Source organism: Phoxinus phoxinus (assembly GCF_949152265.1).
Source record: "Phoxinus phoxinus genome assembly, chromosome: 18".
NCBI lineage: Eukaryota > Metazoa > Chordata > Actinopteri > Cypriniformes > Leuciscidae > Phoxinus > Phoxinus phoxinus.
In genome coordinates, this window is record NC_136893.1 from 30,694,782 (window position 1) to 30,810,232 (window position 115,451).

At 44.3% G+C, this 115,451-nt stretch overlaps 3 protein-coding genes across 11 annotated transcripts; 2 read left to right on the plus strand and 1 right to left on the minus strand.

Moving 5' to 3' along the window:
• The first annotated feature begins 1,006 nt into the window (after window positions 1-1,006).
• On the plus strand, window positions 1,007-43,409 carry LOC306986197 (uncharacterized protein). 2 transcript variants are annotated; one of them, XM_079589162.1, is made up of 15 exons: window positions 1,007-1,337; window positions 2,095-3,083; window positions 5,803-5,959; window positions 7,177-7,401; window positions 15,463-15,631; window positions 18,854-19,157; window positions 25,919-26,078; window positions 26,177-26,260; window positions 26,334-26,465; window positions 28,300-28,417; window positions 36,656-37,790; window positions 37,890-38,031; window positions 38,604-38,693; window positions 38,808-39,003; window positions 39,089-43,409. In XM_079589162.1, the coding sequence occupies exons 1-15, from the start codon at window positions 1,332-1,334 to the stop codon at window positions 42,790-42,792; spliced, it is 7,611 nt and encodes a 2,536-aa protein (XP_079445288.1). In that variant the 5' UTR covers window positions 1,007-1,331; the 3' UTR covers window positions 42,793-43,409. The 2 variants fall into 2 exon arrangements, with proteins under 2 accessions (XP_079445288.1, XP_079445289.1); XM_079589163.1 differs by having other exon boundaries at window positions 1,014-1,161.
• A 1,482-nt stretch (window positions 43,410-44,891) lies between these two features.
• Window positions 44,892-71,337, plus strand: LOC306986203 (uncharacterized protein). Of its 8 annotated transcripts, none has more exons than XM_079589180.1 (9): window positions 44,892-44,920; window positions 46,295-46,668; window positions 46,768-46,924; window positions 56,976-57,111; window positions 57,219-57,348; window positions 59,233-59,425; window positions 59,563-59,704; window positions 70,693-70,850; window positions 70,947-71,337. In XM_079589180.1, exons 2-8 carry the CDS (start codon window positions 46,296-46,298, stop codon window positions 70,807-70,809), a joined length of 1,248 nt encoding a protein of 415 aa, XP_079445306.1. In that variant the 5' UTR covers window positions 44,892-44,920; window position 46,295; the 3' UTR covers window positions 70,810-70,850; window positions 70,947-71,337. The 8 variants fall into 8 exon arrangements, with proteins under 8 accessions (XP_079445306.1, XP_079445307.1, XP_079445310.1 ...); XM_079589181.1 differs by having other exon boundaries at window positions 70,693-70,825; XM_079589184.1 differs by having other exon boundaries at window positions 56,976-57,063.
• Window positions 71,338-71,391: 54 nt separating this feature from the next.
• col9a3 (collagen, type IX, alpha 3) lies at window positions 71,392-114,705 on the minus strand. Its single transcript, XM_079589169.1, has 32 exons — window positions 114,353-114,705; window positions 113,591-113,659; window positions 112,973-113,008; window positions 112,579-112,650; window positions 112,387-112,440; window positions 105,431-105,466; window positions 103,100-103,123; window positions 102,817-102,870; window positions 102,650-102,703; window positions 102,521-102,562; window positions 102,234-102,290; window positions 102,107-102,160; window positions 101,947-102,000; window positions 100,285-100,338; window positions 100,148-100,201; window positions 99,981-100,034; window positions 99,824-99,877; window positions 99,682-99,735; window positions 99,552-99,605; window positions 99,241-99,285; window positions 90,773-90,826; window positions 90,551-90,604; window positions 90,035-90,088; window positions 78,730-78,801; window positions 77,751-77,786; window positions 77,609-77,653; window positions 77,501-77,533; window positions 76,963-77,109; window positions 76,819-76,873; window positions 76,549-76,731; window positions 75,425-75,502; window positions 71,392-72,220 (listed from the first exon to the last, which is right to left on the minus strand). The coding sequence occupies exons 1-32, from the start codon at window positions 114,413-114,415 to the stop codon at window positions 72,036-72,038; spliced, it is 2,034 nt and encodes a 677-aa protein (XP_079445295.1). The 5' UTR covers window positions 114,416-114,705; the 3' UTR covers window positions 71,392-72,035.
• Window positions 114,706-115,451: the final 746 nt, after the last annotated feature.

Genomic DNA, 115,451 nt, shown 5'->3' on the forward strand with positions numbered 1-115,451 from the left:
AACGCAAATGATGGGAAATCACCGCAGATTTCAAACTGAATGTGGTCCCAAGGTTGAGTTGGCCAAGGCAAGGACCCCAGTGGCGGCGGGATTGGTGGGCCAGTTTGCAACACAAATTTACATTTATTAATTTTTAGCATTTCGCCATTTATTTGTAATAAACACTTTAAGTGGGCTATTCAAAAAGTGTTATGTTGAATTATGTTTTTTAAAAACATACGCGCTGTAGTTTCTCTCTTAACCAAGCTCTGCATTTAAAACACTGCAATCTAATAAAATAACACTATAAAGACTCATCATAATGGTAATGGATGATTTGTTAATTGGATTTAATATATCATACTTTCAATAAAACATTTGCAATTGGTTTGTAAAAGGTGTTTTATTTGAGTTTTCGTTGCATTGACCAGCAGGCGTAACCAGCGCTTTGAGACTGTGAATCATTTTGTGAAGCAATTTTTTTCTTCAGTCTAGCAAATTAGCTAAAACAATATATATATAATTAATCATAACTTGTTAATTTCAAGCATAGAATCAGAATCAAATAGTGCACAAGTTAAATCACAAAACAACTAATCTAAACACACATACACACAATCACACATACAGCTTTCTTGTAACTCAAACAGAGCGTTGGTAAGGTCATGGATTCGATTCAGGAAAAGCAAGAACTGATAAGAATGTAATTTTTTTTCCTTGAAATGCAATGTAAGTCGCTTTGGTAAAAGCATCTGCCAAATGCATAAATGTAAAATGTAAATTGGGTAAAATGGTAAGTGATATAATTAAAACTATGGAAAAGAGTAATTTAGCTATGAAAAGAACCATGACCATCTGCTTTCTTCGTTCAAAGCACCTCATTAAGAGCCGAGGTGTCTACCGCATCTTATTTTTTTTTACAGTCTATGGTTGCATTACAGTCGCGTTCGCCTCTGCTTTTCTTCCTCCGGTCCGCCAGCGTCGCTGTTAGTTTCCGGCGTCGCGTCGCGTGGCGTCTCTCCTCGTCATGCTGTGCGTCACGCCCCTCTCATGGACAAAATGGAAGAACACTGCGTGTTTATTTGTTTGAGTGCAGTTTACATTACTAATCATTCACAAGTTTAGTTCAAGCCGAAGTGTGCATGTAAACGCGGACAGTGCGGAGTGCGCCTGCGGTGAAGCGTGAGTTTGTCATATTTCATTGTGTGCTCAGAGCAACGCTCGCTCGCGCCGGAGACGAAGCTTGAGTAACAGTGCTAGACTTCAGCTCAGTGTTGCTCTCTCTCGGCTGTGTGCAGTCTGACTCCGCTTCACATCAGGCGGACGTTTAATGATGGCTTTTAATTATCTAAATGAAAGTGAGTTTGATCCGTTTATTTCTGAGTTTGACTGCAGTTCGTGATGCTATGTTTTTTATTATTATTAGATGAATGTGAAATGCGTCTATCAGTGGCTTGTGAGACCCAGTGTTAATGTTTCGGCATGAGACCCTGGCTGTGTTTGTGTCTGAACCGGCCTCGGTTTCCCAAAATTAGCTCGTTTAGGCTTATATGATCCTCTCAATTCAATTCAAAATTGCTTTATTGGCATGACTGTACACAATACAATATTGCCAAAGCTTGGAATACATATAACAATTATAAACACATCAAAATAATAAAGTATTATAACATAACTTAAATTTAAATGTACAAATTAAATTAATTGTACAAATGAACAGTGTGACCAATTAAAATATGTCTGAACATTTCATACCACAGTTTTTTAACATACAGACATTACTGAGGGTCACTGTGGTGGACAGTAGGGAAACACACTGAGGTCAGACATACACACACACACACACACACACAATCCTCTCTCTCTCTCTCTCTCTCTCTCTCTCTCTCTCTCTCATGAAGGCTTATAAACATTCGTGTAACTGAAGTGTATGTATGTGTAACGACAGCTACAGATGTGATGCTAGGAGTAATGTAAACAGTTGAACTCTGACCAATGAGAGATCAGTTTTACTCACATGTGACTTGCATGAACACATTGTTTTGGCACACGTAATTGGTCTTGTGTAGCAGTAGTTGAAGTGGATCTGATGTGTGTGTTTCTGCTGTGTGTCAGATGGAGGACGGCTCCAGCGCTGAGGCCAAGACCTGGGGTTTCCGGCGGAGCACCATCGCCCGCCGCGAGTTCCTGGAGGCCGTGGGCTCGTCGGACAGCAGCCCCCCCGCCCCGCGGCCCCGGGGTCGAGCCAGGGGTCGGGGGCGGGGCAGGGGGCGCGGGCGGGGCAAACGCGCGGCTGAGGCTGGCGGGAGTGCTCTAGCCTGTAAACGGGGCCGCGGGGGGCGAGGACGAGCGCTCACACACTCAGGTTATGAAGAGGAGGATGAGGAAGGGCTGAGGGGTGTCCCGCCGGAGCTGAAGCCGGACGAGGAGCGCGTCGGTGCAGGAGTCTCGTCGGATCGAGCCGAAGACAGCGATGATCTCAATCTGCAGGAGATCCGCAAGCGGGCCGTGGCCCGGCGGATGCAGGAGCAAGAGCAGGGAGACGAGGGAGATGTGGGTGTAGGGACGCCAATCCTGATGGTACTGGAGGACGGGAGCAGGTCAGATGTCACAGGTGTCCTCACATCAGGAGGGGGACAGGTGTGCTCTCCAGACGGGGATTCAGGACGGGGACAGGTGTGCTCTCCAGATGAGGATTCAGGAGGGGGACAGGTGTGCTCTCCAGATGGGGATTCGGGAGGGGGACAGGTGTGCTCTCCAGATGGGGATTCGGGAGGGGGACAGGTGTGCTCTCCAGATGGGGATTCGGGAGGGGGACAGGTGTGCTCTCCAGATGGGGATTCAGGACGGGGACAGGTGTGCTCTCCAGATGGGGATTCAGGACGGGGACAGGTGTGCTCTCCAGATGGGGATTCAGGACGGGGACAGGTGTGCTCTCCAGATGGGGATTCAGGACGGGGACAGGTGTGCTCTCCAGGCCCTGCTGAGAGAGCGGAGGCGGACTCTGAGGAACAGGCTGGAGGAGAGGGTCAGATCCCTGAATGCCGCAGCGAGAGCACGGGTCAGGACGCTGTGTGTGATGCTGAGCAGAGACTCAGTGACAGGTGAGCTCTGACTCTACTTTCATTTCATTCTGCACACGACACCAGTTGTGTTTTAAATGTGTGTGAGTAACTGCTTAACATAGCAGCGGTTTTAGTTACCCGGATGCCAGGACTGACCAATCAGAATCCAGTATTCCAGAGAGCTGTGTAATACATTTTTAGATTTAAAAAACTCAACCCCAACGTCTTTCAAAGCTCTGTTAACAAGATGTTAGGTCAGATGTTCACTGATCTTTTCCAAATGTAATATGTTATTTTTAAGATGTGTAATACTTAAAAAAAAAAGTTGAAAAAGTCCATTGGGTTATCATGCAAAAGTAAAAAGTTGATTTGAGAGTATTACTCTAATTTTATTCTCAAGAAAACATTTGAGAACTTCCAGCGTCCAGGATCTGGATTCATAAAAATCACAAGAAAATTGTCGAGAAGGTCAAGGTCATTTTTATTTATACAGCACCAACATCAACAACATGAAAGCTGCCCCAGCGGCTTTACAATAATTATAAATAATCACACAACTATAATGGTTAAAAAGAAGTAGATTAAACATCTCGAGATAAACATTTAAATTGAAAATGTGAAACCTGAATGCAGGAACTGAAGCAACAGCTTTAGGGCTGATACAGAAAAGGTTCTGTCACCTTTAGAAAGATCAAAAGTTCAGTATGGCGTACCACAAGGCTCAGTACTTGGACCGCTGCTGTTCACTCTGTACATGCTACCATTAGGAGATATCATTAGGAAACATGGAATTAGCTTTCACTGTTATGCCGACGATACTCAGCTGTATATTTCGAGCTGCTGCGTTTTGGACCAGCTGTAGTTTGTTTATTAAGCGTGCAGGGCAACCACCCAGTAGAGCATTACAATAATCTAGCCTTGAGGTCATGAACGCATGAACTAATTGTTCCGCATTTCTCAATGAGAGCATATGACGTAATTTAGATATTTTTTTAAGATGGAAAAATGCGGTTTTACAGATACTAGACACATGACTTTCAAATGAAAGATTGGTATCAAAGAGCACACCCAGGTTCCTAACCGACGACGAAGACTTAACAGAGCAGCCATCAAGTGTTAGACAGTACTCTAGGTTATTACGTGTGGAAGTTTTTGTCCAATAATTAGAATCTCTGTTTTTTCTGAATTTAGTAGTAGGAAATTACTAGTCATCCATTTTTTTTATATCAGCTATGCATTCCGTTAATTTTGTGAATTGGTAGGTTTCGTTAGGTTTTGAAGAAATATACAGCTGAGTATCGTCGGCATAACAGTGAAAGCTAATTCCATGTTTCCTAATGATATCTCCTAATGGTAGCATGTACAGAGTGAACAGCAGCGGTCCTAGTACTGAGCCTTGTGGTACGCCATACTGAACTTGTGATTGATAAGACATCTCTTCATTTACTGCTACAAACTGATAACGGTCAGATAAGTATGATTTAAACCATGCTAGTGCAATTCCACTAATGCCAACATAATGTTCGAGTCTATTTAAAAGGATGTTGTGGTCAATGGTGTCAAATGCAGCACTAAGATCAAGTAATACTAATAGAGAGATACAACCACAATCGGATGATAAGAGCAAATCATTTGTGACTCTAACGAGAGCTGTCTCGGTACTATGGTACGGTCTAAATCCGGACTGAAAATCCTCGCAGATATCATTTCTTTCAAGGAAGGAACACAGTTGTGAGGATACTGCTTTTTCTAATATCTTTGACAGAAATGGCAGATTAGAGATCGGCCTGTAATTGACTAGTTTTGAAGGATCAAGTTGCGTTTTTTTCACAAGCGGATTAATCATAGCTAGCTTAAAGGTTTTTGGTACGTATCCTAGAGACAAAGATGAATTAATGATATTAAGAAGAGGATCTATGACATCTGGAAGCATCTCTTTCAGCAGCTTAGTCGGTATAGGGTCTAACATGCACGTTGTGGATTTAGATGATTTGACGAGTTTGCAAAATTCTTCCTCTCCTATAGCAACGAATGAATCAAATTTTCCCTCAGGGAGACTACAATGCACTTCCTGATGCGATACTCTATTAGACGGTTGCATAGTTATAATTTTGTCCCTGATATTATCGATCTTATGAGTGAAGAAGTTCATAAAGTCATTACTGCTGTGTTGCTTGGAAACTTCTGGGCTTGAAGCTTTCTTTTTCGTTAGTTTAGCCACTGTTTCAAATAAATACCTAGGATTATGTTTATTTTCTTCTAATAGGGTTGAAAAATAAGCAGATCTAGCAGCTTTTAAAGCCTCTTTGTTTTACCATTTTATCCCTTAAAACTAAACTATCACCAATAAAATTACATCATGCCTTAAAGTAGGTTGACCTCAACATCCGTGCATCGTTTAGTATGCGCGGTTTTATGAATATGCAAATGAGCCCCCCCTCACTCACTCAGCTCAGAGATCCACTGGTTGACGATCACACGTTGATCTGATTGGTTACAAGGTAGTTTGTGACATCAGAAACACCAGCGATTGCTGAAGCACAGTTCTGTGCTTCAGCAAAGCAGAAATATGAGATCGATCGCATCCCGAGTTCAATTTCAGTTTTTGTTCTTTTCCTCAAACAGCATTTATATTATTTGTACCTGTTGTTTTGAATATTTGATGCGTTAGCTTCATTCATAATAAAGCTACTTTATGCATGTTGAAACTTTTATGCACATTGATATTGCCGTGCCGAACTAATGTGTGTGTGTGCAGGTTGATGCTCTGCTGTGGCTCGTGCCGAGAGTGGCGTCACATGGACTGTGTGAGCAGCTCAGAGGCTCGTCTCCTGCAGGGCAACAGAGAAGAGTTCACCTGTGCCTCCTGCTCGGACCAACAGGACACACACCACATCAGCTCAAGCCACACGCCGGTAATCTCTCCTGAACCGTGTGTGTGTGTGTTTGTGTGCGTGTGCGCGCTTCAGTAGAAATACACATCTAAACCATTCCAAACCTGTACTCTTCAGTCTCCATCAGTGTCCTATAACGAAAGTGTGCTTCTATTCACAGCCAGCTAAAGGGATATTCGCTCAAAAATGAACATGATTAATTTACTCGTTGTCCCAAACCTGTACGGCTTTTGTTTTCAGTTGAACACAAAACAAGGTATGCTTGTGTTCCACGGACGAAAGAAACTCATACAGGTGTGGGACGATACAACTGTGAAAACCGTCATGGTTTAGTACTTTAATCTTATTGAAATTGGCATCACTGAAAACTAGATAATGTTATTATTGATTAACATTTCAGTCGGTCTAGTCTAGTGTTGCACGATATACCGGTACTAGAAAGGTATCGCGATACCCAGCTATTAAAATCGGTACGATATGAAATTTTATTAGTACCGGTACTTTAGGAGTGACAGCACTCTAAATAAGAGCAGTATTTCTTTATTTTGCGTTGATGTGTGACAGCCGGAGTCAGGGTGTGTTGTGTGTATTCACATTCGGCAAAGGCTGTTGGTGAAATTAAACGCTTATTAGGTATTCAAAGACTTGTTTAAATGATATAAATGAGTATTTGACGCTGAAAGGGACTCTAGTATTATAGTTTTGTTCTCATCCGATAGTGTCAGTGCAGGCAGATCAATAATATAGTTGTATATTGAGTGTCCTCAACTACGCAAGCCAGAGCGACAGTGGCAGGAACACAAACTCCATCAGGAGACAGAACAGAGAAAACCCCGGGAGAACCCAGGCTCAGTTCTCCTCTGAACAGTGTGTGATTATGGTTCAGGCAGCGTCACAGGTCAGATTGTGGATTGATCTCACTCCGAGTATATAATCCAGCTCCTGCTTCATCACTCTGGCCTATGGAGGAGGAGGAGGAGGAGTCTGTCCAGCAGAGCTGCTGTTTAGCCAGCAGTGGACGTATGGATCAGTAATGATTCGTTGCTTGGCAGCTGTAATGGTACAAATGCAGAAGATTTCAACAGCCCTACCTGATTTTTAGCACCAGCCGTCTGTTGATCCGACTGGGAATGCAAACATGTGAAAGCTCTTCCTGTAGTTTTAACAAAAGCCCTGTATCTGTCAAAAGTCCCCCGTATCCCGTGAAATGACTTTATCTGATCGGTGTGTTGTCTCAGGTGGGGGTCGAGCGGCCGCTGGAGGAGGACATGAAGCTGGAGGTGGAGGAGTCGTCTGCTTCTCCTAAATGCATGGGCCCAGGCTGCAGTAGCGACGCTCTGCCGGGGTCGGTGTACTGCGGTCATCAGTGTATTGTACGGCATGCAGCGGTGGCCATGAAGTCTCTCTCTGAACCCAAAACTGAGACCAAACCCGCTGCTCCACCAGCTGAACCGCCTCTCAAGGTAATTATTATTTCCTCCATAACAGAGCCGTCTCTCTGGTCTGTGGTGCAAATCATAATGCTTGTGTTTTTCTTGTCCTCAAGCGGCCGTAACTCTAAACTTATGACAGCACAGCATTTATGAACATGTGTATTCTAAATATGACAAAGTCATTTTGTAAAAAGTTTGGATTAATTGTGCCATTATCCTGCTGACCAAAAATGTTTACATGAATTTCCAGACCAGGAATATTGGATCCAGTCTCTGTTGTGTCTGATACTCAAAATCGGTTAATAAACCCGTAATTTGTCTGGTACCCAAAACCATATCAACTGCTGACCAGCTACGCAAAATGAGGACTCCAGGACCAAGCAAAGCACCTGACAAGCCCCGGTTTTAATAGTTAATCATTGAATAATGTGAAATATTTTAGTTATTTAGCGATGCACTGACATTTAAATTCTGGGCCAAAACCAAAAATACAGTATGCACTTTGACTTAAGTTTTCAAAGCTGATTTTGGTTTCATGGTTTTGGACTCCGACTCAAGTCTGGGGTCTTTACCACTGGAGTCCGAGTCAAATCTGGGGTCTTTATCACTGGAGTCCGAGTCAAGTCTGGAGTCTTTACCACTGGAGTCCGAGTTAAGTCTGGAGTCTTTACCACTGGAGTCCGAGTTAAGTCTGGGGTCTTTACCACTGGAGTCAGAGTCAAATCTGGGGTCTTTATCACTGGAGCACTGGAGTCAGAGTCAAATCTGGGGTCTTTATCACTGGAGTCCGAGTCAAATCTGGGGTCTTTATCACTGAAATCCGAGTCAAGTCTGGAGTCTTTACCACTGGAGTCCGAGTTAAGTCTGGGGTCTTTACCACTGGAGTCAGAGTCAAATCTGGGGTCTTTATCACTGGAGTCCGAGTCAAGTCTGGGGTCTTTATCACTGCAGTCCGAGTCAAGTCTGGAGTCTTTACCACTGGAGTCCGAGTTAAGTCTGGAGTCTTTACCACTGCAGTCCGAGTCAAGTCTGGAGTCTTTACCACTGGAGTCCGAGTTAAGTCTGGGGTCTTTACCACTGGAGTCCGAGTCAAATCTGGGGTCTTTACCACTGGAGTCCGAGTCAAGTCTGGAGTCTTTACCACTGCAGTCCGAGTCAAGTCTGGAGTCTTTACCACTGCAGTCCGAGTCAAGTCTGGGGTCTTTACCACTGGAGTCCGAGTTAAGTCTGGAGTCTTTACCACTGCAGTCCGAGTCAAGTCTGGAGTCTTTACCACTGGAGTCCGAGTTAAGTCTGGGGTCTTTACCACTGGAGTCCGAGTCAAATCTGGGGTCTTTACCACTGGAGTCCGAGTCAAGTCTGGAGTCTTTACCACTGCAGTCCGAGTCAAGTCTGGAGTCTTTACCACTGCAGTCCGAGTCAAGTCTGGGGTCTTTACCACTGGAGTCCGAGTTAAGTCTGGGGTCTTTACCACTGGAGTCCGAGTCAAGTCTGGAGTCTTTACCACTGCAGTCCGAGTCAAGTCTGGGGTCTTTACCACTGGAGTCCGAGTCAAGTCTGGAGTCTTTACCACTGCAGTCCGAGTCAAGTCTGGAGTCTTTACCACTGCAGTCCGAGTCAAGTCTGGGGTCTTTACCACTGCAGTCCGAGTCAAGTCTGGGGTCTTTACCACTGGAGTCCGAGTTAAGTCTGGAGTCTTTACCACTGTAGTCCGAGTCAAGTCTGGAGTCTTTACCACTGCAGTCCGAGTCAAGTCTGGAGTCTTTACCACTGCAGTCCGAGTCAAGTCTGGAGTCTTTACCACTGCAGTCCGAGTCAAGTCTGGGGTCTTTACCACTGGAGTCCGAGTTAAGTCTGGGGTCTTTACCACTGGAGTCCGAGTTAAGTCTGGGGTCTTTACCACTGGAGTCCGAGTTAAGTCTGGGGTCTTTACCACTGGAGTCCGAGTTAAGTCTGGGGTCTTTACCACTGGAGTCCGAGTTAAGTCTGGGGTCTTTACCACTGGAGTCCGAGTCAAGTCTGGGGTCTTTACCACTGGAGTCCGAGTCAAATCCGGGGTCTTTATCACTGCAGTCCGAGTCAAGTCTGGAGTCTTTACCACTGCAGTCCTAGTCAAGTCTGGAGTCTTTACCACTGCAGTCCGAGTCAAGTCTGGAGTCTTTACCACTGCAGTCCGAGTCAAGTCTGGGGTCTTTATCACTGCAGTCCGAGTCAAGTCTGGAGTCTTTACCACTGCAGTCCGAGTCAAGTCTGGAGTCTTTACCACTGCAGTCCGAGTCAAGTCTGGGGTCTTTACCACTGGAGTCCGAGTCAAATCTGGGGTCTTTATCACTGGAGTCCGAGTCAAGTCTGGGGTCTTTATCACTAGAGTCCGAGTCAAGTCTGGGGTCTTTACCACTGGAGTCCGAGTCAAATCTGGGGTCTTTATCACTGGAGTCCGAGTCAAGTCTGGGGTCTTTATCACTGCAGTCCGAGTCAAGTCTGGGGTCTTTATCACTGGAGTCTGAGTCAAGTCTGGGGTCTTTATCACTGCAGTCCGAGTCAAATCTGGGGTCTTTATCACTGCAGTCTGAGTCAAGTCTGGAGTCTTTATCAGTGCAGTCTGAGTCAAGTCTGGGGTCTTTATCACTGCAGTCTGAGTCAAGTCTGGGGTCTTTATCAGTGCAGTCTGAGTCAAGTCTGGAGTCTTTATCAGTGCAGTCCGAGTCAAGTCTGGGGTCTTTATCACTGCAGTCCGAGTCAAGTCTGGGGTCTTTATCACTGCAGTCCGAGTCAAGTCTGGGGTCTTTGTCACTGGAGTCCGAGTCAAGTCTGGGGTCTTTATCAGTGCACTCCAAGTCAAGTCTGGGGTCTTTATCACTGCAGTCCGAGTCAAGTCTGGAGTCCGAGTCAAATCTGGGGTCTTTATCACTGCAGTCTGAGTCAAGTCTGGAGTCTTTATCAGTGCAGTCTGAGTCAAGTCTGGGGTCTTTATCAGTGCAGTCTGAGTCAAGTCTGGGGTCTTTATCACTGCAGTCTGAGTCAAGTCTGGGGTCTTTACCACTGCAGTCCGAGTCAAGTCTGGAGTCTTTACCACTGCAGTCCGAGTCAAGTCTGGGGTCTTTATCACTGCAGTCCGAGTCAAGTCTGGGGTCTTTATCACTGCAGTCCGAGTCAAATCTGGGGTCTTTACCACTGCAGTCCGAGTCAAGTCTGGTGTCTTTACCACTGGAGTCCGAGTCAAGTCTGGAGTCTTTATCAGTCGAGTCAAGTCATTTCATGCCTTGCAAAAAAACATTATTATACTCAAAAATCCTATTTTTATTCTAGTTGTATTGATCTTTCTATTATCTGTTTTGTTTATTAAAATGGTCCAACAATAAAGGGAAAATGTACATCACACTTGTTACTTTATAATCCACTATAATGTACAACACAACCATCCTGGCAACAAGACAAGTAATTTTCAATTTCGTTACATGGACGCAAGATGGCGCCAGTCGCGGTTTGTTATGCTGCGGCGTTGCTATTGACGACAGTCATTATCAGAAAATATCAAACCTGGGATGCAAACATATTTCCACTTAAAAATTTAAATTTGGAAAAAAGCAGTAATGAAAGCGAAACCAGCCTCAAGTCAAGAACAAAGTTTCGCAGGGCTACACATTTTAATGTAATTGCTACACACATAGTAAAATGAACTGCTTTCTATTTAACTGAAGATGGCAGGTTTATCTTGAAGAACGAAAGTTACTCCTCTTTCTGGCAGGAGAGACGGTTCCTCTTCTGAGACGCTGTCCTCACGGTCTCTGCTGGTGCTCGGGGCAGGGGTGTAGCTGCAGGGTCTGGGTTCATCCTCCGCCAGTAGTTTGGGGCACTGTAGCTTCTGCCAGTGAGTAGTTCAGCTAGATCAGGGATTTCCAAGCTTTTTTTAAAAAAGGGCCATATTCAATGCTGTGGATGCACATGGGGGCCAGATACTTCTCATTCAAACTGTGTAGGACCAAAACTTTGTTCAAGGTGCCAGTTCACCAATAGTAAAGCACAATTGCTTTTCCTTTTGTTCAATCAAGTGAAGGGAGTTGCCTCGATACCATCGAGTATCAATAAATGTCTTTTCGGTCGGTACCAAATTTCGATCCCTAAGGGGTTAATCTTGTCATCGTCAGTGAGCCAATTAGCATGCAGCATGATTGGCTGTAGCGAGGCATCAATGAAAAACACTTTTACACTGGTTACGGCCAAAAACGTGGCTCACTAGAGGAGACACAACATGGTCAAATTGCAGAGATTTGGCATAAAGCCTTGTTGGTGAATTAAGCAATAGAGTTTAACGGCATGCTTGCTGACTTTGTTGTGTAACAATGATGCTAATCCACTTTCCCCATTGCGGCCACCACGTCGGTAGCTATTCCACGTAATTTATCCCAAGGCAGTCCTTGAGACTTCTGAGGTCCAGCAGTTCTTTGGTGATGTTCATGTCCTCATCAATTCCTCTCAAATAAATGAGCAGCTGGGCAGTGTCTGAAATAGTGGCACTTTTATCACAGGCCAAAGAAAAATTATAAAAATTAGGCCTACGGCTTCGTTCAGTCACTTGTCCTTTGATATCGATAGATTTTTCTTAACTTCTCAGTGCAGCAGTGTTGAGAGCAAGACAAAAATATGCAAATTCTTGCTTCTTATTTGGGCAGATGTTTTCAGCAATCTTCACTACTCATTCTAGAGTAAACCCGCCCTCAGAGAAAGGGTTTTCTTGTTTAGCGGTTTTGCCATCTCACAGCTTGCTTTGGGAATAATTTCAGTGTACTATTTTGCCCTGATGAGGAATTGCTGCTAGGAAACTAGGGAGGCTTCTGGTTTAACTCTATCCTCTCATTCATACTTGCATACTTTGTCCTATAATGCCCCTCCACATTATATTCTTACATAGCGGAGACTGTTTCATTGCAAATGCAATAAAATAATAAAATAAAATCAGATTTCCCATGCTCATTAATGCGACGTCCCTCGTGATCTACTTTCCGTTACTTTGATGTGGCAATGGTGGCTTTCCAATTACAAGATTTGTCCTAATTGTTCATGGTCACTCACGGTTTACCGATACACCTGGCCTAAAATCTAGAGCTGCCACCACGCGTTGACTTTGCTAAATTGCATGATTTGTAAATTGTGTGGGTGGCCATATATTAATATTTATTAACCAGCTGTGGGCTGATTGAAATTCATCCCCGGGTCGCTCTCAGTGAACTCAAGCGTGGTACCGTGATAATTGCACAGGTGCCAACCTATTCCATTCGAGAAATTTCCTCACTATTAAATATTCCACAGTCAACTGTTGGTATTATAACAGTGGAAGCAATTGAGAACAACAGTAACTCAGCCACAAAGTGGTAGGCCATGTAAAGTCCCAGAGCGTGTCAGTGCATGCTGAGGCTCACAGTGCGCAGAAGTCACCAACCTTCTGCAGAGTCAACAGCTACAGACCTCCAAACTTGTGTGGCCTTCAGATGAGCTCAAGAACAGTGTGTAGCGCTTCATGGAGTGGGTTTCCATGGCCGAGCAGCTGCAGCCAAGCCTAACATCACCAAGTGCAATGCAGCGGTGTAACGCAGCCGCCACTGGACTCGAGAGCAGCAGAGACGTGTTCTCTGGACTGACCGATCACGCTTCTCTGACTGGCAATCTGATGGACGATCTGGGTTTGGCGGTGGCCAGGAGAACTGAACTTGCCTGACTGCATTGTGCCAAGTGTTCAGTTTGGTGGAGGGGGGATTATGGTGTGGGGTTGTTTGGTGGAGGGGGGATTATGGTGTGGGGTTGTTTGGTGGAGGGGGGATTATGGTGTGGGGTTGTTTGGTGGAGGGGGGATTATGGTGTGGGGTTGTTTGGTGGAGGGGGGATTATGGTGTGGGGTTGTTTGGTGGAGGGGGGATTATGGTGTGGGGTTGTTTTTCAGGGGTTGGCCCTTTAGTTCCAGTGAAAGGAACTCTTAATGCTTCAGCACACCCAGCATGACTGCGCACCAGTGCACAAAGCAGGTCCATAAACACATGGATGAGGAGTTGGAGGAACTGGACTCAGGACACAGAGTCCTGAGCTCAACCCGATAGAACACCTTTGAAATGAATAAGCCAGGCCTTCTTGTCCAACATCAGTGCCTGACCTCACAAATGCGGTTCTAGAAGAATGGTCAAATTCCCATAAATGCACTCCTAAACCTTTTGGGAAGTCTTCCCAGAAGAGTTGAAGCTCTTATAGCTGCAAAGGGCCAGCTCCATATTAAACCCTACGGATTAAGAATGGGATGTCATTAAAGTTCATGTCAGGGCTGCACGAGTTATCTAAATATACATGTATTCACGCTTAAATCGAGTTGGCTTATCGTGTTTTTGAATAATCGGCTGGGATTATTTTGCATGCGCAGCTTGTCAGTGATGTACGGCTCTGTAAACGCGGCTCCTTCTGAAAGCACTGAGTTTGAGATGATTATAACGTGCATTTGAAAAAGCAACACGATTCAAACAGCTTTCCAAACATGAGAAGCATTTAATGACCTCTTGTCGAACTAAAGACCACATTTAATAACATGCTTTCACTCCAAACTCACTTCATAAGGACAGTTGAGCACCCTTCTGTGAGATGTGGCTTCTTGCACAGAATAAGGCAGTTGTGTCATAGAAGTTTAATCAATCAAAGCTGTTTATTCAGCTACAGTGATGGGGATTTCCTGGAACGATGGGCATTATCTACTTCTGCGGGGTGTGTCTGCGTGAGAGCGCCCTCTGGTGTTCAGACGGAGCAGCGTTTACAACCGATCAGCCGCACTGCACTGACAAGCTACGCATTAAATAACCGCAGCCTTTGCTAAATCGCGTGTGGTTTCAGTGTGATTAACTGTGCAGCCCTAGCTCTAGCAAAGGCAGAGGTCCCAAAACCTTTGGCAATATAGTGTGTCACCTATAAAGTCTGCACGTTGTGTGTGTCTTTGACACTTTCTGTTTCTGTTCTTTTTTTTTTTGCCTTAAATGTTTTGCCTCGCCATGATGAAAGTGTGCACGATATCAAACATCGGTTAATCATTAAAATCTTGACATAATATTGATTTAGTTTGATGACATGAATCCCCTAGGAGGAGAATTTAAAGGTGACTGCATTCACTTTTCATGAACAACAAAATGGATGACTTCTTGTTGGGCGGGGCTTATATCTGTGTATATCTGTGACTCAATGAGAGATGTACGTACAGTGTCACACAGAGCCTCCCACCCCGTCATGCCGTTTATACAGCTTTTGCCAGCACCTAATGGCCGACGACTGACGTGCCACATTTCATGAGCTTTTGACGATGGGGCCCCTAAAGCCCCCAAAACCTTGGGAATAAATAATACTCCATAGGAAAACTGTCAGTATAATATATATTTTTTTACATTATTGACCTTGGCTAAAAGACACTGGATAATGTCCACGGTAGTTTCGGACACCACCACTACAACTGACAGGAATGGTGCACTATGGGGCAGTTCCAGACACCGTATTGGTGGTGCTTTCTTGTCATCGCTGCTACATTCACGCATGCACCGGAGGAACAGTCCTTAAGTCCCCCGTAGTCAATCATTTTATCCCTTAAAACTCTTCTTTGATCACCAAAATTACAAATGTAAATGTTTTTTTCCTTGGAAAAAACAACTTCATGCCTTAAAATAGCTTGAATGTAACTCTACACCCTTGCCAGCTATTTTGAGAATAATGGCTGTGTGTGGAGTTATCTTCAGAGGACAGTAAATATATACAGCTATACAGCACATTGACTACTCTAAAATATATACAAGTTTCATTTCTATAGTATTGTCCCTGGAGAAGATGTACTAAAATATTTGCTGAAATGTGAGGGGTGTACCCTCTTTCGTGAGATACTGTGTGTATATATGTATGCAGTATGTGGTGAAGTAAACTATTAATGAGTGTCACTTTAAAAGAATATAATGCATTTAAATGATTAATAAAAAGAAAAGAAAAATATACTTATGTTGTGGAATCACTTCTTGAATTGAGTGTTTGTTTCTCTATGTAACCAGTGTTAACTATGTCAACTATGCTTGCTGATTTCAGAGCGAGAAACGGTCATTTCTTGCCAAGCTCTTCAAGGTGAAGATCAGTAAGACGCCGGCGCAGGAAGAGCACGTGAGCAAGCCAGAGGAAGTGAAGGAAGAGCCACGGTGTTCAGACCCTGAACTGCCCACCACATCATCATCATCTCCTGCCGTAGATAACAAGCCCAGTACGTATCATGTGCTCTCTTTACACACACACGCACACACACACTCTCATGAGCCGCCAGTGCGCCTCTCTTCCTTTATCTGAGTACAGTAAACGAGCATAAACCGGTCGACACAGCCAGGGTTTTGCCATCTACCCCTGATTTCGTCCAGCATTTAAACACCTTAACCTGTGTTTTTAAATCTTCTTAAAAGTGCATATGTGGAAATCATCTGTACTGCAGATTAAAGCGCCTCAGTTCGGGAGGAGGATGTGTGTTGTACTATTCCTTGACTATGTCTTCACCCAAGAGATTATACAAATGTTTTCTCATCTCGGGACAATTTGGAGAACTATGTGGGTGTTAATGCATTATTTAACATCACTCGCATATTTATCACAATTGGAAAACTCTGGTCTCGTTAATACTGATATTTTCTAAAGCATTATAAACAGGGGTGCACATAATTTTTCCAGTGAGTTACTCGGTGAGCACCAGGAGATGGTGTTTGGTCCTCACCCCATATGTAGCGTGGCCACAGCTGTCAATCATGTCACATTCCCGCTTTTATAGCATAAAATAACTAACTAAAACCAAACTTATTAAAAAAAACGAACACTTAAATTTACATCAGCGTGAAAAAAACGACCTAAAATGATAGAAAACATAAATAAATAATTAATAAATAAATAAATTAAATATAATTAATCCTTATTAAAGATATTAAAGAGAAGTGAATTTTCTCTTTTTATTTTGTTGTTTGATCAATATTAAGTGTACAGAAGGCATTAGGTTTATTACGCACTGTCACTTTAAGACCGAGTGTGCAGATCATATTGCATATTACAAGTTCTGTAAAGACATAACCGACTGTGTTTACGTGAATACTCTCCAGAACGGACATTTAGACATAATGTTGTGTGTATTTGTCCATTCAGACGCGAAAGAGAGCTCAATTCAGTCCTTGCGTGCTGTATAGTTGTAGCTGTCTATGTGCTAGACTGCACGCTTCGGGTCGTCTGTGTGTGTGTGTTCGCACAGAAAAACATACCGGATAAAGCTATCTTTCGCGTCGTCACTCTTATTCAGATCTATCCATATGTCTGCTCTTCTCTTTCTCCCAGACGTTACATGTTTTTAACGATTTGAAACATGGATCAAGCGCATGCCGACTCGTGTGCCGCCGGTAGATCAGCACGCTACAATTCAAATGTGCGCATCTTCCACAAACGCAAATCAGTTCTGACTGGATCTCTTCCCCAATCATAACATTTCCGTCTAGTTTTTATTCGTTGACGAAAATATCAATACATTTAGTGGTCGTCATTTAAAACGGGTTTTTATGTAGTTATCGTCTCGTTTTCGTCTGTGAAAAAATGAAATTAACACTGCCTAGGTTGCATTGATTTTGGCGACAGTTACCCTTAAAGTACGCAAAGGCGCGCAGTAACACAAGTGGCATTACGCATTCCCGATTTTTGTCGCACATGCGTACCTGCGTACCAGTTATGTGCACCCCTGATTATAAACTCTGTTTTCTTGTGTTGCTGGGTTATTAGTTTTGCATATAAATCGGTTATAAGTTTTTTTTTCCCCATTAAACAGTTTTTTTCGCTACTCAGCTAATTTTTTTCATTGGAGAGACATAATTGTTGGGTGATCATATTTCAAGGTCATTATTTACACAGATTCCTCCATTTAAAAGTAATTTAATATCCATCAGTATTATTGATCTGACGGCCCTGACACTATTGTGTGAGAACTGAGCTGATGAAGACACCACTGTTTTCTCCAGCGCTGCTTTATAGATTAAATGAACTAATTTAAGAATTTATGAACTTTACACAGTGAATCATCAGAACTAAATTAACTGATCAATGACACTATTGTTTTTTTAGAGCCGCTTTACAGCAGAAATGAGTTCCGTGTGTATTTCTTCACTAAATAATTATTTTCCTGTTTTCTCTGTAAAGCTGTAGTCTGAATTAATTGTATAATGCGCTATAGAAATAAAGCTTAAATCTTTTCTGGAAGGATGTTGGGGTTTCCCAGATGGGCTTGAGCAGCGCTGCACAGTGTGGCCACTTCACTGACACTTATGTGAATAAATCTTACACAGTTGCTTATGAAACGGGGACAGTAAGTCATTGTCAAAGCACTGTGGACTAACTTAAATGGACTTACTGGTCAAATGCTAGTATCCACCGCTGAGATCAAGTGCTGCACAGTGTGGTAGATTTCACCTCAACTTTTGTTTCAAAATGCTTTTAAAAGATTTGTTTCTTCACCAATAATTTGTCAAAAATCCCAAAATGAATCTTGCATTTATTTCTATTTTAGTGTTTTAATATAACAACAAAAAACCGCCTTGTATGCACTTCTACAGCATTTCATCTCTTTAAAGCACCAGCAATAACACATGCATTTGGATCCTGTTTTGTTCCACCTCACATGAGGCACAAACGAGGACATTTGCACATACACCACACTACAAAACTCAGCGGCGGGGCATTTCAACAGGCTGGTCTGCCCATGTTTTATGTTTCTGTGGTGTGTAGCTTTCTCATGTATTCAGGTACAAGAGTTTTGATTTGTAGAAAAGCCTCATAAACATGCCCTTTTCCATACACAAACGAGAAGCGCAGAAGATCCGGTGTTTGCCAAGCGATGACAAGCTGTAGATCACGTTGTAATGAAAACAGTTGTATTGCAGAAGATGCCGTGCGTGCTCTCGCTGCGTTGACGAAGCTTTCACCAGTGGATTTTGAGTCTGTTTAATTGATTTAAAATGTCTTATTATTTTACTGAAAAGATTTAGTTAAAAGCAGAGGTTTACCTAATATACTACAATAGTTATTTGTGCGACAATACACATTGAATTGGTCAAGTGCAAAACCATTATGTACAGTTGGGTTTTGCCGTGTTGTTTTTTGAACACACAAAAGCTAAATGCAGACTGAAAAGACTCCGCTTTAATTGGCGAATGACACACGCATCTGTCTTGTTTTGGAGACATGGGGGACGGTGTTGAGCAGACTTTAGAGATCGAGCCAAAGTCCTAAATCACATCAGCGAACCATTAATGGCGCAATTATTAATTAATGGCACAATTAGTTCCAAAATGGGCTTGCTTCTTAAAAGCGTCGTTACCCAGACTTTTAAAAATACATCATTAATTGTGTGTTTTCCCCCCCAAATGCTTCTTGTTTTAAACCTCTCTTTATTCTGTTTTCTTCTCTCCAGCCGTTAAAGACCCAGCTGAGGTCGAGTGCAGTACCAGCACAGACCCGCCCCGCGACCGGCCCTCGTCTGAGGAGGCCGCGCCGCTCATCAAGAGGTCCACTCCAGCAAGAGCCAAGAAAACCATGCCAGGCTCTCCACGCCTGGAGCTGCTCAGAGGCGCTCTCAGTAAAAGCCCTTCAGCGTTCTCCCGAAGGCCTGCGGAGCCCCCGAGCTGCAGATCCTCCGCGGACGGGCCTGCGCTGCACAGTCCTCTCCTGATCAGACACAACATGCGCCGCGAGCTCAGTAAAGTCTTGCTCACGAGGTTAGAGAAAGACATGTCTTCATTTAAACTAAATATCCTGTAACAAATGTTAATTAGTGACCCAGCACCACCTTCATCATCTCTTGAGGTCTATTGGATCATGCATAGAATAGTTGTGTTGTACCCCAGTGCATGTCAAACACAAGACCCGCCACCTCATGTAGCCCGCACGATCCTGTTCTGAAGCGTAACCAACATGTCCTTGTGAAAACTAACCCTTAACATGCATCACACCTGCGTGTTCAGTGCGTGACGTGATGAACTGCTGAATTCAAGTCTGCGTTCACGCTTTGGAAACGGGGTTGCATCTGTGTGTGTGTGTTCAGAAGCAGCCTAGCGTGAGTGCTCCTGGAGGGCCACTGTCTGGCAGAGATTAGCATCTGTCCTGAGCCAGGTGATCAAGGTCTGCAGGAGTAACAGAAACTGAGAAATCGACCCCATACACTCATATAGGGGACATTCATTTGTAGTGGTGTCCGAAAGCATAGTGGACGTTGAGTGCAATCATTCTATCCCACAATGCACCGTCATAATAACGAGTGTACAGCCAATGTACGCTCCGTGACCGTCCGAATTCACACTCTCGTTTTCATTTACTCCAAGTGACCAGTTTTAATGGACTAACGGGAACGGTGAATGAGGGTTTAGGGGGGGCGATCTCGGATTCAGCCCTGGTCTTATAGGGAGATGAGAGGGTCTGATCTCTGACCAGTGGAGAAAGCGTTACTTGATCACATGACACACCTCAGCCTATCATACGATGGCAGTGGCCAGCGTTCAGAGTAATATGACTGTCAGTCACAGTTTACGTTACACACAGTTTCTTGTGGTCTTGTGAGTTATGGTTTGGTGTTATGTCGCTAGTAAAGGGACCGTAGGGCTGCAGTGTTTGTGGAATCTGCTTCGCTGAGCATGAGTTGCTCCACAGATTACTGTCACTAATCACTAATGCGCATGAAACCAGATTTAAGATCCGATTTGAAACTGGATTTGAATACAAAGCATGTAGAGGTCTGTCATTTTTATCATAGGGTACACTTCAACTGTGAGTGACGGAATCTAAAACAAAAATCCAGAAAATCACATTGTATGATTTTTAAATAATTAATTTGCATTTTATTGCATGACATCATTATTTGATCACCAACCAACCAGTAAGAATCCGGCTCTCACAGACCTGTTAGTTTTTCTTTAAGAAGCCCTCCTGTTCTCCACTCATTACCTGTATTAACTGCACCTGTTTGAACTCGTTACCTGTGTAAAAGACACATGTCCACACACTCAGTCAAACAGACACCTGTCCACACACTCAGTCAAACAGACACCTGTCCACACACTCAATCAAACAGACACCTGTCCACACACTCGATCAAACAGACACCTGTCCACACACTCAGTCAAACAGACACCTGTCCACACACTCGATCAAACAGACACCTGTCCACACACTCGATCAAACAGACACCTGTCCACACACTCGATCAAACAGACACCTGTCCACACACTCGATCAAACAGACACCTGTCCACACACTCAGTCAAACAGACACCTGTCCACACACTCAGTCAAACAGACACCTGTCCACACACTCAATCAAACAGACACCTGTCCACACACTCGATCAAACAGACACCTGTCCACACACTCAGTCAAACAGACACCTGTCCACACACTCGATCAAACAGACACCTGTCCACACACTCAGTCAAACAGACACCTGTCCACAGACTCAATCAAACAGACACCTGTACACACACTCAATCAAACAGACACCTGTCCACACACTCAATCAAACAGATCAAACAGACACCTGTCCACACACTCAATCAAACAGACACCTGTCCACACACACTCAATCAAACAGACACCTGTCCACACACTCAATCAAACAGACACCTGTCCACACACTCAATCAAACAGACACCTGTCCACACACTCAATCAAACAGACTCCTGTCCACACACTCAATCAAACAGACAGACATTTCCACACACTCAATCAAACAGACTCCTGTCCACACACTCAATCAAACAGACATTTCCACACACTCAATCAAACAGACTCCTGTCCACACACTCAATCAAACAGACACCTGTCCACACACTCGATCAAACAGACATTTCCACACACTCAATCAAACAGACTCCTGTCCACACACTCAATCAAACAGACATTTCCAAACACTCAATCAAACAGACACCTGTCCACACACTCAATCAAACAGACACCTGTCCACACACTCAATCAAACAGACACCTGTCCACACACTCAATCAAACAGACACCTGTCCACACACTCAATCAAACAGACACCTGTCCACACACTCAATCAAACAGACTCCTGTCCACACACTCAATCAAACAGACACCTGTCCACACACTCAATCAAACAGACACCTGTCCACACACTCAATCAAACAGACACCTGTCCACACACTCAATCAAACAGACACCTGTCCACACACTCAATCAAACAGACACCTGTCCACACACTCAATCAAACAGACACCTGTCCACACACTCAATCAAACAGACACCTGTCCACACACTCAATCAAACAGACACCTGTCCACACACTCAATCAAACAGACACCTGTCCACACACTCAATCAAACAGACACCTGTCCACACACTCAATCAAACAGACACCTGTCCACACACTCAATCAAACAGACACCTGTCCACACACTCAAACAAACAGACACCTGTCCACACACTCAAACAAACTGACACCTGTCCACACACTCAATCAAACAGACACCTGTCCACACACAATCAAACAGACACATGTCCACACACTCAATCAAACAGACTCCAACCTCTCCACAATGGCCAAGAGCAGAGAGCTGTGTGAGGACATCAGGGATAAACTGTAGACCTGCACAAGGCTGGATGGGCTACAGGACAATAGGCATCAGCTTGGTGAGAAGGCAACAACTGTTGGCGCAATTATTAGAAAATGGAAGAAGTTCAAGATGCCGGTCAATCTCCCTCGGTCTGGGACACCATGCAAGATCTCACCTCATGGGGCATCAGTGATCATGAGGAATGTGAGGGATCAGCCCAGAACTACACGGTAGGACCTGGTCAATGACCTTAATAGAGCTGGGACGGTTACCACATTACCGCAATACCGCAGTCACGTGACGCCTACTGCGGGTCTGAGCTCGTCACCATCATCACCGCAAAAAAAACACACACAAAAAAAAACATTGGCCTGCACATGTGTGCACGTTGTGTCTAATGACATTGTGTCTTACATGGATTCAAGGTTTTCTAAACAAAACTTGTCAAGCGATGGAGAAAATCCGACCTTTCAAGAGTTGGGGAACGCAATGTTTCATGATGCATAATATAGATTCCATCCATTCTGGAGATGCGCGGATGGGCTATTATTTAATCCGCAAGCGCATCACAAAACTCATCATCCGTTCACCATCCATACGCACAGTGTTTTGACCAATTTTCAAGGCCGCACCCGCCCGCCATCCGCTGATTGTTTAACCCATTAAAACCTGATCACACATCTGTGTGTGTTTACCTTTAAGACCGTATCACGCATATGTGTGTAGTCACCATTACGTTTTTTTTTAAATGCAGTTGAAGAATATGGCCAAGCAAGTCAGTCAAGTTGAAAGCCAAAGAAGTAAGGTCTCAAATGCTTTTTATTCCTGTTATCTACTATAGAGCCTGAGAAATTAAGATTTTAGTAGGCTTTGACAAATATTTCTGGAAACCCTTAGGTTTTGGATGGGGGTTTACATAAAAGTACTTAGGCATAAAAAGGCCTTTTTTAGCAGGCGTTTTAGGCCTAAATTGGTTAAGGTCTATGGGCGATGCAAGTTGCTGCTGCCGCGAGGCTAGAAAGCTCCTGGCTGTTCTAGAAAGGAGACTGAGCCAATGCAGCAAAGATATTTAACGGCTAAAGCCCGTAGTATAGCCTATTGGCTCTGTTGTTTCCCCAGAATTCCCATCGGCGCACAGGGACAAAAATAAATAAATATTTTCACGAGTAAAGTCTTCTCTACGCAATGCAAGAGATCGCACGGGCGCCTCCGCGTCCTGATTATATGTCTGCTATATTTGCTTCTTATTTATTAATTCCAGGCAATTGGTTGATGAAACTGTGATTAAAATTAAGAAACAAATTGATAAACTAAATTAAATTTAAAGGCTTTTTACAAAACAAAATTGAATAAAGTGGTCAAAATAATCTCTGACCCATCTTATGATCCTACTCATGCTGTTTACTTTTCATATACCGGTAATCAGCATAGATTAAATTAAAATAATAAAATAACATTATGTAAACATAAATATGGAATATACGGTAATTTAATTACTGCCTGATGAAAATTTGACTTTCAAAGTGTGCTCGTTTTTTTTCCTGAGGTAACAACATTTAACAAAGTCTGTCTAGCAAAAAATGTAAACCATTTAAAGGGGTTTACTGCTATACCGCGGGAATTTCTTGCTTTTCAACCACGGTAAGAAAAACTCCATACCGTCCAAGAGTCTCAAAGAAAACCATTAGTAGCTTTTTGGTCTAAACTCCACTCGCCGTGTCTGGAGGAAGAAGGATTAGTACAACCCCAAGAACACCATCCCAGGAACCGGACGACTGCACCGTATTGAGGGGAGGATTGATGGGGCCGTGTATCGCCAGATCTTGGCCAACAACCTCCTTCCCTCAGTAAGAGCATTGAAGATGGGTCGTGGATGGGTCTTCCAGCAGGACAACGACCCGAAACACACAGCCAGAAGCATCTCAAGGTCCTGGAGTGGCCTAGCCAGTCTCCAGCCCTGAACCCAATAGAAGATCTTTGGAGGAGCTGAAAGTCCCGAAACCTGAAGGATCTGGAGAAGGTGTGTGTGGAGGAGTGGGCCAGAGTCCCCAGTGTGTGCAAACCTGGTCCAGAACTACAGGACACGTATGATCTCTGTAACTGCAAACAAAGGTTTCTGTACCAAATATTAAGTTCTGCTTTTCTGATGTATCAAATACTTGTCATGCAATAAAATGCAACTTAATTACTTAAAGCAACACCAAGTAGTTTTTCAACCTTCATAATATATTTCCAAGACCCTTGTGATGGTACATCGACTTACAATAGGTTGAATGACACGTCTCCCATAGCCTGACGGGGTCTGTATCGCTTTTACTGGCACTACGGAGCTTTGGGGTTCGGGGAGTAACCCGAGCACAAGAAGAACTACAATATTCGACTGCTTTACGGCATACCTCACTTCCCCCACTTCCTTAATTTTAGACGTGAGAGCCCAAATAGCGTTTGTTTGCCGGCTGGTGTAGCGTCTGTATGTTGTTGTCACGGCCGAAGCAGCAACTAAACCGAAGGAGGCAGAGGTTTTGTCGGAGGAAAAAGGGAGAGTTATAAAATCAAAGGCCGGACGAGGATCTTGGTCCAGCGTTCCCTCGCTGGCGTCAGCTAAAGGAGGAGGAGGAGGGACCGATGCTGATTGGCCGTCATGCTGTCGGACTAGTAATAGCTACATGATTAGACGGACAAAATCATCTTTTAGGATAACTATCCTAATCACTGCAGGCTGATAGTCATGTTTGTTTATTTATTTATTTTTCTGACGAAAGTGTCGTGCCTCAGGCTATAATGCAAATCGATTTTTCAAATTTGCAGATTCATCTATGGTAGCTTGATATTATAATATTGACGACATATGGCCATTACCTACCACACAAACGTTGAATTGAATTAGCATATCCATTATGTTACTATAATGACGCTGGCTTGTAAACGTGAGCTACGCGATCTTTTGGCGTTTGAAAAAAATAAAACCCATGAAATTATATTGATATGACATGCTGATATATATGCCACTGTACCTGTGATGAAGACATTTCACAGCAACGCAACAGTCTGCCCACGACGTGAGAACTCCTTCGGCAGAGTTCGGGGGTATCGGCTTGTCAACAAATGCACATTTATCCCCTGGTGTAACCATGACAGATTTTGCGACGGTAGTAGAAGACAATACTGTTTTCCAACTGTAGGGGGACCCGAGAGCAAAAGCTACTTGGTGTTGCTTTAAAAATCATACAATGTGATTTTCTGGATTTTTGTTTTAGATTCCGTCACTCACATTTGAAGAGTACCTATGATAAACATTACAGACTTCTACATGCTTTGTAAATGGGAAAACCTGCAAAATCGGCAGTGTATCAAATACTTGTTCTCCCCACTGTATCACTTATTACACAACTACTACAAATTTGTGCAAGTGGTCGTGCTTGAATGAGTCCTGCCTGTCGTGACACTCCCTACTCTACTTCTCTGAAAGCCCCCTGTAGTCAATAGTTGTATCCCTTGAAACTCATCTATGATCACCAAAATTATTTCTTGAAAAAGTCTTCATGCCTTAAATATCTTGAATGAAACTCGACACCCTTGCTTCATGTAGTATATGTGGTTCTATGAATATGCAAATGAGCCCCGCCTCCACTCACTCACTCAGAGATCCACTGGTTGACGATCACACGTTGATCTGATTGGTTACAAGGTAGTTTGTGACGTCAGAAACACCAGCGACGTCAGAAACACCAGTTTTAAGCAGAAAATACTCAGCAATGCTGTCGACTTATGAACTTACACATGCTGTGTGTAAAAGCAGATTAATAACACCACATAGACACATAAACAATTAAAAAAGATTTTCACCACAGAGAGACTTTAAAAAATAACATCATCAAGATAAAATCTACATATCATCTCTTATCTTTTTGTTTAGGTTTAATCAGAGTGATGATCTGAACATTTCTGAGAATGAGATTGAGAAGCTGGCTGTGGACATGGAGAAGGAGATGTTCAATGTGTGTTACACCACAGATGAGGAGTACAAGAATAAATACCAGTGCCTCGTCCTCAGCCTGAACGATCCCAAAAACAAGGTCCTTTTTCGTACATTTTCTTTGTACACAAAGTTACTTCACACATTATGAAAACGTAATTTAAACGTTAAGTTGTGTATTCTGTTGATGTTTTTCAGGAACTGTGTCAGCAGGTTTTGAAAGGAAACGTGTCTTCAGTCAGGCTCATTAATTTGAGTCAGCAGGATATGACATGTGTTGAGGTAAAGAATAGTTTGGCACAAAGAGTTGATGTAGTCGCCGTAGAGTGCTTCAGTTGTTGTCTGTTTTCCACAGGAATCCGCAGCGGTCGCGTCAGTGAAGGAGTCTCCGCCCTCCTCCGTTTGCTCTGTGGATGTGGAGAAGCCTGCTCCTGGTCCTCCTCACGAGGGAGAGACCACACAGGCGTTGGACACAAACACTGCCTCAGTGAGTCGATGGTGTCCACTTCTAGAGGAATTTTTTGACAAAGTTAGCAAACAAACACACTAGGGCTGTCACTTTTGAGAAAAATCTAATTCGAACGGTTATCAAAAAATATCAAGAAATGTATTCGAATATCTACGAGCCAAAAAAACAAAACACTGTAACGGAGATTCAATCACATGCCGTATTTTCCGGACTATAAGTCGCACTGGACTATAAGTCGCATTTATTTAGAAATTTATTTCACAAAATCCAAGACCAAGAACAGACATTTAATCTGGAAAGGCGAGTTATTCAGCTGCACAACAGCACACAGACCAACAGCTGAATAGTGTCCGGTGTGTTAGCGTCACACAGGGTTTCCCGCAGCACTTTGGCCGCCTCAGCAACACACGCCTGCCGCCTTAACTACATCGTCAACAACATGTATATGAGCGATATCCGCCGTGTTTCTCTGTCCTGTTTAGAGCTCAGATTCTCGGTCAGAGCCCGATATTTCCCGCCGCTATACTCGGGCCGGCCCGTGATCTAGAGACGTGCGGCGCGGGACTAGATGTGGCCGAGTGCGGGCGGTAATGCACTCTGTGTGTGCGGCTGCGGGAGAATAACACGATTAAATATAAATATCTATGAATAAAACATATAAAAACGAATAAATTGTTATTCATCTGTTGCAGAAAAGCAACAAGAACAACTAAAACAAAATAGAAACGATCTACAGGCCAGAGTTTCTATTTGTAACATGTTTGCAGCGTTGAGCGATGTAGCCAATCACAGACATGTGTGTTGATTTCTGGAACGCAATGGCCAATCAGAAGCATTTAAGACAGAATCCCCTCACCGCTCAAACGCACTTTCTGTTCAGTGCTGAATTCTGCATGCTGGCAAATCCTCGGATTATAAAAGATATTATGAAAGATTCATTATGCAGTCAGCTTCACTGATGATAACAGAGATGTGTGAGATCGCGATGAACTGATGTCAGCTTTTTAGGAATTATTAAGGGAGCGCGCATCATTTCAACATGCTGCTATTTAGCCTACTAATGAATGCCTATTTCACTTTATTTTTTAGCAAATAGACAGAAAGCTCGAATAAAATAACAAGTCCTTTACATTATAGGCAAACTCTACGCTCTGTTATGTGAGGGTGACGACAGCGCCGCCGCTCCCATCACGCGCTGTGTGTGTAGGGCACCAAGAGCTGAGGGGGCACCAAAAAAATAGCCTAATGGAAAATCAATAATTATAATGCTGATATTATTTCAGTATAGAAATACAGACGTCCCGGGAGTCTCCCGCATATTGATAGCGGCTCACTGATGCCCGTGAATTAGTTAAAATCTCTGGAATCTAGAGCGAGCGCGCCCGCGGCAGAGCGGCAGAGAGAGCAAGAGACCGCGCGCGTGTGCCTCGTGAAGCGCATGTAGTAATATTCCCCTATTTTCTTTTTTTGGATATGTAGGTATAGTCAGATAACAATATTTAACAATGTATACATATATTTTTCATTTGATTGGTTCAACCGCCCGCCACCCGCCCGAATTTAATTAAAATATCATTTTTCGTCACGTCATCCGCCAACCGCTGTAACCGCCAACCGCGCATCTCTACTACACATGGCATTTTAAAAACCGTTTACTTGTAGTTTGATTACGGATATTTCACGTCAAGTTCGAATGCATATTAGAATATCGAATAAAAAGTGACCGCCCTAAAACACAGTTTGGTTACACGATCTCAAGAGTGTATTGGAGATGTTCTTTTTCACAGCTAGCGCACAGTGCACGTTCTGCTCCTCTGATCAGTTCAGCAGTGAAGCTTTCGTGTGTCCTCAGGAAGAGGAGCGACTGACGCCGAGGGAAACCAGCGCAGACGCCCCAGGTGTGATGATGAAAGACTCGACAACAGAACATAAACAGCATCTCTTTGACCTGAACTGCAGGATATGTACAGGTATGACCTTCTAAAACACATATTGAGAAAGAAAACATCTTTACATGCACTGCTTTCCTGGAGATTTAAGCCTTTAATCAGGAAGGTATGGGAGGCTGTACGTGGATTTCACAGTGTAATTAAACATCATTTTGTAAAAGCAAATTCATGAAGTGGCATCCATCTGATAAAATCGGGTTCGTTGTTAGCCTCTGTTATTCCCGGTACAGGTGTTACACGTCAGAACTGTTACTATATTTCAAAATGACTTGATATAACGTGTGAGGGATAATGTAGAGCGAGGCGGTTGTTATAGCGAATACACCGCCGACAGGCTGATCAGGACCCCGACGTGTAATCGCTATAACAACCGCCTTGCTCTACATTATCCCACTTATTACATGGCTACCTACCAAATAAATCAAGAATTTGACACAAAATATTGATTTAAAAAGGAGTTTATTGATTTAAAAAGGAGATTATTGATTTAAAAACGATTGTATTGTAACAATCCATGGCAACGCTTTGTTTTTCATGACAACGGTGTGTTATCCCAAAGTCCTTTTAGGCAAGTCGTGCACCTCAGCCGCCATCTTGGCAACGCCTCCGGGCAGCTATTTCTGACTAACAAGACCAGGCTCCTATCTAAATGAATGGGCAGAGAGTCAGAACTGCACTTTCACTGGTCACCGGGACATAAAAACTGCATGTATAGGAACAGCAGTAAAATATGATAAAAATCGCTGAACAAGTTTGATGACTTTGCCACAAAATAAGGTTTTAAACGCCTTTTCCCCCAGAGGTTATACTTTAACTACGCATGCGCAAGCGTTCACGACACCAACTTCATTTACTCTATCCAGAATGCCGGTGTTGTGCCAAGCACTTAAATAAATGCTCAATGTCATTTGTTTTATCAGTGTACAGTACAATATTGCGCGTTATCACCCTCTTCCATGTGAATTCCATCTCATCTTGCACACACCACAACTCGCTGTCGCCAAATCGTCTCCGCTGTCGCAAAACCTCAACTGTGCGCATGGGTCAGTGGAACCAGACGATAGGCTTAAATGTTTCCCGCCTTGACTGTTAAAAGCAGATGATTCGATCAGAACATTTAGAGTATTTATCCATTTCCTTCTGGCTGGCACTTCAGGGATGCGTCATGGATGAGTCCAGGTGCTAGTCCATCACCTGATCTGGATACGGCCGGGATCCCGTTGACTTTAGTAACAGGGAGACAGGGCTCGCAAAATTTCTAAATCCCTGGTAGCCCTTCGGAAAGGCACTCTTCAGATTTTGGTAGCCCGAAATGAATTTTACTAGCCCACATAAAAAGACAATTTTTAATGTAGAAAATTGGTTAGGAGTCAAAACACGAATCAAAACCTTTTTCAAAACACAAATATCTACAATTGGATATAAAATAATCAAATTAGAATCATCAATACAAATATACATCTGGTTCTCTGAAGTGAAATGTGTGTGACCAGTGTGGAACATGAATCTGTCTGTGGCTCAGCCCCCAATGAGGGTATGAAAAAAAAATAGAAAAAAGGGTAACACTTTGGTTTAGGGTCTAACGCTCACAATTAACTAGTTTCATTAACATGCAGATGACAGGGTTTTATATTCACTGAGGTCCCAAATGTGAGGTAGACTAGTTAGGGGTGTTCGGGGGCCAATCTGCAATAATTTTCTCGGCGGCCCGAGAAAATTTTGATTTCTCTGATCTACATATGTGCATTTTAAGATGTTTTGAATGCCAAAAAAATTGGACAACAATAGCTTTAAAACCATGTCACACAGCTGATTATTGTTCTCTCCTCATCAGCATCACACTCTTGTTCTCTTTGTTTTTCTCTTGCCCTGGCTCTTCCCGTCCTAAAGCTGAGCTTTGACTGATAGGCTTTTCATTTTTGTCTGTCAATGACGAAAGTAAACTTGGGGTCAGCTGATAGGTTGATTTATGAATCATTTTCTCAGACACCTTCATTTACTGAAAGCTACTAGGAAAGCTAGGTAGCCTAACTAAGTTTATTAAATTTATTCACAATATGTACACATTCATTATTGATCTTAATACTGGGCCGTAGACAGGGCTTTATAATCAAATAGGTCCTAAATTTAAGGTTGTTAGGGGGTTCAAATTTTTTATTTCTCTGATATGTGCATTTCAAGACGTTTGAAGGCCAAAAAAGGATAAGAAATAGCTTTAAAACCATGTCAGCGGGCAGTATTTGTCAATACCTGCTCTCACTATCCATCACTCTTTCTTTTTCTCTCAGTCTCCTCATCTTGCCCTGTCTCTTCCCCTCCTAAAGCTGAACTTTTTTTAATTTACTGAAGGCTACAAATTGTACTATTAATTCTCAACATGTACACATTCGTTATTAATATTGTGCCTAACAAGATGAAAACGGCTTTGTTAATGTTTCTCGTCCCCTCACAATGACAGTAAACTAATTACATTACATGAGTCACGTTACAAAGGCCTATTTTCAGTTAAAGATGGCGAAATTAGACAAGTCAATTTGTTTGCCTGATAATAGTATCATTTGTCAAATGTGAAATATTTAGTTTAGCTACTTACATCTTATCGCACTTGACCGTAAACTGAAGCGTCGAGTCGCTCTGCTCAAATTCGCGCTCAGCCGCTTCTGTGAATATAAATCCCGCCTACTTTGATTTGATTGGTAATCTCTAATATTCTGACATTGACGAGCAGTGACAGACCAATGAGGCTCAGAGACACACACACACACACACACACACACACACACACACACCCTGTCCTCTGTTTCTGACGTGCGCTCTGTTCGGCGCCACTGCGGATTGAAGATGAAGAACGCGCTGAATCTGATTATAACAAGACTGAAGCGAACACTAGTTCAGATAGCCCGTCGGGCAGGCCGGTTATGCATTTTGGTAGCCCGACTGGAAAACACAATAGCCCCGGGACGTCGGGCGGGCGATTTTGCGAGCCCTGGGAGAGGCTAGTTGGCACTTCAGGACTGCGTTGTCATCATGTCCAGGCACAGGTCCTTCATCCGGCAGGACTGCGGTAAACCTCGGGATAAACAGAGAGACTAATATTAGCGTAGACGCTATCCTACTTATGATGTATAAAGTACATCAGGGAGTGTTCCCAGTTCCGGCTGACCTAATCTATGCAGCCTAACATTGAGTTATAGAAGTCTATAATGTGTTATGTGAATGCTAGGTCAAAGAGATGCGTCTTTAATCTAGCTTTGAACTGACAGAGTGTGTCTGCTTCCCGGACAATGGTAGGAAGACTGTTCCAAAGTTTTGGTGCTAAATAGGAAAAGGATCTACCGCCAGCAGTCGATTTTGATATTCGAGGTATTATTAACTGATTTTGAAATCGCAATTAGTCGAATACTGTCTAACACTTGATGGGTGCTCTGTCAGGTCTTCGTCGTCGGTTAGGAACCTGGGTGTGCTCTTTGATACCAATCTTTCATTTGAAAGTCACGTGTCTAGTATTATTATTATTGTAATGCTCTACTGGGTGGTTACCCTGCACGCTTAATAAACAAACTACAGCTAGTCCAAAACGCAGCAGCTCGAGTTCTTACCAGAACCAGGAAGTATGACCATATTAGCCCCGTTCTGTCAACACTGCATTGGCTGCCTATTAAACATCGTATACATTTTTAAATATTGCTGATTACTTACAAAGCACTAAATGGTTTAGCTCCGCAGTACTTGAGCGAGCTCTTAACGCATTATAGTCCTTCAAGTCTATTGCGATCTCAAAATTCCGGCCAGTTAATAATACCTAGAATATCAAAATCGACTGCTGGCGGTAGATCCTTTTCCTATTTAGCACCAAAACTTTGGAACAGTCTTCCTACCATTGTCCGGGAAGCAGACACACTCTGTCAGTTCAAAGCTAGATTAAAGACGCATCTCTTTGACCTAGCATACACATAACACATTATAGACTTCTATAACTCAATGTTAGGCTGCATAGATTAGGTCAGCCGGAACTGGGAACACTTCCTATAAATCCTGATGTACTTGGTACATCATAAGAAGGATGGCGTCTACGCTAATATTAGTCTCCCTGTTTATCCGAGGTCTACCGCAGTCCGCCGGATCCAGGCCGTATCCAGATCTGATGAAGCACCAGCGCCTGGACCCGCCGACAATGCAGTCCTGAAGTGTCACTAGTCTCTCTCCTGTGAAGGCCTCCTTCCCTTTACCTCTGTACAGATAAAACGTCACGTGGCTATGCGGAAGCGATACAAAATTCTGTATTATACATTTTTCAAGGCTTGTGCCTTGGAACTTATTTCATGGTTTGCGTTCTCGAGACACCAGACACTGTTTTGTGCCGATGAGCGGTCGGATCGCATTAGGGGTTTTCTGTTAGAACGGTGTCGCGTAAGCGGAGCCTAAGTTAATAACTACTCAGTTACTATTGTAACCTCAGTTCCCTGAGATAGGGAACGAGTATTGCATAGCTATACACAGTGGGGAAAAACTCCCTTTCCTCGATTTACTAAAGCTTATATGTAAAACGCATTTGCAGCTGCTCAGCTAGCACATTGAGCATCAGACCTGCTCATCGACTGTGTTGCAGCAACTGCACTTCCAAGGGCATGGCCTTAGCCTATAATAGTCCCGCACAATCGCCATTATAGCAGGTTTTAACGACTGAAGCGACAACTCTCCAGGTTATTATGGTGCGGCCGGCTACGCAATACTCATTCCCTATCTCAGGGAACTGAGGTTAAGATTGTAACCGAGTAGTTCCCTTTCGAACGGTTACTTCATATTGCATAGCTATACGCAGTGGGGACGCCCTGTAAAACGCTGCACCATAAATAACTGGTTGCCACCTAGACTCAGGATCGCTGAGCACACAGAACAAGCCATAAAAAACCCAATGTAATACAACAGACCACACACCGTCGGGTCTAGAATAATATATGTGTCAGTAATACCACTGACATAATATACCCAATAACCTCGACACCGTCGGGATATAGTATGGGAAAATACAACCAGCCAACATGGGTTTTACATGAATGTGTATATATATCCCATGACGAAGCCATGCCTCTGGTCGAATGCCTATGGGGCAGACCTGACCCACTGAAGTATAAGCCATAGAAATGGCATCCACTTTCCATCTAGACAGTCTTTGCTTAGTAACCGGATCCCCCTTGGATCGGCCACCAAAACAGACAAAAAGCTGTTCTGAATGTCTGAAAGACGCAGAACGCTCCAGATAGATTCTCTGATGCTCTGACAGGGCAGAGAAGATTAACCTCCCCATCCTCGGCAGAAGGGGGAAGGGCCAATATTGTGATAACCTGAGCTCTGAACGGCGTTGAGAGCACTTTGGGTATGTAACCATGTCTGGGCTTGAGGGTGACTCTGGAATCTCCTATTCCAAACTCCAAGCAAGAGGGGCTCACAGAGAGCACACCTGCAATTCTTCCCAGTGATTGGCCAGCTACCAGAGCATGATGCGCTGCAATATCTGCCACATACACTTCGAGCGTGGACGGGGAACGGCCCGCGTCCAACAGCTCCTGTAGGAAGGAGAGCACCACAGGTACCTCACATGACTCTGGGTCAAAACGACTTTTCAAGCACCAGCTGGAAAACCCCGACCATTTTAAAGCATACAGGCGCAGAGTAGACGGGGCCCTGGCTTCAGTGATAGTGTTTAAGACCTCCACAGGAAGGTCCCTGGGTATCCGTTTAGGGGCCATACATGGAGGGCCCATAAGTCGGGTCGGGATGCCATATTGTCCCGTTCGCCTGAGAGAGGAGGTTTTTCCGCAGTGGAACAGGCCACGGGACTGTGTCTGACAGCTGCACCAGCTCCGGGAACCACGGTCTGGATTTCCAGAGAGGAGCTACCAGAAGGACTAGGCATCCGCTCTTCCTGACCCATTTGATGACTTGTGGATTAATCGAAACTGGGGGAAAAGCATAAAGAGGACGGCTGGGGCAGGGATAGGCCAGTGCATCTCTGTTCTTTGAGAAGAACACCGTGCAATGAGTGTTGTCTCTCGAGGCAAAAAGGTCGACTTCGGCCTCTCCGCACACACTCCATATCAGACTGACCGACTGTGAGTCCAGGGACCACTCGCCTAGGGGATTGTTGCCCTGTGAGAGCATATCCGCACCCAAATTCCAAATGCCCGGGATATGCGTTGCCCTCAGAGAGCTCAGAGAGCTGGTCTGTGCCCATACGAGGAGGTCTCTCGCCATGGCATGCAGTCTGCCTGACCTGATGTCACCCTGACGGTTTATGTAGGCCACCACCGACATGTTGTCCATGCGGACTAAGACGTGGTGACCCTGTAGGTTTTCCGTGAAAAGTTTTCAGGGCCAAACCAACTGCTTTCATCTCCAGACAGTTGATATGTAAGCTCTGCTCCGTGCTCGACCAGAGGGCGGAGGCAGGCTTGCCCTCGTGCAGCGCTCCCCAACCTAGGTTGGAGGCGTCTGTGAACACCACTTTTCTCCTGGAAACCACTCCCATGGTCACACCCTCGATGTACCAGTTCTGAGCCCGCCAGGGAATCAGTGTTCTTAAACAACCGTGATTCACTGTGATGCGCAGGCTGCCTGACTGCCATGCGTGGGTTGGCCAGTGCTGCAGCTGTGCCCAGAAAGACAACGCTCTGACTGGGGATCAGTTTTCTCTTGGCAACATTGATTGTGAGACGCAGGCATTGTAAATGGCCGAGAATCAAATCCCTGTGCGCTAGAAGCTCGGTTCTCGACTGTGCTAGTACCAGCCAATCGTAGAGATAATTCAGAACGCGCACTCCCTGATGTCTCAGGGGAGAAAGCGCTGCATCCATACATTTCGTGAATGTACGGTGCGGCAATGACAGTCCGAACGGCAGAACGGTGTATTGATAAGCCTGACCCTCAAAGGCGAATCTCAAGAATGGCCTGTGACGAGGGTCTATCTGAATATGAAGTATGCATCCTTCAGATCCATTGTGACAAACCAATCCCCGGGGCGAACTTGCGCAAGGATATGTTTGATAGTTAACATTTTGAATGGCCGTCTCATGAGAGCCTTGTTCAAATGTCTCAAGTCTAGAATGGGTCTGAGACCGCCGTCTTTTTTCGGGATTCGAAAATAGCGGCTCTAAAAACCTGAGTGCTTTAGCGCAGTGGGGGATTATCTCTATCGCACCTTTTGCTAATAAATTCTGCACTTCGGTGTGAAGCACGCGACCTGCGCTGCTTCTCACAGAAGTCTCAAAATTTCGAGGGTCTGCGAGCGAATTGGAGCGAGTTGCCTCGCTTTATAGTGTTTATGACCCAACTCGACACACGATGGCTTGCCAGGGTAGGGTTAGGGTTCGACACACTGATTGGGCTCTGACGTGTAGGGAATGACGACTACGCCATTGGAAGTGCAGTTGCTGCAGCACAGCCGATGAGCAGGTCTGATGCTCAATGTGCCAGCTGTGCAGCTGCAAATGCGTTTTACATATAAGCTTCAGTAAATGGACTGGACTATGGACTGCATTTTTTATATAGCGCTTTCACAGACCCAATGGCCACCAAAGCGCTTTACAATATTGCCTCACATTCACCCATTCACTCACTCATTCATACACCGACGGCGGTGTCAGCCATGCAAGGCGATCCAGCTCGTCGGGAGCAGCTGGGGTTAGGTGTCTTGCTCAAGGACACCTCGACACTTGGTCAGGTGGAACCGGGGATTGAACCACCAACCTTCCGGTTTGTAGACAACCTACATGAACCACTGAGCCACTGCCGCCCCAAGTAAATCGAGGAAAGGGAGTTTCCCCACTGCGTATAGCTACACAATACGAATTGACCGTTCGAAAGGGAACTAATGATCGTTGTGACGGAAGTGAATCAATCAATCAAATCTAACTTTAGCTGGACAATAACTTTATTCTAGAGCTGCTGCAAAGCCTAAACAATCTCTGTTACTTTCATTTCCTATTATCACGGTAAAGCTGATTTGAAACAATCTATATTGTTAAAGGCGCTATATAAATGGTGACTTTACTATGGTGGTTGTCCACACACTGCAAAGACACATTTATATGCAAACACCATGTAAAAGTGAATTTTGCATCCGATGACTCAACAAATAGTATCTGTAACTTTCTTCCATAACTTGCATGTCATGCAAAAGGCCAGAGAAAGTTAAAAAATAAAAACAGTTTTAAAAGTTGCCACAGTATAATATGTTAATTAAAGATGTTTTGCCTGCAGGTCAAGTATCATCTGATAATGATCCTGAAACCAAGAAACCCAAGAAGAAGACGATGAAGGATGACACAGAAAAGGAGCAGTCTTCATGTGTTGTGGACGTGAACGCTGAAGCGCTGGAGTCTGCAGTCATCGAGTCTGCGGTCATCGAGTCCGCGGTCATCGAGTCTGCGGTCATCGAGTCTGCGGTCATCGAGTCTGCGGTCATCGAGTCTGCGGTCATCGAGTCTGCGGTCATCGAGTCTGCGGTCATCGAGTCTGCGGTCATCGAGTCTGCGGTCATCGAGTCTGCGGTCATCGAGTCTGCGGTCATCGAGTCTGCAGTCATCGAGTCCGCGGCCATCGAGTCTGCAGTCATCGAGTCCGCGGCCATCGAGTCTGCGGCCATCGAGTCTGCGGCCATCGAGTCTGCGGCCATCGAGTCTGCGGTCATCGAGTCTGCGGTCATCGAGTCTGCGGTCATCGAGTCTGCGGCCATCGAGTCTGCGGTCATCGAGTCTCCTGCTTCTCCCAGTGCAGAGGACCTCGACTCCCAGCTGCCAGCTGCAGACTTCTCTCCTGTCCTGATTCCTGCAGTTCCCACCGTGCCCCTCTCACGGAGAGATCCTCGTACAGCACAGTACCGGCAGACCCTGCCCTCGTCTGCGGGCCCAGAGTGTGTGTCCACCCCACACCAGCACCTGCAGCCAGCCCGGCCGGTTAAAGAGACACACACACCACATATGTCCGGACACCCACACCTGCACCCGCAGCCAGCCCGGCCGGTTAAAGAGACACACACACCACATATGTCCGGACACCTGCACCCGCAGCCAGCCCGGCCGGTTAAAGAGAGACACACACCACATGTGTCCGGACACCCACACCTGCACCCACAGCCAGCCCGGCCGGTTAAAGAGACACACACACCACATGTGTCCGGACACCTGCACCCGCACCCAGCCCGGCCGGTTAAAGAGAGACACACACCACATGTGTCCGGACACCTGCACCCGCAGCCAGCCCGGCCTATGCTGGAGCCAGTTAAAGAGACACACACACCACATGTGACCGTACACGTGCCCGCCGCGATGCCCAAGTCTATCCTCACGAAGCCTTCGCCAGCTTCACTGGGCGCTTCATACGGCTCAAACACAAGGTGCATGCACACATCCCTTGGACGTAACAATAAATAATACAATAATAGCTCGAACAAATGGCACAAATGCATTCTAATCATGTGGTTTTCTCTTTCAAGGCGGGCAGATTGTGATAAAGGAACAAGACAGTTTTTATCTAAACAGAACATTTTATGGAAAGGCTTTCTTAACATGCCAACTGTGGCCAAATTCGTCACAAAGGGATACTTAATTTCTGGCTCTCCTGACTTTCTGAAAGAGGTGGGTCTTTTTAAACATAACTAAATTATTATTGTTATTTAAATATACTGGCGTTCAAAAGTTTTTTATCTGTAAGATTTTTTATGTTTTTAAAAGAAGTCTCTTCTGCCCACCAAGACTGCATTTATTTGATATAAAATACACAAAAGCTTTCTAATTCAGATAAATGCTGTTCTTTTGAACTTTCTATTCATCAAAGAATCCTGAAATAAAAATGTAAATAACTGTTTTCAACATTGGTAATAATGAGAGACGTTTTTGGAGCATCAAATCATCATGTTAGACTGATTTCTAAAGGATCATGTGACACTGAAGACTTAAAAGAAATTCAGCTTTGATCTCAGGAATAAATTACACTTTACTATATATTCACATAGACAACAGCTGTTTTACATTATAATAATCTTTTTTTATTTTTATTAATCATATAAATGCAGCCTTGGTGAGCAGAACAGACTTCTTTCAAAAACATTAACAATCTTTTCTTAATATCAATTATTTTCCCGAAGTATGCTGTATATGACAGGTGGTGTAAATGTGGCCAGTTACATGTATGCATGTTCTCTGTGTAGGACTTACCAGACACTATACAAGTCGGAGGCAGGATATTACCTCAAACTGTCTGGGAATATGTTGATTTGATAAAGACATCAGAGGCAAAGGTAAGCCCATGACCTCACATTTATTATTAATAATATTGATATATTAAATGCACGTTATGTACTGTAGGTAAATGCCCTTGATCAAATCTATTTGCACTATTTCTTTGAATACAGGAGCTGTCATTAATCCGGTTTCACCCAGCCTCTGAAGAAGAGGAGGTTGCATATGTGTCCCTGTTCTCATATTTCAATAGTCGTAGGAGATTTGGGGTTGTTTCTAATATTTCTAAACACATTAAAGATCTTTACCTCATCCCGCTCTCTACAAAACAGTCCATGCCTGCGGCACTTCTTCCAATAGAGGGACCAGGTATATCATGCACATATTACATACTGATCTGTTTTGACATCAGGTGATAATGATTTTGACCGTTTTATGTTATGGCTTCTCTTAGGGCTTGAACAGGATCACCCTAATATCCTAATGGGGTTAGCAGTCTGTCAGAAAATGAAGCGTCTTGAGGGATTGCCACAAGATGTTGGTGAAAAGAAGTCTAGGCCCTTGATTTGTGTGGATAAAAAGGAAACCAGCAAACTAAATGATCTTGCACCACATAACATTAAGGGTTGTGATGCTGACATCTTCCTCAACTCAAATCCTTGTGGATCTTTACCTTCAGTTGGGTTGCCTGACTCATCATGCTCTCTGGGTGCCGTATCTTCTCTGCCGAGAGTGTTTTCGGTGTCGAAACCCACCCCGTCTGTCAATGCGGGCCCATCCAAAGACTCCACCAATACCACCCCACTTCAGACCATCCTTAACACATTATTTGGTCAAAAGAAACAACCCTCTGATGCCACAGAGTGTAATATAAGCTCGTCAACAGATACGGTTCAGCCTTGTCAACAGATCTGCGAACATGAGGATCCAATGGAGTTGGGTGATGATAGGCCTTACGATCCCGAGGAGTATGATCCGGCTATGTCTAATGGGGCCCTGGTTACTTTTAGTCCAACCCAAGTTGTGGAGCCTAAGGTTTCATCTGCAGCCCTTGGTGAGGATGATGATGATAGACCGTATGACCCAGAGGAAGAGTACAGTGCAGTTGCTAATGTTAATACTGTCAGAAATAATATACCCAAACCATCAGAGGCTAAAGATACAGAGGAATCCTCTATGGTTACCAGTGATGTAGCCTATGATCCAGAAGATGAGACAGTGTTCGAGGAGATGCAAAATTACCTCACAAGTAACTCTTTACCTCACAAACCCACCATCTCTGAACATACAGTTCCCCATTACAATGATAAAATCTCAAGTACAACATTCTCTGAGCAGCAAAAAATTCTTGAAGAGTTGAATAGGCAGATAGAGGAACAGAAAAGACAGTTAGAAGAACAGACGGAAAGTCTTCGCCTTCAGAAGGAGGCCATTGGTGTTTCCATGGCCCATTTCTCAGTTTCTGATGCTCTGATGTCGCCACCAACAGCGTTTGGTAGGGAGGAAGAGGAAGATGTAGAAAAAACACCCTATTGTCCAATGATTAATCAGAATAGGGATCCACGTATGTGTCGGAAAGCAAACCAGGATGTGCAATTTAATGTTGCTGAATGCGAAGCTATGGAAAAAGAAAGTGCACAAAAATTATTATACCTTGAAGAGACTAAGAATATAATGTTGAACAAATCATTAATCGCAAAGAAAGAGAAAGTAGCTTCTGATACGGCAATGCCAGAAGTGACACCAGAAACTGCACAACTACAGGACACAAAATGCTCACGTTCAGAGAATACCGACAAAAAAGGACGCAGCAGCAGGTCCACATCGAGCACGTGTGGTTCGTCAAGAAGGAGTTCGTGGGCCGAACACAAGCCAGACCACAAAGACAGAGCGTCTTCAAGAGCATCGCACACAGCTAGAGCCTCGAAGGACGTCCCGGAGAAACCCCACAGAAGCAGGCCGTCTGCAGAGCGCTCCTCTCGGGGGAGTTACAGCGACCAAAGGAGGGAGGCGTCTTCAAGGACACGCCATCGGCACCACCACAGGGACTCGTCTTCACCCTCGCGGTACCGGAGGAGTCGTCGCCACTCCACGCCCTCACGCTCCAGCCGGAGGGACAGGTCTGCACTGGACGACCGTGGCCCGTCCCGAAAGACCGAGCAGCGGGAGCCCGGCCCGTCTTCAGAGCTCAGCGCTCAGTCCTCACTCCAGGAATCTGACCCGGTGCCAGGCAGGGAGGGCATGCAGCACACATCAGGACACTGTGAGAGTGCTGGTAAAGACAAACATTTGGCAGGGGTTCAGCAAGGTGGCTCTGTAAATAGAAAGCATGAGGCTGATCAAAGACTTCAGACATTCCAGAATCCAGATTGTTCTCCGCTGCTATTAAAAAAGTCATTTGACAAAAACCAGCCGTTTTCTAGCCGATCTGAAATGAAGAGAGATCATTTGCCCCCAAGCAGAGTTGAGTCGTCTTCTAAAGAAGGACCACTACTGCCCGAGACTGACCTGCCTTTACACAGAGTTACACCAGCATCACAGACACATACATTTCAGACCGACGCTTTTCCCCATGAGTCCATCGGTCCATCTAACCCGTCGCCACACACCCGAACGGCTCACTTTCCTGAGCCTGGACAGATTGAGCAAAAAATAGGCATGCCGTCAGTTCAAAGATCAAATAATTTACAGCATGAGACCGACAAATTACATTCAGGAGATTACACTCAAAGGGCTTTCCATTCGCAACACAGACGTTTATCTCAACCTGACTCTGATCAGTTCTTCTGTGGAGATCTGCCTCGAAATAAAAGAGGCGGCTTTTTTATGCGCGACAGTCAACCTTGTGTATCTCAAAAAGAGGAGGAATTCTCCTCATGGGAGCATGACAAGTTTGAGCACCAAAAACATCCAAACCACATGCACAGGAGATTTTCACACGAAGAGACCGACCAGGTCCATCAAACTCAGAAACCCAGGCCTGCCCAGTTACATGAAGGCAATTTTCCTGAAGAGCCTGAAACTGGTAGATTATCTCACAAAAGGTTTAGACCTTACATGCAGGGGCAAAACTTTCATAAGGATGAATCTGTCCAGTTTCAGCAAAGAGAGTCAATATTAGGGCCTGTCCCTGTGCACAAGGGCGATTTCAGGCCTCCCGATCCCAGAGAGCGCTTTCACCCGTCCCCGTTTGATGGGTGGGAGCCGTCAGGAGAGCACCCGCCTGTGTCCATGAGGAAACTGAGACGGCCTCGCTTGGGCCAGTCCTCGGGCTTTGAAGCGAGTGGACATGCTTCCCCCCGAGATATGTGTGAACCACAAAGCCCTGATTGTCCTCAGACGTTTGCAGAGGAGGCAGAAGATCCAAGAACTCAAACGTGTTTTCCAAGACCGGCTCCGACACGCACTCAAGACCCTCACAGCCCGTTTGAAGGACAGCGATACCCTGAAATCAAAGGTCCACCAAGAGGGTTTAGAGGACACAGAAGGGGCGTTCGTGGGACGTTTTTTGCAAGGGATCATCAAATGAATGAACCGATGAGGGGACCTCCTCGCTTTGATTCCCCGCAGCAGTTTCTGGGCCAAAGAGAACCATCTCCTGATTTACACGGACCGAGAAGACCTTCACCTCAAGATTGTGAGCGTTTCGACGAGCATAATGAAGCCCATTCATCTGGTTTTCCCAACCATTCCACTACCACTCATTTAAAAAAAACACTACATCAAAATCCTTGCGAGATTAAAAACTTAGGGCAACCACCTGCACCTTTTGAGCGCCAACAGAGACCGACAAATATACGCCCGTTAAGGCGATCCGGTCCTCTACTCCCCACTCCCCCTGGAGGTCCGATTAATCCGAGCGCTTCCCAGGTGCACAGACACAACTCCCACAGCGAGTGTGACCGCGCACAGGGACCGCCTGCCTCGAGACCAGGCCACGGTGCACAGGACCGCTTTCGGGAAGAGAAGCCCTGTGGCGGCAACAGTTTCCCACATCCGCTGCGTGACAACTCAGACGGTTTACTTCAGGAAGAAGGGTTCGAGAGTAGACCGGCAGAACCGAGTGTTCGGGGCAGGAGTTATGGACAAGCATGCAGGAGGTCACGAGGACAGAGCGGCAGATTTAGAGGGGAAGAAAGGGCAAATATGTGGAGATAGTCGACACAGCCGAAGGGAAATAGTGGAGATATTAAGATTTTCATAGAGGGAAGGGAAGAGCTGACGGCTGCAGACTGTGTTCGAGTGATGGGAGCAGATCAGCAGCGTTTGGGGGAGCAGTCGAGATGTAGACTGTGCTGCAGATGTTTGGGGAATAAAGGAACAAGACAGGAGGTTTAAATATGTGCAAGTTCAAGCATAGGCTGATCTTGTTATAAGCCTGTACATTGATTGATCTCAATCATAAAACATTGTTCTGGAAAGTGCAGCAGTTTTTTGATAAATATGTTTGGTGTTTCTTGAAAGATTGAAGGTTTGTTCACCATGCTATATCAACTTACTTTTAGTTGATTGCTGAAAAATAAACTTTGTTTTGTTTTGTGGAAGCAGGACATGTTCATGTAAACTACTGATAAAAGTCTGTGAACGTTTTATTTTTATTTTTTTATCTCTTGCCATTATAAAAATGTTCTCATGAGCTATAAATAGCAGTGTACATTTATGTTCATAGATTTTTAAGTACTTTTCTAAATGTACATTTGTAAGTATTTCAGTATTTCAAAAATTTGAACCTTGTCTATTTCCACTGATTTCATTTAGTAAAGAACTGAACCACAGCGTCTGACCAGTGCACTTAATTGTGTGTGTGTGTGTTTTTCTTTTTTTTCTTAGGGATGCGCCACCCAATAATACAAATTCTGTCATAATTTGCTTCCAAAAACACTTCTGCAGAACACAAAAGAAGATATTTTGAAGAAAATTTTGCGCACATAAACTTGCACTGTGTGGACAAAAATTAAAACGGAGACATTTCTCAAAATATCTTTTTATGTTCCACAGATAAAAGAACGATCATAGATGAATAAATGATGCCAGAATTTACATTTTTGGTAGAAGTGCATATTTAAATATGATATATTAAAATGCAATCTTAGTTTTGTAATGCATGTATAGTATATGTTTATTGAACAAGTTTGGTTTTGGTAGGACATATTTTAGACAGTTTTTGACAATCATTGATGTACTCTGAGCACAATAAGGACTAGGGGTGTAACGATACCCTCATGTCCTGATTCAATACTGCTCACGATACGATATTATTGCGATACTCCAAGACTTATGATAAAACTTTCTTTTTTTTCTTTTTTTTTACTGTTGATTAAAATGATAAATTTGGTTTTACATTGTGTGTGTAAATGAATAGGCTGGACTTGGTGCTGGAAACCCAAAGCACAGGACAATAGAGACACCAGAATAACTATTCATGATTCTGAAGCTGAAAATACTGAATTATTGTCGACGAATATTCTTTACTCTTTCACTGACTAGATTTATTTTAAATAATGTAGGCCACTTTTTACTGGTAACAACATCAGACATTTGGCTTTCTTAGGACCCACAAATATTCCCTCATTGCATTATTATACATTATATTCAAATTATGTAGTACTGACACTAAAACTCTGAACACGTATTTTTTTCTCACAGTAATTTTTATTTTATTGTTACACCCCAATAAAAGGTAAAGTGCAAATAGGTGTAGGCCTTTAAAAGTAGAAAAAAAAGTTAATGAAGTGTTGAAAGAAGGAATGAATCAAGTGAGCAAAGTTTACTTTTGCTTACAATTAACAAAACACACTTAAATACAGCAATGGATGGCAGCATTAAAATAAAAAGAAAATGGAAGACGATAAAAAAACGAGGGACATATAAATACAGTAAAACACGATTCAATGTTCAGTATAGATTACGCTACATTCAACACTTTCACAGTTATGACACTTTTTTTATTGGTAGTAGTTTTTAGTGTCATAATTAAGTAGTTAGTCACAAATAAAAATCATTTAATTTGGGTGTTGTTAAAGAAAATGTACATTTATGAATACAATTTGTATGATTGATTTGCGTATATAATGTATAAGAGATGATGAACATATTGCCGTTCATGGGTCTTTCCAGGTTGAATAAATAAGTTATCACAAGCAAATCGCGGGATTGAGCCTAAATAAATAAAATTAAATAAATAAACAAAAGCCGCCCGACCGCGGGTGCGAGTGAGTGACGTCACCGGCGGGACAAACCGCTCGCCGTGAGTGACGCCGTCTTCTGGTCAGCCGCGCAGTGTCAGGTAAGTCCTCCTCAATCACTTATAACCTGGATTCACGGAGTTGTTGTCACTCTACATTTGACTCACGATTCGGAGGCATTATGTGCTTAATTAATTCTGTTATTAATGGCCGTGATAGATTCAGTCAGCTGTTAAATCCGGGATGTGAGGGCGGGAAAACACGGGAAGTTGAGGCCTTCGGCAAGACTGTTTTGGTTAAAAATACTATTGTAATTTCCCTGATAACTGTTTAAATTGCAAGAGAATGGGTCTGTTGTCTCAATAAATTACTCCAAAACCATCATAGTTGGCAAGTTATTGTTCCTAGCGTTACTGTAAAAGCAGGATAAGTTGACATGGCACCCACAACCCATTTTACCGATTTAAACTTAAGTTATGTTATGTTACTTTGAGCTAAACCGAATATTCAATGAGACTAAACAAAAAATAAAAATGCAGAGACTTTAATCCATTGAGAACTGTTTAGATAGTGAAAATTGTCATACCTAATGGAGGCAGACTTCAATGTGAGTGTCTACAACACATGTATTAAAGCTACACTGTGTGATTTTTACCCCCATCTAGCGGTGAAAAGGTACATGACCATCCAGTGAATATTATTTTCTGTTCCTCTCAACTCCGATTTCGTTTTAACTCCTACGGTGGCCAATGTAGTCCGAGATTAACATGGCTTCCAGTTCGACCTCGTCCATGAGTATTCCTTCAAGTGATGAGGCTACTTTAGAAAACTATTATAATTTGCAGTAATTTAATTTGTCAGTTAACATATAGGTTATGATATCTATGTAAAATGAATAATAGTTTTATGTTTTCGTTATTATTTTACCATTTCATTGCTAACATCAGCTATCAGTCCCAGACGAATGCAAGCTAATCTGAGTAAAGTAACTTTTATCAGTGCTATCGTTATTCTGTATATTGTACGACATCACTAGCGTAAGGCAACGTTTACATTGTAGGCTATATCATTTTCTCCGTGAGCAGAGATCAGCTGATGTGACGGAGGGAGAGGGAGAGGGAGAGGGAAAGGGAAAGGAAAAAATAAAAACAGGGCTGGTGCCAGTGAATTGCGGAGACGCGAAAGGCGAAGCTTGAATTAACGGGTATGTCCCTCTTTGGCTAATGTACTTTCAAGATGGAGGGGCAACATGGCGACCGACATTCGAACCCCTCACCCGTATGTATTTTCAATGGCATATTATACACTCACGAGAATACTTTATTACTTGAACGAAGTAAATGAGCACATATATTTTTGAAAGAACTAAGTGTTTTTAGCTAAGAATAAACTAAAAAAGTTACACAGTGTAGCTTTAAAGTATAGGAGTCCGTGATCTATTGGCATGAGTTCATGAGCCTGTGAATGTGTTTCAGGATGAGCACATCAGTGGCCTGTGCCTCGTCAGAGGACCATCACGGGTGTGAGGCTGGGTCCGTGGCAGGGGGTCCGAGCTGCCAGTTCAGCCTGATGGAGATGAGTGAGGTGGAGTACTTCCAGCACATGATCCAGAGCCACATGGAGGCCCAGACGGGCCGCTCGGGCTTCTCTCAGCTGGAGGAGAGCCTGTCCGGTGAGCCGGCGGAGGAGCCCTGCACCGCGGCCCTGCAGGAGATCCGGATGCTGCTGGTGGACCAGCCCGGCGGAGGAGGTATGCGCTGCGAGGCGACTCCTGACGGAGGAGGTATGCGCTGCGAGACGACCCCCGGCGGAGGAGGTATGCGCTCCGAGGCGACTCCTGACGGAGGAGGTCTGCGCTGCGAGGCGACCCCCGGCGGAGGAGGTCTGAGCTGCGAGGCGACCCCTGGCGGAGGAGGTCTGGGCTGCGAGGCGACCCCCGGCGGAGGAGGTCTGGGCTGCGAGGCGACCCCTGGCGGGGGTGTGGAGGTGCCCAGCTCTGTGCTGGACAGAGCTCAGTGTGCCGGAGGAGACCGGCCCCACCGGAGAGAGCCACGGCCGCTGGAGGGCCGACCCAGTCCACCTGCACGAGTCTGCCTGGAGAAAAGGTTACCATGCAGCCTGTGTGACACAGCTCTTATTACACTACATAACTGATTTTTAAAAGGGTCATGAAATGTGCTTTCATTCTATTCACTCGTAATTTGATTTTTTCCCCCCACAAATAACAATATTTAGAAAAATGTAAAAAAAAAAAAAAAACGGGAGGCTGCTAACTGCCGAGCAAATGGGGGGAGCTTACATCTTGCGAATGCAATTTGGCCCTAATGGGTGGAGCTAGAATACCCCCCCCCCCATAGAGACAGAGCACATTATGCCACGCCCAGCGGGGGGACAATCCAACCCTCTCCTTTGACTTTGTATTGTGTGGAGCGTCCTCCTTGTCATTTCTAGCTTATAACAAAAGAACTAACTTTTTATAAGCTGTGGACCCCAAAAACAAGCGTTTAATGACACAGAACTAGATACAGGCAATAAGACGTGAAGCATCATCAGGAAGAATGGGTAAATTCTAACAAATAGTTAATTAAGTAGTAAATTTATCAAAGTGGACGAATACCAATTGGCCCAAGCTACAGCTTGCTAACACACATAGGCCTAGCTAATATTAGTTTCATAATAGCTAACTTGTCCCATCATTTTAATAACCAACTGCACCCCTGCATCCTTTCAACTTTCATAAAGCTGAGGCTATGTGCTTTGATTATTACTACATAAGTTAAGGGTTGAAGATATCTAAGCTATGTGTTTTGATATTTGTAGGGCCGGCCCTAACCAATTTGCTGTCCTAGCCAAGATTTACCCGGTGCTCCATGCATCACAGCCCATTCCATTTCCACTCGCTGCTCGACACTCATGCGCTGCTCTTGCTCGCTGCTCCTGCTCGCCGCTCACGCGCTGCCCCTGCTCGCCGCTCACGCGCTGCCCCTGCTCGCCGCTCACTCGCTGCTCCTGCTCGACGCTCCTGCTCGCCGCTCACGCGCTGCTCCTGCTCGACGCTCCTGCTCGACGCTCACTCGACGCTCACTCGCTGCTCCTGCTCGACGCTCCTGCTCGCCGCTCACTCGCTGCTCCTGCTCGCCGCTCATTCGCTGCTCCTGCTCGCCGCTCATTCGCTGCTCCTGCTCGACGCTCCTGCTCGCCGCTCACTCGCTGCTCCTGCTCGACGCTCACTCGCTGCTCCTGCTCGACGCTCCTGCTCGCCGCTCACTCGCAGCTCATGCTCGACGCTCACTCGCTGCTCCTGCTCGACGCTCCTGCTCGCCGCTCACTCGCTGCTCCTGCTCGACGCTCACTCGCTGCTCCTGCTCGACGCTCCTGCTCGCCGCTCACTCGCTGCTCCTGCTCGACGCTCACTCGCTGCTCCTGCTCGACGCTCCTGCTCGCCGCTCACTCGCTGCTCCTGCTCGACGCTCACTCGCTGCTCCTGCTCGACGCTCCTGCTCGCCGCTCACTCGCTGCTCCTGCTCGCCGCTCACTCGCTGCTCCTGCTCGACGCTCACTCGCTGCTCCTGCTCGACGCTCCTGCTCGACGCTCACTCGCTGCTCACTCGCTGCTCCTGCTCGACGCTCACTCGCTGCTCCTGCTCGACGCTCACTCGCTGCTCCTGCTCGACGCTCCTGCTCGCCGCTCACTCGCTGCTCCTGCTCGACGCTCACTCGCTGCTCCTGCTCGACGCTCACTCACTGCTCCTGCTCGACGCTCACTCGCTGCTCCTGCTCGACGCTCACTCGCTGCTCCTGCTCGACGCTCCTGCTCGCCGCTCACTCGCTGCTCCTGCTCGACGCTCCTGCTCGCCGCTCACTCGCTGCTCCTGCTCGACGCTCACTCGCTGCTCACTCGCTGCTCCTGCTCGACGCTCACTCGCTGCTCCTGCTCGACGCTCACTCGCTGCTCCTGCTCGACGCTCACTCGCTGCTCCTGCTCGACGCTCCTGCTCGCCGCTCACTCGCTGCTCCTGCTCGATGCTCACTCGCTGCTCCTGCTCGACGCTCCTGCTCGCCGCTCACTCGCTGCTCCTGCTCGACGCTCCTGCTCGCCGCTCACTCGCTGCTCCTGCTCGAAGCTCCTGCTCGCCGCTCACTCGCTGCTCCTGCTCGACGCTCCTGCTCGACGCTCACTCGCTGCTCCTGCTCGACGCTCCTGCTCGACGCTCACTCGCTGCTCACTCGCTGCTCCTGCTCGACGCTCACTCGCTGCTCCTGCTCGACGCTCACTCGCTGCTCCTGCTCGACGCTCCTGCTCGCCGCTCACTCGCTGCTCCTGCTCGACGCTCACTCGCTGCTCCTGCTCGCCGCTCACTCGCTGCTCCTGCTCGACGCTCACTCGCTGCTCCTGCTCGACGCTCACTCGCTGCTCCTGCTCGCCGCTCACTCGCTGCTCCTGCTCGACGCTCACTCGCCGCTCCTGCTCGACGCTCCTGCTCGCCGCTCACTCGCTGCTCCTGCTCGACGCTCACTCGCTGCTCCTGCTCGACGCTCACTCGCTGCTCCTGCTCGCCGCTCCTGCTCGACGCTCACTCGCTGCTCCTGCTCGACGCTCACTCGCTGCTCCTGCTCGACGCTCACTCGCTGCTCCTGCTCGACGCTCACTCGCTGCTCCTGCTCGCCGCTCACTCGCTGCTCCTGCTCGACGCTCCTGCTCGACGCTCACTCGCTGCTCCTGCTCGACGCTCACGCGCTGCCCCTGCTTGACGCTCACTCGCTGCTCCTGATCCCCAGCGTGTGCGGACTCAATCCACCGTTAGCTGCCGTGATCCCCAGCGTGTGCAGACTCAATCCACCGTTAGCTGCCGTGATCCCCAGCGTGTGCGGACTCAATCCACCGTTAGCTGCCGTGATCCCCATCGTGTGCGGACTCAATCCACCGTTAGCTGCCGTGATCCCCAGCGTGTGCGGACTCAATCCACCGTTAGCTGCCGTGATCCCCATCGTGTGCAGACTCAATCCACCGTTAGCTGCCGTGATCCCCAGCGTGTGCGGACTCAATCCACCGTTAGCTGCCGTGATCCCCATCGTGTGCGGACTCAATCCACCGTTAGCTGCCGTGATCCCCAGCGTGTGCGGACTCAGACCACCGTTAGCTGCCGTGATCCCCAGCGTGTGCGGACTCAATCCACCGTTAGCTGCCGTGATCCCCAGCGTGTGCGGACTCAATCCACCGTTAGCTGCCGTGATCCCCAGCGTGTGCGGACTCAATCCACCGTTAGCTGCCGTGATCCCCAGCGTGTGCGGACTCAATCCACCGTTAGCTGCCGTGATCCCCAGCGTGTGCGGACTCAATCCACCGTTAGCTGCCGTGATCCCCAGCGTGTGCAGACTCAATCCATCGTTAGCTGCCGTGATCCCCAGCGTGTGCAGACTCAATCCACCGTTAGCTGCCGTGATCCCCAGCGTGTGCAGACTCAATCCATCGTTAGCTGCCGTGATCCCCATCGTGTGCAGACTCAATCCACCGTTAGCTGCCGTGATCCCCAGCGTGTGCGGACTCAATCCACCGTTAGCTGCCGTGATCCCCAGCGTGTGCGGACTCAATCCACCGTTAGCTGCCGTGATCCCCAGCGTGTGCAGACTCAATCCACCGTTAGCTGCTGTGATCCCCAGCGTGTGCAGACTCAAACCATCGTTAGCTGCCGTGATCCCCATCGTGTGCGGACTCAATCCACCGTTAGCTGCCGTGATCCCCAGCGTGTGCGGACTCAATCCACCGTTAGCTGCCGTGATCCCCAGCGTGTGCGGACTCAATCCACCGTTAGCTGCCGTGATCCCCAGCGTGTGCAGACTCAATCCACCGTTAGCTGCCGTGATCCCCAGCGTGTGCAGACTCAATCCATCGTTAGCTGCCGTGATCCCCATCGTGTGCAGACTCAATCAACCGTTAGCTGCTGTGATCCCCAGCGTGTGCGGACTAAATCCACCGTTAGCTGCCGTGATCCCCAGTGTGTGCGGACTCAATCCACCGTTAGCTGCCGTGATCCCCATCGTGTGCGGACTCAATCCACCGTTAGCTGCCGTGATCCCCAGCGTGTGCGGACTCAATCCACCGTTAGCTGCCGTGATCCCCAGCGTGTGCGGACTCAATCCACCGTTAGCTGCCGTGATCCCCAGCGTGTGCGGACTCAATCCACCGTTAGCTGCCGTGATCCCCAGCGTGTGCGGACTCAATCCACCGTTAGCTGCCGTGATCCCCAGCGTGTGCGGACTCAAACCATCGTTAGCTGCCGTGATCCCCAGCGTGTGCGGACTCAATCCACCGTTAGCTGCTGTGATCCCCAGCGTGTGCGGACTCAATCCACCGTTAGCTGCCGTGATCCCCAGCGTGTGCGGACTCAGACCACCGTTAGCTGCCGCGATCCCCAGCGTGTGCAGACTCAATCCACCGTTAGCTGCTGTGATCCCCAGCGTGTGCGGACTCAATCCACCGTTAGCTGCCGTGATCCCCAGCGTGTGCGGACTCAGACCAGCGTTAGCTGCCGTGATCCCCAGCGTGTGCGGACTCAATCCACCGTTAGCTGCCATGATCCCCAGCGTGTGCGGACTCAATCCACCGTTAGCTGCCGTGATCCCCAGCGTGTGCGGACTCAATCCACCGTTAGCTGCCGTGATCCCCAGCGTGTGCGGACTCAATCCACCGTTAGCTGCCGTGATCCCCAGCGTGTGCAGACTCAATCCACCGTTAGCTGCCGTGATCCCCAGCGTGTGCAGACTCAATCCACCGTTAGCTGCCGTGATCCCCAGCGTGTGCAGACTCAATCCATCGTTAGCTGCCGTGATCCCCATCGTGTGCAGACTCAATCCACCGTTAGCTGCCGTGATCCCCAGCGTGTGCGGACTCAATCCACCGTTAGCTGCCGTGATCCCCAGCGTGTGCAGACTCAATCCACCGTTAGCTGCCGTGATCCCCAGCGTGTGCAGACTCAATCCACCGTTAGCTGCCGTGATCCCCAGCGTGTGCGGACTCAATCCACCGTTAGCTGCCGTGATCCCCAGCGTGTGCAGACTCAATCCACCGTTAGCTGCCGTGATCCCCAGCGTGTGCAGACTCAATCCATCGTTAGCTGCCGTGATCCCCATCGTGTGCAGACTCAATCCACCGTTAGCTGCCGTGATCCCCAGCGTGTGCGGACTCAATCCACCGTTAGCTGCCGTGATCCCCAGCGTGTGCAGACTCAATCCATCGTTAGCTGCCGTGATCCCCATCGTGTGCAGACTCAATCCACCGTTAGCTGCCGTGATCCCCAGCGTGTGCGGACTCAATCCACCGTTAGCTGCCGTGATCCCCAGCGTGTGCGGACTCAATCCACCGTTAGCTGCCGTGATCCCCAGCGTGTGCGGACTCAATCCACCGTTAGCTGCCGTGATCCCCAGCGTGTGCGGACTCAGACCACCGTTAGCTGCCGTGATCCCCATCGTGTGCGGACTCAATCCACCGTTAGCTGCTGTGATCCCCAGCGAGTGCGGACTCAATCCACCGTTAGCTGCCGTGATCCCCTAGCGTGTGCGGACTCAATCCACCGTTAGCTGCTGTGATCCCCAGCGTGTGCAGACTCAATCCACCGTTAGCTGCCGTGATCCCCAGCGTGTGCGGACTCAGACCACCGTTAGCTGCCGTGATCCCCAGCGTGTGCGGACTCAATCCACCGTTAGCTGCCGTGATCCCCAGCGTGTGCGGACTCAATCCACCGTTAGCTGCCGTGATCCCCAGCGTGTGCGGACTCAGACCACCGTTAGCTGCCGTGATCCCCATCGTGTGCGGACTCAATCCACCGTTAGCTGCCGTGATCCCCATCGTGTGCGGACTCAATCCACCGTTAGCTGCCGTGATCCCCAGCGTGTGCGGACTCAATCCACCGTTAGCTGCCGTGATCCCCAGCGTGTGCGGACTCAATCCACCGTTAGCTGCCGTGATCCCCAGCGTGTGCGGACTCAGACCACCGTTAGCTGCCGTGATCCCCAGCGTGTGCGGACTCAGACCACCGTTAGCTGCCGTGATCCCCAGCGTGTGCGGACTCAATCCACCGTTAGCTGCCGTGATCCCCTAGCGTGTGCGGACTCAATCCACCGTTAGCTGCCGTGATCCCCATCGTGTGCGGACTCAATCCACCGTTAGCTGCCGTGATCCCCAGCGTGTGCGGACTCAATCCACCGTTAGCTGCCGTGATCCCCATCGTGTGCGGACTCAATCCACCGTTAGCTGCCATGATCCCCAGCGTGTGCGGACTCAATCCACCGTTAGCTGCCGTGATCCCCAGCGTGTGCGGACTCAATCCACCGTTAGCTGCCGTGATCCCCAGCGTGTGCGGACTCAATCCACCGTTAGCTGCCGTGATCCCCAGCGTGTGCAGACTCAATCCACCGTTAGCTGCCGTGATCCCCAGCGTGTGCAGACTCAATCCACCGTTAGCTGCCGTGATCCCCAGCGTGTGCAGACTCAATCCATCGTTAGCTGCCGTGATCCCCATCGTGTGCAGACTCAATCCACCGTTAGCTGCCGTGATCCCCAGCGTGTGCGGACTCAATCCACCGTTAGCTGCCGTGATCCCCAGCGTGTGCAGACTCAATCCACCGTTAGCTGCCGTGATCCCCAGCGTGTGCAGACTCAATCCACCGTTAGCTGCCGTGATCCCCAGCGTGTGCGGACTCAATCCACCGTTAGCTGCCGTGATCCCCAGCGTGTGCAGACTCAATCCACCGTTAGCTGCCGTGATCCCCAGCGTGTGCAGACTCAATCCATCGTTAGCTGCCGTGATCCCCATCGTGTGCAGACTCAATCCACCGTTAGCTGCCGTGATCCCCAGCGTGTGCGGACTCAATCCACCGTTAGCTGCCGTGATCCCCAGCGTGTGCAGACTCAATCCATCGTTAGCTGCCGTGATCCCCATCGTGTGCAGACTCAATCCACCGTTAGCTGCCGTGATCCCCAGCGTGTGCGGACTCAATCCACCGTTAGCTGCCGTGATCCCCAGCGTGTGCGGACTCAATCCACCGTTAGCTGCCGTGATCCCCAGCGTGTGCGGACTCAATCCACCGTTAGCTGCCGTGATCCCCAGCGTGTGCGGACTCAGACCACCGTTAGCTGCCGTGATCCCCATCGTGTGCGGACTCAATCCACCGTTAGCTGCTGTGATCCCCAGCGAGTGCGGACTCAATCCACCGTTAGCTGCCGTGATCCCCTAGCGTGTGCGGACTCAATCCACCGTTAGCTGCTGTGATCCCCAGCGTGTGCAGACTCAATCCACCGTTAGCTGCCGTGATCCCCAGCGTGTGCGGACTCAGACCACCGTTAGCTGCCGTGATCCCCAGCGTGTGCGGACTCAATCCACCGTTAGCTGCCGTGATCCCCAGCGTGTGCGGACTCAATCCACCGTTAGCTGCCGTGATCCCCAGCGTGTGCGGACTCAGACCACCGTTAGCTGCCGTGATCCCCATCGTGTGCGGACTCAATCCACCGTTAGCTGCCGTGATCCCCATCGTGTGCGGACTCAATCCACCGTTAGCTGCCGTGATCCCCAGCGTGTGCGGACTCAATCCACCGTTAGCTGCCGTGATCCCCAGCGTGTGCGGACTCAATCCACCGTTAGCTGCCGTGATCCCCAGCGTGTGCGGACTCAGACCACCGTTAGCTGCCGTGATCCCCAGCGTGTGCGGACTCAGACCACCGTTAGCTGCCGTGATCCCCAGCGTGTGCGGACTCAATCCACCGTTAGCTGCCGTGATCCCCTAGCGTGTGCGGACTCAATCCACCGTTAGCTGCCGTGATCCCCATCGTGTGCGGACTCAATCCACCGTTAGCTGCCGTGATCCCCAGCGTGTGCGGACTCAATCCACCGTTAGCTGCCGTGATCCCCATCGTGTGCGGACTCAATCCACCGTTAGCTGCCGTGATCCCCAGCGTGTGCGGACTCAATCCACCGTTAGCTGCCGTGATCCCCAGCGTGTGCGGACTCAATCCACCGTTAGCTGCCGTGATCCCCAGCGTGTGCGGACTCAATCCACCGTTAGCTGCCGTGATCCCCAGCGTGTGCGGACTCAAACCATCGTTAGCTGCCGTGATCCCCATCGTGTGCGGACTCAATCCACCGTTAGCTGCTGTGATCCCCAGCGTGTGCGGACTCAATCCACCGTTAGCTGCCGTGATCCCCAGCGTGTGCAGACTCAATCCACCGTTAGCTGCCGTGATCCCCAGCGTGTGCGGACTCAGACCACCGTTAGCTGCCGTGATCCCCATCGTGTGCGGACTCAATCCACCGTTAGCTGCCGTGATCCCCAGCGTGTGCGGACTCAATCCACCGTTAGCTGCCGTGATCCCCATCGTGTGCGGACTCAATCCACCGTTAGCTGCCGTGATCCCCAGCGTGTGCGGACTCAATCCACCGTTAGCTGCCGTGATCCCCAGCGTGTGCGGACTCAATCCACCGTTAGCTGCCGTGATCCCCAGCGTGTGCAGACTCAATCCACCGTTAGCTGCCGTGATCCCCAGCGTGTGCAGACTCAATCCACCGTTAGCTGCTGTGATCCCCAGCGTGTGCAGACTCAATCCACCGTTAGCTGTCGTGATCCACAGCGTGTGCAGACTCAATCCACCGTTAGCTGCCGTGATCCCCAGCGTGTGCGGACTCAATCCACCGTTAGCTGCCGTGATCCCCAGCGTGTGCAGACTCAATCCACCGTTAGCTGCCGTGATCCCCAGCGTGTGCAGACTCAATCCACCGTTAGCTGCCGTGATCCCCATCGTGTGCAGACTCAATCCACCGTTAGCTGCCGTGATCCCCAGCGTGTGCGGACTCAATCCACCGTTAGCTGCCGTGATCCCCATCGTGTGCAGACTCAATCCACCGTTAGCTGCCGTGATCCCCAGCGTGTGCGGACTCAATCCACCGTTAGCTGCCGTGATCCCCAGCGTGTGCGGACTCAATCCACCGTTAGCTGCCGTGATCCCCAGCGTGTGCGGACTCAGACCACCGTTAGCTGCCGTGATCCCCAGCGTGTGCGGACTCAATCCACCGTTAGCTGCCGTGATCCCCATCGTGTGCAGACTCAATCCACCGTTAGCTGCCGTGATCCCCAGCGTGTGCGGACTCAATCCACCGTTAGCTGCCGTGATCCCCAGCGTGTGCGGACTCAATCCACCGTTAGCTGCTGTGATCCCCAGCGTGTGCAGACTCAATCCATCGTTAGCTGCCGTGATCCCCAGCGTGTGCGGACTCAGACCACCGTTAGCTGCCGTGATCCCCAGCGTGTGCGGACTCAATCCACCGTTAGCTGCCGTGATCCCCAGCGTGTGCGGACTCAATCCACCGTTAGCTGCCGTTATCCCCAGCGTGTGCGGACTCAATCCACCGTTAGCTGCCGTGATCCCCAGCGTGTGCGGACTCAATCCACCGTTAGCTGCCGTGATCCCCAGCGTGTGCAGACATTATTTATTATTATTTATTTTAAATAAGAAGATCATCGCCTGTGTTTAATATAGATTTGTGTGATAAAACTACTACATGTTTAAATGTTGCTTTAACATTTCAAATATGTTTTGTTACACCGGTTAGCATACTAAGCCGTCACTACTGCAAACAATTATTTTACTAAGCAAAATATGCTTCACAAGTTCCAAACTATTTTTTTCCGAATCAAATACAAACTTAGCACTTACCGATGTCCAGATGAAGTCGGTGACCACAGCACTGCTTCCTCAGCACTTCTCCAGTTCCCCGTTTGATGACGCCGTTATGGCACCGCTGAGCCTCCGGGCCGTAAGTGCATCTTGCAGGCTTCGGCTGTATGCTCCCGGTGTGGCCTTGGGGAAATAGCTGGTCTGGAGACTCGCAGTTTTCATTTCCCAGTCTTCAATTAAATGTATTGTCAAACTCATGAGTGTCCCGCTTGACCATATATCAGTTGCCAGCGCAAAATGACTCACTTTTGCGAGCCGGTCGGAAAGCTTTGGTCTGACCTCCGTGTCATTATTATGTACGATGTAATAAAATATGAGCTTTTAGCTAAAAAATAGAAACCCTGTTTTAGGTCAAAGTTTGACTGCTATAAAACGTTTGAGAATCCCTGCTTTAAATCAATTTTGACATGATTTCATAATTTGTCTTCCAGATTTGTATCAGTGCATTGTCACTCTGCGAACACTGCAGGACTATCCACACATGCACAAATAGAGAACTGGAGTAACCCAGACAAGATGGTGAGAATACAAGGCACGTATCCGTACGAAGGACATCTGCTAAAAACTGTAGGTGCTTACCTTCATGTCATTCAAATGCACTCCAGTATATGTTTGTTACCGACTTCTGCTGTTTGTTGTTGTCAATGAGTGATTTCCTATGCTCTGTATTGGAGGGTGTCCAACAGTCTGAGCTGCTCATCCCCACAGAGTTGACTGTGAGTTTCAGAGCAGAGAAAGAGTCGGTGATGCGAGCACCGTTCGTCATTTACACCGACCCCGCAGACCAGCACGTCACACTGAAGAGTAAGACTCCTCACAGCTCTGCACTCAAACATAATGATTTACTATTCAAATTACTAACTTATCAGCTAATGATTGTTATCACCTTTATGTTGTTCTAAAGCTTTATGGCTTTCCTTCGTCATTGGAACACAGAATACTTATTTCCATTCTGCGATCAGCGGCTGCCAAGCTCCAATAATGAAAAACAAAAAGCACCGAATAAGTGTCCATATGAGCTGTGCAAGCTCTAGACATTCACTAAAGAGTAACAGCTCTACAAGAAAAGAGTCAAATAGGGGTCTCATTTTTTATTAAATTTTTTGGTGAAAAAGTGGACTCTGTGACCGGTTTTAATGGTGTTTCTGCACACAGCACAAACGCAGTAATTCACCATCATGAAAATACGCCTGCGTATACCTAACTTAAATAACTAACTAAATAAATAAATGTCCTAATCACTAATTCTCTCGCTCTATCACTCGTACAATATCAACACAGCTCAGCGAGCTGGAGAGACGTCTCCCTCGTATGACGTGAAGCGATTCGTTTGGGGGGAGGAGCAGTTTTAAGTGAGGACTGAAAATAACAAACTTTTTCATCTTATATTCTGCCTTTAGGTATCGAAAAACATACAAAACAACACATCAACTTGTCAAACGTGTATTTCCCCTCACTATTTTGTGTTAATCATAATTACAAATTTAACCTGACACACCGACTTTAACTTTGAAATATGTATGATGAAACGTATACCGACTCCCGTCGGGTTTGTCGGGCCGACCCGACCCGTTGAGAACTCTACGCTACACGATGGCCAAGCACGCGCCCTTAAAATAGCATATGACTAACGCGCCACTGTCTTTAGACTGGGTTTCTCCTGGTCAGTGGCGGAAGTGTTTTCTGGAACCCCGAGCGCAAGTTCATTCCCTAATTTACAGACGTGCGTCTGTGGGAGAAAAGTGCAAACTAGGATTGATACATGCGTCGATGTACTAAGTCAATTGCGCTGGGTGCAAGGTAGGGCCATAGAGTTCATCAGAGTGACTTCAGGTGAAGACAGGTGAGACCTATTTCCCATGAGCTTGATGATTGGTTCATCTGAAAACAGCCACATACACGATTATAGCAGGGTGTGCACACTTATGCAGGTCGTTTAGGGTTTTATTTTTATGTCTTTAAAATGTCACCGCATAGGTTGTCATTTTTACATTAAAGCTGAAAAAGATCTGATATGATTTATCTTTGTGTTATTGTTACATCACAAAAACCAACTGTGTCCGGTGGGTTTCAGTGTTTATCTCTCCTCACTTTCAGTTTTGACACGGTTATGTTATGTAGGCGACAGCCATTTTATTTGTATAGTGCTTTTCACAAACTGGGAATTCATTTTTGCATTCCCTCGCCAAACAACATCATGAATGCCTTGCTCATGTGGACCTGTTTATAACTCTAGTACTGGCCATAGTAACAAGATTGAACCAAAATACTTGGCTTTTCATCTTTAGTTCTGTTTAAAAATTCAGAGGCTTCCTGTTGGATCAGTAAAGGTAAATGTCATCATTTATTGGATCAGTAAACATCATCAGCTTTGCATTAATTTATGAAAATCTTATAACTTACTATTTAAATGACTATTTAGTTACTGTTTAAGAGCAATTGGATGAACCAAATTAAAAACATAATTTCTCAAGACTTTGATTCAATTGGAAATATTTCAACACATTGAGGGAAAGTTCACTTGGACTTGGGCTTTTGTATGTACAATAAATGAGCAATCTACATAATCAACGAAAACTCATTTTATGTTCCATGAAAGCAAGAAAGTCATAACAGTGAGTTAATAATGAGTTTAAGCCTAGAGATGTTTATATGTGTTTGTCCTGGCTGTCTCCCTCTTCACCTAAGATGAGGTGAATAAAGCTGCTCGCCCCATCAAGCGTGTTCGGACCAGGGCTCTCAGGCCATCTAACATCATACAGGGCTCAGAGAACTGGAAGACATGTGCCAGTGTGTCCTGTGCTAACCGAGACCGGACGAGACCTCTCACGGACCGAACTCAGCGCAAAGAAGTTCACAACAGAAAGGAGCGCGACCGCAGGTGCTTTTCAGCATTAAATACGTTTCAAATGCGCTTTAACCCATGCATTCAGTGTTAGGGTGAGAGATGTAGCGTGTGTGTGTGTGTGTGTGTGTGTGTGTGTGTGTGTGTGTGTGTGTGTGTGTGTGTGTCCTCAGGAGGAGGATCCGTCTGTGCTGTGACGAGTTGAACCTGCTGGTGCCGTTCTGTTACGCTGACACTGATAAAGCCACCACACTGCAGTGGACCACGGCCTTCCTCAAATACATACAGGAGATACATGGAGACTGCCTTAAACAGGTGCCCTCACACACGCCACTGCTCTGTGTCTGCGTGAGTGTGTCCGCGGGTCGTCATGCGAATGCATGTGTGGCGCATTGTCTTAATTGACGAAAAGTTGGTAACACTTTACAATACTGTTCCTTCATTAATGAACAACTACACAGGAACAAATGAGTAACGCATTATTAACACTCTAGTAACTACTATTAACCCCTTATATTGGCCATTACATATTTAAAACAGTAATATCCTATACTAAACCTAAACCAATCTTGACAAACTATATATCATTTGAAAGCTTACAATCTCTATTTTTCATTTTTGGTGACTGATTTTTTAAATAAATTACAGAGGAGCCGTAATTTATCAATTTGCAACAAGAATATTTTCATACTTCTAAGGCGGGTTCAGCCAAAAAAAGGTCTGAAAATGTTTTAAATATAAAGAAAATAATAATAGATTCAGCGTCTGTGATGTGGCCGTGAGCTATAATGCACATACGTGATCTTTCTGTGTTTCTTAGAGGTTTCTTGAGAGGGTCTGATTATAATTTAACCAACAGTAATTCTGGATTGCGTCCACCTACAAGTAAATAGGAAATAAGCGAATCAGAACACTGCGCGCCAAACCAGCAGTATGTGCGCAAGCGTGAACCACTAGTGTTTCTGTCTCACTCTGGATGTGCCACTGCATCACATTTCTCTCAGTGTCCGTTTTTATGTCGGCTCTCATGTTAACTGGTTAGAGCACAATGCCTGCGTGACACACACACTTCTCGAGCCGCGCCGAAACCGCGTGCTAGAAATAGAACCGCAACCGACGCCTATTTTTCACGCGACACACAAGAGTGTTGGAAGTTTTCAGACAAAATAGAAGGCGCAAATACATATTAACCCTCTGGGGACCAAGAACACGCCCGCGCGTTTTGCTCGTGTTTTTTTTTAGCAATGCAAAATAAACTCAAAATGCTCTGTTAATTTTGATCTTTCATTTTCGTGTTATACATCAATCGATCCTGTTCAGTTTCTATTTTTTTTCTGTATACTCACAATAAAAATAAAGTGTTTTGCTTTTTGCCAAATAAAGAAAAATGAACATGATGCGAGTTCTGCACTCTCTCTGTCAATGAACTGAATTTGAAACGCGTTTGAAAATGATCTGTAACTCCGCGAAAATTCAGTCAAACAGGCAAACATACCCACGGGCATAAAGCTTGAGATCACATCTTTCAAATGAAGTAATTTATATTAAAAACAAATATTCTCAGCTTCTGTGATCTGTATGAAAAGAGAGCGATTCCAGTCGAGCTCATTACGAGCTCATTGACTTTAATTCGTTCACGCCTACTGACGGAGCGCGCTATTCACAAGATAATGTGTTAAGCCATCTATGCAAAACAGGGAAACGCCCCCAAGCAAATGCTTTAAGTTTCCTCATTCAGTCACCTGCGCGTTGGGAAGATGGCACGATACAATAATATTCTTCAACTTTTTTAAAAGGAATGTAGCTTCATCACTACCTACGCCTGCAACTCGGAGTGCGCTTAGCAACACAGTCAGAAATCAGATAGAGTAAGTACATATTTACATATTTAAGTAATATGCAAAACATGTCGATTTTACTGGTTTTCTAAGGCCAAATTAGAATTGATATTTTTCCCGCAGTGCTGAATGAGAAGAGTCATTAATAAACTATTGTTTTCTAAGTCGGCTAAAAACATCTCCATCTCCGCTGTTAAGCAGATGCGCTTTTAGAGAGAAATGCTCCTTTCATACGCATTACATAATCATAATGTATTAGCTATCAATTTGAATTTGTTCGTTTTAAAGTGGACATTTAAGCTTTATTTAGTTTCTTATTTATTTAATTATATATTTAGTTTCAGTTCTCGCGCTCCAGTTCACAGAGATCATGAAAGCGCGCCTGATTGTTTTATTTTATTTTACAAAAGCACAACGTTTTCTTGTTATTGTGAGTTTACACAAATAAAAGTTGCAAATAATGTATTATTATTTTCTGTATGACCAGAAATGATACAAGTATTTTAAGTTGTTTCACTGTTGATAGGAAAATGCAAGTGTTCGCGTCCGCGGCTCCGTGCCACGCGCTCCACACTCCACACCACAAACCGTTGGATATGCGTCAAAATCTTGTGTTTATTTGTGATAATCTTAGCCCTGTATTATTATTGTCTAACCCGTATTCAGATGAGTAAAAATCGACTGAATACGTTGAAATAAAAAGTCTTTGTATAAGCAACATATTAAACTGCAAATTAACATTTATGCCCTAATATATATTATAAAAGACGATATGTTACAGACGAAATATGAAAGACAACATTTCGTTTTGGATAGATTATAAAGTTTTTACTGCCACATCAAAACCTAATTTACAAGGTGCAAACAAAATCTTAAAATATCAATATAAGCCTTCTCTTTAAATTATTTTTGTGTTTTATTAGTGACAAATTTGGGGAGAGAATAGCCTACATAATCCAAAACTTTCTGAAAATACGAATGAGAATTAACTGCACAATTACTAGAAATGTTTACCTTGGATATTATACAATTTGCAAGCATACACAGTTTGTGGAAAAATACACTTTTTTTCAAGATGTTTCCAACTCTGAACCAATTCTGTAGTAATATATATATATATATGTGTGTGTGTGTGTGTGTGTGTGTGTGTATGTATATATATATATATGTGTGTGTGTGTGTGTGTGTGTGTGTGTGTGTATGTATATATATATATATATATATATATATATATATATATATATGTGTGTGTGTGTGTGTGTGTGTGTGTGTTGTCTTTGCATTCTTTCTTGTGGCTCAGTGACACCTGAATGAAAGGCTCATTAGTATGCAGCATTAGCAGGTCTTTGTCTTCAGGTGTGAATGAGGACATTATTCATGACCTTGTTGGATCATTCACGCCCACCTGCATATTGCCTTTCCAAACAAAAAGTGTCTTACAAAATTTTAATCAATCTATTGTTTAATGTGAACGATTAGCCCGGATGATTTTCAGATCATTTTGAAGTAAATACTCTAGCCGACAACATCCATTAGTCAAAAGTATTGTGGGAATATGTGAAGTTGGCCGTTTGTGGTCTTATATCAGAACATTTAATAAAAGATCAAAACGGATGCGTGTCATTACCAGTATTAGATACATTCGTCTTAAAGGGACAGCACCCAATATACCTGCAGCTGTTTGTGTCACCAAAGTTAATCAAACAACAAAAGAGAAAGAGAAAAATCACGTTTTGTCAAAAGATAAACTGTATTAATACTTAATACAGTTAATTTACCTGAAAAACATAAAGCACTGCTTTATTTCTTGTGTACCCGGTATTTGTGTTTTATTGTGTATTATTATATTTATATTTGTATTTTGTTTATTAGTTTCTATGCAGATGCACTAGGCCTACCCTACACAATTACCCCAATCATCCTAGAATTATTAATTCTTTACAAAAAGAGCTATTCAAACCATCAGGTGAAATTGTTTTCATGAAATAGCAGTAATATATACCGGATATTTGCCGCGGGACGAGGGCTTCGATTACCTCTCTCTTTTTTGACCATACATGTGTTTGCACCCCTGTTTCAAGATATCAACCTAACATTTGAAACACAACTTGTTCAGATTTTTGGCTTTGATTTTTTTGCAGTTTTAGAGTCCACCAGGTTTTGAAAATATATATTTTATATAAAATATGAATAATTAAATATTTAACGTTGTACATTTTCATAAACTCAAACTTCTATGACCTTTTTTCTGTTTAACTTTCTTAATTGATTTCACTTCTACAAAAATCTGCCAAATGTCTTCTTTAAAACAATACCAATCTCACATCTATATTCCAAAGCATTCTTGAATTACAACCATTTAAGTTCGAAATGTGCATTTTCATCTCTATTAAAAAAAGGGGGACGCTTGATAAGGGGTTAAATAAAAAGAAACTGATTAACAAACTAGTTAGTAATAGCACTCAGTTGAATGTGGTAGTTCACTATTAGCTAATCAATAACTACTATTTCTTTTATACCTATATGAGAACTACTACAGTATATACGGGTTCATAATTTACATTAAAAATTAGTTTATGGTTACCCACTAGTAATGACTCAAGTGTTACTACATCCTTCTAAAGGAACTACTAATAATTTGGATCAGTATTCTAAAGTGAAATCTTGATAACTCCCTAATATTGACTGAAGTCAATGTAAGCTTTTGAGATTTATGCAAGATTTTGAATAGTAATTCCTTCTGATGGATTTGGCAAGACTTTACTCATTATTTTCCTTTATTCCATTATTATCATGTTGCCATGGTCCAAATAACTAGCAGTTCCTTTAGAAAGATGTATTAATTATGAACCTGTATATACTGCCCTACAAAGGCAAAATACCTTAAAGGGCACCTATTATGACATTTAAAATGTTCCTAATGTTGTTTAGGGAGTCCCCAACAACAGTTTTACGTGCATGCAATGTCAAAAAACACTTTTGTTTTCGTATAATATGCATTTATTTTTACCTGATTTGCTCACCGACTCCCAAATGAATCGTTCAACGACTCATTTTTCCAAACCCCTCCTTTGCGCGACGCTAATCTGCGTTGATTGGTCAGATGACCCAGCAGTGTTTACAGAGATAATACTTATTGTTTAACACGGAGTACAATGATGCTTTTATCAATTAAATCGTGTTATAATGATGATTATAGTCCACTGCTTTGTAGTTTGTAGTAAAAAACTAAAAATAAGATAAAGAATTTAATGTTATGTTAGCGAGCATAGCCCAGAGTTCATATTGTAAAAGCACAATCAGTCTTTGTTTGCGTTAGCCCGATGCATAAACATAACGTTTTTACAAAAAAAAAAAAATGCAGTTACGTTACTACGAGGTATTACTCTATTCTTTAAGACAACTCCGAAAACAACGACAAACACTTCACATATCTCAATACAATTGCCATTGAAGACCTAGAAGCTAAACGGTGCTTACTCAACAAACTAAATAATAATTAAGCATGCTACATAAAACATAAAAGCAACAATTATTAATAACACATACAGGCTGTGATACGGAGGAGGAAGCTGATGCAAATACACTTGGAACTAAACCTTCCTTCAATATCAGCCGGCTCGCGAATCCAAGTTTGATTGCATTTAAAAAGCAATCGTCTTCAAAATGGCGCGAACAAAGCACAAGGCTCGGACTATACTTCTGTGGTATAGTTGTATATATGAATTGTAGCCACTTAGTCTTCAAATGCTCCTCCTTGGGCAGATGGAAAAAGTTGAGTTTGAGTCGCACTTCAGAACACAGCGTCTCGTCGCCATGATGTTTCCCTGCTGGCCTTGGAGCGCAATAAGTGGGCGTATCGTATTCAAATAACTTGACAAGTTGACGTCATCTAGTCAGAGAAAAAGCTTCGGTCTTCTAACGATTCATAAAAATGACTCCGAGTCGACTCTTACTTTTGAAAGACAATAACTTTATATAGCACTTTCATATTTCAAACTTTGCAGGATGTTTTTGTTCACTTAGATCTATGTTACACACTACATGAAAGGTACATTTCAAAATTCCATAATAGGTGCCCTTTAACTGAGAAAAATGACTTTAAAATGTTTTAGTTGTCCAGCCAAATTAATTATAGGTAGGACACTGGAAATCTGGCAATTAGATGTTTTACTAATGAAAATTATCTACATAAAAAAAAAAACATTAAAACATAAAAAAAAACCTATTTTAAAGTTACTGTACTCTGCCTTTGTATTGTCTGCAAAAAGTGAGAAGTCACACCAAGGCAAAGGGCATTATCTTCATATTGTAGTAAGTCTAAAGACTGTTTATGTTCAATATCTAGATGCATGTATTTTCTTTCATGTGTTCTGTGTTCTGGTTGTGTGGGGCTTTAAGGCGTGGGCTGTTCTTCTGAAGAACGAGCCTGCACAGTTATGCGGGGCCGGGTTGGATAAGAGGGGTTTTCCAGAAGTTTGAGGTTTGCTGGACTGTGTGAGGCAAGAGCATCGACCACACAGGTGCTCACGTTAATAAAAGGGAACTGTTTGAATCCAGTTAATATACGAGATTGCTCTCGTTATCGTCCCTTAAACACGATGCGGAAGCAGGCTAAAGAAAAGATTAAGTCCGAACCAGAAGCAAGCCGGATGTTTCGTGAGGCTCTAGGCGCTTCGGCATGGGCTTCCGATCAATTCGCAACAGAGGAAGACTTTCTGGAATCGCACAAGGCTCGTGTGAGGGAGGCTACCGGGAGGATGGCTGCAGACGCCGGGCTTTCGTTGCCTGAGCCGAGTGCTGCCGAACTTTCATGAGTACAACATACAGACATGACGGCGCCCACGGAACCGCGCTGGTGGCCGATGTAAACGAACATGGCCGCGCCCACGGAACCGCGCTGGTGGCCGATGTAAACAGACATGGCGGCGCCCACAGAACCACGCTGGTGGCCGATGTAAACAGACATGGCGGCGCCCACAGAACCACGCTGGTGGCCGATGTAAACAGACATGGCGGCGCCCACGGAACCGCGCTGGTGGCCGATGTAAACAGACATGGCGGCGCCCACGGAACCGCGCTGCTGGCCGATGTATACAGACATGGCGGCGCCCACAGAACCGCGCTGGTGGCCGATGTAAACAGACATGGCGGCGCCCACAGAACCGCGCTGGTGGCCGATGTAAACAGACATGGCGGCGCCCACGGAACCGCGCTGGTGGCCGATGTAAACAGACATGACGGCGCCCACAGAACCGCGCTGGTGGCCGATGTAAACAGACATGACGGCGGCCACGGAACCGCGCTGGTGGCCGATGTAAACAGACATGGCCGCGCCCACGGAACCGCGCTGGTGGCCGATGTAAACAGACATGGCGCCGCCCACAGAACCGCGCTGGTGGCCGATGTAAACAGACATGACGGCGCCCACGGAACTGCGCTGGTGGCCGATGTAAACAGACATGGCGGCGCCCACGGAACCGCGCTGGTGGCCGATGTAAACAGACATGACGGCACCCACAGAACCGCACTGGTGGCCGATGTAAACAGACATGGCGCCGCCCACAGAACCGCGCTGGTGGCCGATGTAAACAGACATGACGGCGCCCACGGAACTGCGCTGGTGGCCGATGTAAACAGACATGGCGGCGCCCACGGAACTGCGCTGGTGGCCGATGTAAACAGACATGACGGCGCCCACAGAACCGCGCTGGTGGCCGATGTAAACAGACATGACGGCACCCACAGAACCGCGCTGGTGGCCGATGTAAACAGACATGGCGGCGCCCACGGAACCGCGCTGGTGGCCGATGTAAACAGACATGGCGGCGCCCACGGAACCGCGCTGGTGGCCGATGTAAACAGACATGACGGCGCCCACAGAACCGCGCTGGTGGCCGATGTAAACAGACATGACGGCGCCCACAGAACCGCGCTGGTGGCCGATGTAAACAGACATGACTGCGCCCACAGAACCGCGCTGGTGGCCGATGTAAACAGACATCACGGCGCCCACAGAACCGCGCTGGTGGCCGATGTAAACAGACATGGCGGCGCCCACAGAACCGCGCTGGTTGCCGATGTAAACAGACATGACGGCGCCCACGGAACCGCGCTGGTGGCCGATGTAAACAGACATGGCGGCGCCCACAGAACCGCGCTGGTTGCCGATGTAAACGAACATGGCCGCGCCCACGGAACCGCGCTGGTGGCCGATGTAAACAGACATGACGGCGCCCACAGAACCGCGCTGGTGGCCGATGTAAACGGACTGAGGAGTGTCAAACTCTTTTGCTGCCCTGAAACAGGAGGTTTGGGGGCGGTTCTCTCTCAGGCGGGGGTTGGGGGAGAGCGAGTTGTGGCTTACTACAGTAAAGCGTTCAACAAGGCCGAACACAGATACTGTGTCACCAGACGGGAACTTGTTGTTGTGCTGTCTGCAGTCCAACACTTTAAGTATTACCTGTGTGGGCTACCTTTCACTGTGCACACTGATCATTCAGCTCTCCAATGGCTAATGTCATTCAAAGAGCCAGAGGGCCAGCTGGCACGCTGGATTGAGGAACTTCAGGCGTTCAATATGAGAGTAGTACACTGTCCAGGGTCAGGCCATACAAATGCAGATGCTCTTTCTCGTCGGCCATGCTTTGCCGACGGGTGTCGGTACTGTGATAAAAGAGAAACCAGGGAAAGAGAGCTGGAGGACTCGGATGCCAGTGGGGCTTCTGTGGTTTGCAAGCATGGCGATACGCCGGCGTGTTTGACGGTGGGGGCATTGGGAGTAGAGGACTGGAGGCGGCTGCTAGGGGAAGATGCGGACCTGCAGCCAGTAATCCAATGGGTCCAAACACAGCAGTGACCTCTGTGGGAGGAAGTGGCCATTCTATCTTTGTCCACGAAAAACTTAAGGACAAAATTCAAAGACCTGCGTCTGCCAGACGGGGTGTTAGAGAGGGAGTGGAAAGACCCTGCCACTGGGGAGGGGAGGTGGCAGTGCCCAGGTCGCTGCGGGAGGGGGTTATCAGGGCTGCCCACGGGGCGGTGGGATCTGGACACTTTGGGGTTTCAAAAGCACTCAAACGTGTCAGAAAGAGTTTTTACTGGGGACTTGTGAGGAGAGATGTGGAGGATTTTTGTCGGCGGTGTCAGTCCCCTGCAACAGTTCCCCGTAGGAGGCCCAATGGAGAGAGTGGGGGTGGATGTAATGAGTCCTTTTCCATGTTCCGAGAGGGGTAACAGGTTTGTGCTGACGGCTATGGATTATTTCACTAAATGGCCAGAAGCTTACGCACTGCCTGACCAAGAAGCCGAGACAGTGGTGAGCGCGGCGTTGGTGGATGGCATGTTTAGTCGGTTGCTGAATCCAAACACAGCGATCAAAGCCAGAATTTTGAGTCGCGTGTCTTCACACGTGTCTTATCCAGTTTTCCTAATGGCGTGCCAATCCGCTGTGCAAGACTCAAGCTCTTGCACACCCGCCCTTTTGATGTTGGGTGGGAGATCAGAACACCTGGGGAAATGGCTTTTGGGTGGCCACCTGATGTGCCCCCGGGCCCTGAGTATGCTAGGAAGCTTCAGGACTCATTGGAAGCTGCTCATAATTTAGCAAGGAAGCAGTTGTTAAAAGCGGGGACCCGGCAGAAGTGGAATTATGACCTGAAACTAAACTGAAACTTTACTAAACTAAACCTAAACTGCAGTGTTCTGGAGAGAATCTGAGAAGTGGTTTCCCGAGTGCAGTATAGTAGTTCTTAGTTCACTATTAGCTGATCAGTAACTACTATTTTTTCATACCTCACTGAAGACTATCACATTCAACTGAGTGCTACTACTAACTAGTTTGTTAATCAGAGTTTCTTGTTAGTTAATAGTAGTTACTAGAGTGTTAATAATGCGTTACTCATTTGTTCCTGTGTAGTTGTTCATTAATGAAGGAACAGTATTGCAAAGTGTTACCAAAAAGTCTTATCTGGAGTAGGGTTGGACGGTATACCAGCACTACGGTAGTATCGCGATTATCAAGCTTCAAAATACTGGCGATGCTGCTTTATTTTTTTATTTTTTTGCTCGAACCGGCACCTTCCTGCCTTCAAATGCGATTGATTTTGTTCAACAGTTCAATTAAAAAATAGGTCCCACTTTATATTAAGTGGCTTTAAGTACAATGTACTTATTGTGTTCATGTTGTATTGTAAAATACCTTTTCTTCTATTGCGGTGTGATACGGGTCAGGTTAGGGACAGGTGTGCTGGTATGGTTAAGTTTAAGGGTGGGTTAAGGTGTAAGGGAAGGGTCAACAATGTAATTACAAATGTAATTACATACATTAATTACCGTTGTAATTACAAGCAGGTCTTTTTAAAATATAAGTACAATGTTAAAACATATATGTACACAATAAGTCCATTGTATCAAATTATTAATTTCAATGTTAGTACATAGTAGTTAAAGCTACTTAATATAAAGTGGGACCAAAAAATAAGTTATTATTAAATGAGTTTAGACCCAACATTGTCAATATTGATGTTTTTGCTTTATTTTGTCAATAAAAATAGTTTTAAACAAAGCCAGAATTGTTGTGCTTCTCCGAGCAACACACAGCGGTGTTTAGTTTCTGGATTCTGGAAACTGTTTGGGGTTTTTATGATTCGGTGAGCCGTGCAGTTTGATTTAATTCATGAATTAATTCATTTTAAATGAATGATTCAGTGACTTAATCGTTAAGACTTGCTGCCACTTACTGGCAGTTTTAATTTAACTTTTTAAAGTAGGCCTATTTTTTTTTTTTTTTCATCATTTCCTATTTCTATATTCAGAATTTTATATTTAAAACATTAATCTCAAAACATTATTTATGCAATTGTAATTGCATTAACTCTAAAAACATCTAAACGTCCTGCAGCTCCTGTGTGCCGCCTCTGAAGTGCCAATGGCACTATAGCCAGTCGTTCTGGTTTCATTTACATCTATGTATTTATAAAAATGTGGTTCACTGTAGATTTGAATTATAAATGAACGCAACAGTGAGCGGTATCGTGATCCTTCAGCTGGTACAGTAGTGTAAGATATGTGTATGGTATGATGAACCCGAGAAGCTTCTGATACGGACACGCTTGCAGAGTTAGCAGTGTTCAGACACCTCTGTTTACCAGACATACTGATGGCACACGAGCATTATTCAAATTACACAATTTATCACTCGGGTAAAGCATGTATTTTGCAATTACATAATCAATTTGGAGATAGTCATTAAAAAAACTATCGCACTAACCGCACTACTGAAGCAGATCTTGACTATAGACACTGTTGTTTCTGTTTTATTTTTGCACCAATTGCTATAATCGTGATTTACAGTATTGTTTGTTTTTTACACCAATCACCATTCTTAAAACGGTGGTGTTAAACCTGTTCTGTACATATTTCTGTTTTGTTGTATTAAATGCAGAAATGCACTCTGTGTTTCAGGATTTCCAGAGAACTTTCTGTGGTAAGACTGGACTGCGGCTGAAGCCCAGTTGTGTTTCAGTAGCGCACCATCTCCAGCCCTGTGCAAACCTGGAGAACCCGTTCACACACACCTGACCTCCGGTTCACTGCTGTAAGCTCCCAATGTGGAAGCGCAGGTTACTGTCATCGGATTAACGGTTTTCTTGCGACTTTACTGTATGATGCCAGTGTCCAGTTGTGCATGTCAAGACCACGACCGTTTGTTCTGACAGGCCAGGTCGAGTGGCGAGCGAGTGTTCTGATTGGCCAGGTCGAGTGGCGAGCGAGTGTTCTGATTGGCCAGGTCGAGTGGCGAGCGAGTGTTCTGATAGGCCAGGTCGAGTGGCGAGCGAGTGTTCTGATTGGCCAGGTCGAGTGGCGAGCAAGTGTTCTGATAGGCCAGGTCGAGTGGCATTCCTGATTTTAGTCCTGTCACGTTTTTTGGTCTCCAAACAGGACAATCAGTGCCTTTGAAAGAAATGTAAGAAACTGTACTGAGAAGATCTGTGATGTGAATGTTTATTATTGGTTTGTATTTTTATGCCTTGTTTGTTTGAAAGGCATGGCCATTGTTATTTTAATGCATTTTTTAGTCTTTTAATTAAAATATGATTATATATTTAATGCACTTATTGTCTGTGTATTATTGAAAGGTTCAGAGACGTGAGCTATATGAAATGATTTACTGAAAAGTGGCTTTATTCAGTTTTTCTTACAATATCATGCTGTAGAAACTCGCTGTACTGTACACACACATCAGTAACTCAGAAATAATAAATAGTATTTAAAATCATATTTAATAGTTACAGCACCAGTATCTAGTGGATATGGTTGATAAGCCCACAGACGGCCAAGGGCGTATTTTACAGTAAGGTGTCTGAAGCATCTCATTCATCAAATGGAATTGTAAAACGTTTAAGAACTAAATGTAAGAATAAAATGGCAAATAAAATCAGTTTGCAGTAATACATCAATATATCCGTGTTCATTTCTGGATGCCTCAAACAAGCCTCCAGTTTAGGTCAGATCTTCCGGTACTGTAAAACCCCTCGCTTCATTAGAGCTTACACTTTTAATGGGTGCTGGACAAAGACCCTTTTAACCGCGCCGGTACAAGAATTGGATTTTTTTTTTTTTACATCAAGTATTTTGACGGTGTGATGTATTTGTTCTTCTGTTGTATCTACACATGTTGGTTCTTCAAGCCTGTGGATGTTCTTGAGTACACTGAATCTTGAACATTCCTCTCTCAAGCTCAACGTTTGCTCAGCTCTGAAGCGCTGACTCTCCTTCAGTTCTGTTTCTCCTCCCTCTTCCGGGTGTTAATGGTTCTTGGGGTTGGAGGTCTTCCCGTGAATCGCAGCTCCCTGGCACGCTGAAGTGTCGCAGATCCCAGGCGACCCCTGGTGTCCTGGTCTTCCGGCTCTCCCGGCTTCTCCTGGCTCTCCTGGGTCTCCAGGGGCTCCATCTCGGCCATCTTTCACGATGCCACGCACGCCTGGCAGGCCTGATGAACACAGAGAAGCAATGATGACGATAATGCCAGACAATGACCCTAATAATAAGACAATCTACTTAGTTGACATTTAGTTGCAAAGTTACTTATAGTTAATACACTGAACAAAATTATAAACAACACTTTTGTTTTTGTCCCCATTTTTCATGAGTGGCCTTTTATTGTGGCCAGCCTAAGGCACACCTGTGCAATAATCCTGCTGTCTAATCAGCACCTTGATATGCACACCTGTGAGGTGGATGGATGATCTCTGCAAAGGAGAGGTGCTCACTAACACAGATTTAGACAGATTTGTGAACAATATTTGAGAGAAATGGTCTTTTGTGTTCATAGAACAAGTCTTAGATCTTTGAGTTCAGCTCATGAAAAATGGGGGCAAAAACAAAAGTGTTGCGTTTATAATTTTGTTCAGTGTAGAATGACTTAAGTGGTCAAGTGAAATAAAGTCTATTAGCTGAACTTAACCCCCTGAGGTCGGCAAATGCATGCAAACCTGTGAACGCCCACATCAGCTCGATAAAACACATCAAGTTTGAGCAGATGAATGTACTTTACTTTGTTCAGTTTGTAGCAGTAAATGAAGAGATGTCTTATCGATCACAAGTTCAGTATGGCGTACCACAAGGCTCAGTACTAGGACCGCTGGCTGTTCACTCTGTATATGCTACCATTAGGAGATATCATTAGGAAACATGGAATTAGCTTTCACTGTTATGCCGACGATACTCAGCTGTATATTTCTTCAAAACCTAACGAAACCTACCAATTCACAAAATTAACGGAATGCATAGCTGATATAAAAAACTGGATGACTAGTAATTTCCTACTACTAAATTCAGGACAAAAAACTTCCACACGTAATAACCTAGAGTACTGTCTAACACTTGATGGCTTTAACCCTTTGGGATTGGCAAACGCGCGTTTTGCTCGTTTTTTTTTTTACATAGCAGCAAAATAGACCTAAAATACTCCGTCAGTTTTGGTCATACAGACTTAAGAAATATGAAAAAATAAGCTGTTAAATGTCTACTTTTTTATGTGTCCACTTACAATCGAAATAAAACATTGTGCTTTTGTAAAATAAAGAAAGTAAACAGGGTGTGCTTTCTGCCTCTCCATCTCGTGAACTTTTTTTCTAGTGCACGTCTGTAAACTTAAACAAAACTCAGCGAAATGGTGTCTGCAAACCGCAAAAGACTTTAAATTTGAATCGCGTTTCTGTGTTTGAATGAATGAACGGCACATAAGCGTGCTGTTGTTTACTACAGCTCGCGCATGTCTGTGTGTGAATGAAATATCTATATTGCCTACTGAGATGAGTAAAAACCGACTGAATACGTTGAAATAAAATGTCTTTGTATAAGCAACATATTAAACTGCAAATTAACATTTATGCCCTAATATGTATTATAAAATATGATATGTTACAGACTAAATATGAAAGACAACATTTCGTTTTGGAGATTATAAAGTTTTTACTGCCACATCAAAACCTAATTTACAAGGTGCAAACAAAATCTTAAAAGATCAATATAAGAAACCATCTAGTTTCTCTTCTGTAACCGCAGTCTTCTTCACAGAAGATGACATTCTAGTTCACAGCAAAACAAACTACAATTTACCTCAACAAGGCGACATAATGAACAACACTCGTATAATTCGTGGAGCTGGAAAAACAAGTTCTTTGTGACATGCAAGATTTATTGTATTAAAATTTAAATGCAAAAGAAAAGGCATGAGAGTCATGCTGTTTTTGTCAATTTTAAGTTTTTATTTAAAATGTTTGCGATTTTAATATAAATACATATATATACATACATATTTTACCACTTGCTTGAGCAACTTAATATATAAATCTATATAGAATGCATTGAATAATACGTTGTTTAAATTGTGTTTAAACGTGAATGTCTATTAAAGATTTTATATGTGTACAAAGAGAATCGCAAACTTTTTTTAAAATAAAAGTTGCTGATAACTTCTGGATTTGAAATCAAATGTTGTGTTTGTGGTACAGCCGCGGATCAGTTGCGCACTGCAAACGCAGCATATGTGAAGCACTATCGCCTGCTGCTCCTGTCCCGCAGACACACTGCACACGGAGTGTGTGTGAAACAGGGGAAGAATATGGTACACGCACATAGCAGAATTAGCAAACTGGCTTTTTTGAAACGCGAACGTTTTTGCCATGCTATCTTTTGACTGGCTGTAGCGAAGGTAGAGGAGGTTGACTCGCAGCACTTCAACACGCATGTTTTTTTTCCGCTTGGCAAGCCGACCGGACGTGACATGGGGGCGTGGCAGCATCAACGATTCCATTTTATAATTCGAAGGTCGAGATTGTGATTTAATTTCGTTCGGTATAGATTTAAAATCGAAATCGTGATAACCTTAATATATATATATATATATTATTTTGTCCTCGCATTCTTTCTTGTGTTACCCTCTCAGTGACACACCTGAATGAAAGGCTCATTATGCGGGTCATTGTCTCCTCAGGTGTGAACCACATCATTATTCATGATTATTCACGCCCCTGCGCATATTGCCTTTCCAAACAAAAAGTGTTTACAAAATGTAAATCAATGTATTGTTTAATGTGAATGATTAGGCAGGATGATTTTCTGATTATTTTTGAAGGAAAAACTCTAGGCGATAACTTCCATTACTCGAAAGTATTGTGAACACATGTGGTATTGTGTTTTGTGGCGTTATTTCAGACACTTTAATTTTAGTTTTTTTTAATAACCATGCATAAACTTTATTCTCTCAAAAATACAAACATGTACATGCATGTTGCTCACATATTATGGTAGCCCTGTTTGTGATAAATAGAGTGTAATTACACCTTTGCCATTAATATGTTTATAAGCAACTGAAAAAAGCACAAATGTCAGGTCATGTCAGAACATCTCAAGGACCCCAAAAACACCTTAGACCCCAGAGGGTTAAACACATTAATTTTCAACACAACGCTAAGCATAGATCATTATATGAGAAATCAGTCATATAATGAATCACAAGTCACTCATGAATACATCCATGGGAATCGATCCCGGGTTGCACTACCACCTCTAGCTACATTTACATGGACAGGCCTCCACACACTAATGACTTGACTCTAATGTGTGTTTAACCCCTGGTCCACGTTGAGGAGAGCAAAGGTTCGCCCTGAGTCACACTTGATGTACTCACCCTGTTCACCCTGGTCTCCAACGGGCCCTTCGGTGGCTTTCCCTACAGGCCCCTTATCACCTGGCTCTCCGACATCCCCTGCACAAATCACATGCACAGACATTACTTTAGGAATGCATATGAATAGTTATAGTATATTAATTCATGTTCAGATATCACATTGTTCCTGGCTTCAGACACATACAGTATTACATTGTTTTTTAAAGTATACTCTCCTAGAAATTGCTGTATATTCTGCAGGTGCAGATAAAACCAGTCCTGAGGAAATATTGCTAACACTTTACCATAAGATTCAAATTATTAGCATTAGTTAACATTAACTAACAATGAAAAGTAATTCTAAAGCATTTAATAATATTAATGTTAACGGTCCTGCCAGTGCTTTTTAAAAATAATCCCAGTCACCGTCCGCATTTTTGATCATTTTCACAACAGTCACGGCACCCAGAATATCTGAACATGCAATATATGTCATGCAATAAAGTATCTGCTTTTTAACAACAACAACAACAAATATTCTAGCTTCACGCATTTTTTTTTTTATCAATACTTGAATGTGGGTTAGTTAAAAAAAAAAATTCATATGGAAACATTTGGATTTGTGCCAGATGAGAGAGTTAGGCTGTACGCCCAATACTGGTTTCTGTTTCAGTTTAGCCTAAAACTAATTCGTTTGGTCTTGACATTCTTGTTCTGAATACCGTTAAATTCAAAAGATATGTTGTGGATTGCGGGTAACTACAATAGCCTAGCTATGTTTATCTGTGTTTTTTGTAAACATCTAGCTTTATTTAGCCTATTTCTGGATGTAATGATAAAAAGAGACATAAAAACTTGATTTTATATAGCATATTTACCATGTTGCAAACGTTCTCAAAAATCTTGAGAATGACTTTAAAAGTAAGCTGCTTTGTCACTGCGCGTTATGTAGTGGTGTACTGGGAAACACCCATAACCCCCTTATACCAAACTGAAGAGCTCTGGGTCCACAGGCCCAAGATTGAAAACGACTGCTCTAGCATCATTATTTATCAAATGTCAAAATCTAGATTTCGTCGTAGCCCTAGGAACACTTTAGAGCAGCTGAACCTCAGGAAGAGCAGCGATGTTAATCAGTGTCTCACCTCGGGGGCCCGGATCCCCCAGGTCTCCCGGCAGTCCTCTATAGCCCGGCGGGCCGAGGGCTCCAGGGTGGCCGACGGACCCCACCTCCCCCTGCTGTCCTGCAGGCCCAGCGGGTCCCGGCCGGCCCACGGCACCAGGGGCCAGGGGTCTCCTCAGGTTAGCAGCGAGCTGAGCGATCTGGTCTGAGAGGAGCAGATGTAAGACGGGTTGCATCGTGAAGCTTGTCATAAATGCAGTCTGGTAAGTTTAAGGGTAAACAGAGGCTGTACCATCGATCATTGAGCCACACAGTTCCCGGATGTGCTGCTCGCTGGTCAGTTTGCCCTGCAACATAACCACAGCACTGGTCACAACACATATGTCAGCTCGATAGCACAGGACCAACGTATATCCAACGTGAGGCAGTTACGTACAGGAACACCAGTCTTTCCAGAGACCCCTGGAAAACCCTGTTCTCCCTGGAATCCCATTGGTCCAGATTTCCCAGGAGCCCCTCTGCCTCCAATCTCTCCCTGGGGTCCCACAACTCCTTTGGCTCCTAGTTCACCGCGCTTACCAGCCTGTAACACGGGGGACATGGAGGAACGGCTGTAGCATAATACAGTTTGCATGTGGTCCTAGATGCTGTCGAGATTGATCCAGCATTGTGCACTGGAGGGAATGTGTCCAGGACACCGGGTCACACCCCGACTCTTTACCAGAAGTGCCATGGATATTTAATGACCAGGACCTCGCTTTCACGTCTCATCTGAAGGACGGTGCTTGTTACAGTGTAGTGTCCCTGTCACTATACAATCATCTAGCACACTACATGAAATAAATGAAATAAAAAAAAGAAGGGAAATCGCTCTATTCTGGATTTAAAGTAAAAAATAAACAGGCAAATATGTAAATAATTATAAGTTAAAAAGGCAAATTTATGAAAAGAGGAAAAGCAAGGTTTTCGCTCACCTCTCCTTTCTGGCCGACGGGACCGTATGGACCCTGGAATGAGAGGAAAGAGTCTCAGTGGAAATGAACAGAAGACTATTGAGACGTTCATGTGAGTGAGTTACGTACCGGCTCTCCGTTCTCCCCGGGTAAACCATCACTTCCAGCAACTCCCTAAAACACACCAGCACACACCAGTAGAGAAAAACATGCATGCGGCTCATAGCTTTCCATCATATAGTGTTTCCCTTCATACAGTCTGCATTCTCACCATGTCTCCTTTAGGCCCTCCGGCTCCAGCGGGACCCTGCGAGAGAGAGAGACTCCAGTGAGCGTGTGTGTGTGTGTGTGTGTGTGTGTGTGAGTGTCCAGAGCTCAGGACAGCAGGATCACCAGTGTGTGTGATCAAACCGAAACTAGCCCGTGTGTAGAGCAGCGCTTCCCAGAGCCGAGGAAGTGTTGCCGTTCGGTTAACTCTACGCCAGCTGAACAGAACATTACACAGCAAGTGTTTCTAGCACACAACAACACAAATACATGATATCCAATCCAATTTCCTAATCTTTCGCGGTCAAAACTGCCAGCAAATCACACATTAACACATATAAACACACACTGCATAGAGATCGATTTAAGATTCAAACTCTCTTCGATACAAAAACTGTCTTGTGAGATTGAACTTGTTATATTATATATATATTATACGAGCAAGAATGCAATGTTTCCTGAATATCCTCACGACTGCAAATGTGACATTTATTTTATGAAAAGTTCAACAAATGAAACGGTAATATCAAGTGATGATCATTTTAAACAGTATTTTTGCTCTATTGTGCAACGAAAGCCACAGCAGAACTGAAACACAGCAGTGTGTGTGAACGAATCGTGAGTCAGTGAGTCAATGATTCATTCTTAACCACAGCCACTTGCTTCATTACTGAAGGAATGACTGACTCGATGACATAATGACTGACTTACTGCAACCGACTGGCGTTTAAATTCATATTTAAATAGTTAATACCATCATTGCATATTTCTCTATTGAAAAGATTAAAGCATTATTTATTTAATAAAAGTATTTATAAATGCACTGGAGAAATCGATTTATATTGTCCGTACTGGAAAAGCCGTGCGAGCGGAGAGGCACAGGAGCCGCACAACACAACACTGCTTTACACAACTAGAAAAGAAATGTGATGTTTGCTTGACAGAGTTTAAAAGGCTGGATGTTTGCGGTCACACAGACTCACCCGCTCCCCAAACCCTCCTCTGACCCCAGTCGGGCCGGGCAGACCCGCATCGCCCACGGCTCCTTTAACACCCTGCGGGGAGACAACGGCACGCATTCTCAGAACATTTATGAATCGTAATAATAACTGTCATTCCTAAAGTGGGATGAGATGATAGAGATTTGACCCTGTGTGTGTGTGTGTGTGTGTGTGTGTGTGTGTGTGTGTGTGTGTGTGTGTGTGTGTGTGTGTGTGTGTGTGTGTGTGTGTGTGTGTGTGTGTGTCGCTCAGCTGCTTTTCTCGTGTGCAACGCTCGAGATATTGCTGAAGAATATTTCCCCTTTACCATCACCCTATCATAATCCCTCAGAACACTTATAATCTAAGGTTGCATCATTTATAAAAACAGGAAAATATTAAACATGTGCATACTTGAACAAGTGCACGCAGTGTTATAAAAACAATCCTCTCTGTTGTGCAGTTCAAACTGCTTTCGACAACACATGCTGGCCAATGAATGGACTAATGTGGAATAATTCTGATGTACAAATAAACCTCTCAAATGACAACAATCATTGTGATTATAATTTTGTGCACATGTTTGAGTGTATGATTGGGCATGTCAAGAATGCACTTTAATGTGGACACTGACAAACAAGTGAAGTCTTGTTTAGGTAATAAACTATAGTTCAGCAACACTATGGAAACATGTATCTGCCGAATGGTACATGTTGTGCGCGAGTTTAAACAATATTTCATGACTTCACGGAATCCCTTCAATGTCTCTGTTAAACCTCATGTTCACATCCTCTGATGAAGCAGAATATCAGCGAGTGTTGGTGAATAACAGCGAGTGTTGGTGAATATCAGTGAGTGTTGGTGAATAACAGTGAGTGTTGGTGAATAACAGTGAGTGTTGGTGAATATCAGCGAGTGTTGGTGAATAACAGTGAGTGTTGGTGAATAACAGTGAGTGTTGGTGAATATCAGTGAGTGTTGGTGAATATCAGTGAGTGTTGGTGAATATCAGTGAGTGTTGGTGAATATCAGTGAGTGTTGGAGAATATCAGTGAGTGTTGGTGAATATCAGCGAGTGTTGGTGAATAACAGTGAGTGTTGGTGAATATCAGTGAGTGTTGGTGAATAACAGTGAGTGTTGGTGAATAACAGTGAGTGTTGGTGAATATCAGCGAGTGTTGGTGAATATCAGTGAGTGTTGGTGAATAACAGTGAGTGTTGGTGAATATCAGTGAGTGTTGGTGAATATCAGTGAGTGTTGGTGAATATCAGTGAGTGTTGGTGAATATCAGCGAGTGTTGGTGAATAACAGTGAGTGTTGGTGAATAACAGTGAGTGTTGGTGAATATCAGTGAGTGTTGGTGAATATCAGTGAGTGTTGGTGAATATCAGTGAGTGTTGGTGAATAACAGTGAGTGTTGGTGAATAACAGTGAGTGTTGGTGAATATCAGCGAGTGTTGGTGAATATCAGCGAGTGTTGGTGAATATCAGCGAGTGTTGGTGAATATCAGTGAGTGTTGGTGAATAACAGTGAGTGTTGGTGAATATCAGTGAGTGTTGGTGAATATCAGTGAGTGTTGGTGAATAACAGAGTGTTGGTGAATAACAGTGAGTGTTGGTGAATAACAGTGAGTGTTGGTGAATATCAGCGAGTGTTGGTGAATATCAGCGAGTGTTGGTGAATATCAGCGAGTGTTGGTGAATATCAGTGAGTGTTGGTGAATAACAGTGAGTGTTGGTGAATATCAGTGAGTGTTGGTGAATATCAGTGAGTGTTGGTGAATAACAGTGAGTGTTGGTGAATAACAGTGAGTGTTGGTGAATATCAGTGAGTGTTGGTGAATAACAGTGAGTGTTGGTGAATAACAGTGAGTGTTGGTGAATAACAGTGAGTGTTGGTGAATATCAGTGAGTGTTGGTGAATAACAGTGAGTGTTGGTGAATAACAGTGAGTGTTGGTGAATATCAGTGAGTGTTGGTGAATATCAGTGAGTGTTGGTGAATATCAGTGAGTGTTGGTGAATATCAGTGAGTGTTGGTGAATAACAGTGAGTGTTGGTGAATAACAGTGAGTGTTGGTGAATATCAGTGAGTGTTGGTGAATATCAGTGAGTGTTGGTGAATAACAGTGAGTGTTGGTGAATATCAGCGAGTGTTGGTGAATATCAGTGAGTGTTGGTGAATAACAGTGAGTGTTGGTGAATATCAGTGAGTGTTGGTGAATAACAGTGAGTGTTGGTGAATAACAGTGAGTGTTGGTGAATATCAGTGAGTGTTGGTGAATAACAGTGAGTGTTGGTGAATATCAGTGAGTGTTGGTGAATATCAGCGAGTGTTGGTGAATATCAGTGAGTGTTGGTGAATAACAGTGAGTGTTGGTGAATATCAGTGAGTGTTGGTGAATAACAGTGAGTGTTGGTGAATAACAGTGAGTGTTGGTGAATAACAGTGAGTGTTGGTGAATAACAGTGAGTGTTGGTGAATATCAGTGAGTGTTGGTGAATATCAGTGAGTGTTGGTGAATATCAGCGAGTGTTGCTGAATATCAGCGAGTGTTGCTGAATAACAGTGAGTGTTGGTGAATATCAGTGAGTGTTGGTGAATATCAGTGAGTGTTGGTGAATAACAGTGAGTGTTGGTGAATATCAGTGAGTGTTGGTGAATATCAGTGAGTGTTGGTGAATATCAGCGAGTGTTGGTGAATAACAGTGAGTGTTGGTGAATATCAGTGAGTGTTGGTGAATAACAGTGAGTGTTGGTGAATATCAGCGAGTGTTGGTGAATACCAGTGAGTGTTGGTGAATATCAGTGAGTGTTGGTGAATAACAGTGAGTGTTGGTGAATATCAGTGAGTGTTGGTGAATATCAGTGAGTGTTGGTGAATATCAGTGAGTGTTGGTGAATATCAGGGAGTGTTGGTGAATAACAGTGAGTGTTGGTGAATAACAGTGAGTGTTGGTGAATATCAGTGAGTGTTGGTGAATAACAGTGAGTGTTGGTGAATATCAGTGAGTGTTGGTGAATAACAGTGAGTGTTGGTGAATATCAGTGAGTGTTGGTGAATATCAGTGAGTGTTGGTGAATATCAGTGAGTGTTGGTGAATAACAGTGAGTGCTGGTGAATATCAGTGAGTGTTGGTGAATATCAGTGAGTGTTGGTGAATATCAGTGAGTGTTGGTGAATAACAGTGAGTGTTGGTGAATATCAGTGAGTGTTGGTGAATATCAGTGACTGTTGGTGAATATCAGTGAGTGTTGGTGAATATCATTGAGTGTTGGTGAATAACAGTGAGTGTTGGTGAATATCAGTGAGTGCTGGTGAATAACAGTGAGTGTTGGTGAATATCAGTGAGTGCTGGTGAATAACAGTGAGTGTTGGTGAATATCAGTGAGTGCTGGTGAATAACAGTGAGTGTTGGTGAATATCAGCGAGTGTTGGTGAATAACAGTGAGTGTTGGTGAATAACAGTGAGTGTTGGTGAATAACAGTGAGTGTTGGTGAATATCAGTGAGTGTTGGAGAATATCAGTGAGTGTTGGTGAATATCAGCGAGTGTTGGTGAATAACAGTGAGTGTTGGTGAATATCAGTGAGTGTTGGTGAATAACAGTGAGTGTTGGTGAATAACAGTGAGTGTTGGTGAATATCAGCGAGTGTTGGTGAATATCAGTGAGTGTTGGTGAATAACAGTGAGTGTTGGTGAATATCAGTGAGTGTTGGTGAATAACAGTGAGTGTTGGTGAATAACAGTGAGTGTTGGTGAATATCAGTGAGTGTTGGTGAATATCAGTGAGTGTTGGTGAATATCAGTGAGTGTTGGTGAATAACAGTGAGTGTTGGTGAATAACAGTGAGTGTTGGTGAATATCAGCGAGTGTTGGTGAATATCAGCGAGTGTTGGTGAATATCAGCGAGTGTTGGTGAATATCAGCGAGTGTTGGTGAATATCAGTGAGTGTTGGTGAATAACAGTGAGTGTTGGTGAATATCAGTGAGTGTTGGTGAATATCAGTGAGTGTTGGTGAATAACAGTGAGTGTTGGTGAATAACAGTGAGTGTTGGTGAATAACAGTGAGTGTTGGTGAATATCAGCGAGTGTTGGTGAATATCAGTGAGTGTTGGTGAATAACAGTGAGTGTTGGTGAATATCAGTGAGTGTTGGTGAATAACAGTGAGTGTTGGTGAATAACAGTGAGTGTTGGTGAATAACAGTGAGTGTTGGTGAATATCAGTGAGTGTTGGTGAATATCAGTGAGTGTTGGTGAATATCAGCGAGTGTTGCTGAATATCAGCGAGTGTTGCTGAATAACAGTGAGTGTTGGTGAATATCAGTGAGTGTTGGTGAATATCAGTGAGTGTTGGTGAATAACAGTGAGTGTTGGTGAATATCAGTGAGTGTTGGTGAATATCAGTGAGTGTTGGTGAATAACAGTGAGTGTTGGTCAATATCAGCGAGTGTTGGTGAATATCAGTGAGTGTTGGTGAATATCAGTGAGTGTTGGTGAATATCAGTGAGTGTTGGTGAATATCAGTGAGTGTTGGTGAATATCAGGGAGTGTTGGTGAATAACAGTGAGTGTTGGTGAATAACAGTGAGTGTTGGTGAATATCAGTGAGTGTTGGTGAATAACAGTGAGTGTTGGTGAATATCAGTGAGTGTTGGTGAATAACAGTGAGTGTTAGTGAATATCAGTGAGTGTTGGTGAATATCAGTGAGTGTTGGTGAATATCAGTGAGTGTTGGTGAATAACAGTGAGTGCTGGTGAATATCAGTGAGTGTTGGTGAATATCAGTGAGTGTTGGTGAATATCAGTGAGTGTTGGTGAATAACAGTGAGTGTTGGTGAATATCAGTGAGTGTTGGTGAATATCAGTGAGTGTTGGTGAATATCAGTGACTGTTGGTGAATATCAGTGAGTGTTGGTGAATATCATTGAGTGTTGGTGAATAACAGTGAGTGTTGGTGAATATCAGTGAGTGCTGGTGAATAACAGTGAGTGTTGGTGAATATCAGTGAGTGCTGGTGAATAACAGTGAGTGTTGGTGAATATCAGTGAGTGTTGGTGAATATCAGTGAGTGTTGGTGAATATCAGTGAGTGTTGGTGAATATCAGTGAGTGTTGGTGAATATCAGTGAGTGTTGGTGAATAACAGTGAGTGTTGGTGAATATCAGTGAGTGTTGGTGAATATCAGTGAGTGTTGGTGAATATCAGTGAGTGTTGGTGAATAACAGTGAGTGTTGGTGAATATCAGTGAGTGTTGGTGAATAACAGTGAGTGTTGGTGAATAACAGTGAGTGTTGGTGAATATCAGTGAGTGTTGGTGAATATCAGTGAGTGTTGGTAAATAACAGTGAGTGTTGGTGAATATCAGCGAGTGTTGGTGAATATCAGTGAGTGTTGGTGAATAACAGTGAGTGTTGGTGAATATCAGTGAGTGTTGGTGAATAACAGTGAGTGTTGGTGAATAACAGTGAGTGTTGGTGAATAACAGTGAGTGTTGGTGAATATCAGTGAGTGTTGGTGAATATCAGCGAGTGTTGGTGAATATCAGCGAGTGTTGCTGAATATCAGCGAGTGTTGCTGAATAACAGTGAGTGTTGGTGAATATCAGTGAGTGTTGGTGAATATCAGCGAGTGTTGCTGAATATCAGCGAGTGTTGCTGAATAACAGTGAGTGTTGCTGAATAACAGTGAGTGTTGGTGAATATCAGTGAGTGTTGGTGAATATCAGTGAGTGTTGGTGAATATCAGTGAGTGTTGGTGAATAACAGTGAGTGTTGGTGAATATCAGCGAGTGTTGGTGAATATCAGCGAGTGTTGGTGAATATCAGTGAGTGTTGGAGAATATCAGTGAGTGTTGGTGAATAACAGTGAGTGTTGGTGAATATCAGTGAGTGTTGGAGAATATCAGTGAGTGTTGGTGAATATCAGTGAGTGTTGGTGAATATCAGTGAGTGTTGGTGAATAACAGTGAGTGTTGGTGAATAACAGTGAGTGTTGGTGAATATCAGTGAGTGTTGGAGAATATCAGTGAGTGTTGGTGAATAACAGTGAGTGTTGGTGAATAACAGTGAGTGTTGGTGAATATCAGGGAGTGTTGGTGAATATCAGCGAGTGTTGGTGAATATCAGTGAGTGTTGGTGAATATCAGTGAGTGTTGGTGAATATCAGTGAGTGTTGGTGAATAACAGTGAGTGTTGGTGAATATCAGCGAGTGTTGGTGAATATCAGCGAGTGTTGCTGAATATCAGCGAGTGTTGGTGAATAACAGTGAGTGTTGGTGAATATCAGTGAGTGTTGGTGAATAACAGTGAGTGTTGGTGAATAACAGTGAGTGTTGGTGAATAACAGTGAGTGTTGGTGAATAACAGTGAGTGTTGGTGAATATCAGCGAGTGTTGGTGAATATCAGCGAGTGTTGCTGAATATCAGCGAGTGTTGGTGAATATCAGCGAGTGTTGCTGAATATCAGCGAGTGTTGGTGAATAACAGTGAGTGTTGGTGAATATCAGTGAGTGTTGGTGAATAACAGTGAGTGTTGGTGAATAACAGTGAGTGTTGGTGAATATCAGCGAGTGTTGGTGAATATCAGCGAGTGTTGCTGAATATCAGCGAGTGTTGGTGAATATCAGTGAGTGTTGGTGAATATCAGCGAGTGTTGGTGAATATCAGTGAGTGTTGGAGAATATCAGTGAGTGTTGGTGAATAACAGTGAGTGTTGGTGAATATCAGTGAGTGTTGGAGAATATCAGTGAGTGTTGGTGAATATCAGTGAGTGTTGGTGAATAACAGTGAGTGTTGGTGAATAACAGTGAGTGTTGGTGAATATCAGTGAGTGTTGGAGAATATCAGTGAGTGTTGGTGAATAACAGTGAGTGTTGGTGAATATCAGTGAGTGTTGGTGAATAACAGTGAGTGTTGGAGAATATCAGTGAGTGTTGGTGAATAACAGTGAGTGTTGGTGAATATCAGTGAGTGTTGGAGAATATCAGTGAGTGTTGGAGAATATCAGTGAGTGTTGGAGAATATCAGTGAGTGTTGGTGAATAACAGTGAGTGTTGGTGAATATCAGTGAGTGTTGGTGAATAACAGTGAGTGTTGGTGAATATCAGTGAGTGTTGGTGAATATCAGTGAGTGTTGGTGAATAACAGTGAGTGTTGGTGAATATCAGCGAGTGTTGGTGAATATCAGTGAGTGTTGGTGAATAACAGTGAGTGTTGGTGAATATCAGTGAGTGTTGGTGAATATCAGTGAGTGTTGGTGAACATCAGTGAGTGTTGGTGAATATCAGTGAGTGTTGGTGAATATCAGTGAGTGTTGGTGAATATCAGTGAGTGTTGGTGAATATCAGTGAGTGTTGGAGAATATCAGTGAGTGTTGGTGAATAACAGTGAGTGTTGGTGAATAACAGTGAGTGTTGGTGAATAACAGTGAGTGTTGGAGAATATCAGTGAGTGTTGGTGAATAACAGTGAGTGTTGGAGAATATCAGTGAGTGTTGGTGAATAACAGTGAGTGTTGGTGAATAACAGTGAGTGTTGGTGAATAACAGTGAGTGTTGGAGAATATCAGTGAGTGTTGGTGAATAACAGTGAGTGTTGGTGAATATCAGTGAGTGTTGGAGAATATCAGTGAGTGTTGGTGAATATCAGTGAGTGTTGGTGAATAACAGTGAGTGTTGGTGAATAACAGTGAGTGTTGGTGAATAACAGTGAGTGTTGGTGAATATCAGTGAGTGTTGGTGAATAACAGTGAGTGTTGGTGAATATCAGTGAGTGTTGGTGAATAACAGTGAGGGCCCTATCTTGCACCCAGCGCAATTGACTTTGAACACCGACGCATGTATCATTCCTATTCTGCACCCGCGCACAGCGGACTTTTCCCTCCACAGACGCACGTCGGTAAATTAGGAAATGAACTTGCGCTCGCGGGGGCGGTTCAGCGCAAAGAGGAGGCGTGTTCCGGCGCAAAACTTCCATGGTGCTATTTTCCAGTTTTAGAAAGCAATTGCGCCATTGACCAGGAAAAAAACAGTCTAAAGACAGTGGCGCGTTGCGCGTTAGTGATATGGTATTTTAAGGGCGCGTGCTTGACCATAATAGTAACGCGCATCTACTTTGATTCTCTAATATAAAAAGATGCAGCAGTTTTCATTTTTGCAAATCATACATTATTACAAGGAAAAATATTAACACACGAGGGAAATCATTGTTGTGTCCGTGAAGATGTGAAAAAGATCTATATAGATAAAAAAAAAAAAAAAAAAAAATTCTAGATTAGGCTACACATTTACTACCCAAATTATAAGCCTGTTTAACCGAAGCTAATTTGGGTGGGTTTCTCCCATCATCCCCAATGTCACTTCTCTGTGTTTTACAGCCCTGACGAGAACGTCGGTTTCCTCGGCTGTGAATCGCTCCTGGCGCGCGCTGGCAAATCCGCCGTTATAATAGCAATCCGCCACGAAACAAGCGCGCCGGCTCTTAAAGGGAATGTGAGAGGACGCTCTTATTCGTTTATTTCACGTTACGCCCAAACCACACCTATGAATAATGAAGCTACTTCAGACCAACCCCTTTTAGATTTGCGTCGGGCGCAAGAGTCATTTATCGCGCTGGGAAAATAGCAACAGCGCCGGGATCCGCCCACAAAGTTACTTGCGCTTTGCACTTTGACACTTGCGTTTCAGATCGTTAAAATAGGGCCTTCAGTGTTGGTGAATATCAGTGAGTGTTGGTGAATATCAGTGAGTGTTGGTGAATATCAGTGAGTGTTGGTGAATATCAGTGAGTGTTGGTGAATATCAGTGAGTGTTGGTGAATATCAGTGAGTGTTGGTGAATATCAGTGAGTGTTGGAGAATATCAGTGAGTGTTGGTGAATATCAGTGAGTGTTGGTGAATATCAGTGAGTGTTGGAGAATATCAGTGAGTGTTGGTGAATAACAGTGAGTGTTGGTGAATATCAGTGAGTGTTGGTGAATAACAGTGAGTGTTGGTGAATAACAGTGAGTGTTGGTGAATATCAGCGAGTGTTGGAGAATATCAGTGAGTGTTGGTGAATATCAGTGAGTGTTGGTGAATATCAGTGAGTGTTGGTGAATATCAGTGAGTGTTGGTGAATATCAGTGAGTGTTGGTGAATATCAGTGAGTGTTGGTGAATAACAGTGAGTGTTGGTGAATATCAGCGAGTGTTGGTGAATATCAGTGAGTGTTGGTGAATATCAGTGAGTGTTGGTGAATATCAGTGAGTGTTGGTGAATATCAGTGAGTGTTGGTGAATATCAGTGAGTGTTGGTGAATATCAGTGAGTGTTGGAGAATATCAGTGAGTGTTGGTGAATATCAGTGAGTGTTGGTGAATATCAGTGAGTGTTGGAGAATATCAGTGAGTGTTGGTGAATAACAGTGAGTGTTGGTGAATATCAGTGAGTGTTGGAGAATATCAGTGAGTGTTGGTGAATATCAGTGAGTGTTGGTGAATATCAGTGAGTGTTGGTGAATATCAGTGAGTGTTGGTGAATAACAGTGAGTGTTGGTGAATATCAGCGAGTGTTGGTGAATATCAGTGAGTGTTGGTGAATATCAGTGAGTGTTGGAGAATATCAGTGAGTGTTGGTGAATATCAGTGAGTGTTGGAGAATAACAGTGAGTGTTGGTGAATATCAGTGAGTGTTGGAGAATATCAGTGAGTGTTGGAGAATATCAGTGAGTGTTGGTGAATATCAGTGAGTGTTGGAGAATATCAGTGAGTGTTGGTGAATATCAGTGAGTGTTGGAGAATATCAGTGAGTGTTGGTGAATATCAGTGAGTGTTGGTGAATAACAGTGAGTGTTGGTGAATATCAGCGAGTGTTGGTGAATATCAGCGAGTGTTGGTGAATATCAGTGAGTGTTGGTGAATAACAGTGAGTGTTGGTGAATATCAGTGAGTGTTGGTGAATATCAGCGAGTGTTGGTGAATATCAGTGAGTGTTGGTGAATAACAGTGAGTGTTGGTGAATATCAGTGAGTGTTGGAGAATATCAGTGAGTGTTGGTGAATATCAGTGAGTGTTGGAGAATATCAGTGAGTGTTGGTGAATATCAGTGAGTGTTGGTGAATATCAGTGAGTGTTGGTGAACATCAGTGAGTGTTGGTGAATATCAGTGAGTGTTGGTGAATATCAGTGAGTGTTGGTGAATATCAGTGAGTGTTGGTGAATATCAGTGAGTGTTGGAGAATATCAGCGAGTGTTGGTGAATAACAGTGAGTGTTGGTGAATATCAGTGAGTGTTGGTGAATATCAGTGAGTGTTGGTGAATATCAGTGAGTGTTGGAGAATATCAGTGAGTGTTGGTGAATATCAGTGAGTGTTGGTGAATATCAGTGAGTGTTGGTGAACATCAGTGAGTGTTGGTGAATATCAGTGAGTGTTGGTGAATATCAGTGAGTGTTGGTGAATATCAGTGAGTGTTGGTGAATATCAGTGAGTGTTGGAGAATATCAGCGAGTGTTGGTGAATAACAGTGAGTGTTGGTGAATAACAGTGAGTGTTGGTGAATATCAGCGAGTGTTGGTGAATATCAGTGAGTGTTGGTGAATATCAGTGAGTGTTGGTGAATATCAGTGAGTGTTGGTGAATATCAGTGAGTGTTGGTGAATATCAGCGAGTGTTGGTGAATATCAGTGAGTGTTGGTGAATATCAGTGAGTGTTGGTGAATATCAGTGAGTGTTGGTGAATATCAGCGAGTGTTGGTGAATATCAGTGAGTGTTGGTGAATATCAGTGAGTGTTGGTGAATATCAGTGAGTGTTGGAGAATATCAGTGAGTGTTGGTGAATATCAGTGAGTGTTGGTGAATATCAGTGAGTGTTGGTGAATAACAGTGAGTGTTGGTGAATATCAGTGAGTGTTGGAGAATATCAGCGAGTGTTGGTGAATAACAGTGAGTGTTGGTTTTCCTTTAATTTGTCTGGGCTTGGTGTTTATAATGAATGATGCTATAATTTAGTTTTTTATACTTATATTTTTCACTCATGTTCTGTATACTGTTAAATATGAAGGATTTGTTTTGGAGGGAGGGAAATAAAATACATGTGTATATAGTGTTTAAAACATTTGCAAACGTTTCGTTTTATATACCGTATTTTACATGTTTAGTATTTCTTTCAACAATGCATGTTTGTGTGACATATTCAGGATCAACTTATTTTCCAGGATCAACTTATTTTCACCTTACATTCCAGTAATATGTGTGAACAGTGAGATTTGACAATTATTATTGTTGCACACAACATTATCCCATGCTATATTATTATGTGCAGCTTACCTGGAATCCTTTAACGCCTTGGGGTCCAGTGTTTCCAGGAAGTCCGATGCCACCCTAACACACAGACCGATAAAGCATTATCACACGCCTGAGCTTCACCGAGCCTCTGCTAATGGCAGCACATGACTGTAGCATAGAAGACTTGTGGAGTATATACTCCTCTATATGAGCAGTCTGTGTAACACTGTGCTGTGAGCCAATCTAGATCCTGCGATTCCAGACAAAGCTGAAACCCTTGACCTCTATGAAGCTCTACATGACATGAACCCTAAATAATTTTCTCTTTTGTTGTTCGATTAGTATTATTATAGAGACGGCAGCAGGAATAGGGCTAATATTATTGCACGGACCCAATATAGCTGCATGTATATGTGTCATATTAAGTCATATTGAAATGCTCACAAAGGAATCGATAAGAGGAATCAAAATTTTATTTTGATCCCATTCCTGACCTCTAGAATTCCCGGCCCTAGTTAAAGCTGTGGCTGACGAGTGTCACGTAAAGCTGTTACTCACAGCCACTCCTCTGGGTCCAGCTTCTCCTCTCTCTCCAGGGATGCCGATCTCGCCCTGCGGGACGAGTCATCTTCAGTAACATCAACTCAGCACTACAGTGTATCAATAGCCTAAATCTATGCAGAATTCAGAAGTACAGTAACATTGGCTGAATACCAGCATGCATTACCACTCTACGGCTCTCAGAAAGTGTTCGTGTCAGGTCAAAAGTCAGATACATACAGGTATACCTGGCTCTCCAGAGGGTCCTGCTTCTCCCATCTCTCCCGTATTGCCCTGAATGGAGAAGGATTGTTGAATTATATTCCACTTGAAGTTAAAATCTAGTCTGATTCATTTAGACTCGGAAACACTACACCAAAGAGCACAAAAGACGTGATACCAGGAACAAAGTCAAGCAACCAGTCTGAAAGCAGTGATGATGCGAGGCTTGAGCTGGGAAACACTGAGAGCCTCAAGCCGTTTGCCTTCGACCTTCACGGTTACATAATACATCTCACATCCTCATTCCTGTTTTATTATATGCATTAAACATTTCTTAATTAACCACACTTCAACTAAAGGAAGCACAGAACTGTTTCACGCTAAGAGATAATCGAGTGATTAGGGATATTCCAAGTCCAAATACTTGCGTATACTTGCAATGAAGTTGCATCATTTCCCCCCATTTTTGCAGAGGAGCTAAAACAAGGAAAGGAGATGAGGATGTACAAATACGGCATTGGGAAGCACCCCAGCTCTTTTGGAGCATATTTATTGAAGTCGCAAAATTCAGTTCAATCGCCTTCTCCAGCTCTATAGGCTTAGAGAGGGATGATGATGATGATGATGATGATGAGATACTCAGATGATGTTCTCCTGCTTCTCCAGCTCTATAGGCTTGGAGAGTGATGATGATGAGAGACTCAGATGATGTTCTCCAGCTCTATAGGCTTGGAGAGGGATGATGATGAGTGACACAGATGATGTTCTCCAGCTCTATAGGCTTGGAGAGTGATGATGATGAGAGACTCAGATGATGTTCTCCTGCTTCTCCAGCTCTATAGGCTTGGAGAGTGATGATGATGAGAGACTCAGATGATGTTCTCCAGCTCTATAGGCTTGGAGAGTGATGATGATGAGAGACTCAGATGATGTTCTCCTGCTTCTCCAGCTCTACAGGCTTGGAGAGTGATGATGATGAGAGACTCAGATGATGTTCTCCAGCTCTATAGGCTTGGAGAGTGATGATGATGAGAGACTCAGATGATGTTCTCCTGCTCTACAGGCTTGGAGAGTGATGATGATGAGAGACTCAGATGATGTTCTCCTGCTCTACAGGCTTGGAGAGTGATGATGATGAGAGACTCAGATGATGTTCTCCTGCTCTACAGGCTTGGAGAGGGATGATGATGAGAGACTCAGATGATGTTCTCCAGCTCTACAGGCTTGGAGAGTGATGATGATGAGAGACTCAGATGATGTTCTCCTGCTTCTCCAGCTCTATAGGCTTGGAGAGTGATGATGATGAGAGACTCAGATGATGTTCTCCTGCTTCTCCAGCTCTATAGGCTTGGAGAGTGATGATGATGAGAGACTCAGATGATGTTCTCCTGCTTCTCCAGCTCAACAGGCTTGGAGAGTGATGATGATGAGAGACTCAGATGATGTTCTCCAGCTCTATAGGCTTGGAGAGTGATGATGATGAGAGACTCAGATGATGTTCTCCAGCTCTATAGGCTTGGAGAGGGATGATGATGATGAGAGACTCAGATGATGTTCTCCTGCTTCTCCAGCTCTATAGGCTTGGAGAGTGATGATGATGAGAGACTCAGATGATGTTCTCCAGCTCTATAGGCTTGGAGAGGGATGATGATGATGAGAGACTCAGATGATGTTCTCCTGCTTCTCCAGCTCTATAGGCTTGGAGAGTGATGATGATGAGAGACTCAGATGATGTTCTCCTGCTTCTCCAGCTCTATAGACTTGGAGAGTGATGATGATGATGAGAGACTCAGATGATGTTCTCCAGCTCTATAGGCTTGGAGAGTGATGATGATGAGAGACTCAGATGATGTTCTCCTGCTTCTCCAGCTCTATAGGCTTGGAGAGTGATGATGATGAGAGACTCAGATGATGTTCTCCAGCTCTATAGGCTTGGAGAGGGATGATGATGATGAGAGACTCAGATGATGTTCTCCTGCTTCTCCAGCTCTATAGGCTTGGAGAGTGATGATGATGAGAGACTCAGATGATGTTCTCCAGCTCTATAGGCTTGGAGAGGGATGATGATGAGAGACTCAGATGATGTTCTCCTTCTTCTCCAGCTCTATAGGCTTGGAGAGTGATGATGATGATGAGAGACTCAGATGATGTTCTCCAGCTCTACAGGCTTGGAGAGTGATGATGATGATGAGAGACTCAGATGATGTTCTCCTGCTTCTCCAGCTCTATAGGCTTGGAGAATGATGATGATGAGAGACTCAGATGATGTTCTCCAGCTCTATAGGCTTGGAGAGTGATGACGATGAGAGACTCAGATGATGTTCTCCTGCTTCTCCAGCTCTATAGGCTTGGAGAGTGATGATGATGATGAGAGACTCAGATGATGTTCTCCAGCTCTATAGGCTTGGAGAGTGATGATGATGAGAGACTCAGATGATGTTCTCCTGCTTCTCCAGCTCTATAGGCTTGGAGAGTGATGATGATGAGAGACTCAGATGATGTTCTCCAGCTCTATAGGCTTGGAGAGGGATGATGATGAGAGACTCAGATGATGTTCTCCTGCTTCTCCAGCTCTATAGGCTTGGAGAGTGATGATGATGAGAGACTCAGATGATGTTCTCCAGCTCTATAGGCTTGGAGAGTGATGACGATGAGAGACTCAGATGATGTTCTCCTGCTTCTCCAGCTCTATAGGCTTGGAGAGTGATGATGATGATGAGAGACTCAGATGATGTTCTCCAGCTCTATAGGCTTGGAGAGTGATGATGATGAGAGACTCAGATGATGTTCTCCTGCTTCTCCAGCTCTATAGGCTTGGAGAGTGATGATGATGAGAGACTCAGATGATGTTCTCCTCCTTCTCCAGCTCTATAGGCTTGGAGAGTGATGATGATGAGAGACTCAGATGATGTTCTCCTGCTTCTCCAGCTCTACAGCCTTGGAGAGTGATGATGATGAGAGACTCAGATGATGTTCTCCTGCTTCTCCAGCTCTACAGCCTTGGAGAGTGATGATGATGAGAGACTCAGATGATGTTCTCCTGCTTCTCCAGCTCTATAGGCTTGGAGAGTGATGATGATGATGAGAGACTCAGATGATGTTCTCCAGCTCTATAGGCTTGGAGAGTGATGATGATGAGAGACTCAGATGATGTTCTCCTGCTTCTCCAGCTCTACAGCCTTGGAGAGTGATGATGATGAGAGACTCAGATGATGTTCTCCTGCTTCTCCAGCTCTACAGGCTTGGAGAGTGATGATGATGAGAGACTCAGATGATGTTCTCCTGCTTCTCCAGCTCTATAGGCTTGGAGAGTGATGATGATGAGAGACTCAGATGATGTTCTCCAGCTCTACAGGCTTGGAGAGTGATGATGATGAGAGACTCAGATGATGTTCTCCTGCTTCTCCAGCTCTACAGGCTTGGAGAGTGATGATGATGAGAGACTCAGATGATGTTCTCCTGCTTCTCCAGCTCTACAGGCTTGGAGAGTGATGATGATGAGAGACTCAGATGATGTTCTCCTGCTTCTCCAGCTCTATAGGCTTGGAGAGTGATGATGATGAGAGACTCAGATGATGTTCTCCAGCTCTATAGGCTTGGAGAGTGATGATGATGATGAGAGACTCAGATGATGTTCTCCTGCTTCTCCAGCTCTATAGGCTTGGAGAGTGATGATGATGAGAGACTCAGATGATGTTCTCCTGCTTCTCTAGCTCTATAGGCTTGGAGAGTGATGATGATGAGAGACTCAGATGATGTTCTCCAGCTCTATAGGCTTGGAGAGGGATGATGATGAGAGACTCAGATGATGTTCTCCAGCTCTACAAGCTTGGAGAGTGATGATGATGAGAGACTCAGATGATGTTCTCCAGCTCTATAGGCTTGGAGAGTGATGATGATGAGAGACTTAGATGATGTTCTCCTGCTTCTCCAGCTCTATAGACTTGGAGAGGGATGATGATGAGAGACTCAGATGATGTTCTCCAGCTCTATAGGCTTGGAGAGTGATGATGATGAGAGACTCAGATGATGTTCTCCTGCTTCTCCAGCTCTACAGGCTTGGAGAGTGATGATGATGATGAGAGACTCAGATGATGTTCTCCAGCTCTATAGGCTTGGAGAGTAGGGATGCATAACGATTAATCGCAATTAATCGTTTGCAGAATAAAAGTTTTTGTTTATTGTGCAATCGATTAATTGCGATTAATCGTTATGCATCCCTATTGGAGAGTGATGATGATGAGAGACTCAGATGATGTTCTCCAGCTCTATAGGCTTGGAGAGTGATGATGATGAGAGACTCAGATGATGTTCTCCTGCTTCTCCAGCTCTATAGGCTTGGAGAGTGATGATGATGAGAGACTCAGATGATGTTCTCCTGCTTCTCCAGCTCTATAGGCTTGGAGAGTGATGATGATGAGAGACTCAGATGATGTTCTCCAGCTCTATAGGCTTGGAGAGGGATGATGATGAGAGACTCAGATGATGTTCTCCAGCTCTATAGGCTTGGAGAGTGATGATGATGAGAGACTCAGATGATGTTCTCCAGCTCTATAGGCTTGGAGAGGGATGATGATGAGAGACTCAGATGATGTTCTCCTGCTTCTCCAGCTCTATAGGCTTGGAGAGTGATGATGATGAGAGACTCAGATGATGTTCTCCTGCTTCTCCAGCTCTATAGGCTTGGAGAGGGATGATGATGAGAGACTCAGATGATGTTCTCCAGCTCTATAGGCTTGGAGAGTGATGATGATGAGAGACTCAGATGATGTTCTCCTGCTTCTCCAGCTCTACAGGCTTGGAGAGTGATGACGATGAGAGACTCAGATGATGTTCTCCTTCTTCTCCAGCTCTATAGGCTTGGAGAGTGATGATGATGAGAGACTCAGATGATGTTCTCCAGCTCTATATGCTTGGAGAGTGATGATGATGAGAGACTCAGATGATGTTCTCCTGCTTCTCCAGCTCTACAGGCTTGGAGAGTGATGATGATGAGAGACTCAGATGATGTTCTCCTCCTTCTCCAGCTCTATAGGCTTGGAGAGTGATGATGATGAGAGACTCAGATGATGTTCTCCTGCTTCTCCAGCTCTATAGGCTTGGAGAGTGATGATGATGAGAGACTCAGATGATGTTCTCCTTCTTTTCCAGCTCTATAGGCTTGGAGAGTGATGATGATGAGAGACTCAGATGATGTTCTCCTGCTTCTCCAGCTCTACAGGCTTGGAGAGTGATGATGATAAGAGACTCAGATGATGTTCTCCTTCTTTTCCAGCTCTATAGGCTTGGAGAGGGATGATGATGATGAGAGACTCAGATGATGTTCTCCTGCTTCTCCAGCTCTACAGCCTTGGAGAGTGATGATGATGATGAGAGACTCAGATGATGTTCTCCTGCTTCTCCAGCTCTACAGCCTTGGAGAGGGATGATGATGATGAGAGACTCAGATGATGTTCTCCTGCTTCTCCAGCTCTACAGCCTTGGAGAGGGATGATGATGATGAGAGACTCAGATGATGTTCTCCTGTTTCTCCAGCTCTATAGGCTTGGAGAGTGATGATGATGAGAGACTCAGATGATGTTCTCCTGCTTCTCCAGCTCTATAGGCTTGGAGAGTGATGATGATGAGAGACTCAGATGATGTTCTCCTGCTTCTCCAGCTCTACAGGCTTGGAGAGTGATGATGATGAGAGACTCAGATGATGTTCTCCTGCTTCTACAGCTCTACAGGCTTGGAGAGTGATGATGATGAGAGACTCAGATGATGTTCTCCTGCTTCTCCAGCTCTATAGGCTTGGAGAGTGATGATGATGAGAGACTCAGATGATGTTCTCCTGCTTCTCCAGCTCTACAGGCTTGGAGAGTGATGATGATGAGAGACTCAGATGATGTTCTCCTGCTTCTCCAGCTCTATAGACTTGGAGAGGGATGATGATGAGAGACTCAGATGATGTTCTCCAGCTCTACAGGCTTGGAGAGTGATGATGATGAGAGACTCAGATGATGATCTCCTGCTTCTCCAGCTCTATAGGCTTGGAGAGTGATGATGATGAGAGACTCAGATGATGTTCTCCAGCTCTACAGGCTTGGAGAGGGATGATGATGAGAGACTCAGATGATGTTCTCCTGCTTCTCCAGCTCTATAGGCTTGGAGAGTGATGATGATGAGAGACTCAGATGATGTTCTCCTGCTTCTCCAGCTCTATAGGCTTGGAGAGTGATGATGATGAAAGACTCAGATGATGTTCTCCTGCTTCTCCAGCTCTATAGGCTTGGAGAGTGATGATGATGAGAGACTCAGATGATGTTCTCCTGCTTCTCCAGCTCTATAGGCTTGGAGAGTGATGATGATGAAAGACTCAGATGATGTTCTCCTGCTTCTCCAGCTCTATAGGCTTGGAGAGGGATGATGATGAGTGACTCAGATGATGTTCTCCTACTTCTCCAGCTCTATAGGCTTAGAGAGTGATGATGATGAGAGACTCAGATGATGTTCTCCAGCTCTACAGGCTTGGAGAGGGATGATGATGAGAGACTCAGATGATGTTCTCCTGCTTCTCCAGCTCTATAGGCTTGGAGAGTGATGATGATGAGAGACTCAGATGATGTTCTCCTGCTTCTCCAGCTCTACAGGCTTGGAGAGTGATGATGATGAGAGACTCAGATGATGTTCTCCTGCTTCTCCAGCTCTATAGGCTTGGAGAGGGATGATGATGAGAGACTCAGATGATGTTCTCCAGCTCTACAGGCTTGGAGAGTGATGATGATGAGAGACTCAGATGATGTTCTCCTGCTTCTCCAGCTCTATAGGCTTGGAGAGTGATGATGATGAGAGACTCAGATGATGTTCTCCTGCTTCTCCAGCTCTATAGGCTTGGAGAGTGATGATGATGAAAGACTCAGATGATGTTCTCCTGCTTCTCCAGCTCTATAGGCTTGGAGAGGGATGATGATGAAAGACTCAGATGATGTTCTCCTGCTTCTTTAGGAGAACCATGCTTAATCCTTACACCCTGCTTAACACAGTGTGTGGACTCACGTTAGGAATGTGAGTTGTATATCGCTATCTTCTCTGGTCTAGAGCCATGCTGTGGTTCAGAGTTCTCCTGTGGAGCTTTAGTCCAGGGTCAGACTGAGAGAACGAAGAGGACCTCGATATACAGGCCCTATATTGTCATGCATGGCCCCTCCTGAGGGACGAGTTGACAGCAAACATTGCAGAATTGGCACTGAGAAGGTTTAAGTTAAAAGAAAAACTGGAATCTGAAACTGCAGTTTTATTTTTTGCGCTGAGCAGTGCTCGGTTACCCATGCATGTCGGCACGTTTTCTGCAAACATACTTTAAGATTTGGTTGAAGGCTGTGTGTATGTCTGAGGATGAGAGTGGCACTGGTCAGTGTCTGTGGGTGGAGGTAGATTGCCTTTGACATCTCTCCTGCTCCGCTCTGATATCCTGAAAGTATGTTTTCTCAGAGCTATATTCTACCCTGTGTTAGGGTCAAGTAGGATTGTTCGCTCCCCTGTCGATGGGTTGCTTGGCTGGAAACTCCTCAGTGAATTACGGTGGGGATCCGCAAGCGTCCCACTTTTCGTCTGCCGCCCTCCCCAATTATTGTTGGGTTTTGAAATAGGGATATAGGCACGCCTTTGGATGATACTTTGATAGGGAAATTCCTTTACTAAACTTTTCTCAAAAGAGTTGATGACGCGTTACACCGAGACGCAGCGTCTCGTTCACCTTCTCGGGACATACGCAACCTGAGACCTCCTACTGTACAATATAAGGGCCCATACAGGGCAGTGCAATAAAAGAATAAAAAAACGAGCTTCACCCACGATACACTGCAAAAGATGCAAGCGCAAGCATCATACACATCCATCTAGTGCAAGTTCACAGAAAAAGCTGATTTCTATCTCCTATTTCAAATTTTTGAAATTATGAAAAAAATCAGCAGTGTGTCAGTAGTGATGAGAAATAGCAACTTTTTATTATTTAATTTATTCTATTCAATAATTAAAAACATTTGAATGATTAAGTCATTATTGTGTGTTTTTTAAAATAAGGTTTATCATTATTTTACATTGAATGGACGTTTAGAAACAACATCATAAATTGCTGAGGATGCCTTATGTTGTCTCTCACACACGAAATGTTCCGCTGACAAAACAAGAATCTTTACATATATCTGCTTATATAAAAATATTGTTTCTGTGCTGTAACTATGATGACATGGACTCTACAATTTGCATGTAAAACTCAGATTTAAAGCAGTGGTTCTTAACTCTTCAACAGCAGCACTGCACATCTCTCCTATCTTCAGTTCACACACATCTCTGATAACAAGCTGTGATCTGAACAACAGCTGGCGATCAACAACACTGCCTTCAGCTGACTCTAGACAAGCATAAACCCATTACATCTGACTTCAATACAGCTGTTAATAGCCTTGCTGTCAGATAAGTTGCAGATAGACTGATATACTCACCACTCCTCCTTTGGCACCTTTTGCACCAGCTTTTCCTGGCAAACCCTGCATTACACACAGACACATGTGTGAGTTGTACAATGATACAAAAACAGTGAACAATGCTACTAACATCTCAGGTAGCCACTCAAATGATATTATCAAGCAGATCAACCAAAAGGTGAATTAAACCTTTGCAGATTTTAAAAACAAGCATGAATGACAAAAGAATCACATTAACTTCACCATCTCTTATTCACTTTTCCTTTCTCATATTCATATTCAATCAGTGTGCTTAGCTCTTCAGCAGTGTAATGGGGGATAATACGTACAGGCAGACCATTAGGTCCTTTTTCACCAGCTACTCCAGGTCTGCCAGCATCCCCCTATGGACACAAACACACACCATGAGCACCACTGCGTTTGGACACCGCGACATTTACATGATTTACAAACATTTACCTTTTCACCATCTAGTCCTTGAGTCCCATCCTTCCCATCCCTGCCCGGGATGCCCTAAGATCCACAGAGATCCACAGAGAGCATTATTTATGGGAAAATCTAACGCTCATCATGACATCCTGCAAACAACACATTTCCTTACAGGTTCGCCTTTAGGTCCTGCACCTCCAGGTACTCCCTTGGGGCCGATTTTTCCCTATTGAGAGGATGACATTGACAATATTACAGAAGTACAAGCCTAGAATATGAACTAGAAGTGACTACATCTAATGAGTAATATGATGACACAAGTTTCTTACTATCTCTCCTTTGGGCCCTCTGAAACCTTGAGGTCCTTTTTCACCAGCATCACCCTATTCAGAAGATACACACAGCAAACGTTTATGACGAGATTCACCGTGGCACTAACACACACATTCATGAGAATAATGTGCACACTTTAAGTACGGAGGGGAGAAACACTCACGGTTTTTCCAATGACGCCAGCAATTCCAGGTTTTCCTCTGAAACCAGGCAATCCCTACAAACAGAAGTGAAGTTGTGTGACTGAACGTATGTAAAGGAAGTGTACGCTCGTGTAGTGAGATGTTATCGAGGGCTTACTCTGTCTCCCACTGCTCCTCCGGGACCCTGCAGACCCCTCAGCCCCCGAGAGCCCTTCATGGACACAGTGCAAACGAGAGAATGAGTGGAAGGAGAAAACAGGCTCCTAAACTTACGCCATTTCATTTACCACATTCCACGTCACAGACTCTTTGAAGCAGTTGTAAATACAGTAGCCAATATAGGACAATGGGAAGTTGCCATTTTAAAAGATTCCATTGACTGGCGATTGTCAATATGTGATCCTACTCTTTTCTGTCCTGTTGTTCTCTTCTACACAGAACTCTTTAACACAGGGCTTTATCATATTGCTCCATTTTAATAATAATGGTCTCAATAAACAATGAGACTTTTGATCTGACCACAGTACCAGGTGTACACAGTGCTGACCACTAATATGATCAGATTACCAGGTGTCAACAAAAAAACCTTTTACAAATATTTGACCAATGACTCTGTTGTGTCCTGAAGCTGTCAGTCAGAGCTCATTACTCCAGCCGGCCTCTATTAGTGCCACACACCGGCCGGAGCGTCTCTGCTGGTTTGCAACACACGGGTAAATAAAGAACTGGTGTTTGAATAAATACAGCATTATTTTTACACAAGAAACACTGTCTTTAAAGGCTAATGATTTTTTTTTAAGAGTCTTAGTCTGGTGCCGTCTAGTTGTAGGCAATATACTGTTATAAATACACTATGCATAGCGCTTCATCTCTTATATCATATGATTTTGTCTAAATGCATTCGACGGCAAGAAAAACCGAGCGGCCATATTACAATAAACGTAATAACCTGTAAGTTGAAGAAAACGTAATGCAGTTCACCGACTGCCTCAGGAGACACTGCTCCAGTGATGGACCAAACATATCTCTGTCGTTCGCTGGGCAAAAACCTTAACTCCATTTGAGCTTGATTTTCATCAAATCTCAGTATTATTAAGCAATTAATAAGCAGTATTATTATGATCCTACCTGACTTAAGCTTGTTTCACATTAAGTGTGATTACTATTTTAAAAATAATATCCAGTTTTAATATGCTATTTGCAGCAATGCATGTTTGTGCAATTTCGTTTATTTTAGTGCCTAGTGGAGTACCATGGGATTTTTACTCATCAAAACTGTGCCGTGGGAACAAAATAAAGGTTGGAAAACACTGATCTGGAGCACTCCATTACGGTTTTTGTTGTTAGGATGTTGTTAAAAAGTAAAAATGTTAGGCTGCTCAATAGGCTTGTTGGACTTGAACCGGCGCTGCACAGGCCGATCGGTGTATGACATCAGAGTCGCGCGATTCAAAAGCATACGCAGCCGCCTCCTCTCTAATCGCTCTCGCGGTCCTCTGATGTCATACACCGATTCAGCGCCGGTTCAAGTCCAACAAGCCTTTTGTCACAATGATTGAGACGGCCAATCAAATGGAAGAAGGCGGAGTTGACTGTTCACAGTAGACGAGAGTGGATTCCAGAGCAACAGCTTTAACAGTGCAAGAGTAGGCCTACGAGGTCAGATGTTCAATATTTGAAAACTGTTTTATAACACGATTGTTAAACTACTAATAATGTAAAGAATTGCCTTTTTGAATAAATAATAGCTTATTATTTCAATAGTAAGTGTAGCATGTCTAGCTGAGGTCCAGTAAGACAGCGTGTGAATTGCTCCCACCTGTAATCCCACTGTCCCTGGGACTCCCGGAGGACCAGGCGGCCCCTGATCACCCTGATGGGGAGAGACACCGAGAGAAACACATTACAACAAGCTTTCGGCTTCTGCTACATTTCTGAAAAAGTTTCAGTGCGGTTTCTGGAAGCTTTAGAAATCTCACCTTCTCGCCGTCCTTCCCCAGCTCTCCCTTGCTTCCTTTATGACCTGTGTGACCCTAAACCAGAACAGAAGCAGCTCAGCGATCTGTGACATCTTCTGCAATGAGACATGTTTATCATCATAAGTACCTTGAATCCAGGCATCCCAGGCGGTCCAGGAGGACCCGGAGGACAGATGGCCGGACACTACAAACAAGACAATGATGCAATCAATCTCCATGCAAAGACAAACACGCCGGCGGAAGATGTGTCCTTGCCAATAAGAAAACGCTTCCTTCAGACGCAGTCATTTTGAAGGAAGATCAAATAAAGGTGTGTGTTGAAAGCGGGATTACACTTGAATAGAGCGCTCAACACTGCTGTGAAGATGGATGTGTGTACGCTGGACACTCAGTGTTGGAGGACTCTTAACTCACCAGCAGATCTCCATTGCCTTCAGGAAGAGTTCCTGGAAGTCCCTAAAAGGAGGAGGATGACATCAAACTGGATTATTAAAATAAAAGAAATGTGTTTCTGCACTTTTAGTGTGAGATGCAAGTACTTACAGGAGGTCCATCTAAGCCTGCAAGACCAGGAAGTCCTGGAAGACCCTCAGGCCCCTACAACCAATCACAGACCAGCGTCACTGATCACTGTACCTGAACGTGTGCTTTTCATGTGTGTAGTGTAGACAGCGCTCTATAGATTCATTACTAATGAAGGACGCACTCACCGGCGCCCCCTGAGGTCCTGCTCCCCCTGGAAGCCCGTTCTCTCCAGCAAGACCCTGAGATCGGAGAAGAGCAAACGCTCGACACATTTACATTTGTTGAGTTTCCATGCTGGATAATATACGTCAATATTAATAATATTAATATGTTTATTTTTTATAGCGCCTTTCAAGAACCCAAGGTCGCTTCATATTAGGCTGATGGTGCGTCACATGACCTGAGACAACAGGGCCACTATTGGGCTAATGCTTCCTCTTATCCTGGTTTCTGACAGGCTGTACTCACCAGAGCTCCTGGTCTGCCTCTGCCCTGAGGACGACAAGAGAGGACATCTCATCAACAGCCCTGGCCATGTGTCTTATCATGACATCATACTGCATTTTTGCTGGTGTTTTGAGTGTGTAAGTAACTTTTACAATGTTTTGAGTGTGCAAGTAACTTTTACAATGTTTTGAGTGTGCAAGTAACTTTTACAATGTTTTGAGTGTGTAAGTAACTTTTACAATGTTTTGAGAGTGCAAGTTACTTTTCCAATGTTTTGAGTGTGTAAGTAACTTTTACAATGTTTTGAGAGTGCAAGTAACTTTTACAATGTTTTGAGTGTGCAAGTAACTTTTCCAATGTTTTGAGAGTGCAAGTAACTTTTACAATGTTTTGAGTGTGTAAGTAACTTTTACAATGTTTTGAGAGTGCAAGTTACTTTTCCAATGTTTTGAGTGTGTAAGTAACTTTTACAATGTTTTGAGAGTGCAAGAAACTTTTACAATGTTTTGAGAGTGCAAGTTACTTTTACAATGTTTTGAGTGTGTAAGTAACTTTTCCAATGTTTTGAGAGTGCAAGTAACTTTTACAATGTTTTGAGAGTGCAAGTAACTTTTACAATGTTTTGAGTGTGCAAGTAACTTTTCCAATGTTTTGAGAGTGCAAGTAACTTTTACAATGTTTTGAGTGTGTAAGTAACTTTTACAATGTTTTGAGAGTGCAAGTTACTTTTCCAATGTTTTGAGTGTGTAAGTAACTTTTACAATGTTTTGAGAGTGCAAGAAACTTTTACAATGTTTTGAGAGTGCAAGTTACTTTTCCAATGTTTTGAGTGTGTAAGTAACTTTTACAATGTTTTGAGAGTGCAAGTAACTTTTACAATGTTTTGAGAGTGCAAGAAACTTTTACAATGTTTTGAGAGTGCAAGTTACTTTTACAATGTTTTGAGTGTGCAAGTAACTTTTACAATGTTTTGAGAGTGCAAGTAACTTTTACAATGTTTTGAGAGTGCAAGTAACTTTTACAATGTTTTGAGAGTGCAAGTTACTTTTCCAATGTTTTGAGTGTGTAAGTAACTTTTACAATGTTTTGAGAGTGCAAGTAACTTTTACAATGTTTTGAGTGTGCAAGTAACTTTTACAATGTTTTGAGAGTGCAAGTAACTTTTACAATGTTTTGAGAGTGCAAGTTACTTTTACAATGTTTTGAGTGTGCAAGTAACTTTTACAATGTTTTGAGAGTGCAAGTAACTTTTACAATGTTTTGAGAGTGCAAGTAACTTTTACAATGTTTTGAGAGTGCAAGTAACTTTTACAATGTTTTGATTGTGCAAGTAACTTTTACAATGTTTTGAGAGTGCAAGTAACTTTTACAATGTTTTGAGAGTGCAAGTTACTTTTACAATGTTTTGAGTGTGCAAGTTACTTTTACAATGTTTTGAGAGTGCAAGTAACTTTTACAATGTTTTGAGTGTGTAAGTAACTTTTACAATGTTTTGAGTGTGCAAGTAACTTTTACAATGTTTTGAGTGTGCAAGTAACTTTTCCAATGTTTTGAGAGTGCAAGTTACTTTTCCAATGTTTTGAGTGTGTAAGTAACTTTTCCAATGTTTTGAGTGTGTAAGTAACTTTTACAATGTTTTGAGAGTGCAAGTAACTTTTACAATGTTTTGAGAGTGCAAGTTACTTTTACAATGTTTTGAGTGTGCAAGTAACTTTTACAATGTTTTGAGAGTGCAAGTAACTTTTACAATGTTTTGAGAGTGCAAGTAACTTTTACAATGTTTTGAGAGTGCAAGTAACTTTTACAATGTTTTGAGTGTGCAAGTAACTTTTACAATGTTTTGAGAGTGCAAGTTACTTTTACAATGTTTTGAGTGTGCAAGTAACTTTTACAATGTTTTGAGAGTGCAAGTAACTTACAATGTTTTGAGAGTGCAAGTAACTTTTACAATGTTTTGAGAGTGCAAGTTACTTTTACAATGTTTTGAGTGTGCAAGTTACTTTTACAATGTTTTGAGAGTGCAAGTAACTTTTACAATGTTTTGAGTGTGTAAGTAACTTTTACAATGTTTTGAGTGTGCAAGTAACTTTTCCAATGTTTTGAGAGTGCAAGTTACTTTTCCAATGTTTTGAGTGTGTAAGTAACTTTTACAATGTTTTGAGTGTGTAAGTAACTTTTACAATGTTTTGAGAGTGTAAGTAAGGATGGCGGTCTGTTTGCATGAGAAAATGGTGTCGGTTTCATATGATAAAGAAGCTACACTTTTCAGGTGTGACTGAAGAACTTGTAATCCTGTGAGTGAAGTGTCACATGACTGTGTTTACAGTGGATTTACTCATGCTTGGCACATACAGGGGGTCCTCCTGGTCCGGGAGGTCCTGGGTCTCCCTACAAAAACAACAAAAGAATAATAGTAAGTCTCAGTTGGCAGAAACAGTTCACGTCTCCCAATGAAGGAACCACTCAAACTCAGAGCGTCAGAAGTGTCCCGCTCTTGCACACACAGCCTGTGCTGTGAATGACGTGCCACTCGTTCTCATCCCACGGTCAGCTGTCAACACTACAGCTCAGGGCAGGGGCGTTACGCATGCCGGCGGTAACCGCTAATATTGGATGTACCGGGTGGAATAATATTTACGTTGTCATTTGTGGTACGAGTGAGGGTCAGGAATCAATAGACACGGACAGAGTGAGTCCAATAGCCAAGACTACTTTGACTCAGTTCGATACCCACTGATCACCAGCTGCTCTCCAGCGGCCCCGTGTGTAAGTGTTCATGCACTGTAGTGTGAAGGTTTCTATTTAATACATGGTTTGCAACGTTGAGCATTGTAGCCAATAGGGCTGCGACTAGGGCTGGGAATCGAATATTGAGGTCAGGAATCAGATACTTGTTATACAATTTTAATCTTGATTCCTCTTATCGATTCCTTCGTGAGCATTTCAATATGACTTTACACCATTGGAGCGCGAGACGAGTTTTCTGCAGGCGTGTGTAACTACAGTATACCGGATCCGTGAACCTAACATTCCTGTGCCGTCTCTGTAATAACACTAATATTCCTGTGCCGTCTCTGTAATAACACTAATATTCCTGTGCCGTCTCTGTAATAACACTAATCAAACAACTGAAGACAAAGAGAAAATTGACTGAATAGCTTTTGTAACTATATTTGTATTTTATTTATAAAGTGTTGATGTTTCTTCATGATATTCAGCTACAAATAAACGTTTTGCAATAAGACTAAGGCCTCATCCACACTACTGCGTTTTATTTTAGAAACGGAGAATTAAAACGAATACGATCTCCGTCCACACCAGCGTTTAGCTGCGTATTTAAATTGATCTCCGTCCACATTAAAACGACTGAAAACGCGGATCACGTGACCATTCACCAACACTGGGCGTGCGCGTGCCGGTGTAAACAGGCGCATGTAGGCAGTGTTAGCATTGTAAAATGCAGTATTTACTTGCACAACAGCTGCTAGCAAAGACATCGACGTCAGTAACGCTTGTAATTCGTTATCCATGTTGCAGTCACTAACGTTACGTAGTCTAGGCTGGTTTTGTATGTTTTCTTCCCGGGGACGGGTCATGTGATGGGTGTCTGATGAATCAGGGAAGCATACGCCATGACTGATGACACCCAATCATAGAGCCGAGCGTGAGCCTCTGCGTCAGCGTTTCTAATGTCCTCCGTTTTGACCCGTCTTCACTAAAACGCCCTCCGGCAGCGTTTTTAAACTTCTCCGTTTTAGGTCTTCGTTTTTGCCGTTGTAGTCTGGACGGGAGGTGCAAACGTAGCAAAAGGTCTCCGTTTCTAAACGAAAACGCAGTATGGGGCCTAAATGTGAATGATATCTAAGTTGTTGTTTTTTACCTCATAGGAATCGAAATTAGGAATTGATAAGAATCGGAATCGTTAAAATTCAAATGATGACGAACCCTGCGACTTAAGTGATTGACAGCTTAGTTGTTATAAAGGGAGCGCTCTTTACTCGCTTTCTGTATATAATCTAATCACAGTTTGAGTACGTTTTATTTTTCATGCTGCTAAGAGGATCAACGGTTGTGTTCACACTGCAGAGTTTCACAGGAGACAACCACATTTAAATGAGGAGAATCTGATAAAATAGCCTATTCCCAAAATGATATGACCGTAAAGGCTTATATTTATTCTTTTAATTTATGGAGAGTAGACCGTAATATACCCTATGGTGTGATTTATGCACAATAGCCTGTATTGTTCACATGATGTAAGTAGACGTTTGTTATCGTTTACACAACAGATTTTTTCTGTTAAATATTACCGTGTTGTCTATTTTTCTTAAATGCATCAACTCAGAATATCTCATTTTGGTCCGGTTGCCTGAGTTCCATGAGGAAATGGATATGTTAGTGTCTACCTGATGTAGCAGATTAGGTTCAGGGTCGGGTCGGGTGTTCTGTGAAGTGCTGCGGGTCAGGTTTACGAAACAACGGGACAAACACTGCCGCCTTCACGGTTTTGATCATTTTAGCTACTTTCTTCTAGATTTCCTATATACAGAAATTTAGTCATAAACAAAATATTTCTCTATGTAACATTCCATATGTGACAATTAATTTTGTTCTCACTATTTGATTAAATGGAAACAAAATACACAAAATTGGGTTGATAATAGAAATAATAGCATTTCTTAACAGTATGCCTCTCGCCGAATAGAGGATCACAGTAATGTAAACCCCATCCTTCAGTATGAGGCTCAGTGTCAGCTAATGTCATATATTATGCAACACATGTTCTCTGTTATTAAATATCACATTAACGTCCCAATGCACAGCTCACTGCTATCCGCCACACAGAATGATGGTGATTTCAGCTGATTCCAAGAAACTAATTAAAGGAAAACCTGTGGTGGGAAGAGGACTTCACATTCCAAGCTGGATTAAGAGGAACTCATCTGGAGTCACCTGATCCTCATTAAAACTGCCTAAGCATCTGCTAGCGGCTGCACACTGTGCGGAGCCCACCATATGAACATGATTTATGGCCACAAATCAAAACTACAAAGGAGTTTTTTAAGGGGACCGATTATGCAAACTTTACTTTTGCATGCTGTTTGAACACTGATGTGTGTAAACAACCAGACTATAATGGTAAACATCCACCCACTTCTTTTTTTAATAATCCCCATAAATCAAAAGCAGTGTCTGTAAATACCCTGTTCCAGTTTCCCCCTACAGTGACATCACACTGAACAGGCCCCGCCCATGAGTGACATCACACTGAACAGGCCCCGCCCATGAGTGACATCACACTAAACAGGCCCCGCCCACGAGTTACATTACATCAAACAGGCCCCGCCCACAAGTGACATTACATTTAACAGGCCCCGCCCATGAGTGACATTACATTTAACAGGCCCCGCCCATGAGTGACATCACATTTGACAGGCCCCGCCCACGACTGGTGACGATCTATCCTATTAGCATAGATCTCTGCCTGAGTGTGCCGAAACATAGTCCGCCATGTTTATATCCTCATTATATCTCCTACTGATATAAAGTCTGGGCCACATGAACATCACACATGTTCTGTTTCTGGATGTACCACTGAACATAACCCCCCCCATAGACTCCCGGCATCTGAGCAAGCAACGGAGGACACGTGGATACATTTAATCTATGAAGGAAATAAATAAGTCTTATATGTTTGTGCTAATTATGTTACACTGGACTGCTAGACAAACAGGGGTAAGTTCAACGCTGGATTTGCACAAAAGTTGATTCTGAAAAATGGATCGATACCAACATCCTACTACAGTTCCCACATGAGCACCTGTACAACAATTCATAGATGATCATGACGGAACATGCTAATCGATAAGCTGAAAAAAGTTAACTTCACAACAACTACATAAATTCATCAACTAACCATTGAAGAATAACACATTTTAAGAACCTATTTCATTTGAGGTATAAATTATGATTATTGAGTTTCCAGCATTTTCCTGGATTCCTGGCAGTCCTGTTCTCTCTATTGTGAATTAAATAAGTCAGATTACTTAAATCTTGCCCTTTGTCTCTATGATAATGTTTGAGCAATCAAGTCAGGATGATTGGATTAGCAAACTCTATAAACAATAGAGTGAATGACTTCTGATTGGCTCTGTTTCTCTTGAGCAATCTAGATAATCAGCCAAACTGGTTCTGTTTCAATCTAGATAACCTGCCATCAGGGCCGGCGCTAGCCATTTGGGTGCCCTAAGCACAAATGCTTGGTGGGGTTTTTTCCGCCCCGACTCTTGGTGCCTTTTCGAGGCCATGTCTGAGGTCGGTGTCCGCCAAATTTGATATTGATTAAGGCATAATCGAACAGACCACTGGGAGGTGGGGAAGGGGGGAGGGGGGGCACCAGAGGGAGACTGGCACAGGAGATTCACCCTTTTCTCGACTAATTTGGTCTAGGCCTATATTACTTTTATATTGCTTTTGGATATTAATATGCTTTAAACATATTTTATTTGTTATTTATACTAGTAGCCTATTGTGATTATTTTTCACAACCCAGATTTTTTGGTGCCCCCCCAATCACTTGATGCCCTACGCGCAGTGCGTGATGTGCGTGTGCGGAGCGCCGGCCCTGCCTGCCATACAGGTTTTCACTGGATAGAATCAACTCCTCCCTACTTTCCAATCCCAGAAGCCCCTCCCCCTAAAATGGCTATAAAATTGCAATGTAAACTGTTACAGATCAGACTGTTTTTGGAAGAACTTGCAGCCACGCTCAATAAAGAAGAACTTCTGTTTGAACACGATCCCAAAACGTCTCCTGGTCATTGCTTAGAAGAAGGAAAAAGTTTCCTACAGTTTTGGTGCCGTGACCCGGATGGAGAAAAAGGGAAACTCAAAGAACTTCAAGATCAAAGATCTGAATCTTGAAACTTCAAGCTCAACAAAAGATCTGACAAAGATTGCCAGACTGGGATTACATAGAGGTGGAAAATCTGAATAAAGCATGTAAATGAAGTGGGAACACACCCTACTCTGAGAGCACTACCAGTCCAATTGAACCAGCATAACTATTCACATGCTGATACTGGCCAAGAACTCCGGTTCCAAGGGCCATCCCAGAGCCATTAAAGACAAAAGGTGAAAGTTTCCCCTACAGCTAATCCAATCAACCTAACGATTCAACGTCTAGGCTGAAAGGAGAGAAAACAGGACTGGCAGGAAAGGAGACTCTTGCTGGATACTCCGAATATGAATATCAATAATCATCTGAAATCAGTCTACTAAACTACTAGCATTACTAAACTTTGTAATCCTACACCATTCAAAAACATTCTAACTTCTTCCTTGGAAGTCTCTCCATTAGTGTCCTCTGGTTTGAACACGTAAGGCAGAACACCACTACTGGCGATCATTTATTATAGCATGTCCAGTTTACCCTGGTGTGAGCAAAAACACGCCATTAATGTGTTTGTACCTTTAAATTCAAATTAGCTGATGATCCCGCCCCCTTTCCAGAAGAGGGCGGAGCCTTTACAGCTCATGCTTCATATACTTCACAACAACAAATCTGGAGCTCACACTTACAGTGCTCAGCAGAAGTGAACACATGCTAAGTGACTAAAAAGAGGAATAAAAAATCATCTTTTGGAAATTGACCTTAATGCCTTAATTTAAAAAAATTAGGAAAACACCAACCTTTAAGGACACCAATTTTCTTTGTGAATGAATAATGTATCGTAAATAAATAAATGTTCTTCCGTAAAGTACAGTGTGCATAAGTCAGCACACCCCTGTGTTAAATCCCCATAGAGGCGGCAGATTTATATCTTTAAAGGCCAGTTATTTCCTGGATCCAGGACACTACGATCCTGATAAAGTTCCCTTGACCTCTGGAATTAAAATATCCGCACATCACACACCCGTCACCACACCTAGAGATCGGCGTGCGTTTATCTCAGTTCGCCTAATAGCTGGCGAATAGATGCAGATCTCTAGGTGATTTTTTTGTCAACTTTAGCATGGGTGCATTCACTTATGCTTAGCACTGTACATATTCAGATATAGTTTAAAATAAGTGTATTTGTCGAAGAGGCTTTCACACTGATTGTGTAGATTATCTGAATGTGCTCCTTCCGAACTTTAATTAAACATCATTTCTAACATGTTAGCTGCGTAAGGTTCTCCAGATTTGTTGTTGTGAACTATCTGAAGCATGAGCTGTACAGGCTCCGCCCTCTTCTGGAAAATGGGCGGGGAGCAGCAGCTCATTTGCATTTAAAGGTACACACACGATCACGGCGTGTTTTTGCCCACACCCAAATAGGGGGAATTGGACATGCTAATAAATGATCTGTGGGGGATTTTGAACTTCACAGACACATTCTCGGGACACCAGAGACCTATATTACATCTACTAAAAAGGGGCATATAGGTTTAGGCACATATTTTTTTTTCATGTTGCTGCGGTATTATTTTTAAATATTGCCACAGCCCATATAGAACCACAGCAATTATTTGATCAGTTTTAACACAGAAGCTGTGCGTCAGATGTTTCCCATCCTCACCGACCTCGTCATAAAACTTGTTTAAATGATCATGTGACGCCTACATGCTGCTTTTTGTTTTGAGTTTAGTGACGAGTCGTTCATGAATCCATTTATTGCGTCTGTCACGTGACAAATGAACGAAAGACTCGGAAGGTAAAGTCATTATTTATGTTCCCTGTAAACTGCATTATAATGATTTAATAATTCAGAATATGATCAAGATTGCGTAAGTGGATGTGTTCGGGGAATTTGCCAGTTAATAGTATAACATTTAAAGCCCCTTAAATGAACGAAATGACTCGGAAAAAAGATTTGTTCATTGTGATGAACGAGATCGAACAGGAGAGTCGGTCGACACTAGTGGATGGTGTTGCCAGATTGGGTGTTTTTCTTCTACATATTAAGGCCGTTTACGGGTGTTTTAGCCGGTTTTTGCCTGGAAGGCTCTATAGAAATCTGGCACCCTATTGAACGAAGTTAAACTGAGAGAGCGTGCCGTTCACCGACACCAGATTGCACGAGTTCACAGTAACGTTCATCAGGCAGTAATACAGTACGTTCAGTTCACGTTCCCCCAAAATATGAACGAGTTCATGAACTATCGTTCAATGAACGCGTTCAGGCACAACACTGGTGTACAGGCTAAGTAAGTGTGTGAACAGGCTGTGTAAGTGTGTGAACAGGCTGTGTAAGTGTGTGAACAGGCTGTGTTTAGGTGTGGAGGGACTCATTTTACTCAACTCATAAAAACTGAGAGTTACTTACTGCCGCTCCTGGGGGTCCATCTTTGCCAGCTGGCCCGTCCGGACCGGTCAAACCCTACGAGACATGACGTTTTCATGATCAGGCGCCAACATTTATAGTGCTTAAATGATTTCCTTTAAATGTATAAATGAGGCTAAAGTCCCCCAAAGTGTGTGTGTGCCACTGAAATGCTGCTGTTGCTTCTTGACTTACATCCACACCGGGAAGGCCAGGCAGTCCCAGGCTCCCTGCGGCCCCAGCGCCGCCTGCTTTTCCTTTCGGCCCCTGCCATCCAAACACAAGCGGATTTACAACAGCATCTCACACAATATGATCTGTGTCTCGGGTTTATGTTTACATGTTATTTAATGCATCTTCACAAAAACAGCTCCATGTTTAGTCTTCGGGAGGGAAAAGGCTGCGGTCCTCACTGGACGGGCACTAGTCTACCTCATCTCTGATACACAATCTACACAGAGAAGCATTGGATCATCAGAGATGTGCGGTAGTGGCCGCTTCGGCATCTTTAGCCCTGCACCAGCACAGTAAACCAGTGCTAGCATTCATACATACGAGACGATCTGACAGGAGATCAGGAGATACTCACGGGCTTCCCGGGGAGTCCAGAAGGGCCAGGTTTTCCCTGCAGAGATTACAGTGTCTGAGTTTCTCAAGCATAACTACATTAGACACACTTCTACAGTCATAGTGTGTGTGTGTGTGTGCACACGGTTGTGTTGGAAAGCTGTTCTGAGCTGAATAACTGAGAGGAGTGTGTGGAGGGGGTCGGGAAACTCGAGCCGTGTGTGTTTGGTGGAGGCTGGATGAATGGGCTCTCTGTCACGGCACTGCCACAGCCTGCGCTAAGCAGATTTTCGTTTACTAAGGAAACATTCACAGCTTTCATCGTTTGCATGCGTAAATTCCTGAGAGGTTTTCCTTTAACAAGTAAACGGCTGTACGGATTCACGGCTTGTCTAAACAGTTAAACCATTACATTGCAATACAATGGTGTTTAGAAAATGTAATATTTTTTCCCCCCGACTATGCCAATCGTGACGATTAATGAGGAGTTATTTAATTTACATAGTGATTTTTTTCTTTTTTTAAATCTGTCAAAAATGTTTAGAAATGTTTATCTTTTTCTTTTTCAGCTAAAATGTGAAGCAAATAAACGAATAAAGGGAATGGAATATGGATATAATGTGTCCGTGTCTAAACTCACATCGATGCCATCTTTCCCTGGGGGTCCAGGTGGCCCCGGCGTTCCCAGTGTGCCTCGAGGACCCGGCCTCTGCAACACACGCAAACACACAATCAGGAATGAGAATAATCAGATGAGGACATGTAGAAAGAGCAGAAAGAAATCCCACAGGTGTTTTGTTCTCGGCTCATAGTGCATGTTCCCCAGTGACTGAACACGACTACAATTAAAAACTCAAAATAAATCTGTTTATCAGTGTGAACTAACTGGTCACAAAGGGATTCAAATGGCAGTTTTAAATATTCAGGCAGAAAAAGAGCAACATGATGAGCACAGATGAAGTGAGATCAGTGAAGTGGAGAAACACAAGTTCTCACAGAGATGCCATTGTGTGCCGATCACGATCACTGTGGAGAAAATGTTTAAGGTAACCTGAATTTTCCCCCTCAAGTTGTAACATCTTAATGATGATATTTATTCAAGTACGATTTATTTACTTAAAATTACACGAACACATCATATTGAAGAGTCAGGTAGAACTCTCTGCACTTTTACAATGCGTACATTACTCAGTCCACAATGCTTTGAAAAGCGTTTATAAACTTCCATACATGTTTAACTCGTTAGCTACGCACTGACGTCAACTGATATTGTTTACGCTAAAGTTCTCAGCCTGGATATTATAATAAGCAGCAAGTAATCGACCCTTTAAATATGGATATGCAGATCCCAAGCAATGAGCATAAGCGGCCGGTTAATCGTCGATCGTCCCGCATCTCTTACCTGGGCGAGTGCCGATGTGGCCAGCAAGAGCAAGAGTACGTGCAGCGCAGAGAACACGGCCATGGCTGCTGTCCTGCTCAGTCCTGTGGTCCTCAGTCCTGTGCTCAGTCCTGCTCAGTCCTGTGGTCCTCAGTCCTGTGCTCAGTCCTGCTCAGTCCTGTGGTCCTCAGTCCTGTGCTCAGTCCTGCTCAGTCCTGTGGTCCTCAGTCCTGTGCTGGTGACTCGCACACTCAGTATGATTAGAGCAGATAAAGGGGCAGCGCGGAGTCCGCGGAGGGGGTGGACATGACATGACTCTGCGGGACATGCTCAGAGTTACACTGTTTACTGTAGAGCTCAGTCATGGTCATCAGATGCGACCCATCCCCCGTAATCATTATCAGCATCAGCAACATCTTCATCAATAATCATAGTAATGTATACTAATGCCAGATCAACAACCACCTGCGGGACCTTTACACACAGAAGTTAGTTAGAATAGTAGTTCCCTCTTTTCCACACCCACCACAGACATAAAGTTGGTAAAAAAAACAACAATTTCTTAACATATAAAATGTGTATTGAAAAAAACTATTTAGGCTAATGTACATGTACATTAAATATATTCACAAAATAAAAAATTTTGAGCTAAAATGTTGTATTGTTGCAATTACAGTGGGGTCAATTCACAAAGGTTTTCATTTCATTTTTCAATTTCATTTTTTCCCCCTCAAATTAGATATTTACAGGCAGACTGTCGACACTTTTAATTGCAAGTGATCAAATAAGATGTGCATGTCCATAACCAACCCATCTGCATACTGCTTTGGTAACACTTCAAGTATCCGCATATGAGACCAGGCTTTCAAAACGGATGCAGAAAAATGGAGGTGCATCACTCGCTCTCCAAATACGGCTATTCACACTGTCAGTCCAAATCCGATAATTTGTGTTTCCTATTCGAATCTGATCTAAAATTATTGACGTCCACTCTGTGTATCTGTTCAGATCCGATTTGTGTGTACATGCAGCTCTTTCGTTTTCTGGAATATCTGCATTAGTTTCAATGACAATGACGTTGTTGGTAGGAATACGCCAAATATACAATAACAACCGCAAC

Bases quoted from the DNA above. Each gene is read 5' to 3' on its own strand.
- LOC306986203 (XM_079589178.1), top strand. From the start codon at position 46,296: ATGAGCACATCAGTGGCCTGTGCCTCGTCAGAGGACCATCACGGGTGT. The intron at 46,925-56,975 runs GTTACCATGCAG...TTTGTCTTCCAG, and splicing joins CGAGTCTGCCTGGAGAAAAG to ATTTGTATCAGTGCATTGTC. The intron at 59,426-59,562 runs GTGCTTTTCAGC...GTGTGTCCTCAG, and splicing joins AGAAAGGAGCGCGACCGCAG to GAGGAGGATCCGTCTGTGCT.
- col9a3 (XM_079589169.1), bottom strand. From the start codon at position 114,415: ATGGCCGTGTTCTCTGCGCTGCACGTACTCTTGCTCTTGCTGGCCACA. The intron at 105,467-112,386 runs GTAAGTAACTCT...TTGTTTTTGTAG, and splicing joins ATGGACCCCCAGGAGCGGCA to GGAGACCCAGGACCTCCCGG. The intron at 100,339-101,946 runs GTGGGAGCAATT...GTGTCCATGAAG, and splicing joins CAGGGACAGTGGGATTACAG to GGCTCTCGGGGGCTGAGGGG.
- LOC306986197 (XM_079589162.1), top strand. The intron at 7,402-15,462 runs GTAATTATTATT...TGCTGATTTCAG, and splicing joins CAGCTGAACCGCCTCTCAAG to AGCGAGAAACGGTCATTTCT. The intron at 19,158-25,918 runs GTTAGAGAAAGA...CTTTTTGTTTAG, and splicing joins AGTAAAGTCTTGCTCACGAG to GTTTAATCAGAGTGATGATC.